We start from the raw sequence: 112,618 nt of genomic DNA, 5'->3' as shown, positions 1-112,618 counted from the left end.
AAGCCATAATTTATTGTGACTTGCGACTCACGAGGTAGCTTCTTGACTCTTACGTTTGGAAACTACGAATATGAAGAGAAAGGAAAGGAAAATAAAAGGAAAGAAACAAGGATAGACAAATCCTTTTGTTTAATTTGGTGTAAAACAAGAAAATTATTAAAGATGCCTAATCTAAATTTCTTGCTCTGACCAAACAAGATGAGTTTTCCATAATTTTTTGGGTTAAAATAATAATTTTGTCCCCTCAATGGTTTATGAATTTCATTTTTGATATATATCTGATGAGCAAGTGCATTTATGATAAATGATTTATCTTATAGTGTGCACTTTTGATCTCTTCCTAGCTCCTTATGAAGATTCACAAATTTTTTAAATTATTTGTTATTTTATTATTTAATTTTTCATTTCATGTCTTATATTAAACTTAAATTGTAATTTCTCTATGAGTAATAAAATTATTTCAAATACAACAATAACAACAACATGCTAGTGCATGTAGTCTTACTAGGTGGTGTCTGCAGAGGATATGATGTACATATAACTTTACTCCTATCTTATGGAGGTAGAAATAATGTTGTTTTCAAAAGACCCTAGACTCAACTAACTCATAACAAAATAATATTAAAAAGAATATAGAAACGCAAAGCAGACATAACAAATAATAACGAAATTATTACAGAACATATAGTAAATGAATCAGTAACAACACAACATCAAAATAATGTGATAACTGAAACAAAATACATTGTGATAAGTGAAAAAAGAACAATGGATATTAAACAGAAACCAAAAAGCAAGAAACAATGAGATTAGTATATAATGCTATTGGAATGCACCAATATAACACTCGACTATATACTAACTTTTTATCATAATCTTCAACCTTCACAACTCCTAATTATCTAGGCTTGTGTCCTTGATAAACTGAAGGTGCATCATATCTTGTCTAGTTACCTCCCACCAATACTTCTTCGAACAACGTCTACCTCTCCTTAACCTCACCACTGCCAATCTCTTAGCCTCCTTACTGGGCCATTTGCACATCTCCTCTTCATTCTAATGGAAGACTAAATAGGGACACGTGGCACAATCTTATCCGTCGATTCGATATTTAATAAATGTCGGGTCGATGGATAAGATTATGACACGTGTATGTCCGTTAGTATAAAGGGTATATATGCTCTAATTTTTGGACGGTAGGGACACCAAAAGTATGACGAAGAGTATTTGCATACCATTTACGATAGTTTGGGGCATATTTATCCTTTTTCCTTATAAAATATGTATGTGTCATAAATTAGGTAAATCAGAACAAACTTTTATTCCCAATTTTAACCTTGACTCTCTTAAGGGCTTTGAACGAAGAGTTTTGGAGAAGACAAATATGTCATTTTTGATGTTTATTATGGGGACGAAAATCCGGAAATGTTATCCACATGAAGTGTGAGAAAAAAAAAATAACCACAATTATAGTGAGAACAATTGAAGGATTGCTAATCTCATAATCAAAATTCCTATCAAACATGGAATAAATTCATAACTTTGAAATTATAATTTCATATCTATCAAATAATAAACGATTCCCGAGAGAGAATGAATATTATGTGGATTGTGGTAGATGGAGTCATTGCAACGACAGTAATTCCCAGTGTTCTAGAGATGATGAATGTTACCTACTAATAATAATATAATATATTATATTGTAATAAATGACCATAGTAAAAAGATTGAAAAAAAAAGGACTTGTTCACACTGGATGTACAAAAATATCGAGTGACTTTTGTGAAAACCTTGAGGATGAATGCAGCATTATTGTGTACTATATAGTAGTATACATTATTGTAATTTAATGCAGCAACGGTAACTAGAGGATGAAAATATGGATTTATATATTGACCTTTTAGTTAGGTGTGAAATAAGTTAAAGCACATTTTAATTTGCGTAAATTAAATTAGGTGAATTTTTTCTTTTTTTAATGAGCCGGTAGCAAAATGAAGACTTTTATTTTTCACGTAATACAATAGAAAAAAAAGGTCTCTTTTATACAAGGCCAAACATATATGCAGACCCTTAAACTTGTCCCTAAATTTCATTTTGACACTTCAACTCAACCTTGTTCCACTTTAACCCTTCAACTTCAATTTTTATGTTCCATTTTGGCACTTCTAAGTGACGTGGCAGAGAGTGTGCATCACACATTCTCTAAGAGAGTGAAAGACAAAAAAAAAAAGTATTTTTTAAAAAAATAATAAAAGATTACCCTTCAACTCTATTTCTTTTATGTACCATTTAACACAAAATACTAATTTTATGATTTCTTTATTTCTATATAGGTTATTCAACTGCAATTTTGCATTTTAAAAAATCAACGATCATTCGTTAATTATTGTAAAAAATTAAAACTGACGGATTATCATTTTTTTTATAAAAGAAGTAATAATTTCTTTTTAAGAGTTTTCCTATATTTTTGCGTGAAAAATAACCGATGAAAGTGCGTCGATTTTCTTTCTTAAAAAATCAATGACAACCCAACGAAGTCTATCGAGTTTCAACATTTTTTTGTAGTGTTATTAATTAGCAATGAACATGAGTTTTTTTTACTCGTATTTAGTTGAATGAAAAATTAGAAAACTGATATTTGAGTTAGTCCAAGTAGACTAGATATGAAAAAAAAATATGTGATGTTATTTAAATTAACTAATTGTTTTTTTAAAAAAACCAACACACTTTCACCGATTATTTTTTCACACAATAATGTACAAAAACTCTACAAAAAATATATTTAAAAAAAAACGATGTTCATCCATTATTTTTTAACACAATAATGGCATGTGAAGTACACACATCCCACTTTATTGATTCTTTGGAAAGAAGTGTCAAAATGGAACATAAAAATTGGAGTTGAAGGATTAAAATGGAACATGAATGAGTTGGAGTGCCAAAATGAAATTTATGGATAAATTTAAGGGTCTGCATATGTGTTTGGCCTTTAAATATATATACTAAAGTACTAGCTGATGAGGTAAGATAATTAATCCTATAATTATAATGTATAGTACGTATGAATGTATGAGCCGTTATTTTCATATGGGAAATTAGGCAATTTGTTACATATGACAAAACCTTATAACAAGATGCAAATGAGTCAACAAAAATATGGCCAACTTGCTAAAACGTGTTTTAGAAAGTTAGTCTAGAAAGCTACTGGTTAATAATTAAATGTGTACATGCCAATTATTTGAGCTCACACTAAAAGTAAATAAATTATCAAGTTGACTGGTAATACATCAAAATGTCCATTAAGAGATTATAGTAAATAGTGGTAGCTTCTCTAACGGTGAATTTGGATTTCTTTAAATATGTTTTATGCATTACAATTTTCTAACTACAATTTATTAATCCTAAGAAGTCTTTGCCTCATTTATTTACTAAAAAAAATTTAAAAATCTGTCCCTACATGACTATGATCATTTTAATAAATTTGAACATAGACTAAGTTATTTTTTGTTTCCACTGTTGTTTATTAATTGTTGTTTGAGTTCGATAAAATTTTGGATTTGCATAAAAAAAAATCAAATTGAAAGTAAAATAGTTCCTAATAAGGGTATTCCATAAACAACGTACTCGAATGATTTGAGTCCTCTCATTAACAATAAATGAATATTCTTCACTCATTTGAGAGTATAAATAATACTTGAAAAACGAACTACTATCAAATTTGATCAAGCTCAGGTTGTTAATGCCTAAAACGATTATCTTGTTCCCTTGTTCATATGAACCTCATGATATATAATCGAAACAATACTAGTTAAATATTGTTTGTTTCTTTCTTTTTAATTAAAGTCTTGTGAAAGGACGAAAAAAGGGAAGTTACATAACATTCTATTTTTTTTTTTATATCATTTGAAAAGTGAAAACCTTTTGAATTGACTTAAAAAAATAGCTTTTATGTCAATAATTAAAAGTCAAACTAAAATAACTTTTAAGTCAAAAAATAAAAAGGAGAGGAGACTTACTTTTGGTTGTCCAAACACTTTCTAACTTATTTTAAGTTATTTTTATTTTTGCCAATACTTTTAAAAATAAAAAACTAAATTAAAAATATGTTTGACTAACTTTTAAATCAATCTAAATACCTTCTATACGTGATGACAAGACGTATATGTTTACTACTCTATTATTAAGACTTATTCCACAAAACAATTGGTATTTTTAGTTTTTACTCAAATGAAGAATTATCGATGAAAACAAAAAGCAAGTTACCCCATCTTCGTCTTCAATCCCTAGTCATTAATGAGAAGGAAATATAGACATTTGGATAGCATTTAGTTGAAATTGAAAAATACCACCTCCTTTTTAAATATTATAAATTTACTAGAGTGAATTATTTCAAAATATTTGATCTTTTAGAATAACAAAAAAGATTAATTGTTCATTTTCTAAATATACCATTTTTTTCAATTAATAGAACGTTACTTCCTCCGGTCCTATTAAAAATGATTTTCAAAGGTTTAACATGCTTATTAAGAAAGTTAATTGATGATATAATTATAAAAAGTATTTTACATAAAGACCATGTATCTCTCCTCAAAGACCTTTTTTTTAGAAATTTGTTAAATCATTTATCAGAGTAGATAATTTTAGAAAAAGATTCCACAAGCACCTTCTTGATTTTAAAGAAAAAACCTTTTATTTTAGATTTATTTAAAAAACTAGAAAGTCACTTAAAAAAAAAGATCAGAACAGCAATAAATAAATTAAACAAAAATTGATATTATGCAATACTCCCTTTATGCGTTTTTATTGTCCACGATTAATTTAACACATATTTTAAGGAGCAATAAATAAAATGATACTTTATTATAGCATTATTTGGGTGTAATAATTTTTTATTTTGAGAAATAGTTATAATTAATAATATGAATAAACTAAAAATTAAATGATAAATGTTTATTTTAACTTAAATAAGCAAAAGTGGACAGGGCAACTGCTTTTTTTAAAAAATATATATATATTTAAAAGTAGATTCTAGGATAGACAAGAGAGCAATTGTTTCAAGATATTATTTGTCAAATTTTGTGGAAATGCCATTAGAAAACTCAATAAGCCTAGCTCATGCTTGTGAGTTGGGATTTGGTATTAAGAACTCCAAACACAAGGCTAATTTGGATTAGTTTACATATAACTTGGATCAATCAAAGAAAGAATCAACAGTTAATATTAAAATTATTATCAAGCCTTGATTCTAACCTTGATTAGTGCACCACTTCCCCCAATGCCAAAGACCATATAAAAACAAAAAAATTATTAATAAAACAAACAATAGGGACCCACCTCACAAATTTTTATGACTATAGTCAGCTTTCAATTTCAAGTAGGTCCCTTTTAAGTCAATGGCAAACATTGAAACTTTAATTCATACTTACAATTTTTTATTTCTCTCCTTTGTTCTAGCTTCCAATAATCACCAATAGTTGGACTTTCACCACCACCGCCGTGTACCACTACTCAAAACGGCCGGTGCCACCCCACTAAAGAAGTCGCCGGCATCCACGTCGGTTTATTATTCGCATGTATGTAATTTAAATAAAAATTATTTTATGTATATATATTAAATATTGAATCATCAATTAATTTACTCCTCCGTATTGTAAAGAGTCTCCTTTTTCGGTATAAAACATTTCTTACCAAACTAAAGAAAGTAACAAAGTGATGCAAAAATGCCAAACTTACATCTGCTCTGTTCTCTCTTATTTTTTCAACTCTTTCCTACCCCACCCCCCTCATACCCCCTACTCCTAATGCCCCTGATGTCAAGTTTCTCTTATATTAAGTTCACCTTATTTGAGCTAGATTTATTCTCTCTCTAGAAACAGACCCATCAATGGAAACCTTACCAAAACCTCAAGAATTTCACAGCCCATGTCTTATTTCATCACCAGATAGCCATAGCTCCAACAGTTCAAGCTGTAGCAATAGCAGCAATTCTAACCACCACCACCACAACAATGGTCTTCATCACCACCACCGCTGCCACCCAACACCACCCACTACCCCAACACCTACTACACCACCACCACTACCTCCACAACTACCCATCACCAGATCCGAACCGAACAACCCGTACCCCACTACCTTCGTTCAAGCTGACGCTTCCTCTTTCAAACAGGTAGTTCAAATGCTTACTGGGTCCTCTGAAACCGCCAAGGTTGGTGCTAATTCGGGCCGTACTGAGCCCGTTAGGAATCCGATCCCTCCAATTAAAACTGGAACTAAGAAGGAGAAATCAAGTTCAAAGCTGTATGAGAGAAGGAACAGCATGAAGAATTTCAAAATTAGCCCATTGGGTCCTGGGGTTGTGAATAAATCCCTTTTCTCTGCTGGGTTTTTGGGTTCTCCGAGAACTGCGACGCCAGAGATTTTGTCCCCGAGCATTCTCGATTTTCCGGCGCTGGCGCTTAGCCCGGTAACCCCTCTCATACCCGACCCGTTTAACCGGTCGCCTCACAGTGCTGCAAGTACCGAGAATTTGGATTTGGAGGCAGAAGAGAAAGCAATCGCCACAAAAGGATTCTTTTTGCATCCATCACCGGCGAGTACTCCGAGGGAATCGGAGCCCCGCCTTTTACCCTTGTTTCCGGTGACTTCCCCTAGAGTTTCAGGTTCTTCTGATTCTTAAATGTGCTTTTCTTTTTTCATTTTTGGTCCTTTTTTTCCCTTTTTGAGCTTCATCTCATGTATGATTTTCATATATAACCCACATAGAATATGATCTGGAATCAAGGTGGAAGCCAGATGTTATATTACTACTACATATTTGATATTTGTATTGGACAATTGACGAAAATGAGCCAAAAAAAAACATGAAATGGCAGCAAGATTTGCTTCTTACACTGTAAATTTTTTTCATCTTCCCTTCTTTTTTTGTAATACTATAGTATAATCCTCTGTATTCAAGGTATCTCTGTTCTGTATTCTGTATAATCAGGAGGCCATCATAATTCTTTTGGTGGAAGACCTATTAAATTAGTATACTTCAAGTGCAACTTTTAGCCATTAATTACTAAAATTTTCTTCTTTGGGAGTTCACATGAGTGAACAGTAAGGAGAGAAGGTGCTATCAATGGGGATACTGAGGATTAACAAAGGGGCCTAGCTGTCGAGGGGAAGAGTAGAGGAATGGGCAAGGAATCTTCACTCTTTCGTTCTCCATGATAACAATAGTCTTAAAATGACAAATATAAGGGCATATGTTAGTGTACATGCTTCTTTTGTAAGCATTTGGTTATTTGATCACCTTTTTACCTCCATTCTGGTTTGCATTCTTGGTCGAGCTCGTCACATCAGGCTTGTCTAGTGCGGGTTACCTCTCTTATGTGGTTTGCAAGCTATTGTATAGGAGTGGGGTTCTACCCTATGCGCACCCAAGCAGGTTTCCCTTGTCATAAAAAAGATGAATTTATCTAGCACGAACTTAAATTAGTCGGACCATAATATTTCAGAGATTGGATATCTAAAGTGAAAAGAAAAGAGCTTTTCTTTCAAAACAAGGTAGTGCATTGACATCTTTTATGTTGAAAAAAAAAAAGAAAATTTAAAAGGTATGAACTTTTGCTCTTAACTAAAGTAGGGTGTAAAAAAATTCAAACTTTAGTCTCTTTGGATCAAGTTATTTACTTTGAGATGTTCAAGAGTAAAAATTATCCATCAAGCCTTTCCAGCCTTTGGAGCTGTTTCTAGTGGTAAAAAAGAACCAAAAAAAAGCTTAAACAAGTAAATCATAGGAGTAGAAAATTTGTAGAAAGTCTTGATTGTACTGTTTTACCTAAAAAGATTTCACTGATGTATTTTAAGGGTAAAGTAATGCTAAAGGCAATAATACTGTGAACTATTTGCAGCTCACCAATAACTTAAAAAATCTTCACTTCAACTGCTTGATTCAGAAGTGGTTCTGTCTGTCATTTTAGTACTGTTTCCTACATGATCCATATTTGCTAAATAGTACTCCTTCTATCACAAATTAGTTGTCGTGATCCATAATTGTGTCAAATTATTTGTCGTTTTAGAAGTTCAACACAAAAATATTATTTTCTCATTTTACACTTGGTAGTTTATTGTTTTTGAAGACTACAAACTTAGAATTGTTCAAATACCAATGAGGGTAAAATAATTACAAGTCCCTCCTAATTAAAAGAGAATCATGACAGATAATTTGATACGGAGTGATTGAAGATTAGTGCTTGTTTCTCCATTGTTCCCCTGTATATTTCTTGAAGGTCAACCAGTCACCACTAATTTGATTGAGAAAGATGTTAGTATTAATTTCTAAATTGTTTTTAGTGAAGACAAGTCTTGGACAATAATTACAATTTGCTGGTATGAAGAAGTTAGATATTGAATTCTGAGAATGAATTGCAATAAATATAGTCAAATATGTAGTTATAGATTACAGGTATTGATAAAGGGCAAACAGTATCAACCACATGATTTTTTCAACAAAAGTAGTGTTCCAAGGAAAAAAAAGGAAATAGGGTCCACCAAAATGAAGTCTAAAACCATAAAGAAAGTGTATAAATAATTATTCAGCTGAGTATCCTAAGTCAAGAACCACTTTTAATGCTTACTTTGAATTGCTCTCTTGTTTATCCTTGAGTCTCCTTTTTTGGTGGTCAAAAAAGGGTAGGTTACTCAATGAATAGAGACATGAGAAAGTGGGAGTGGGACTTGTCATCATGAGAGGAAATAGGGGGAAAGTGAGCTGAAAGTTAGGGAGAAAGCAAATCTAGAAACCATGGTGTTTTTTTTTCTTTGAGGTGGGGAAGGGGTTGTTTTTTCTTTTGTTTGCTTGTTTCTTGGTCTATGTGGGTAATTATGATTTAGTATCCTAAGTTGGTGAGTCATTGAATACAAAATTTGAGAGAACTGTTTTTGTCACCCTTTGGTTTTGCCAATCATTTCTCATTAGTTTGTTTTGTTGCTAAAATGATTGATTACATTTTAATCCGTCATTGTTGACTATTTTTCATCTTATATTAGTTTAATTCTTTAGTCTTAAGTTTTTATAAAAATGATAGCTTGTTTTGGAAAATAGAAAAAAAAAAAATGTATATTGTAGCATGACATTTTTGACTTAGTAGGACATGGTGATGGTAGAGTCCCTGTCAATTGTCGCTATATTCAGTTGTGTTGACGCAATTCATCTTCACGTTTTTGAACCTTACATTAAGTTCGGCTCAATCTTTAGTACGGCGTTGAAATTTTACTATTTCTACTTTCTTGTGTTCTGATCAACTTTGAAATTGTGTGCTCTATGTGATGACTTTTTACCTTAGGTTAAGATGTACACTTCGAATTGGGTAAGGAAGAAAAGATAACGCGGTGATTCTTTTTATTTGTCTCTGACAAAATTACTTGATTCCTAGTAGTTGAAGTAACGAGTACTCGATGAATTAGTCGAGGTATTTGTAAGCTTGGTTAGATAGTGACTTAATGTAAGTGTTGGATTATTTTGCAAACCTTGTTATTTGTTGCCGAGCTTTACTATTTTCGGGAAGCTTTGACGTAATGAGTGAAGTCGTTGTAGAAATGTAGAAATATGTTGCATACAATAGTATCACTTGAGCAACTCTCTCTTATTAAAAAATATTTTTTAGTCACTAAAGCTTGCGTTTGAACACATGAAATGAAGTCATGATTTTAAATCCACATTCGGACATACTATCTAGGATAATTGCTTTCCACCTAGCCTTTACGAAATCAAAGAAAATAAGTAAATGTCCTTTATGAACACTTAAACTTATTGTCGAGTGATATTGGTAAAATTATTTTTCTTTTCATAAAATAAGTGTCTGTTCAATTTATATTTTCCTTTTATCTTCCAGTATGTTGTTGTGGGATTTCACTAGTGTGTTGTCTTATCTTTCGGTATGATAGAATTTTTTTTTTTTATAAAGTGTGGTATGGAAAGTGACGGTAGAGATTAGCAGCACAAAGTTAAACAACTTATGGTGCTGATAATAATATCCAAGTGTCAATATGCTCATGTATAAGTTAATTTACAAAATCTCAAATATGAAAAAGTTTTCCCCAACTTTTATATTTAATGTATATATGGGTAAAATATGATTGTTATAAAATTTCTCAAATCATATAACAAAAAACGTAGTTTTAAAATCGAAAGATATTTTCATTAATATTTGCTTTCGAACAAAGGGACATTATTCCAGCCATACATATTGTCGTTGGTCCAATAATTATCTACTCCAAATTTTACAATTTTCGTAGGAGCAATGCAAATACTTTCAAAAAGTGCAAAAAGAATGTCACTCTTTTATCCTTTAATTATTTGTTTGTTGCGTGATACTTCAGAAAAGAAATACACCAAATGAGAAACTTATTCAAAGTTAGCTAATTATTTGTTTGTTGATATTGTCAAATGAAGAAATTAAAAAAGCAAATACTTTTTTCTACTTTCTTCAAGATAATAAGAAGGTTATATATTATTATTTTTTCACCCCATATATATATATATTGTTCATACCCCTTACTTCCATTATAGATACGATTACTTGTTATCCTTTTCTCTTATTACCTTTTAATTAGTAATAGTAACATATATGGTCAAGAAAGTTTGAACTTCGCGTGGAAGGTTGCTTTGAGCAGTACCAAGTCTCCTTCAATGCTTTTCATGGGGCTTTATTAGTTATATATATATGATTTTTTCCAAAGTTAATGGGTGCACGTATATCCTAAACCCGCTTTTGGTTATTCATATACGTATCAGTATATAGTTGCAACCTTTTTGTTTCCCTTTTTCTTCATCTGATTGATACGTCAAACAGATTAGTTAGTTCTGTTATTTTCAACGTTTGGAGAAAAATGTGGGAATTGTTTGTTTGCAAGTTGCAATAATTAATTATTATTAGCTCTAAGTTAATTCAAAGATAATAAGCTAATTAATTAATTCAATTTGCCTGTATGATGAGTCATAAGGCAGCTTGTGGACCCCCACCCCCTACAGGATATTATTTTTCCCTTTAGAAAGTGGTAGAGATATTTTTTTCGTTTAAAAATTATCCAAAATTTGACAACTTCAGTCTGAATTCTGAATTCAAAGCCGTGCAGCATTTGAAGTGATTTTTTATTATGAACTAAAAAGTCGACAAGACCAAAATTTTAAAACACAAATATTCAAAGCTGTTGTGCACGTACTTCCTACTATTAGAAAGAACATTATTTCCCTATTGAAAGTTTCCACTCAAAAATAATGATCAGTAACTAATTCAACAGATTTTGATTGATTTTAAATTCGATAAATAATTTTTATTGAATTAATGGAAAAAAAATTATTTATCGAATTTAAAATCAATCAAAATATCTGTGACTAATTCCATGATTTAATGCATCAATGTTTTTCTCACACTAAATTACCTTAGAACTTATTTAATATGATTTTTTTTGTTAGGTAGAAACTCACTTGTCAAGCTAAGATCAAATTTGAAAAATAAATAAATTCCTACCTTCTTTAATTATGTAAAATATACTTATTTTGGGCTAAATATAAAAGTTAAAAACATCATATAATATGGACCGGAGGTAGTATTAAATCGAGCTTTTAACTAAATACTTTAATGTACATAAATTTAGACAAAGAATGAAACTCATAGTGAGAGCTGAGAGAAGGTTGTAGACAATATAGAGTCGATATTAAAATAAAATTATTTGTTACCAAATTTACGTTTGTAAATAAGTCAATTTATGTAACCTGTACCGTGAATCCCATGAATCTAGTGGACATTAACAAGTGACAATCACACTTCTGGAGAGTCAACTTAGATTGCACTAGATGCAAATAGTTGTCAGAAAAAAAAAAAAACAAAAAAGTAGAAACAGACAGATGAGAATAGTTGTTGAAAAAAATATACTATAAAAAGAATAGCTCTTGAAAAAAAGAAGAAGAAGAAAGAAGTGTAGTATATGGGTGTGCAGTGCATTATTGTGGAATCCTGATCAAAAATACAAATCGAGAGCCGATGTTCTTTTGGAAACAATATATTTACCTCCACGAGGTAGTGCCGTAGTGGTAAGGTCTGTGTATATAATCTATCATCCCCAGATCCTATTGAGTGGGATTTCACTATATATGTTATTGTTATTGTTTCAGATGGGGAATCAAAATTTTCGATAGGATGTGCTCGGTATGAAGGAATTATCTAAAATTATTCATATATATGTATGGACAGCAGATAAGTTCAATCCAAACCTGGAGATAATATCACGGTCCATGCTGTACGTACTTCATTTTGGGCCTTTATTTGGCATATTAGAGTTTAGACCCAAAAAATGAATATGGAAATCCATCAATTTATCAAGTCAAACTCACTCACCTTTTCATTTCATTTATCTTCCTGAAAAATAAAGAGGAGTGAGTTTAATATTTCTTTTCTATGTGGTCCTATAAGGCTTTGCCTCTTCATGTTAATAAGGTAATCAGTTCGAATTATTTGAGGAAATGATCTTTTATCGCCACTTACAAAATGAATAGAAGAAAATGATCTATAATTTTTTTTACGAGTAAAGATGAACATCTTTTCTAAAATAGGCATAAAACTAAAAACAAGTTTGTCTATGGCTACGAATTCAGATCCAACGAATTTTCCTAGGTGGCAGTTAGAGCTGTCAAAATGGGCTTGCCCAATCCAACCCTAACGGGCTAGAGAGTTAAATGGGTTAGGACGGGCTGACCCTTTTAATTAAATGGCCTATAAAATAGCAGCCCAACCCAGCCCTAAGCGGGCCACGGGTTGAGACAGGTTGGCCCTTCAACCAAAAAACGGACAACATTTTCCTCTTAGAAAGGATACGAACATTGATGTATGTTGAACACGACCTCAATACATACATAAATTCATTCATGAATTACACATACTTCAGTGAATATTTACAAAACAAATACATAATAGCCAAGATACAACATTCATAAGATTCATCCAAGCAAAAAAACATTACATGATCACTATTTTCATAAACAAGACAATAAAGGAGAAGTGGAAAATTAGGCATAAAAACAAAAGTGAAAGAGGCCAAAGATTCATAGTTATAATGGAGTAATGGACTTGGGCTAATAAGAAAATTCAGTGGGCTAATGACCCTAAAGTGTAAATGATATGTAAAAAATATAGTCTTGATTTTATATTGATACTTTAAAAATATTTATTGACAAAATCTTAACAAGTAAAACACTACTTAAAATATATATAATAAATATTTTTAAAATTCACATCCCGCGGGTTGGCCCTACGAGGCTAGCGGACCAAATGAGTCTGGGCTAAAAAACCTCGTTCCTAAATGGGCTGAAAAAATTGAGTCCAACCCCATTTAATTCAAGGATTGAGTTGGACTGGTCTAATGGGCCAAACCCATTTTGACAGCTCTAGTGGCAGTCCAGCGACTAAAACAATATTTGAGATGCACAATTTGATCAAGTATCGTAAATTATTTTTTTTTGTCAAATTGGGCTTGGAAAAAATATGAGGTGTAAACTCAAGCCCTGGAATGAATTTGGACTTGTCAACAGGCCCATGATCTGGAAACCCATGCATAAGAATTCAATAGTTCTAAGTTCTAATTAGCTTCTAGTAAATAGCAATACTACTACTATTACTACTTCTCAGGAGAGGTAACCCGCATTGGGAGTTCAATCCAGAAGGCAAACTCTTTCTTTTGTTGGTAAGAGGTTTTGAAACTTGAGATTTCCAACATAAAAGTCTAAAGCCTCAATCATTGGACCATCCTAAAGGATAGACATCAACAATTTTAATTATGAACTACATGTAAAATTAAATCATTTTTTAAAAAAACGGAGTGCATGCAGCCGTTTTGATATTATGTCGATCTTGAGTAGTAAAAAAGAGTTGACATGCAATTCCTTTAGTCTTTCTTGAGATTTTCTAAGGATAGTTGGTAATTAGATTAGAAAGAATTCAGGTATAAATTAAAATAATAGATATTTATAATGTTGACAAAAAAGAACCAAAATTTGTTTGATAATGCACCAACTTCTACAGTTCTAACCTTTTGATTAGACAAGGGGACTTGGGTAAATCATGTTTATCAAATGAAAGATGTGTCAAGTATCTTTGACATGTGGCATGCTCAAAACTTTGTCCTTTTTTTATTCTTTCTTTAATGTTCTTGAACATAAAGGTCCTCATCAAGTTGTGACATCTCAACCCACCATAATAATATATTACAATATCATAAAAAAAAATGGTTTCCAATATATTTGATGTTTGCATTAAAATTCAATTAAATCCAAACTATACATAATTAGATTTATTTCAGGGTTGATGCTTTCGATAGGGATTTATTCATACTCAAAAATTGAACCCAAAATCTCTAAGTAAAAGTGAAATATTCTCATTACTACACCACAAACTCAATACTCGTGTTGATAGAATATCATAACTACTCACATACAAAGTATTATCCTTAGACTATTAATAGAACAATGCAATGGTAAAGGTAATTAGTTAACTGTTTTTCTCTTTTAGGCCAAATATATTTATAGGAGCATGATTGAATCAAAATGTCTAAGTGGGGTAGAGGAGTCTAATATGATGACTCCACCTGGCAAGCCCACACTTTATCCTGTACAAAAATTAATGTTGTATATATACATGAACCTAACACCAACTATCTAGACCATTAGTAGGCCATTTTATCTTTGACTATATGTATTTCTTCAAATTATATATTCTCATGAGTTGGTTGCTTCTGCTGTCAAAATTACATTGGCTTTTTGCCAAGAAATTTATGTTAGTAATTTTAATGTAAATATCTAGAGCCATGAAGGTTTTCTAGTTAACCAAAGATGTCATATTGATAAGTAAAATGGCTATAAAGCAAGCAAGCTTCTTTATCCATGATAAATTAAGATTATTTTAGCTCTATAAAAAAAGTTAAGACAACATCCTACCAACCCACCAGCTTAAACCTACAGTTTATATTTTAGAAAACTTCTTCTAGTAATTAATGATTAGAAAAAGGACAAGTAGCTTCATGACTTGTCTATTTTAATATATATAATAGCAAATAATATATATATATATATATATATATATATATATAATATTAATATATTGAGGGAACCAATTGAATAATTCATAAACTGGGATGTTATATAATAAAAGTACTGAATCTAGCTTAGTTTAATGGATTTTAGCTTGGATTATAAGGGATATTATGGAGTTACTTGGTCAGAAAACTAAAAACAAATAGAAAATGAATAATGAAGATGACTCCACCTTTTTCTTCTCATTTGCTATTTGATATTCATATTCAAACTCTGATTAATTTAAATTTGCTTCAATGTTAGAATCAATATTGATTTTATTTATGCCCAAATCTCGAACATAAAATATGTGATTAGGAAAAAAGAGTTTCTATTCATCCTTATGATATATGATGACTCTGATTTATAATAACTCCATTTGAATAGAGAAATATATATATGTATGGTAAAAGAAGCTGATGGGAGGTAATATATTGAGGTGTATATAAATTGGTTCAAATATATAGTATTTAAGAGTGTAATCTGATAATTAATAAAGTGTATTAAAAATTATAAAAAAAAAATTATTTTTATTTTCAATTGAGAGTTGGTGAATTACAAGATATGAATACGAATCCTCATTAATAATGTAAAATGTTAAGTAATCAATCAACTGAACAAGTCGTAATTCTGTGAAATCTTTAAGTTAAAATCTTGGTAAAAGATTATCCAAATTAGATCATCATGAAAAAGGAAAAACAGAAACATATAGTATGAGAGAACAAAGGGCATTTTATTCATTTCACTCTACTCATTAATACACAGCCACCTTTTTGTTTTGTCTATTTCACACAACTAATACAACAACAGTTGGCCAAAAATTCTGTTGTTTCACTTCTTTCTTCCCCTGTCCTACTGTTCCCTCCCTTTCTCCCATCTCTCTCTTTCTCTGCTCATCAAAAGTACTTCTTTGTTCTTACCCACTTAATCGATTTGCTGCATCTTCTATCTTCTTCTCTGAATTCCAAGTTTCTTGAATTCTTGAGGTATTGTAGTTTTTTCTTTCATGTTTTTGACTTTTTGTATCAAAAGTAGTAGCTTTATTTATGCCTTTGTTTGATTCTTGTTTGCTTGACTATTTGTCTAGATTTTTCTTTTTTAGGTTTAATTTCAAGTTACTAAAGGTACTTTCTGTTCATCACTCTATCCCCAATTTCCTTTTTTCTTCTTTCAAGATTTTAAAATCAAGTTTTTTTTTTTTTTGTGTGTGTATTTTTTGTTCTAGAGATTGTATTTATGCTTTAAGAAGATAATTCTGTAGAGAACTGGTATGGATGTAACTATTAATGAATGGATCATTTTCTAGCTTAGTTGTATTCATTTATGGTGGTGATCAAATGATCACTGTTAATTTCTGTGTGGGAAGTTGATTATCAGTTTTCTATTCCTTTGTGTTGCTTAAGGTATATGGAGTCAGAAAGTCATCTGGAAGTCTTTATCAGTTTTAGGTTTTGGTTGACTTTGTGCTTCAAACTGGTCCTTTTTGGAATTTTATAGGGCACAAGGGAAAACATCTTGAATAGTTTTTTTGTTTGTTTTTTTTTGTATTGAATTTGTGGAGTTATGGCTACTGGCTTTTGGGGATCATTTTTATTGCTAAGTTAAATGGATATGTAAGATGTATTTTTTGTCGTAAAAAAGTCATTAGAAAAGATATGTTTTTGGTTTGATGAACTGAGGTTGTGCAAGAAGTTCCCTTTGTGATAATCTAGTATTCACTAATTCAAGGCTATCAAGTTGGATATTGACCCATTTTTGCTTTCTTTTAAATGTCCTTGATATTTATGGGTGTTGAATAATAGTTGAGTTGACTGGCCTATGAAAAAACTTTTCAAAATTCAACAAGTTAAAAAATGGATGTGATGTTGCTGTGGAACTAGTTAAAGCCTAAAGGAGAGGTTAGCATCCTAAGATCAAAGCTAGAACATTGGAAGTTAATAGATTTTCTTGTCATAGTTCGTACAAAATTCCCTTTACTTTCTTTCGGTTGCTGGTGCATTTGCTAAAGAGGTACTTGATCGCTTATGTAGGTACACTTTTGTTGGTGTCATCAATGAGATATTGATTGGTACTGAGGTCTATTTTTAGCAGTCATGGACGCTGATTCAGCTGCAGCATTTAATGATCAGAAGGAAAAATTGAATACTTTTCTTGAGGTGACTTATTGAATCTGTTTAGAATATTTTACTTTCCTTTTGTGCTTCTTGTGATGGAAAATTTGCTTACTTTTCTCATCCATATGACAGATTGCCAATACAGAAAAGCAACTGTTAACATCAATCTACTCTAAAGGCCTGTTGCACAAAGATGTCCAAGAATTGTACCACAAAGCCCGTGCCAGCTATGAGAATATTATTGTAAAGAATTATGAAGTAGTGGGGCTTCAGGAAGTTGAATTCTCTCTGTGGAAACTTCACTATAAACACATTGATGAGTTCCGTAAAAGGATTCGGCAGGCTAATGCTGAGAAAAAGAAAATTGAAACACACGAAGGTGATTCAAGTGCTGCCCGAGAGATTGACAATCATATGGAAGGGCTCAAGTCATTTCTGTCTGAAGCTACTGAGTTCTATCAGGAGTTAACTAAAAAACTCAGACAAAGTTGTGGGCTCCCCAGGGAACTGTTACTCTGTAAGAATGGTAGCATGTCACTTCCTCTTGTATCCATGAAGCTGCCTCAATGCCAATATGCATGCCACCGTTTTCTAATTTGTCTGGGAGACCTGGCCAGATATGGTGAACTTTGCAAGAAACCGGATGCATTTAAGTGGTCTTTAGCAGCCACATACTACTTTGAGGCATCTAGGATATGGCCAGACAGTGGAAATCCTCATAATCAGGTTGATTCTATGGTTAAATTTGTTGGATTGTGGACACCTTGTATTTCTATATGTTTTCTCTTTCATCTTTTACAACCTTTAAAGATACAAGATTGTCGGTTCTTGTTTCCTGCATCAAAGTTGAGACAAAATCTGCTTTGAGGCTCTTATTAAGTTATTTCATCTGCAGCTAGCACTATTGGCAACATACACTGGTGACCCTTTCCTTGCCTTATACCATTGCGTCAGAAGTTTAGCTGTTAAGGAACCATTCCCTGATGCCTGGAACAATCTTATGCTACTCTTTGAAGAGGTGATGTCAAAAGATTTTCTCTTAGTCTTCATTCCTCTTTTCTTGAGCAAAAGAAACTTGAAGTGTATTATTTCCCTTCTGAATTTTTTCCCCATCTGCTGTGATCCCTTCTGAGTCTACGGGACTAAAACAAGTTTTCATTGTTTCTTGCGAATCTGCAGAACAGGTCATCTATTTTGCATTCATATTCTAGTGGAGCTTGCCTTGATTTGCTAAAACCTTCAGTGTGGTGTTCCATGGATGCTATAAATCGCGCAACCAGTGGTTCCTTAAACAAGAATATGCCAGAAGCCGCTGAAACTGTTACCTCTGGAAAAGCTGATATATGGCTTCTGTTTGTCAGATTGATGAGTTTCTTTCTCGTGTACTCCAGGTACACATCATTTACACGTTTGAGTTATTCAAATAGTCATTTGAGATAGTTCTCATGTATCATCTATTGTTTTTCACTTAATCCCTTTTCACCCTGTAGTTGCTTTAGTTCTTTATGGGGGAAGTTAACTAGCTCTGCTTGATTTAACCAACTTAAAAATGTGTATGTTTTCAACAGTAATTTCCAAGTATAAACATTGCACTGTAGGCATTAAAAACTGGAAACCAAGGTTAGCATTAGTGCATCGACAAATTTGCTTGCTTTTGTTAAATTGAAAGCATATATAAGGATTACACTGATGTGCTGTTTTCTAGTTGAATTTGTGTGATGGAAGATTATTTTCACTGGTAACCTCAGCTATTTGTGGTTTGCTGATACCAGGTGCAGATTAAATAGGTCTCCCCTGACCCCTGGTACTCCTTTCGAGTAGCTGGGATCAATTCTCTTGTCCTTTGTAGCTTCATGTGCAATTTGTGAACTTTTTATTTTTCTCTCCTTTTAAAAATCTTTTTTTTAGTTTCTTTTTGCTATTTTGAGTGGTATTCTGAAACACTTCCATACCAAACAAAAGGTGAAAATATTGGTTTTGTATTTACCTCTATGGATATCATGCTTTATGTAACACAAGCTGATGAAGCTGCTCCCCTCGTTAAGTAACTGCTTTCTTTATATCTGAATCAATGATATCAGGAAAAGTAATGCAGCATCTTAACTCCCTTGTTTCTAGTGAAACACTGCAGTTGAAACTAATTTGTTTGATTGATTGACTCTAGGCTGGTTAAATGCATGCCTTTTGAATTAATTCTCTCAGCTAGGCTTGTCCTTTTGATTTCTCACATTAAACCCTTCTTCACCAAAATTTGCCTTTGAATATTTTTTTTCTTCCTTTACTACTATCTTTAACTTTGTTCTGGATATAAGTCGGTGCTTCTAGATCTTGATAAGCTAGTGGCTTCCTTCACATAGTTTTAAATGATGTCAATCATTTATGTTAGAAACTCTTAAGACTTCAGCTGTTTCTGTAATGCAGCTTGGAAGACTTTCAATCTACTCTTGCATCTACTGTGCAACAATTGGAAGGCCTGGTGGTAATGGATGATGATGAATTAAAGGCTTCTCTAGAGTCTTACCAGTTAATGGATCCATCGAGAAGAGGCCCTTATCGTGCTCTTCAACTTGTCTCTGTTTTCATCTTTATCTTCCATAGCCTGACTGAGAGTGGGGATGGCTTGGATCCAAAGAAAGATAACAAGCAGCAATCTGCATTCACAGAGCTGGCAGTAGCTGCTACTTTTATTTGTGCTGGTCGCCTTGTTGAGAAAGCTGCAACAAGAAATAGCACACAAACTTGCCCCCTTTTACCCACCGTCTGTGTGTTTGTAGAGTGGTTAGTTAACATACTTGATAGAGCAGAAGCACACGCAAGAGATGAAAAGGTCCAGAGTGCTATATCTTACTTTTTTGGTGCTTTAGCTGATCTTCTGAACCGGCTTGATCCTTGCGAGAATGAACTTGCTCTAGAAAGTACTGCTCTTTGGGAAGACCATGAACTGAAGGGGTTTCATCCCATGGCCCATGCTCACAAGTCTTTGGACTTCACGAGCCATTTGGAATGCATTGATAATTTCAGTAGTAAGAGTGTGTGTCGTTCACAGCGTATCTTTCGTGCAGCATCTAAACTGGCTCACAGATCCAGTCACTCGAGAAAATGGATATCTTATGATAAAACAGACAAAAGATTCCACATCATGGACTCAGAATTAGCAGATAGGGGAAAGCCAGGAGTAGCTGAATCTGTTTCGACTCTTCCGCTAAAAGAGACCTATCAAAATAATTATGGAATGGCAATGGAAAACGGAGAGAGTCAAGATCATCCTTGTCTCAGCAGCCAATCCGTTACCACAGATGAGGAAGAAGTCATTCTTTTCAAGCCCATCACTAGACATAACTCAGAACCAATATATACATCAGGCACTTCATGTGATCAATTCTCCATCAATGTTATCAATGGAACTGCGGCTTCTGATGAATCCTTGCGCCGTGCCACATCGTTGATTTCTGAGCAAAGCAATCCACAGAATGATATTTTCAGTTTCCGTCCAGAAAGTACAAACTTGAGGTACAACAAGCCACTCAAGCAATCTGCAGCTTTCCCTGCTGGACCTCCATCTCTGAATGCTTGGGTCCTTGAGAAGGAAAGTCCAAGAAATGAGAGGGGACCAAGGGAATTAAATAGGCAGCAGTTAAGCCCAATTGATGAACTAGCTTCTGAATCTTTATCTGGTCTCTCCTTGAATGAAACTAGAGATCACAACGTTCGTTCCATGCCAGTTTCTGCAGCTATTCATGATACTCCTCCTCCGTATGTCACTCCAGTCCCCTCAGCTCCACTGTTACCGGAAGATGCATCTTGGTTTAAGGGAAACTCATCAGTTTTCCCTAACAAGAGTGCATTTGGGACCAAGGAAGGGGACGGTATTCTTGGTGCATCACCAGTGGGGGGATACTCAAGTCCATCTACAGTTCGTGGACCACTTGATTTTGTTGCAGGTGCTCCACGCTTTGTTGAGGGGTACCCACCATTACTTGGAATGAGTTCATCTGAATGGCTGTATCACTACAGAAACAGTCAAAACTTCGAGCGAGTCAGCAATCTGGTATGGCCTGTTCACTCAAACGCACCAGCAACCTATGGAAACCTGAACGCGAGCAATCTTACCAGGTTTGATGTCTTAGATCAGTGGGGAAATCACTTGGCTTCTAGTCCCATGGTGTACTTGGAGAGCCCGCAGTTGCATCCAAGTCCTCCTCTTGCCTATGGTGCAGAAGAACAAATAATCGATAAACATTTTCTTGGTTACCAAAGAGCATCCCCGTATGTATGTGGCACTGGAATGGACTTTAGACAGGAGCAGCCAACACTTCTTAACTATCTCAAAGAGAGAGAACGGCAAATACCACCAGAGTTTCAATATAAAGGTCCTAATTTTATGGGAAACTAAGCTCTATGAATACTCATTATCCATCAGGCATTTTTCCACCTGCATTGCCTTAATTCTCAACTTATAAATACATGAATTGCGGCATCACAAACTTTCTAAGTGTGAAATGTGTACCAATTTAGATGGATGATTTGAAATATAGAAATGTATGCATTTAATTGGTTGTGAACTGAGAAAGTGTTATCTAGAATCTTTTAACTTGTAGAATTGTTGAAGATGAATGCACTTTTCTCATTTTGTAAAGTTGTTTTGTTTTTTAAAAGTCATCTGCAGTGAATGTTTATAGGAAAGAATTGTAGAACATGAGCATACAGACGGTTGTTGTTGGATTATAATGGGTATGTTGTTGTTTGTTGAGCATACTGACTTTGTAATAGAAAATTTAACTCATTTCTGTTAAGTTGTCATATTGTTCAAGGTAGTGTCGGAGCTACGTATCTTATATATATATATATATATATATATATAAATATATTGAATCCCCTTGAGATAAATATGGCATACTTTGCTAGAATTCTTGGCTCCGGCATTAGCTCGAGGAAGATCTGTGGGGGCGAAAGTAGTGTAAGTCCCACTAGTTTGGACGTACGGTTAGGCATGGGCGAGATTTTTATGAGAAGTTTTGGATATTTTTTAATTGATTGTTGATTTTAATTAACGTTTTAAGATGAAGTAGTTCTATGTATATTTACATTTACTTGATTTGTATAATTTCATCCTTTTTATTATATTAATTTATAAAATGTTAAAAATTAAAGATTCATAGAGTTTAAATCGATCGTCTTAAAAATTTCATCCTTTTTATTACATTTACACTTTGCTTTGCATCAAGCAAAACGCCTCGTAGTCTCACGCTTGTGCCTTTTAAAATACTGAACTTTTTGTTAACCTAAATTGTCAGAAACATTTGGTAATTTCACATACGAGGCACTTGGCCAAAATATTAAACGTTTAGCCACTTTCTAATGCAAAATAAATTTTGAAAAAAAAATAAAAGGAACATATACAAGTCCTACTAGTTTAGGAGCTACATATAAGTTATATACACTAGTTTGCAGTATTATGTATCTTATTAGATTTTGGTGCTTCCAGACACATTTAAATACATGTATCTCGAACACATATGGTCAAATTAGGTGTAATTTGTTCTAAATATATTGTATCCAAGTGGATTCACATATATCTGGGATACATAACAAATCTCGCTTGCTTTTCTCCCATCTTGCTCGCCACTCTCCCATGTATCTAGTATCCCAGATACATGTATCTAGTGTGATTCACATGTATCTGGGATACATGTGAATCTAGCTCGCCTCCCTCCTCAATCTCACTCACCTTTCTCCCTATTTTTATGTATCTGGTGACAAAAATACATGCATTTAAGTGTTAGATATGTAGAAAACTCTTAATTAGTGGTACGATACATAATATTTTAAAAATATAAGTAATAATAATATTAATATATATAGTAGTGAATTATATCTAATCTATATCTATAAATATATAAATCTATGTAAAGCTGAATCTAGAATCGCTGATGCGGCAGCCTCCGATGGCCATCATTTGCAATTATCTATTTTATTTTTTTAATAAAAAAATAAAATCTGAGTTTTTTCCTACAAAAAATAACAATCAATGAATTAAAAGAAGAGTAACTTACAAAAATTATATTTATAGGGTTAATGAATACCAATAGCTATAAGTATATTATTTACAATAAATGACTACAATTTATATCACTTTTTTGCTGTATTTTTGTATTGTTTTTTTTTTTATATTTATTTATACATTAATAAATCTTTAAGTACAACAAACTAAATAAGGAATTGACTTTAAATATAACCTACTATCCTTACATTACGTCCATACAATGAGCAACTTCCCATAATTAACTTTATAACTAAAAATTACTTCTTTAAAGACATATCAAATCATATTCTTTATCAGTTTAACAAAAATTGTGATACATCATACTCAATTTTCTTGTTGTCTCCATATTTCTTATTCTGGCATCGTAAATGTATTAATAATTTTCTTTTGTTAATTCAAGTTATTGTATGTAAGCAAATTGTTGAATTTGTGAATGAAGGTTAAGTATTTCGGTTTTGAATAGGTGAACTACATGGCAATAGATACACTAGTTGTTAAACAAAAAATGAATACACCAATATAGAATACAATGAATACATTGTTGTTAAACACAAAAATGAATACGTTGGATATAACTATACTTGTATTCCCTAATCAACTTTTTATCTAGGATATAGTACTTATCTATCTAGATATACTGTATTCGCAAATCAACATTTCAACTTGTGCTTATATAACAATACAAGTATCTATGTATATAAATATGGATACATTTCAACATTGTTGTTAAGCAAAAATATGGATACATTAGACAAACGAGCAAAATAGATACAATTTGTGGGTATCAAACTGTATAAGTATGGATACATTAGACAAACGAGCAAAAAAGATACAATTTGTGGGTATCAAATTGTATAAGTATTCTTCTAAATAAAATTTTGAAAAGGACAACAATATAGTATTGATGTATCCAACTATACTTGAATTCCCTAATCAACTTTTTAAATTTGGCAGAGTACTTTGTATTCAAATATAATTGTATTCACATATAAACAGCTTAACTTGTGATTATAGAATAATACAAATGTCTATGTATATAAGTATTCTACTATATACAAAATTGATAATCAAAAAACCCTCAATCTCTTTTTTGTTCATGTTCTTCTTGTACTCATTTTTTAACAACTATATGCATATGAAATCAAATTTTCTGACAATTTCACTACAAGATGACAATCCATAATGAAAATGGCACACAATACATGTGTTGAGATGTATAAGTAAATGACATTAAACTAAAAAAAAATAAAACATACAAATCTCAATTTCATTTTTCTCTTGTTCCTGCTGGACCGCTCTTTTTTCACACCCACTTGAATCAATATTATTGACTTTTCTCCTTTTTTCGAGATTAGTTTTCACTTCTGAACCTTTTTTCCTCTTTACTAATTTTGCATGTTTGATTTCTTCAAGTAGATTTAAGGGTATATGGTCATTAACCTTTTTTGTTCTTCTTTCGTTCTCCATTGCAACAATAGAGTTTGAATTTTTGGCTTGTTGTTGAGTAATACACAAATCAAAAGAAGGTAGTTCATCCAACAATCTGTCAAATAAATGTATAGCTCTCGTAACCCTCCTCGGAGTATCAATGTCAGCCATTGAAATGGATAAACAAATTCTTGAAACAAAATCCTATGAAAATAGAAGAAAGTGTAGATGTGTAGATATATAATGCTCATAAAAACGAGCTAAATATGCAGTTAGAAGGTATATAAATATGCAATTAGAAGGTACCTGATGGATACAAAATCACAAAAATCGCTCCTGCCGTGATGTAAAGGATCTTGAATTTGAATGAATTTGAGGGAAAAATCAGAAAATATGTGATGTATGAATATTGATGAAAGAGAAAAATTTGATGATGGTAAACATGGAAAAGATCACAAATGTGCCTGTCATAATTAATTAGGCATTCAATAATTACTTTCCTATTTAATATTTATTTATTATATTAAATATATATAAAAAATTATTTATTTGTATATAATTAACTTTGCTATTTATAGGCTAATTATATCCATATAACATGAAAAAAATAAAACATAGCTATTTTTCTTGAATATATATGGATGTTTGCCATATTCTGAAGTTTTTCCTTTAAAAGATCACACTAAATAGGAGTAATTCATTACTCAACAGCAGCCCAAAACGTCTAAAAGGTCACAATAAATATGAGTTATTTACTCAACATCAACCCACAACCTCTAAAACCCAGCCCATCCAAAACGTTTCAAAACCAACCCAGCATCAGTTACATTTTTGTATATGAATCACTTCATTACAAAATTTAAGAGGATTTATTCATCACTTAATTATAGAATTTGAAAAGTTTTTTTACCAATAACTTTTGAATACTATATAAACAAACATACAAACTATCAGATTGGAGAATCATGGCCTAAACATGAGTCAAAGGCAACTTTGTAATTTTAAATATCAATATTGCTACTATTTGATGCTCCTCTAATCCTCTTAGATTATCCACACACTTATTACTATCCAAAACACAAAACATCAGTCATTCGGGCAAGAAACAAATCATTTGTTTATTACCATTCGAGACACAAAAACCTCAGTCATTTAGGCATGAAACATATCATTTGTTGAATGTTACACATATACTATTGGTGAAGAGGTTGATCGGAGAATTTTTTTATCGTGATGACGATCGGAAGCATGACTAGACGATCAATGGTGTCTAACGTATCTTGAAGTCACAAATAATTTGACATATTTTGTAAGAATAAACTCTTGTATGAATGTAGTGTTTTTTTTTTCCTTCCATCTTCTTTATCATTTCTTCATTGTAGAAGAAAATGATGAATTAATTTAAGAGAAAATTGAGTATGGAAGTTTTTTCATATAATTAGAAGGAGATAAAGTAAAATTATAATAAATTATAGACTAGAAGTAAGTAATGATATATAGAGACGACAATAATGGGAGAAAATGAAAATGAAAAGAAATAGAGAGGAGTAAGGAAAAGAAAAGGAAATTGTCAAGAGAAAGAAAGGAAAGAAAAAAATTCATATAGTATGATTGAAATTTAAGTTTAATTTGTAGTTAATAGTTCATATAGTTTGTTCTATATAAAAGGAAAATTTCATATTATAGGATTGAAATTGAAGTTTAATGTATAGTTAATGATTCATTTAATTTGTTCCATTTATAGTCTTGATTTATTTCATATTAAATTTCTCGAAATTAATGTAGAATAAATGACAAATTGGTCAAATGGAAAAACATATTACTTATAAAGAATTCTTAGAATGGTAGGAGAAGAAAAGGGAAGGAATTGATCTTTTAATTTAAGAGGAAAAATTTGGGTTAAAAAATTATTATTTGCCATTTATATTAAGTGTAGTGTAATTAAGAATATGAATGAATTCATAAAAAATTATTAATATGAACTAAATATTGTACCCGTATATATATTGCCTAATTTTAGAATATTATATTTATTTAAATTCAATTGAATTTCAAAGATGAGTTAAATTAATTCTTGGTAGACGCAAAAATCTCACATAATTTAAAATAAGATAATATCATATGACCAATTAATTTACATAATCAATTAGAATGAATAAATATAAAATTTCTTTACGACTTAATTATTTTTAATTTGTTGATTTTATTAATCTCATTTCAATAATCCTTTTTTTTAAGTCCTTCTGAAATTCTTATATTTATTAATGTTATAGAGAATCTGTACTCCTACAAAAGAAAGAGGAAATTTAAACATACAAAAATATTTTCAACATAATATAGGATATTGTTATTTTAAAATATGACCTCTTATTCCATTTAATTCATCACAATAATGCTTTGCTCAACTATATACTTATGAATAGTTGGCACTTAAAAAGATGTAAAAATATCAATATCATCTTATATATTCGATACTAACTTGAGATAAATATTACACACTATATCTTATAAATATTTTTTATAGCCGTGCGAAGCGCGGACAATTTCACTAGTATATATATAAAGGAGAATCATGACAAGGTGATGTGACACCTCTCTATAACCTTCATTTCTATTTATTTTTTTCTCCTTTTTTGGCCTTTTTTCTTCATTCTTTTCATTAAATAATTTGTTTATTAATTAAAAAATTCAATCATATTTACTATTGTAATTATATGTAATGAGTTACAAAAAATCTTCATCCTTTTACATTCTTCACTTAAATAACATGTCTTTTCAACTCCCTTCTAACTATTTTATGGATTACCCAATCTATAAATACCAATCATCTATGAAGATGTTGAATGTTCATTTTGATTTTTTCATTCTTTGTTTTTATTAGTATAAGTTTTTTTCTTCTTTTAAATTTTCTTTTCTTCATCTTTTTATTCATCAATCATGTATTTAATAATCAAATAAGAAGACATAGAAAAGATAATATCATGATATGACATTTACTTTGATGAAGGTCATAAATATATTCTTCAAAGATTCATCACAGAGGCAAAGAGATGTTCACATTATTTGGTACAAGTTCAACCAAATAAAGAAGGAGACTTGATTATCTTGGAAGATTCATGAAGACAGATTGCCGTTGTAGTATAAAAGTTTAAATGATTTCCAAACATTTTGAAGATTCATTGTTGTATTATTTTGATTTCAATTAATATTATTCTATTCTCTTTTATTTTATTTCATCTTGAACAATTTTTTTTGATAAAAGGCATGATTTTCTTTTATTCACCATAAAAGAGTAATATGGAACTCTACTAATCAACCAACATAATAAAAAGCTCAGTTAGCTAATTTTACTAAATTAACTTTGCTATTACTATTGTTGTTGTTGTTATTTAATATTTTCACAAAAAGTAAAAATATACAAAATGGTGTTATTTCACTTAAAAAAAAGAACAAGAGAAAGCACAGTGAAATTATTTTTAAAAAAATTCCTTTTTTTTTTACATTTCTCTACATAATTAACTTAATAATAAATCAATAAAATGCTTCATACTATAAATTTAGACCATGTAGCAGAAATAAATGATGATGATCAATCTTGATTCCTCATAAATTGTTGGTACAAATTAAAACTCAAGTAACGATTCTGGCTTAATCAACCCAAAATATTTTTATTGTAATTTATTAGTTATCATATTTTAAATGTCTTTTGTTACCTTTTCATTTTCTCCTACTAAATAAATAAAAGGAGAATCTGATTCTACAAACTTAATTAGAACTTTAACCTTGTCATTTCTTAAAATTAATTTCATTAATTTTTCTTTCTTAAACTAGGTCTCGTTTTTCATTATTATATATATATATATATATATATATATATATATATATATATATATATATATTAAATCTTATAATTTATATCTTTTTATCTTCATAACTTATATTTTCATAATCTCTATAACTCCTCATAACCCCCAAATTCAAATGTATAAACTTATGATACTTATTGTGTTTTTTAATGAATATATATATATATATAATAAAAAAAACACAGATAAGGTGATGTGACACATTTCTATGATCTTCATTTGTATTTATCTTTTCTCCCCTTTTTTTGGCCTTTTTCCCAAATTTAAATTAATTATTTTCTTATAAAAGTAAATACTTAATTTGTTACAAATAAATATTTCATTAATAAAAAAATATTTATAACAAAGACTCTTTACATACCAATTAAGTAGTAATAAAAATTAAAATTATTTGATCCATTTAATTATAGATTTGCCGGCGGCACTCATTTCTTACGCCCACATAGTATAACAATTAATATCATTTGAAGTCTTATATTTATGTCCTTTTTATTTGTCCTTTTCAACCACATTTGTTTTAATATTTTTACCTTCATAACTCATTTATTTAATTTTTACTCATAATAATATTTATAATGTTATGAAATATTAGCAATATAAAATAATATCAGACAATAAATATATAGACAAGATATATGAGAGATAATGCTTTCTTATTTCTTTCTTCTGTACTTTTCAATTGTCTCTTTTATAAAATAATCATCGCCTATTTATATTACAAAATGTCTCTTCAAAGTTACATGAATTAAATAGTGTTCATTTATTTCATACATGAACTTCAAAGAGAGTTACGGATGATCTTTGAAGAGAGTTACGAATGACATCCACATTAATGTATTTATAACACTCCCCCTTGGATGTCCATAGATATTGTGCCTCGTTAAAACCTTACTAGAAAAAACCCAGTGGGAAAAATCCTAGTGAAGGAAAAAGAGCACATGTATCTTGTAATACGCCTTGAGTGTTGCCTCATTAAAAACCTTACTAGGAAAACCCAATGGGACAAAACTTTGATTAAGGGAAAAAGAGTACAACGCGTATTTTACTCCCCCTGATGAAAACTTTATTTGATATCCTGGAGACGACGCATTCCAATCTTATATCTTAACTTCTCAAATGTTGATGTTGGCAATGCCTTAGTGAATAAATCTGCAAGATTATCACTCGAACGAATTTGTTGAACATTTATCTCACTCTTTTGTTGAAGATCATGTGTGAAAAAGAACTTAGGTGAAATATGCTTTGTTCGGTCTCGTTTGATATATCCTTCATTTAATTGAACTATGCAAGCAACATTATCTTCATACAATATTGTTGGAATCTTTGTTTGCACAGAAAGACCGCATAATTGCAAAATGTGTTGAGTCATTGATCTTAACCATACATACTCTCGACTGGCTTCATGAATGGCTATTATCTATGCATGATTTGAAGAAGTAGCAACTATTGTTTGCTTCATCAAACGCCATGATATAGCTGTATCTTCATATGTGAATAAATAGCCTGTCTGAGATCGGGCTTTATGTGGATCAGACAAATAGCCAGCATCTGCATAATCGATCAATTCTAACTTGGATGCATTAGAATACAAATCCCATTTCAATTGTTCCTTGAAGATATCTGAATATATGCTTAACACCTTTCCAATGTCTTCTTGTTGGACATAAGCTGAATCTCGCCAATATACTTACTGCGAAACAAATATCTGGCCGGGTATTGTTGGCTAGGTACATTAGTGCCCCAATAGCACTAAGATATGGTGTTTCATCACCAAGAATCTCTTCATCCTTTTCTTGAGGTTGGAATGGATCTTTATTTATATCGAAAGATCTCACAACCCTCGGGGTACTCAATGGGTGTGATTTATCCATGTAAAATTGCTTCAAAACCTTTTCAGTATATGTTGTTTGATGGATAAATATACCACTTTTCAAATGTTCAATCTGAAGGCCAGGACAAAATTTTGTCTTTCCAAGATCTTTCATTTCAAATTCTTTTTTCAAACACTCAACGGCTTTTGAAAGCTCTGTAGGAGTTCTAATGATGTTCAAGTCATCAACATAAACAGATATTATTACAAATTCATATTTTGACCTTCGTATAAAATTACAAGGACAAATATGGTCATTCGTATACCCTTCTTTTAACAAATATTCGCTAAGACGATTATACCACATTCGCCCTGATTGTTTCAATCCATATAAGGATTTCTGAAGCTTTATTGAACAATTTTCTTTTGAATTTTCATATGCTTCAGGCACTTTGAGTGCTTCAGGGATTTTCATAAAAATATTGTGGTCTAGTGAGCCATATAAATAGGCTGTGACAATGTCCATTAGATGCATTTCAAGCTTTTTATGAACTGTCATATTTATTCGATACCTGAAGGTAATTGCATCTACCACAGGAGAATATGTCTCCTCATAATCAATGCCAGGTCTTTGCGAAAATCCTTGTGCCACAAGTCGTGCTTTATATCTTACGACTTTACCATTTTCATTGCGTTTTCGCACAAAAACCCACTTGTACCCAACTGGCTTGACACCTTCAGCGGTTCGGACTATTGGTCCAAAAACTTCACGTTTTTCAAGTGAAGCCAATTTTGTTTGATTTGCTTCTTTCCATTTTGACCAATCATTTCTCTGTCTACATTCATTGACAGATCGTGGTTCTAAATCCTCATCTTGTTGCATTATTTCAATTGCAACATTATAGGCAAAAATATTATCCAGCACAATATTATTTCGATTCCACATTTTTCTCGTCGAGACATAATTTATAGAGATTTCTTCATTCTCATTATTTTCAGGTACATGGACCTCCTCTGTGGTGTCTTCATTTATTATGTCTCGGAGCTCTTCATGAGCAATTGCCTCTATATTATGATCATCTTTATCATTTATTCCTTTCCTTTTTCGAGGATTTTTTATCCTTGGAACCAATTGGTCTACCACATTTTAAGCGTGGTCCAGACTCATTTGCCTTAACATTTTGTCCTATCGGGACATCAACTCGAACTTGAGCATTAGCAGCTGAGATATATAATTTAGTAACCCGTGAAAGGTTAGTAAATTCATCCGGTAATTGATTTGCAATATTTTGCAAATAAATTATCTTTCGGACTTCTTGCTCACATTGATTTGTTCGATGATCTAAATGAGACAATGAAAGTGAATTCCAATCTATCTCATTTTCCAATTGCTTTTGTTCTCCCTCTAATGTTGGGTATACTGATTCATCAAAATGACAATCAGCAAACCCCGCCGTAAATAAATCTCCAGTTTTAGGTTCCAAATATTTTATAATAGAACGACATTCATACCCAACATATATCCCCAACCTTCTTTGGGGACCCATTTTTGTGCGTTGTGGTGGAGCAATTGGAACATATACCGTACAACCAAAGATTCTAAGATGGAAAATGTTTGGCTCCTGACCAAAAACCAATTGTAATGGGGAGATGTCATGATAACTGGTTGGCCTTATGCACACAAGTGCCGCTGCATGCAAAATAGCATGCCCCCAAATCGAAATAGGCAACTTTGTTCTCATCAGCAATGGTCTAGCTATCAATTAAAGACGTTTAATCAATGACTTTGCTAAACCATTTTGAGTATGAACATGTGCAACAGGATGTTCAACTGTTATTTCAGTGGACAAACAATAATCATTAAATGCCTGAGATGTAAACTCACCAGCATTATCAAGATGAATTGTTTTTATTGCATAATCTGGAAATTGTGATTTTTAACCTTATTATTTGAGCCAACAACCTCGCAAAAGCCATATTGCGAGTTGATAATAACCACACATGAGACCATCTTGTAGATGCATCTATCAAGACCATATAATATTTAAATGGTCCACATGCAGGGTGAATAGGCCCATATATATCACCCTATATTCGTTCCAGAAATGCGGGAGATTCCACTCCAACCTTAGTCGTTGATGGTTTGATAACCAACTTTCCTTGTGAACAAGCAGCACAAGAGAATTCCTTTGATTAAAGAACATTTTGGTTCTTCAAACTATGCCCATGTGAATTCTCAATTATTCTACGCATCATATTATAACCAGGATGGCCCAATCGGTCATGCCAAATGATAAAATCATTAGAACCAGTAAACCTTTTGTTTACTATGGCATGTGTTTCAACCGTACCAATATTTGTATAGTACAACCCAGAAGAGAGTGCTTGCAATTTTTCATGCACAATTTTTTTCTCCGCATTTATTGTAGTAATATAAAGGTATTCAACATTTCCTTCATTCGCAGTCTCAACATGATAGCCATTTTGACGAATAACCTTGAAACTTAACAAGTTTCTATGAGACTTACTACAATACAATGCATTATCAATTACTACTAATGTTCCTCCTGGTAGTAATAAGGTTGCTCTTTCAGAGCCCTCAATCAATTTTGTACTACCAGATATTGTATTAACATATGCCTTTTTCATTATCAAATGATAGAAATATTTCTTTTCTCTTAGTATCGTATGAGTTGTGGCACTGTCCAGAAGACACATATCTCCATTACTCATCTTGGATCCAACTGAAGACTAGGAAATTTTATTTATCTTCATAAAAATAAAAATACATAATAAGAAGTATGAAGCTTAACAAAAGAAAATTTAAGTACATGAATTTTAAGTAAGACATTAAAAACACATAATATTATTCATTTCCCAATTCAATTATCAATCTTCAATTGTGATCCCTAAAGAAGTCCTCAGCTTCTAGATGAGTAATATCATCGAGCCCATCAAAAACATCATCTTTCAATGCTAAATTTGCCTTAACATTCTCATCATATTTTTGAGAAGACCCTGCCTGAGCATTATTTTTTAGAGTCGAATGTGACTCCACTCGGGCATTAGAAGATGAGGCACCACCTCTATTCCCTTTCCTTTTAAAGGAATTTTGATACATCATGACAAAATTCTCAGGTGCCCGACATTCATTTTTCCAGTGACCTTTAAAGCCATAACGATAACAGTGATCGCCCTTGCCTTTTGAAGGATTATTTTGAGAACCCATATTGTTCTCCCTTTTGTTATGACCACCACCTCGATGATTATTATATCGTCTTTTGCCTTTGTCACGTCCACGCACATTATCATGTCCCTAATTATTTTGTCTTATTTCAGACTGGTCGTGTGCTTCTACCCCGTGGGCCTCCGGTAATGGAGCACTTCCAGTGGGACGGGCTTCATGATTTTTCATTAAAAGGTCATTATGTTGCTCAGCCACCAGAAGACATGAGATTAATTCAAAGTATTTTTTAAAATTCTTTTCACGATATTGCTGATGTAATATCATATTGGAGGCATGGAAAGTAGTTAGTGTCTTTTCCAACATGTTCTCATCTTTTATAACTTCCCCACATGATTTTAATTGGAAAGTGATTCTAAATACAACAGAGTTATACTCAATTACAGTTTTATAATCTTGAAATCGTAAGTGCATCCACTCATAACGAGCCCTTGGTAATACAGTTGTCTTGAGGTGGTCATACCTCCCTTTCAAACCTATCCACAATACAAGTGGATCTTTCACTAGGCTTTCATCAAGATGATGACAAAGGAAAATCATAGCTTTCGCTTTATCCTGACTTGATGCCTTATTTCCTTCGATTATACAATCACCAAGACCCTTAGCGGTAAGGTGAATTTCAGCATCAAGTACCCATGACAAATAGTTCTTTTCAGAAATGTCAAGTGCCACAAATTCAAGCTTTGACAAATTCGACATGATGAAAACTATCATAAAATAATTGAGTTAATATTATGATGTTGGTTTTTTTTTAGAATAAATGATAAAGTATAATGTGATTATAAAATATATTATATGTTATATGCATGCACATTGAATGTCTCAAAAACATATAAACTAATGATGTATTGAAACAATAGTTTTAATATGTAATTTTAATTGTTCTATAATATTTATTATTAGTTTCAATAGATATTAACGCCAAATTTTTGTAAGAGTTTCAAGTCATATTTAATACAATAATATTCTTCTTTATGACACACCAATATACTTATCATAATGTATGAAAATACTTACGAGTTATTTTAACTCGCATGCTATCATATTACTTAGTAATTAATTTAGAGTTATAAGTTAGTAGCATATAAATAACATAACAATATAAACTTGAAACGTATTGATTATTATGCCTAGTAAAGTATCATAATAATAGCTAAATCAAGTTATATATGCAGTAATTAAATTATCGACCAAAGATTTATGCAAGTCCTATTAGAGGTGTTATAAACATAATAAATGTATACCTGACTCTAAAAGAAAGTTGATTAACTTTTAGGAATTAATTTTGAATTAAGTAGGTCTCAGTTGGTTAGAGATTCGTGCTGATAACGTGTTGTGAAATATTAGCAATATAAAATAATATCAGACAATAAATATATAGACAAGATATATGAGAGATAATGCTTTCTTATTTCTTTCTTCTGTACTTTTCAATTGTCTCTTTTATAAAATAATCATCGCCTATTTATATTACAAAATGTCTTTTCAAGTTACATGAATTAAATAGTGTTCATTTATTTCATACATGAACTTCAAAGAGAGGGATGATCTTTGAAGAGAGTTACGGATGACATCCACATTAATGTATTTATAACATATAATTCTCTTATTCTTTACCTTTTTATATTCTTAACACTTAAATATTAAATGTAAAAGTTAAGATACTTTATGACATTCCTCTATTTTTATATATATAAATTTATATTTTTTGTTTCATAAATTTCTATCCAAAAATTTCCTTCATATTTATTAAAGTATCATGCTCATGCTTGTGTTTGACTCGAAAAAGAAGAAGAAAACTCTCAAATAGTGATAGGCTTGTGAGGTTGATATCGACATAAACTTAAACAATATGTATTGATTTCATTTTTTCTTCTACTTTTTTAATTAATAAAATCGTAATGATTTGTGTATTGTGTTTTTTTTATGTATCTCTGTAGTACGTACATCTTAAGTTTAATTTTTATATGAATTTCTGATTGTTGTAACTCTATAATTTCTATAGTTATTTATTTTTTAATTTAAAAATAGTGTATTTACGTTATTTATTTTTAATTATAAATTGCAACAATAAATATTGTGTTTTTTCACTTCTAATCACATGTAATTTTCTTATGCTCTTTTTGCTATGGATTCAAAGTGTACCTTTGCACATTTATAAAAAGGTGTAATTATTATATTTAATATATTTTTTATGTAAGGAGAAACAAAAAGGTGTAATTTTTTTATTTTATACATTTTTTATGTAAAGAGAAACCATTGAAAAATATTTAAATTTTTTGACTTACATTCACATATATTAAATATATATATTAGATACAAACATTATTATATATAAAATATCTCTTCTATTTATATTGTATTTAATGAATTATTCGTATTTTTCATGATCGCGAAGCGCGGATGAGTTTACTAGTTATTTAGGGCCCGTTTGACCATAGATTTCCCAAATAATATTTGGGGGGAAATTTGGCAAATAGTGTTTATCCATACAATTTGTCATTATTTGGCAAATATCCCAAATTCCCAAATCCTAGTTTTTTCTAGTATTTAGTCAAAATCTCATTATTTGGGATCTTTTGAAAATTAAATTTTACACCAAACTTTTATGTTTTACAAAAACACTCTTTATAGTAGTTGTTTGCGTTGTATTACATAATTTTTTACGTGAACACCAAAGTAGTGATGAAATATTTTGTGGATATGAAAGTGATGATATGGTTGTTGATGAAAATGATGAACAATCGGCTTAGGGTAACAAAGTCATGTGTTTTGTCTACTTCACGATGTATAGAATTAAGGGTGTACAAAACTGAACCGAAAACCGAACCAAACCGTAAACTGAGTCAAACCAAAAAAAAATCCGACTAGTGGTTTGGTATTGGAAAAAAAACCTGACTATATTTGGGTTGGTTTGGTTTTAACTAAAAAAAACCAACCTGACATTATATATGTAATTTTAAAATTTTATTTTATACATAAAAATATTAACTTTGATATAATTTTAAAATATTTCTTATACTATTTCATAGTTTTTATCTTTTAATAAATTATTTCAAGTTTAAAACTTAGAAGTTCGGAATGGTCTAATAAAGATTATAGTTCATAATTATAATAAAAATTAAATTAAAATCAAATTAATACTAATGCAAAAAGAAAATCAATTCAACACTAAGAATGACAATAATATTGAATATTTATTCTTTAGTTTTACATTGGTTTAGACAATTAAAATACATAATCTAATTTTAATTTTCCTCAAATATTTAGTAATGTAACTAATACTTATAAACTTATTTTAGCATGATTTAGTACTTTTAAATTATGATCATTTTCATTATGACTTTGCAATATTTATTTTATATGATGATTTCATTATTATTTTTTATTGAATATTTTAGTGTCATTAGTATTCATCTCATATTTTGTGTTATTTTCTTAAGAAACACCTTAGATAATTGTATTTTGATTGGACTAAAAAAATATTTGGAGCACAAGTTAATTATATGTTTGTATGCAAACTTTACCGAAAAAATCCGAGATTTATTAGTTTGGTTTTTGAAAAACCTGAACCAACCCGGTCATGTACACCCATATATGGAATGATGCTTGTTGCACTCACTCCAAACTATCACATTGCTCTAGTGTCATGGACACTACTTGTTATTTGTTGCAACGAAGATCAAATTGACTTGTAATACAAACTTATGGTTTGTTTTGATAGTTTTTAAAACTTATGGATATAAATCATATTTTCTAAAAAAGTGAAATATATTTCCCAAATACTATGGCCAAACACATGGTGAAATTTCACCCAAATTTTCATCCAAATAATATTTGCCAAAAATATTTAAAAATCTATGGCCAAACGCTAGCTTAATATTTCCAAAAAATAATCCTAACTAAAACACAGGTAAAAACTCAAATCTCACTTGTCAAAGTTTTGAAACCTCAACATCCTTATGTTAGGCCAAAGTTAATTTGGGCCGAGGTGTAACTGATCCAATTTACTGGGTTATTCCCCTCACGATTCCCAAACCTTCCTCATTATTTTCTCTATTTTCTTCCTGTTTTTGGAGCTCTCAAATCTCGATCAGATCCATCCCTCACAAATCACAAATATGGAGTCGAAAGAATCAAACAGAGAAGAATTATCATCAGCTAAAGCAGTTCTTGTTGGTGCTTTGGCTCCAGGAGTCAACGTCTGTATAATTTCATCCTTTGCAATATGCTTTCACTTGAAAATTTATTGATTCAAGTAGTTGATTTTTTTTTTTTTCGGATTCAGGCTCCTACTTGGAACACACTAAAGATGGCATTTTTGATGCTTGTTGTGTGTCTTGCTGTTATGTTGGGGTTGGCTTTTTCTTCGAGTGACTTCTCTTTGACTCTCCATGTTGCGTTCCTCTTTTTAATAACTGGAACCCTCTTTGTACTTCTTAGTAGGTATGTTGCGGCTTTTATCATTTGATTTTACTTGTATTACTTCTTCTGCTTACATGTGAATGTACTTCAAAATTGTTAACTAAGCTTGTATAATTCGATTACTGGATTTTGGATAAATAAGTAAAGAATCCTTACTTTTCCATGCGAGTTTCCTGCAGTACCCGCAGTAAGTGATAAACTGTAGAATTCCAGGACCATATGAAAGACTAGTTGATGCATTTGTTGAATTATTTCTTTGGAAAGGGAAGTTGATCTCTAGGAAAAAGAAGGGTTTTTGTAGACTCATTAGCACTAGTGGATGAATAATCTGCTTTAAGGTGTTTAATCCCCTGTGTATCATCTTCTTCTACTAGATGCAGAGAGAGAAGTAATCCATTTTCCTGGAGAGATAAATTGAAAAATTCAAGAGTACTGTAGACGAACTAAACATTAATCGTCGTACATGGTCTTGTTGCCACTTGGCAGTTTATTAGATTGTTCGTTAATGCATGTCGGACCTTCTTGTTACCTGGCACAGTAGTAGAAATGTTAGATTGGAAAAAAATTCTCACTTGATATTCTTTTGTAGAAACTTAATATTCTGTAATTGTAATTATCAATTTTGAAATCTAAGAGTCTTTTGAATTTGAACAATTTTTTGGTTAATGGTTAGAAGGGTTTTAATTTGTTGAGATGTTGGACATGAATTTAATATGTTGATTGGGTATGGCGTAGAAAAGCATTTTGATCGTTGTGAATGAAAGTAAAGGACAAACCTTTAAGTTATAGATTGAATACTCGCTCGACTTTCAGCTTTTAGTTTACAATTGTAGGTTAGTAGCTGATCAAGTAGCTATGTTTACACTCTTCCATCTTGTAGTTTGTTGAGTCCAAATTATTTCATGCTCTCAGTCTCTCACAACTTGTCAAAGAAAATAGCTGTGAAGCTTGTGCTAGCCTTACAATCTTTCTGCATGCCAGCGTGACCAGTCTGAAATCATGTATAAAATGGTATTTAGCTTCATCCAGTTCTGGAACTAATTCTGGCTCCTCAGTGCATCATCTATCGAGTTTTGAACTGTGTGCCACCAGCTCTCAGGAATCTATCAATCATCAGAAACAAGTTATGGAACTCATTTGGTCATAACTGTTTAACATCATGTTATGGTTTTGCGTATAAATCTGCTTTCAACTTTTTGTGGTAGTTTGATGTTTGAAAAACCGCTCTCCCTCTCTCTCTCTCTCTCACTCTCTTTTCCACTTGTTTCCCACTGGTGCTGAGTGGCAGACCTGCTTTTGTCTACACTATACAGTCTGTGAAACTGCTTCTTACTCAACATAACATCCAGCTGTTTTTTTTTTACCCTTCGGGGTGGCCCAGTGGTTTGAGCTTGGGACTTCCATGTTGGAGGTCTCAAGTTCGAAACCCCTTGCCAGCGAAAGCAAGGGGTTTGCCTTCTGGGTCGAGCTCGTCGCACCAGGCTTGCCTAGTGCGGGTTACCTCTCCTATGTGGTTTGTGAGTTATTGCATAGGAGCGGGGGTTTTACCCTGTGCGCACCCAAAGGGTAGCGGCTGCGGGTTCCCCTTGTCATCAAAAAAAAAAAAAAAACATCCAGCTGTTTTCATTGTTAGTCAATTCAAGTTTCACTTAATCCTATGAACTATTATATTCTTCTATTACATGACTATAGGTGAATTTAATGCATAGTTTTTATTTGTCCCTTAGGTTTCTAGCAGAGACTGGGTTTGTTTCTGTTGAACATCAAATGGAGGAACTAGGCTTAGCACCCAGAGATGAAGATACAAGCAAGAAGACGAGTTGAAGCTTTTAAAATCAGATTTATCAATACATGATGACTTTTCCATTAAGATTACATTTTGCACGTTACAATCATGATGAGTGAAAGCTCAACCTTGAGCTATATATCTTGTCGGAAAAGCAAAAGAAGGGGTGCCGTAGATCCTGTGCTCAATCTTTGCCATCCTCAAGGTCTTGTAAAACAGCTCTTTCAATGCTCCTTCGGTTCTTTGTCCTTTGATTCCCTTTTTTCTTCTTAATGAAGCAGAAACACGAACAGCAGGGAAGCTGCAACAAGAAATTCATTTTTCTCTTGTTTATTATTCACAAATATTACTGAAAATCGTTATGTATATATGGGGGGGCTTCATGCCCCTGATCTGTATTTTTTTATTTTTTTATTTGTCCTGTGATTCTATTCCCTATTCCCTACAGATATGAAGATGCCTTTCTTGGGAGCCATAAGCTAACCAAGTTGATGTATGCCTGAGGGAAAGGGGTTCCTTTTGCTTTCCTTTCTTTGAAGGTAAGACTTCTTAATGCTAACCTAACTTTATTTTTAAACAATGCAAAGAGCTCCATTTCCCATCTAACGAAAAAGGAAAAGAGAAAAGGAATGCCACATTAATGAATGCAAATGTATCTTTTGGTTTTTATGTTGCCAGAAAGTTTTTGGCCTCTACAATATTGACGTACATGGTTACTTTCCTCATTAGTTGGGCCTCCAATATGAGCTATATGAGAAAATCTTTTTCTGAAAGCCACTTTTAGGACTGCTGTTTAACTATAACCACTATTTGTGATGTATTTAAATTTAGTCTCACTTCTCTTACTGCAACTATCAACCAGTCACTGCTGCCTGCTGGTGGTGTCTTTATCTCGGAAGTTTGAGAATCAGCTCAAAAGAAATCTCTTCTTATGATTCTTCTAACGACTGTATATTTTGATTTGATCATGTTCCTCAAAGAAAGAAATAACACTTTCTTATAAGCACAAGTTTGTTTGTGGAAAAGCTAATTGAAAACTAATGTTTACAAAGTAGTAAGCGGTGAGAACAAGTATCAACTGGATAAATCGTCTTTCAAAGTATACAGGACGCAAGTAGACACCCCATATGAACAGACTGGCCGCCTCTATTGCAATCCAGGGAAGCCGTTACTAGAATAAGATGTCCAACACAGTTGAATTTCACATTTCAAACTTCATGATACTGACCTGAACATGTTTGGGACTTTTGAGTACTTTGCAAATGTTGGGCAAGTCTTAAACAGTAGCCCTAAAGTGGTTACTAATGCAGTTAGACCAGCTCTTTTTTTTTCCTTCCGAATTCAACCATCCGGTATCCCCATTTTAAGGGCTCAAATCCGGGATCTGATTAAAGGTGGATGGATCCAACCTTGTGCTTCTATAGAAATCAGTGTTATGCTTAATGTATATTGTGGCCTCTATGGAAAATTAAAAAAAAAACATGTTTTCCTTCAGATTTCTTTTCAAGTAACCTTCAACTAACGTCCTACAAAAAAAAAATAAAAAATTAAAATTGAGTCTTGACTCAAACTTATGAACTTATTATCTAAATTCAGACAAATAATATGTTAGTCTTAGAAAATAAACTTTTCAGATTAGAAATTTAAAATATACTTTCCAAATCATATATGCGTTGGAAAAAATAGAATAAATAAAATAAAATAAGCATGCTGCATGATGGATGTTTTTTAGTTTCCAATTAGTAAATTGACGATTTCACTGAGACGGACAAGGAAAGGAAGTAAACACTTTGAGTAATTCCTAATTCTTTTTGTAAGAACAAACAAAGTACATACTAGTTTTATTTGGTTTCTAGTGAAGATATGTCTCATGTTTACTAAGGAATTGATGTATGCTAAGTTACCTATTTATCCAGATAACTTGAGAGTCCATTGACACAAGACTGTTTTAGAACCAACGTTGTTTCCAGATTTACCTATCTATTTAATCTTTCTAAGGTGATAACTTATCTAATTACTTCATTTGATTTTATTTTACTGCGTAGTCTTACAATCAATATAGTTGTACGAAGATGATAAAGATTAGAGTTGGAATCCTTAACAGAAGTAAAAAATTGAAGTAATTTCTGGTCATCTGTCTAAAATTTTGGTGGACAAGAGTTATCACACACTTTTACTTATGGGAGGATGCAGGCGGTGGAATAGCCAAGGGACATGCAAGTTAGTCCTGTTGAATATTTTTGATGGACATAATCGGTTGCTCATAACTTGAATCTTATTATTATAAAATAAGGACCCGCTTTGATCTTACAATTCTTACCCTCAATATTTCTTGCACCCACCCTCTTTACTTGAGCACTCACTTTCGTTTTCTTACTTGCTTGTTTCTTGTTGATTGCTTCAGCAACACTGTTTACTTGAGCGCTTACTCTTTATTTGAGCACACATACTTTATTTTAGCTTTACATACATCACAAATGAACCACCTTTATTTATACGTGGTGATGGAAAAATCTAGCTTAGGATATTTGCTATTTCATTCTAGAATGTTCCTCCAACTACTTAATTCTAGAACTAACATTTCTAGAATATCTCTAGACTTTTCAATGTAGAACACTCATTCTAGAGATCTTCCTTCATTTCTTTACAATTGTAATATTTTAGATTTTTCTTTCACTTGTCTTAGATATTAATTAAATTGGTGATGAATTCTTAACTACTCCTGCACCACCATTACCCAAAAAAGAGTTATCTTAGAGGTAGAAAATATCAGTATTTAATAAAAAAGGATAATCAGAATGATATTCAATATTTAAATGAAAATTTTCGAAATATAAAATACTGATACCAAAATACTTAATTACATATGAAATCCATACACTACATCATTATATTGATAATAATTAATTAATTTGAATATAAACTAATAAAATACCTAAAATCATTCAAACTAAAGTTTCTGACCTTTACTTTACTACTAAAAATAAACACCCCTAGTTGGATATATCTTTTGACACTCCTAACTTTAAATTACTAATATTTAAATTTGAAAAAAAGAATATTGTTCATTAATCTTTATTTTTTCAAAAAATATTTTGTTCATTTATATTTTGACTCTAGCTTACTTACCATTATTGAAGTCTTGGATAGTTGATGGACCTTCCACCAAAATATTCTCTTAAAAATTGCGTAGTGTTTAGATAGGATAGACTTACTTACCACTTATGTCTAAGTGAATACATGCATGACTGGAGCTGATGAAAATCTTGGGTTATTGTAATTTGACTAGACCATTCTGACAACTACTAAGATTACCATTAGAAATTAATAAATCCCATGAAGTTTAGTAGGCAATTCAATAACTTGATTAAAAAAGGTACCTAGTTAACAATAATTTAATTTCTTACCTAGGGTATATCATCATATCAAGTCTTTGTTGTTGCATTTTTTTGGTAACAAAAGTTACATAATCTCAATGCCTTGAGATTTATTAAAATATTTCTCATTTTCTGGTAAAAGGGTACTTGTCACCTTCCATCAACATGAACCAAGTAGTTCTATTAACGAAGGTTAAAATAGATGGGAAGAAATTACATAGTGTTATTTTGATGGGAATTGAATTTGAGACTTCATGGTGCTCAACCCACTTCATTGACTATTAGGCCACACTATTGATGCTTTTTCTTAGATTAAGCATTTGTTTGACATTGCTGCTAAAAACTATTTACAAGTATCAATGCACTTTTATTATGAAGATTATTTTATAGAGAGAAATTGTTTTAAATATCTATTATAAATTTTTTAATTAAATTTTTTTTTATTAAATTAAATATACATATTCAAATTTTCAATCAATATTATACATAAATAAAAAATTAATAATTAAATATTGATGTTATATTAACATGACCATTTAAATATAATAAAAAAATATCAAGTAAAATAAATTTAAAAATTATTCCACAAATTAAATCACTACATACATAAAATTCACCACAAAAACATATAATGTCCTAATTTTTTTCTTTTTTCTAATGCTACAAAATAACATAAAATAATATATAAAATATAAAATATAAGATATAAAATAATAATATATAAACATAAAATTAAAAAATTATTATAAAAAATAAAAATAAGTTTTTAAAATGAAACTTAACCAAACATAGAGATATGCTAATTAATTAATAAGTGATATATTAGTGAATATATCATGGATATTTGGTCTTGAAAAAAACAATTTTCTGCGTAGAAACAAAATTTTTTAGCTTCATCCCAACAATAGAAAACTGCTTTTGCTAATTTGCTAAACACCTTAATTTTTTTTAGAAGTACTTTTTTTCTTCTCAAAATAAGTGTTTTTGGCCTCCCAACGGCAGTGCCAAACAGACTCTCTAAGTAGCAGGATTTAAACTAAAAAGATTTTTGACCTTTGAAAATAGTTATAGCAACAATTAAACCAATATATGGTAAGTAATTAGCAATAATCAAAGCTAAATCTAAATTAGATCACATAATCTCAAGTATTTCAAATTTATTCAATACCCTTATAGTTTTTTTATTGATTGGTAATTCCTTTTTCTTTCCTTTTAAAATAATTAGTTTAAGGGAGAAAGGGCAAATATATTCCTCAACTTTACAATTTAGAGAGAATATGTCCTTTGTTAAAAAGGTGATGTATATATACTCTCATCATTTAACAAATGGTGCAAATTTATCCTTTTTATTAATAGATCTATATTTACTTGGACTATAACAAAAATAGCTTTTCGCACAAATATGCACATTAATAGAGAATGCTAATGTCTTTATCGGCATTAGTTAAATGCCATTTGATACAATGTCCCTATAGGCTTTAGGGACATTTACAAAGAGTGTTAATTGCCTTTAGAGAACATATTTAGCGGCAATTAAGCTATTGCCATTAGCTAATTGCCGCTAAAGATCATTTTTGGTGTAGTGCTAGTTGTTTAATTCCAAAAAATGTCATGTGGCTTTAAAAAATTATTTCACCTATTTTCTTTACCTCTCCAAACTCAACCCAACTAATAAAAACTCAATCCCTCTGTTATTCAGCCATCACCCCATAGTCGTGATGATGATCTAGTTTAGTCGAACAAGTGTCCGAAGTCTTAAGTCATCGGGGTGATGATTGAATAGAAGAGGGATTGAGTTTTTTTCATTTGAGTCATATTTGGAGGGATTAAAAATGGTTGAGATAACTTTTTAAAGTCATGTGACGTTTTTGGAACTTAAAAACCAATTTTAGGATTTGGTTTTTAATTCAATAAATATAGGTCTATTAACGATAAGGTAAATATGCTCCATTTGCTAAAAGACAAGGTATATATGGATCACTTTTTTAACGAACGGCTCCAAATCGAAAAGTTAAGGGGTATATTTGCCCCTTTTTTCCCTTTTCTTATAATAAGTAGGCTGGTAGTCTAAATAAGATGGTAAATACTCCATACAAAATTAAAACACTGATAATGTGATCATCTTTTATACTGTTAATTTTTAGTCCTAAATGAAATTAAAAGATGGGGGTTGTTTCTTGTTGAGAATTTATGAGTTTTAAGCATCTTACATGGAATTCAGAGTAGAAATTGCTTAGAAACAGAAATGGTATTTGCAGAAATTAATGAATGGTTGTCCAACTGTGAGAAAAATTATGGGATTACACTAGGTCTGTATTGTTGTTTTTGTCCAATTGTGAAAAAGTCCTATGTTGCTCGGACTCTTCAAAAATGTCAATGGATGCGTTGCGGATTCTCCAAACATAGTGTATTTTTGAAGAATCCAACATGGTTGCAGGATCGAAAGTGAAGAGTCCGCGCCACTTAGAAAAAGTCTATTAAACTAGCTCAAATTTAAGAAGGTTCACTAAATTTAACCGTCACCTTTTATGGTTCGAAGCTTTGGAGGTTAAGTGTTGTAGTAAAGCCTGTTGTCTGTTTGTCACCTAAAAGACTCTCACTTGTACAAACAATTAATTTCATTTTCCTCTTTTGATTCCTTCTTAGAATTGGCTTGTATTTTGACTTTGCTTCTTGTATTCATTCACACCTTATTTTAATTTTCTTTCTTTCTTCATTTGTTGTTACTATAAAAAAGGTAAAATATCCTAGGATAAAAAATCTCAGGTACTTCCTCCCAACTTTCAATGACAAAGTGAAAAGGAACAAAACTCAACAGGAATATTTTGTTCTTTTCTTTGAAAAAATAGAATAAACAATGCATATGAACTTATTACAATAACAATAACATACCTAGTGAAATGCATATGAATTTTAAAGAACAAAAATTCTATGATAAAGAAAATGTTTAACAAAGAAAAATGTGGAACTTATTTACTCATTAAAGCATAATTATAAGAAGTAAATCGTACATTTTTATCTTTATACATAGTGACACACTTTTATTAAAAGATACTATAATTTCGATAAAATTTCAGTGATTACATGGTTTGGTTAACAACAAAATTAGTTTCTACCTCCCACCCCCACCCCGGAGACAACATTACAAAAAATAGAGTCTTTACAACAAAAATAACAAAAAGAAAGAAAAAAGGGTAAAAAGTTTAAAAATAAAAATGAGAGAAATAAAATGAAAAGGGAGAACAAGCTTTCTCTCTCTTCTCTTCTCCCTTTGAATCCAATTTATATAATATATTTTCAAAAAATTAATTATTAATTATTAAATATTAAAAATTAAAATATCAAAAAGAAAATATTTTCTTTTCTTATTTTCTCTCACTTTTGCATGGTATGTCACTTACTAAGTTACTATACTTACATAGCTATTGTTTTTTATTTCCACAATCTCATTCTCTCAATTCAACTCTCTCTCTCTCTCTCTCTCTCTCTGCATTCTTCTTTGTGTAATCTAAGTGGATTTTGATTCTTGAGACTCTTTCTTCATCTTTCCAACCGTTCTTGCCCAAGATTTCTTTCCCTTTCTTTTTTGTGATTATTTAAGGCTTTGCTTTTGATGATCATGGCCATCATGGCCAGTTTAGAGGCTCAACGCTCGTAAGTTTTATGTGTTAGATCACTAGTTAATGTATAGTATAATCTACTATCCTCAGTTTTTTTATACTTATATTTTAATGATTGATACTCTTGATAATCTTTGCCTGTCTACTTTTCTTTGATTTTGCTTGAATGTGATTTTTTCCTTTTGTTCGACTGTTCTTAATCACGGTTTTCCCTTTTTTTGTTTGTGTTTTTTTAGGCTTGAACTTGCCATTCTCGATTACATGTCTAAAAGAGGTTTCCACCAGACTAGTGAGGCATTCTCCAACGAAATTCGTACTAATCAAAATCTTGTCGGTAAGTAACTGTTTTTAATGAATTTTATTCTTTTAATCAGATGCTCAAAACGGATCTATAATGAATTAAGATATGTGTTTTAATAATGGTTGTTGTTTACCTGAAAGAGTCGTAAAATTCTTATGCTAAGTTAGTTGGTAATTCTTACTACATATGACCATATGGTGGATTGTCGATCTATTGTTTTTGAAAATTGTGTTAATACGTTGTAATTACATAATGTTTGATGTTTTTATTGTATTAATTGTCCTTCACTATCTTAAAGAGAGATATGTTGATGGAGTTGGAGTGATTTGATATCAAGCTTGGTGTAATGTTTTTTGATTTTGTGGCTCGTTTCAGCTATCAATTCTCCTCATGAAGCATTTCTGCAAGCGTGGTGGGGTAAATTTTATGAAGCATACAATTCTAGGTTTCCTGACTTTCCTGTATTCAATGTCAAATCCTTTGATAAGGTGTTACCTGTGGAACTTTTCTATGCCCTGTTCGTTCATCTTTAACTGGTATGAAATAATTGCTAACTAAATGTTTAATTTTTAAATTCTCAGGTCGCACAAAGTGTGAATAATGTTGTGGGTGATAACTGTCCTGCAAATCAATCATATGCTTCTGATCTTACAGGTGCAAACATTTCTACTGTGATGCCAGAATCCAGCAGTCCTGATATTATGGACCCTGGCCTTTCAGCTTTGTTGTCATCTTTTGATGCCAGTTATCTGTCACTGGATTTATCTCCTCAAAGAGACATGACATCAGGCTTACACTTCCCCGAGATGAGTGAAATGGGTGACATGCTTCCATTGGCAAGCAATGCTGGGTAATAGCATGTTATGTTTATTGTTAAACTGTTTATTTTTGCCACATTTTAATACAATGTCTGCCTAGTTACTTTAACGAGGATAAAGGTTGAGCCTTTAATGCGATGTGGATTTTGTTCTCCTTAATTGATGTGATATCACTGCCTTAAGCTTCTAAGGCAACAAAAGAAGATTGACCAAAATCACGATCTTATTTTGTCTGTGTCATGCTATTAATTATGACCTTCTGATATGTGAAATGTGAAGAGTTTCTTGCAAAACTTGGCTATTAAGGGATGCTCGTTAGTCTAATAACTAGAACCACTTGTTTGGCCTGTAATATGAGATAGATTTTTCACATTATCTTGATAGTCCAAACATTTTTTGTATATGAAACCATTTCTTTGTTTATGGAGTTTGCTTATCAGAATCTTCACATTTTCTATGTTGTATGTCCATATCCTTCAGCTATCAAATGCAGCAAATGCCAACTGTTCCTGCAGAGTGGAATGCAAGAGTACGTTCACATTTCCCCGTACATTTGCAAGATTAAAAAATAATTAGTTGAAAATAATTGACTAGTTTTTATTCTTTCCAGGTTGACATACCTGGTGCAAACTTGGGAGGACCTATGCGAATGGAACCAAATCTTCATGCCGCTACAAACGCTTTGCCTGATTTACCAGAACTTTCTGATGCAGGTTTGTTTGTAGTTTAGCTTTAATATTTTGCATTTAGTTGGTATAAGTTTTTGTCTTTTGCATTGATAATGTTGAATGTTTGAACATTAGGATAATATGCAAAAACTTTTAGCATAAACAATCCATTAGAAGGATAAATGTGCATATATTGAAGAGGACTGGCTGACTTTTTAATGTGTAGCAAATTAAGAGATGCATATGTAATCAGATTAAAAATCTTTCAATTTTTTCTGATATATTGAAAATGTCAATTAGGTTTTGCTAATCTACTTGTTAGCTATCAGTCCCTCCTGTACAAATTAAACACTCCTCTGTTCTAGTAGGAAACTAATAACAGATACTCTGCTGCTCTTGCTATCAGGCTCTTCAACCAACTGCTTCTGAATGCATCAAACTCTCCATCCAAATAAAGATGTTGATATTTTGAGAAAGTTGCTACTTTGTTAGTTACTATAATTAGGAGAGGATGTCGTGCGAAGAGAGAGAGAGTCACCTATTATCCTTAAATAGGATGAAGAGACATGAATAATCTGTTACTTCTTGATAATACTGAGTGAACCTTTGATGCTCGTGTAATACCAGCTTTATCCATGAGTACCCCCTGAGTCTATTGTGTTGAATAACTTCTGATACAAACATTTCAAAAGGTATTAAAGGAGTATTTAATGATGGTGATTGTTTTCCCCCAAATTATTAAATGCTTGTTGCTATTTTGTGAATCAAATTGGAGAGTTGGGAGAAAAAGCTCTTCTTTTGATAAGGAGGAGAAGAATCTCTTCAAGAAGTTGTTATTGCTTTTGCTATTGGTGGAAAAAGGACGCAATACTATTGCAGTGCACAGGTCAAAGTGTACCATGACCATTTAGATGTTTTGTCTATCTAGCTTTTACCCATAAAGTAATGGTACATTGTTGGATTCGCATGAGGAGCATGAAGTTTAAGTTTGAGGCTAGAGTTACATCTAGAATGAATGAATGATGCATGATTGAAGCTATAGTGCTGATGTTTTTTTATTTTGACAATACAATTTATCCTTGTTGTGTCATACAATAAATTAAATTGAACTCTTGAAAGTATTCTTAATAGATTATGAAGGTAAATCCACATAGGGACGTAGAAGAGTCACAAGTTGTGATATATATCAGGTAATGAATATTCTATTAGAAGGTTATTAATATTGCTTGATACAAAAGATGAAGCTGATGAGGTGCATGGTCAGTCTCTTAGTTAAACTTCTATAGGCTAAGATTCCTCACGGTCGTATTAGGATGGATAATTGACCATTGTGGCTTGAAGTAACCTTTAACAGACGGGATAGGTTTATTTGGGTAAGCGATTTGTCTTAGATCTTTTTGGATTCGCTGTGTGCTGGACCAGAATGCATATCATTGAGGAAGTTTCTGTAATTCAAGATTCAGTTGAAAGGGAAAACAGGAGTAATGATTTTTCAAGGGATGGGGAATACCTTGTTGGCCTGTTAGATATCTTAAGGTGGATACGAAGGAGACTTATAAATGGCTGGCAAAAGGGAAATAGATCACATTTCAGTTCCGCTTGGATTCCATAAAACTTACCAGTCTTCCCTATTTTAAGCTCAGAAAACACAGGTCAAACTCCATACGGAAGTTTTTACAGAGATACCTGCTCTACTGTCACTTCAGTGCCTGTTAGTCAGTGATAAAGAACCAGCAAGACCTTATCAGCAAAGAGAAAGGGGAAGGATCCACCTAAATGAGAAGCTTGACTTTTTAAGGTCCTTCCCACTGTCTCATGATATCTCATAGAGGAGCAAGAATGGTTTAAGAGCTGCCAAAGACTTCCCAACTCTTCTTTTTATAACCGTGGTGTCCGGGCCAGCTTGTGCGCACCTCAATTAATTCCATGGTGTTCCTGGTACCTCACAAGATTTCTCAACTTGGGACCTGACTTTTATGTCGTTAAGCTAGAAAGGATCCAAAAGGAAACCCCTGTCACAATATCCGTCCATATCTTGTCATGTAGCTGATCTCTCTTTCAAACAAGCTCAGATAATGAAGCTCAGCTTGAAGCCATCATAAAGTGTCTAATAGTTGTTGTCCTTAACCTTGATGAAGTACAACATTTTCTGAAGTATTTTCCAGTCAAGTTAAGTTATTTCAAAGTTTACTCGTCTGCGAGTGGTCAGTAATCATTTAATCAAGGTCCTTCTGATTTCACCAAGGTCAAATTAGAAGCTCAAAGTATGTCTACGACTTTACTAGTTGTCGGTATGGAGAAATTCTTAGACATCCCATGAGGAATTCTGTCTTCCCCTTTTAATTTTTTTAAAGAGTGAAAAATTAATGTAATACATGCTAAAGCAGAAACCTTTTATATTTTGCTCTTACGCAAGTCTTAAATAAATATGCTCAGCCAATAAAGGCTTAAATGTTGTTCTTTATCGGAAAGGTAATTGTGTCTTCTGCTACGAATTTTGTAACAACCATAATTTTGAATCAATAAAGAGATAATGGATTCAAATGACATTATTTGTGATTAGCTTGACCAAGATCATATTTTCAAGAAAATGGTCATAAAACAAACTTTTATATCGCACCCTTGTGATATTCATTTGGGTTACTTGTGACACAACAATTTTATTAACAAATCTCCAATCATACTCTTTAGCGTGAATCACATTATGGGATATTTGAATGGTTAGATGCAGCACAAGGTGTCTTCCTCAACATGTCAACTCCTTGCTCATAACTAAGGGATCCTGCACATCGGCATTCACTGCGTAGCTTCATAGGATTTTCTCATTCATCTTAAGAGATTGTTTTTCTTATCATCAATCTACAACACTAGTACTAATCAAAGGGGCCTACTTTCTACTTAAGTTTGTTCCAAATGACCTTGAACTTGTTGCCTTACATGTAAAGTAAATTTCTTGTTCTTTTAAAATTGAAGTAAGTTAACAATGCTACATATTGTTTTTAAAGTGATGTGACGTTCCATCTACTTCTTATCATTTCAAAGTGTTTTTTCTTTTAAAGTAGTCTTAATATGGTAATTACTCAAGTATCTTAGTCTTACTAACCACACTATTCATTTTCGAACCAAACTACGTAGCTGCGTCAACTTTGTTGAGAATATAATTAAGCAAATAAACCTATGCTCTCTCTAAAAACTTAAGCTTTTAGATGAGATAGTCACACACTTCAACATGACATCGAAGCCTATAGAGGTCCTAGCCGCAACCTATCATCGAAAAGAATTTTCATGTGCTTTAGCATCTTCTATTTGGCTCTGATACCATAAAAAGGATCTTAAGAAATGCGGAATTAAAAGAGAAAGAACTTACAAGAAAACTGACGTTTATTGCATAGCTTCAAACATAAGAACAAAGGAAACAGATTCCAAAGGGAGAGAGAGAGGTTTTCAGAATAATGGGAAATTTTCTGATGCCTCTAAGTGTTAAGCTCATGCTCCTTTTATAGGAGAAATGGGAGTCTTAGGCGTACACATGGACGACTAGGATATTGCCGACAATAAAAGAGGTCCTACTAAAAAGATAGTGGAAACATTATGGTCTACTTCTTTTGTCAGAAGTGGTTGAGTGGGAATCTCCTTTTGATAAAGTAGAGATAGTGGAAATGTCTTTTCCAAAAGTATTTTGTCTTGTAGCTTCTCATTGGATGCTAATCTAGAATAGTGAAATGCCACTATATGGAAAAATAATTTCGGCTTTGCCTCTATTTTTCCACAAGGGTCTTTTTCCTATTCATAATCAGGCTCCATGTAAGCCAAGGCTAAACCTTTAGGATTACACATATCACCATTATCTTCACTACTGCTTTTTGGGGAAGCAGCGTCTTCAATCATTTTCATGATTTGATCTTCATCATAATCATCTAGGTTATCCATTGCTTCTTTCAATTTCTGTTTGAGAGCTGCTTTGGACAATTTCTTGGAAGAAGATCTCGCCTTCTCTTGAACCTTAACATTTGGTTGTTTGGGAACCCAACCTTTAACTTGGATTTGTTTGCACAAATGTTGAATACGCTCTACATTAATCTTGGAGAAGTTCCAAGTAATAATATAGGATATTCACTTTTGAATATAATATTTGCATAATTTAATATGCTCTGGTAGTGTAGTAATTCCTTCTTTGGTTTGGAATTCTTCAAACCTGTTGAGAAATTGTTGTGGAAGAATTTTCTCAATTCCTCCAAATAAGTTCCACCATTCATAAAACCATCTGGGAATGGTAGCCTTAGTAATACTCGGACTATACTTCACGAACCAAGTGTGTCTTGGCCTCAAATAAAGGAAGTTCATCCAGGCTGCCTTATAATCATACCAATTATAAGTCTGAGGTTTATGAACCATTGTCAACGCAATAGGAGTATGTAGATGATCCGCAAACCATTCAAAAGGATCCAAGATTTTCTTGATAGTAAATCTTGAATATTGAATATAATTGTTAGCATCTCTAGAATGCTCAATTTTTATAGAATTTGTGTCTATAAGAATAGCTTCATAGAACCTTCTGGTTTTTAATGGATTTTCAGTATCCACATAGTTGAAATCTGTGTAACAAGGTTTGATTAAAGTGCCTATGTCAATATTTTCATATTCCTTGTTGAGAGCCATTAAAGGCAATACCTGCGAGATAAGGAATTCAAAAGATTCGTCTTTTGGGATAGTTTTAGTAGGGACAGTTTTGGTTAACTCAGGGTTAACCGCTTGGGCAAAGGATTCAGGTGTCTTCATAGCATAGCTTGTTTTGGTTTGGACAGAGCTAGAAAATGCTTCCTGAGCTGGAGGTTTTGTTGGTCTGAGATTGATCAACTTTGGTTGGGGTGGACAAAGAAGCTTTGGAAGATTTGGACAAGGTAGCCTTGGAAAATTGGCTAATGCTGTGAACTTATTTTGAAAGGTTAGTTCATTCCTTAATGAAGGTTCAGCTTTTGCTGGAGTGAGTGGGGGAGGAACAAATGGTCTAGCCATTTTTGCTTTTGGAAGATTGTTATCTCTTTTAGAAAGAGTGATTGGTCTAAACGGCCTCATGTTTTCCCTGCAAGAATTCTTGGAATACCTTTTATCACTAAGATAAAACCTTATTTTACTGACCTTGATGGTATTACTACTACTATTCTTGGAAAAGATTTACATTTTCCTTTTGTTAAAACTCTTTCACAGGATGAAAGTAATTTTGTAAGAGAAAACACTGTTTTCAGAATTAATAACCTTTCACAACATATCACCTTTTTAAAGGATGAAATTTGTGTTGAGAAAATCGAACAAATTTTGAAAACCCCGGAGATAGTTACTAAAATAGCTAATCTTCAGAAAAAATTTGGAGAAGAAATATGTTCTGATTTTCCTAATGTTTTTTGGGAACGTAAAAAACATATTGTGGACCTACCATTGAGGGATTTAATGAACAGGCTATTACCACTAAGGCAAGGCCGATTCAGATGAATCACGAAATGATGGAATTTTGTAAGAAAGAGATTGACACTCTTTTAAAAAATAAAATTATTAGAATTTCTAAATCCCCTTGGAGTTGTTCTGCTTTTTACGTTAATAAAAACGCGGAGAAAGCAAGAGGAGCACCAAGACTAGTAATCAATTACAAACCTTTAAACTCCGTTTTAAAATGGATCAGGTATCCTATACCTAACAAACGAGACCTTTTGAAAATGACTTTTAAAGTTAATAATTATAGCAAGTTTGATATGAAATCAGGTTTTTGGCAAATTCAGATTTCAGAAAAGGATAAATACAAAACTGCTTTCAATGTCCCGTTTGGACAATATGAATGGAATGTAATGCCTTTTGGGCTCAAGAATGCCCCCTCTGAATTCCAGAATATCATGAATTCCATATTTAATGATTACTCTTATATGCCAATTGTTTATATTGATGATGTGCTAATCTTTTCAGAGAACATTGATTCTCATTTCAAACATCTCAACACTTTCTTCAAGATCGTTAAGAATAATGGTTTAGTTGTTAGTGCCAAGAAAATGGTACTCTTTCAAACCACCATCAGGTTTTTAGGTCATGACCTTTACCAAGGTTCTTATAAACCTATTTGCAGAGCCATAGAGTTCTCTTCCAAATTCCCAAATGAAATTCCAGATAAAACCCAACTTCAGAGGTTTTTAGGAAGTTTAAATTATGTAGCTGATTTTATTCCAAAAGTCAGACAAGTATGTGAACCTTTATATAAAAGACTTAGAAAAAATCCAGTTCCTTGGAGTACTGAACAAACTCAAGCTGTCATCCATGTCAAAACTTTTGTATAAACCATTCCATGCTTAGGAATCCCAAACCCAGATGCTTTTATGATTGTCGAGACTGACGCGTCTGATGCAGGTTATGGAGGAATTCTTAAACAAAAAGTAGATCTTGAATCTACAGAGCAACTAGTTCGTTTTACATCCGGAATTTGAAATTCCGCACAAAAAAATTATTCAACTGTCAAAAAAGAAGTTTTGTATATCGTGCTATGTATCACGAAATTTCAAGATGATCTGATTAACAAAGAATTTTTATTAAGAGTAGATTGTAAATCTGCTAAAGAGATTTTACAGAAAGAAGTTAAAAATCTTGTTTCTAAACAAATCTTTGCTAGATGGCAAGCTCTACTATCTAGTTTTGATTTCAAAATAGAATTTATTAAAGGGGAAAACAATTCTCTACCTGATTTTCTAACCCGTGAATTCTTGCAGGGAAAACATGAGGCCGTTTAGACCAATCACTCCTTCTAAAAGAGATAACAATCTTCCAAAAGCAAAAATGGCTAGACCATTTGTTCCTCCCCCACTCACTCCAGCAAAAGCTGAACCTTCATTAAGGAATGAACTAACCTTTCAAAATAAGTTCACAGCATTAGCCAATTTTCCAAGGCTACCTTGTCCAAATCTTCCAAAGCTTCTTTGTCCACCCCAACCAAAGTTGATCAATCTCAGACCAACAAAACCTCCAGCTCAGGAAGCATTTTCTAGCTCTGTCCAAACCAAAACAAGCTATGCTATGAAAACACCTGAATCCTTTGCCCAAGCGGTTAACCCTGAGTTAACCAAAACTGTCCCTACTAAAACTATCCCAAAAGACGAATCTTTTGAATTCCTTATCTCGCAGGTATTGCCTTTAATGGCTCTCAACAAGGAATATGAAAATATTGACATAGGCACTTTAATCAAACCTTGTTACACAGATTTCAACTATGTGGATACTGAAAATCCATTAAAAACCAGAAGGTTCTATGAAGCTATTCTTATAGACACAAATTCTATAAAAATTGAGCATTCTAGAGATGCTAACAATTATATTCAATATTCAAGATTTACTATCAAGAAAATCTTGGATCCTTTTGAATGGTTTGCGGATCATCTACATACTCCTATTGCGTTGACAATGGTTCATAAACCTCAGACTTATAATTGGTATGATTATAAGGCAGCCTGGATGAACTTCCTTTATTTGAGGCCAAGACACACTTGGTTCGTGAAGTATAGTCCGAGTATTACTAAGGCTACCATTCCCAGATGGTTTTATGAATGGTGGAACTTATTTGGAGGAATTGAGAAAATTCTTCCACAACAATTTCTCAACAGGTTTGAAGAATTCCAAACCAAAGAAGGAATTACTACACTACCAGAGCATATTAAATTATGCAAATATTATATTCAAAAGTGAATATCCTATATTATTACTTGGAACTTCTCCAAGATTAATGTAGAGCGTATTCAACATTTGTGCAAACAAATCCAAGTTAAAGGTTGGGTTCCCAAACAACCAAATGTTAAGGTTCAAGAGAAGGCGAGATCTTCTTCCAAGAAATTGTCCAAAGCAGCTCTCAAACAGAAATTGAAAGAAGCAATGGATAACCTAGATGATTATGATGAAGATCAAATCATGAAAATGATTGAAGACGCTGCTTCCCCAAAAAGCAGTAGTGAAGATAATGGTGATATGTGTAATCCTAAAGGGAATAATTAAGTAAATGAAAGTATGCTCTCTCTAGCAGCTTAAGTTTGTAGATGAGATGATACACACGTCAATAAGTTTGAATGTGCGTAAAAAGCTTTTCTCTTTATCCTAGGAAGCCTAACTTGGAATGCAACTCATGGAAGCGATAATGGCTTGGAATAGGGTTTTTTTTTTTTGGGGGCGGGGGGGGGGGGGGGGGGGGGGGGGGNGGGGGGGATAGGGTTTTTTGGAGGAGAGAAAGCTTGTAGGTTGGAGCTTTTTATATCATATACTGATCTTAAAGTATAGAATAGAAGGTTTTCCCTCTTCACACTTATGTGTGTTTGGAATATTTTGAGGTTAGAGCTGACAAAGAAGTATATTCCTACAAGTAGTCCTTGCTTATAAAAGAGTTTATAATGAGAATCAACTGAAGCGTATATGAACAAAGTCATTTTTAGTGAGACAAATGAGCTATGGTTTAGGTTAGCTCTCATTCGAAGAAATTAGAAACAATAATTAGTATAAGACTAATTGCCTTTAATTTACTTTTAATAGAAATCAAAGATATCAAGTTAAGAATTAGTCTTACCTTTTAAATAATCGTTCTTATATGGTTGGAAGATAAATCCTAGTTACCACACACAAAGGTGTAAAGAAGGAAAACCTCTCAAATAATATTAATCGTGTCTAATAAAAATAACAAAATTCACCCCTATATATAAGACAAACATATCTCAAATAGCATGAGATTCAAATCCTACTTTTATGGAAATAATAACTAGGAAACTTTAAACTAGGAAAGGATGTAAAAAAATTAGTTGTCGAGAAAAACGAAAGAAATGCTAAATTTCCACCAAAACTCCCACGCGACTTCAACACTTTTTGGCATGCAACTTCAGCATCTTTTGGCCTTAAACATTCTGCACTTTCGGCATGCAAATAAGCTCCTCTTTGGGCTTCTCTTGGGGTCCATGTGGGACTCTTCTCTTGGGCTCCATGTAGCCCCAATTTTCCCCCTTTTGGACTTAGACTTTGACTTAATTATGAAATCGTGTAGCACTTAACCCACTTTTCATCATCATTCTTGGGCTTCTCTTCCATGATACGTATCTTCTTGATCTCTGATTGAAGCCCGTGTCAACTTTAATGCAAGTAGGCCAACGTGGATGCTATCGATGGTGTTGCTCCAGAATGATAATTTGGTAAGTTGTCACTTAGGACCCGTTTGACCATAGATTTCCCAAGTGAAATTTGGAAAAAAAAATTAACAAATAGTGTTTGTTCATATAATTTGTCATTATTTGGCAAATAACCCAAAATTCCCAAATACTAGAAAAAATAGTATTTGGGACAAATCTCATTATTTGGGAGCTTTTAAAAATTCATATTCTACACCAAACTTTTATTTTTTACAACAACACCCTCTATAGTAGTTGTTTGCACTGTATTACATAACTTCTTACGTGAACACCAAAGCAGTGATGGAATATGCAGTGAATATGTAATTGATGATATGGTTGTTGATAATGACGAACAATCGGCTCAAGGTAATAAAGTCGCTTTGTCTACTTCACAATGTATGGAATGATGCTTGTTGCACTCAGTCCGAACTACCACATTGCTCGAGTGTCATGGACACTACTTGCTATTTGCTGCTATGATGATCCAATTGACTTCTTGTGGAAGTCATGAATCTTGTTACATCAACGTTTCTATCTTGCTATGTAATACAAACCTACGGTTAGTTTTGGTAGTGTTTAAAACTTATGGGTATAAATCACATGTCTTGATAAAGTGAAATATGTTTCCCAAATATTATGGCCAAAAACATGTCATCAAAAATATTATGGCCAAACACATGGTGAAATTTCACTCAAATAATATTTGCCAAAAATATTTGGGAGTCAATGGACAAACGCTAGCTTAGAATGATACATCGGTGAGTCATGCTACCTTGATATGACTATTTGTGGTAAGACCTTAATCATTTATTCTTTTACTAGCGTAAGTTTCCAAATTGAGTCACATACTTGGGATTATAAACACTAGCCCAATACGACGATCACTAGTATGATTTTCACTATGATTCTTTAAGCTAGTGCTTCCAGATCACATGTGCGGCACCTGCTTGCCCAATACGAGACAAGTAAGGATGTTCAACCTCCTCAAAGAAGAGATGACCTCGGTACATCCTTAAATTGCCATTGTTCGAGTTCAGATCAAAGGAAAGGAATGAGGATGGTGGATTGATGACTATCATTTTAGCCTTTAAAAGGCCTCACCTAGAGCCAACATGACTTGCTACATACCAGTATCTCCAATTCAAGATTGCTAAATATGAAACCCTGCCCATCTAGCTAACATTGAAAAAAGATTCTTGAATGGCAGTTGTTTCTATGTGATTCTCTTCCTAACCTAGCCAGGCCACATAAGCACCACTTCTGATGGAAATGACATGTGGTATAGATTTATAAATGTGACTTGCATGAGTCTAAGGTGACTCTTGTTAATTAGTTATCAAATAATACTTAGTTGTCCAACTAATTAAGTATATAAACGGGCCACATTTATTCAAACATACAACTCAACTCGCTCAACCTTTGCCTGTTTATTTAACAATTCCGGCATGTGTAACCTTAAGGCGTACTCATATATCGAAAATAATTATTTTGACATAACTCAGCTTGCTCAACCTTAAGAGTTATCTTTAGTATTACACTTATAGCAAACAAAAATCATTACATATTTATTAAAGATGAAAATAGTTCCTGATAGAAATTTATTATACTACATCTATATGTGCATGTGAGTTTTAGTTTGGGCTTGAACTCAAGTTCAAGGTTGTTAATTCACTTGTTACTATATCGAGTCGTTCTTGAACTTGTCTACATATATTCGAATTGAGCTCTGCTCCAATTTGAAGCTAGTTTGATATTTGAGCTTGAGTTTGGGCTCAACTTTATAATATAGCTCAAGGATAAACAACCGAGCCCGGCTTGATCAAACTACACCTGTAATATCTATAGTTGATTCCCATTCCCTTTGTGATTATGCCAATGGGAGATTACCTTTATTAAAATCTTTACAACTATGATTATATATGACACACTTCCCCATTTTGGTAAAGATGCGTGTTGCTGATTGAAGTTTGAAAAGGATGAACATATGACAACTTAGGTATACGATCCACCAAAGCAAGTATGTGGCAGAGGCATTCAGTAAAGTTCTGAAAATAGAACTTTGATACAATGCACTTCCCCTTTGAATCTTTTTATCTTTTGGTTTTTGACGATGATACTGTATGTGCAATTAATTTCCATTCACTTGCTGACCAACATTTAATTATTGTGGTTCTTAGTTCTAGTTTCATATTGAAGTTCGATTCATTATCAATTGGAAGTTGTCACAGCAAAAGACACTAGGCAAACTAACATGGAAGGATGTATGAAATAAACAATCTTCAAAACTTAGATTCAGCAAAGCAAAATAATCAGTGTGATGAGTGCTCTTCATTACATCATGTTCTCTTCAGAATAATCACCATGAGAAGTTCTTGCAGTGATCATATAGATGAAATTTTAAATTCTTCTTAATGATAAATTGTACAATGTGACCAAGTGGCTCGGAATTGAGGCTTAGTCGTTGTTGTTGTTGATATATTGTACAATGTTCCGTCAGATTAGTAAATCTGTTGACATTTTTATGCAAGACATCTCCTTATCTTTCTTTTTTAAATTTTAATTTCCTTTTGATCTTCCTTTTGCATTGTACTTGTAGATATCCTTATCTTTCCTTTTTAAATTTTAAATTTCCTTTTGATATTCTTTTTGCATTGTACATGCAGGGAACAACAGATCTCTCCAACAAGCATCTCATCAAGGATGGCCATCTGTTGTGAGTATCTTAAACTTTTGCATCAATAGAAATGTATAGTCCATTATGATGTTTAGGTTCCGTCAACTTTTAGTTCATTCATTCCTTTTATATCCAACCCAGGACGTTGGCTCCGTTCCCCCTGTCATTAGTCATCAAACTGTGCGTCCCAGTGTGATAGTGCCAACTCGAAAGGAACAGTTCCCGAGAAGTACATCCTTCGCTCAACAGAATGTTTTACCAAGTGTGGCAGTTCAAACATGGGATAAGCTCAGACTTCCTGCCCCTGCAAGTTCTGGAGATCTTTTTTGTATGCTCGCTCTAGCTGAGTCAAGTGTAAAAGATGCAGGGGTAAGTTGAATACTCAAGTAACCATCTCGCTCCTAGGGTTGTATCATACTGCAATTATTTTAGCCGTGCAATTGACCATACATTGGTTTTCAGATTTTTTTGGCCTTTGAAATCACTTTGTAAAACCTTGTACATTAAGTTATTAATAGCCAAAATAAGTACCGTACTTTAAAAACTCAACTTTAAAAGGAGTAACCTATGTAGCAGAAAGAAAACTGAGACAAAAAAATTCAAAGTTTTTGCATAGTCCAACAATCAACATATTGAGGGCCAAAAATAGGCAATCCCTAAGTTACTCGGACTCTTCACTTTTGGTGCCGCACCCGTGTCGACACTACGTGGGTATGGGTGTGGGATCCGTGTCCGATTTAGTCAACCAATTTTGGGTACTTTGACCAAAATCAATGGGGAAAGTCTAGACAGTTTTAATGATTTCTATAATCAAATACAAAAGCTAAGATGAAATTGAAGAAAATGGAATACATTTTATATATAAATTTCTATGTCAATTCTTTTCCTTTAATTTCCTTCCAGGATTCTCCTCAAGTTCTCCACATAATATCTCATAAATTAGATTTTATACTTCTATTTTTAGATATTTTAATTATTTTTAGGAAAATCCCCCCACCCGTATCCATTACATGGATCCATATTCCTGAATCTGAAAAATTAAATCATGAAGGATCCGACCTCTAGATCCGCACCCGTATCGGACACCCGCACCCGAGTCCGAGAAACTTAGGGTTATCCTACTAAACTGATGTGATTGAGATTTCTTTCCTGCCTTACTTTTTCTTCTTCTTCTTCTGGTGAACAGATGCTTGGTGAGACAAATCTAAGAATCCCAGAGAATTTACCAGCTGACCAGCAAATAGGAGGAATTATGAGAAGGTCTGGAAAGCAACCTGTAGTGCAGGAGCACAGAAACCAGCTGGGACTGCAGTCTTCAAATAAGGTTGGTCTTAGATCATAAAGGTTGTCACAAGTAACTGGCTTATTTAAATGTCTTCAAATTTCATCAATATTTTAGCTGTACCAGAATTGAGGAAACATGTGCGCCCCTATTTGGTTTCTAATTTCTTTACATGTGTTCTGTATCAGAGTGGCATAAAGAGGAAAACTCCATTGAGTTCTCTGGAACCTGTAAGATCATTCTTCTGCATCTACTTCTTATGCCCTTCCTGTGCTGGTGATTCTATTTCACTCTGTCGCTGATAGACATCATCGTTTTTGAGGATTGGACCACCCTTTCTTAGTTTGTTCTTGTCTTTGTCACCTTTATATTCACTTGGACGAATGCGTATGAAATGTCTATATGGTCTTCATCTGCTTTATTCTTGCTCATTTAATATATTCCTGAGTTGTAGGTTGGGAAAGAGAAAACTACTGTCGCTAGTTTTGCTGCGCCTGCACGCATTCAAGCTGAATGGAAAGGTAGGTGACAACAAGCTTAATGGTTCCTAAGAAGATAATATTAAAAAGGTTTGCAATTTATATAATTGACGGTTGACAGAAATAGTTAATCCTTAAATAACTGGTGTCACATTTTGTTAGGTCCTATACTCGCCCAGCTAGGTTGTGTATCTACTCCTAATCTGTTGAAGAAATAAATTATCCAAGAGAACCCAATCGTGCAGGTTTTATTAGCGTTATACCCTGATTCGTTCTTCCAGGTGCCAGTAGTGTTTTAGGGACTATATTGGAAGCTTCATTGCACATATATATATGGTTGACCTTTGATATATGATATTTTTCTGTGTCATAAACCTCTTTTCTTTGAAGCAAGTAGTGTGTGTCAGCTTCTCACGGTGACAAATAGATGGTATCGTCTGTAAGGTTCTCTTGTAAAAATTTGCCAGATCTTACATTTGTTCAGTATAACTGTTTCTTAAAACGAAAGAAGACAAGAATGTGATGTCACACCAAGGTTTTAAGATTAAACACTGTAGCTTCTGACTTTGTCAGGCTCTTACCCTGATGGATAAATTGCTAGTTATCTCATATCGGCACAAAGGATAATTGACTTAATATTGCTTTGCAGGCAACTCTTTGAAAGCGATTAGCAACCTTCACACAAAAACTAGCAAGCTCCTATGTTGCCACTTCAATTCAGAAGGAGAGTTGTTGGCAGCTGCTGGACACGACAAGAAGGTTTGTCTAATTAATCTTCAACAGGATTCTAGTTGGTCAAATGGGAGAGCCCTTATCTCAATTTCACAAATTTGTACGCGATTTATGCTTAGGTACTGATTTGGAAGTTGGGAACTAACAATGTTTATAGTGGAGAAGGTCATGCTCATCATGTTTCAGATATCCGTTTTAGACCACACTCAACAGTGTTTGCAACATCTTCCTTTGACAGAACTGTGAAGATATGGGATGCAGCCAAGGTACTAGCTCTATTTGTCATTGCAGATCCTTTGGTCGAATGACTCTTTCAGTTACTTTTCTCTTAAGTTGTAACAGCTCACAAATAGCAGTCAGCACAGAGTCAAATCACCAGGATATATATTTATCAGTTCGATGATTTCGTTGTTCTTGGTCCACATGATTTCTTCTGATTTTTGTGCTGATATTATCCTGATTCTTTTGCTTGTACTTAGACGAGAACATATATATTTTCTTAGCTGCTCAGACAATTGTAATGTGACATTTATGGCCACATTCTTTATCTCTGTAGTAAGGATACTCAAAAGATTTATCGCAATTATACCAAATATCAGCATCATCATGTTATGTTATCTATAATACATTTCATTTGAGTCGATATTTGAGGACTTGCTGTTACTAAAACATCTTATGAAGTCTTTAGACCTTCAGAACCTTTTGTCTTTTCTTCTGGTTATCAGGATTTCTCACAAACTGACTAATCTCTTGAATTGGTACTTTTTGACCTGTGTCTATTACAACTTTGATACTGTACATATCTCACCATTTTGTCATTATCCAGCCAAGCAACCCTTTCCAAAACCTTGTCGGGCATGTTGAGCACGTAATGTCTACAGATTTTCATCCAACAAAGTTGGGCCTTCTCAGTTCTTGTGATACCAGCAACGACATTAGACTGTGGGATGTCAGTAGGGGTGAATGCAAACTCATTTTTAAGGTTGGTGGCTCTAGTTCCTTCCTTTTTTTTAAGATATTGATAAAGAGGTTTCTCTAGTTGATAAAAGGCTCCATTATTTGATATTTAACTTCCTTTGATGCTTCCATTTCAATTTGGAGATTACTTAATTACTTGATTCTAAATCATTCTTGAATCTTTTTTTTCATGACTTCCTGCATTTGATTGTGGGAAATGTTTCTCTTTATTTTTTCTTCATTCTGAGCAATTTCAAGGTTTTCAACATCAGTAGTTGGTCATCATGTGAATACACATACAAATACATAGTTAAGGAAATGAAAGGGTTTCATAATCTTATTTGAACCAACATCCGTATCACCTTCAACAATGCATTGTTCATTGTTCTAAACAAAGTGGTTTACAAAGAATTTGCTATTATTCATTCACTGCAAAATTGTTTGATTAGTTCTTGGTACAAATGCAGGGAGGTAGTAGACACATTAGATTTCAACCTCGACTTGGGGACTTTTTGGCAAGTTCTAGTGGAAATGTTATAAATATTTTTGATGTCGAAACTAGCAGCATCCAAAAAAAGTTACAAGTAAGATGCTTATTCTTGATCATTGATGCAACTTGTTTCAAAATTTCTTATCTGTTGCATTACCATATCGTATCAATGTGGTTTCGTTTTCTTTGATTTATAGGGACACGTCAAAGACATCCGCTCAATGTGCTGGCATATGAGTGGGATATACCTGGCATCCGTGAGTGAAGATAGTGCACGGATATGGTCTGTGAATGATGGGAAGTGTTTATATGAATTGTGCTCTGGTGGCAATAAGTTCCAGTCATGCACTTTCCACCCAGAATACGTTCAAGTGTTGGTGATTGGTTCCTTTGAGGTATGGTTAATACAATGTGGACATTTATGCTGAAGCTTTTGAGCTCATAGAATTTAAAAACAACAAACCTAACTTAAGATGCTTGGATATTGAACCATCCTCAAAAAGAAAAAAAAAACAAAGAACTTCTCTCTTGGTCAGCCAAAGCTAAGAGCTGGAAAAAGAATATTAGGAGGGTAAGAATATGCGACGTCTGCAATTTTGGGTTCTGTTGCCATAATAATGTCTCAAAATGCTCATATTGTTTTGAGGTTTGCTTCCGATTATTTTTGCTATTTTTTCGTCTCAAGAAAGAAAATGATGATTGCATATTTTGATTTCATCTGAACATTTTTGGCTTTCCTACTTGTGTCTGATCATTCCACGGTGCTTAATAACTTCTTCGTTGAGGGAAATTCAGGAATATAAGATCTCCAAACCGAGTTATTGGTGTGTCAGATGAAAGCTTACTTGTTTGAAGTTTATTCACATGTATAGTCGTTGATTTTCCTTTCTCCTTTTCCCTCTGTCTTATACCTGTCTAATGTTGTTGCAGTTCCTAGAGCTGTGGAATCCTTTCTGCCAGAGCAGCATAACTCAGTCATGTAGTGCACATACTGATATAATCACTTCACTAGCAGGTTCACCTTTGGATGGAACCATAGCTTCAGTGAGCCATGACCAGTGGATCAAGATATGGACCTGACACTTCTTTGTGGATCAAGATATGGACCTGACACTTCTTTGTGGATCAAGATACAACAGCCACCTTCTTCATTCTCTTATCCAAATTACATCACTATTTGAATGAATGAGTTGTTCGAAAGGCTTTATCAGTCACCAACTTTCGACATTTGTTTCAAACTCTTCTGCTCTATTTTATCATTTGGAAGTTGATAATTAATTATATGTATGAAAGCTAGGCTGTATCAGTCACTAAACCTCCTTGTTCTTGTTAAGCCACAAAACTTTCATAGAGCTTCTGCTACTTTTTGTTATTCATGATTGCTTTCCTCCTGAATGATTACATTGGTATCAAGTCCCTGAATTGGCAGTTTCCTTCTGATGCCTTGATCTTACAATTCTGTTCATTTGATCGTTGGCAAACTGTTCGTGAAATTGTCGAAGAAAATACTATTCCTCAAGTTGTGAAGTATAATTTCCATGTCTCATTGGTGTCATGCATTTTTCTTCCATGAGTGTCGTCATCGACTCATCGTGAAGTATAGTTTCCACGGCTCATTGTATGTAATGCAGAAAGTGGAGGCAGATGAATTGAAAGAGGTGGCGGAGGCGGAGGCAGAGGCAAAGAGTTGATGGAGGAGAAGGGGAAGGGGAGGTACAGAAGAAACTTTGGAGACTTGTAAAATTAATACCTCTCCAAAAAGAACTTGAGTCACCTACCTTCAAATAAAAGACTCAAATGTTAGCCTCAACTAAAGAACTCATTCAAATATGTCTACTCTTACGGGTGACTGGTTTGATGTAACAGGTGGTATTCTATAAAAAAAGGTTAGAAATCATTTCCCCTCCAAGGCCTTTTCAGTCGAGTTCAGTATACTAGAATTTCGTAGTGCGACTTACATTTCATGTGTGTACGAGCTTGTTATGCCAAGCTTGTCTAGTATGATTTACATTTCTCAGGTAGTTTGTAAGCTCGTATAAATGAGCGGGTTTACAAGTTTTCATTCATGATAGGAGGCCCAAAATTAGGCCCAAAGCGTACTTCTATCTGAACTTGGCCCATGTTCCTTCTTTATCCAAAGGATAAGATTACACTCTCTACATCTATTTCCTCTCTACTTCGCCATTGATACAAAACAACAATGGCAGCGTCTTCTCTCTCCACCTTCTCTTCTCTCTCTCTACGCTCCCCATCTCGCTTTTCTCCTTTTCAATCCCAAACCCACCATACATTCTTCATCCCAAAACCCATCCTGTCACCATTTTATCTCCTCTTAAACCCAACAAAATTCGACCCCATTAAACCAAATTCCACAACTGCTGAAACCACTTTCTTTGACAACACAGACCCAGAGGAAATTTCCACTTATGACCCTCCAGAACGTCCTGAAGACTTTATAGAACCATCATCTTTCGATGACGGTCCAATGGAGTCTGAAGAAGAAATTGCAAAAGCTTATGAAGAGCTTTATGGGGCAGCTTATAGCGGAGAGACTTTTCTTGGGAATGACATATATGCAATGGATTCTAAGGTGAAAAAGACTACTTCGTTTGGGAAAACCAAGAAGGAGAAGGCCAAAGATGGGTTTGACGAGAGAGTGGTGCAAGTTAGGAGAGTTACTAAGGTTGTTAAAGGTGGAAAGCAGTTGCATTTTAGAGCTGTTGTGGTTGTGGGTGATAAAAAAGGGCAAGTGGGTGTTGGAGTTGGTAAAGCAAAAGAGGTTATTGCTGCTGTGCAAAAGTCTGCCGTTAATGCTAGGAGGAATATAATCACTGTGCCTATGACTAAGTACTTGACTTTCCCCCACAGGTAAATGGTAAACTGTGTGATGTTCTCATTTTCTACAATGTGCTATCACTAGTTAAGTTTTGACATAATTGTACGATTTTTGTGTAGTTTTCAGCTAGTTTAGAGGCTTGAAAATCCATAAATTGAGCTACATGGCGGGAATTTTGGTTTGTAGACTCTGATCATCACTGTAGAACCAGAAATGCCAATGCATTTAACCACCAAATCTTTTAGTCTAAGTGGTACAGGCAGGAATTTTCTCTACATATTTCTGGGTCTGTCAGGTACTTTTTATGGTTGAGAATTAAGAGTAATAACCTAGAGATCTCCTGTTTGAATACCAATTATATCACTCAGTGCGAGCCCTTCTGCTCTAGCCTACCTAGGCATAGTTACTGGAACTTTTTTTTTTTGTGGACTGTAGCTGGTGCCTATGAATTAGTTGAGGTGCAGGAATTGCAGACCTCTATTCCAATGTCATTAAAAATTATGAGAATTGAGGTCCATTTTATGCATTTGTTCAATTCAGTAAGGCTGCAAAAGCTACAGAAGTTCACTCCTCTAAGGTTGAGGGTATGGCTGATCAGTTTCTTATCTGTTACCTTTGCCATTTGAGTTGTTTCTTAGGATCAAACTGTTGCTAGAGTCGTACTTCATATAGCATTATATGGCAAAGGTAGTATAGTGCCGACAAGTTTGAATCCTGTAGTGAACCAATTCTTGTAAGGTGAAGATGGATAGAGGTGTGGGGGGGAGAGGACATTATCTATGCGCTCAAAGATGCAAAACGACTGAATTATTCTGTTAAAAAAAAGTAGAGTAGTTCTGCTTCCATATATTGATGATGCTGGATAGTTCTTTATTCTTCTTCTTCTTTGCAAAGGTAGTATAGTGCGGACAAGTTTGAATCCTGTGGTGAACTAATCCTAGTAAGGTGAAGAAGGATAGAAGTGTAGGGGGAGATGACATTATCTATGCACTCGAAGATGCAAAAAGACTGATTATTCAGTTAAAAAAAGTAGAGTAGTTCCATTTCCATATATTGATGCTGCTGGATAGTTCTTTATTCTTCTTCTTCTTTTGAATAATTTTTGCATAGGTTTTTCATTGTGCCATGGTATTCTTGTGTAACCAAAAGTTGGCATGATCATAGATTTTCGCTCAGAAAAAGTCACCAATTTTAGTTGTGCCTCTTGACGTTAAACTTAACCAATAAATGGAATTACAAAGAATCTTCTAGATCAGTTGTATATGGTTCTTGTCTTGGATATACTTGATTGATCTCTGTTCAAAAACTTTCTTATGTGGTTCGACCTTTCCTTTTATGGACTGAGCCTAAGACAACCAAATATAAAATTTCCATCTACATGTGAACACTTTTGGAATCTCGCCGTCTCTACTCCTTTCACAGATTGAGCCAATTCTTTCACACCTCAACCATGGGTAGGATTTGACCCTGGTGTCCCATGATGTTCACCCACTTCACTACCGCTAGGCAACACCCATGGGGACGGGTACAGACTGGGATGCTTGATAAGCTCTATATATTTTAAGCATCTGAAATTTAATTTTTCGTAATTGTATTATGGCGAACCTCTCATGTTGTTGACTGTGTGTCAAAAAATGAGATGTGCACAAGTGTGTGTTATTGGTCTCTGTGTTTGTTTTCATTGATTTAATAGGTGACAAAATGTACATGTCCACTATTTCATCTGTCTGAAATATGTGAAAGTCATAAAAATGATTGCTTCTTCTCTTCAACTTTAAGAAAGGATATCCAGTGAAAAAGTATAAAAAGTAGTAACTTTTTATAGATTTGTTTTGGTGTGTGTGTGTCACCATTTAGACGGATATGTTAGCAGGGAAAACTACTAAGTTTTGTAACATGAAGGAAATTCTGTAGATTTTTAACTAGATTGTCAGTCTAATAAATAAATAAGTTGGTCATTGGTGATTCTAGCCTATGCATCTGAAAGAGATCAATTTGATCTATCCTCACTTTTATTCCCTGATTGCATTATTAGCTGTCGATGTCTTTTTCTGAGTTTCTTTTGTGGGAGGGGAGGGTGATATCAGGAGTTCTTTTCTTTTCAAGTCTCTTTCCTTTTCTTTGGGTGGTGTTTGTTTTTGAAAATTCTTTTCTTTGAAGAATTGAGAAACATGGTAATGAAAGTTATGACTTAGCAGTGGTGCTATGTTTAATTATGTTGAAGACAGGCAGGCTATATATATTAGGATGTGTATTAACTATAGAGCTGAAGTTTGTTTCTTGTCATGGTTATCCTTGCATCTATTGCTAAATCTGGAGGAATGAAATGAGAGGCCTGGAGGGGATGGAATACGTTTATATGAGAAGTTTTTTTATTCTCTGATCCTCTTTAATTTATTGTTGTCCTAGAGGTATGCACATATTTGCAGCCGTTTGATGAGAAAAACTGATTCGTCTAAAGGTTTTACCACATCTTGCCTTGAGGAAATTTTCTTTTAGCATTTGCCTTGCCATGTATGTAGACTGTAGTTGCAAAAAAATTGATTGAATTAGGTAGCTCATTGTGAAAGAATTAGTACCTTGCTATTGGCAACCAATGAAGTGGACAATGTTCAAATGTCAGTAGAGACAAAAGCTTTAGAAGATTTCTTTATATTTTTGTAAGTCTTAGTGGGTAGAGTTACTCGTACGTGTATTAGTTGAAGATAGCAGGTGGAATAGTACCATTGTCCAAAAGAAAAAAAAAAGAATCATGTTGATATTTGGTTTATAAGGTGGGGATCTAATATTGCTGAACAACTAAATTGCAGATCTGAGGGAGACTTTGGAGCAGCAAGGGTGATGCTTAGACCAGCAGCCCCTGGTACTGGAGTGATTGCTGGTGGTGCTGTGCGGATCGTTCTTGAAATGGCTGGTGTTGAGAATGCTTTGGGGAAGCAGCTTGGGAGTAACAATGCCCTCAACAATGCGAGAGCCACTGTTGTTGCTGTTCAGCAGATGAGGCAATTCAGTGAAGTTGCTCAAGAACGTGGCATTCCTATGGAAGAACTCTGGAAATGAAGACCTTCCTTTCTTCCCGTTGCTTTGATTTGTATCTTCGAGATTTTTGTAGAAAAAAAAAATGTTTCAACTGGGATAGCTGCAGATGTACGTACCATTTAATTTTTCTGCAAGTGATTATTTGTTAATTATGTAAATTTCAAAATGCAGCCTTGTCAAACAGAATCTTTCTTCTATAAATTCATAAATTTAACACTAGTCGTCTACATCTCAACCTGGACCAATGTCACATTGGTAGGGAGGTCTAAAACATACTAGTACTATTCATCCATTTGGTATCTAGTTTTTCAAACATCCTCCATACTACCTAAGACACAATTTTTAGCACATTTTAACATTCTGTTCCATCTTTTAAAAACACGCTGAATATGATAGTAGTACTGTAGATATCTATCGGATAGTGATTAATGAAGTGACGTTGAGATAATACCTTTATCCTAATCTCATCTACCGAAAAAGGGAGCCCACCTGAAGAGAATTTTGACGGTTCATTCCGTTCCACTGATGTGATCTTGCAAAATGGTATTTGTGCCAAGAATTAACGTGCGGCACGTGTCCAACCGTAGAAATTAAGTGGAACATAAACCTCTAAACGTGTCACTCTCAAGAGACCCCAACCCCAACCCCCTTCCTTTATGAACCAAATTCTCAAGAAAGTTGTGACGAAAAAGAGTTAACTAAAACCTTAGAATCATCTTCAGTCCTTTTTTCATCAACCAAAAAGAAAAAGTGTCCAAGCAAAAGCTGAAACAGAAGCATCAATGGCGTCTTTAAGCAAAAAATCTATCTTCAACCTCTCTAAAGCCTTCCCACATCGAGCCTTCTCTGTCTTCATTGGTCGTCAAATATGGAAGGTGAGTCTTCCTACAGATATACCACTAAATATAATGAACAAGCCATAAATCCATCCAGAATTTGAAATTTATCAATTTTACATACATTAATAATTGAATCCACATTTATTTATGAATATAAAAATTATTATTTTTCGTAACAGAAAAGTTCTCAATTTATCTTTTAATTTAAAGTAATTGGTTGCATGAAATTACCTACCTTTAGAGCTAGCTAGCTATATAAATATACTGTACTTACTAATTGTTGACAAAAACATGCTTAATTATTATATATATGTTAAAATACAACTACTCATGTATTAAAGGGAGGATATGTTGCTGCAACAGAGGAGGCGTGGGAACAACAGAGCAGGAAGTTGTACGGGACCGATAGTGATGAAACGGGTGGTAAAGTATCTGAAATGGCTGCTGATAAGGCGAAAGAAGTGAAGGATAAAGCCACTAAAACAACTCAAGATGCATGGAAAGCTATTGAGGATACTGCTCAAGAGTTGAAAGAAAAAGTGGTGGGAAATATAGATCCACAGAATGTTCAAGAGGAAATTCTGGTGGAAGATGAGAAAGAGCTTAAAAAGAAGTTGGCTAAAGAAGCAGGAGGAAAGCCTGTGGATGAAGATAAAGGTTTGAATGTCAATTGGAGACCCATTGTTGAGAAGAAACCACAACCCTCTTGAAAATCATTTTCTCTTTGGTTTTTTTTTTTTTTAGAATAATGAAGTACAATGGACTAGCTAGCTTGAACTTTGTAATCTACTTCTACTAGCCTAGATTGAATGAATAATCAGAGCACTGATCATACTTTGCAAAGCTTCTTCTTTTTTTCATAGTATTATCCACAATCCTCTATTTTATCAATACGATATCTGACTATGTTTTCGATCTTAAAGGTCGTTTTAGATCACAAATTTTAAGTGAGGTTATTTTATATTTTTTTTCAAACTTTATGCCAAATTAAATGATTTCACATAATTAATAAAAAATTAATGAGGGATCGGAGTAATGAGAAACTAATGCAAGCCTGGAAGAGTTCAGTGTTTGTATGAATGATGATATAAAATTTAGGCAGGATAAATTTCATACCACATATTCAATCTCAGACGCCGTGTTACAATTGTAAAAAGTCGATAAGATTTGATTGGATATTTACGATAAGTTATGTTTATGAAGTCGTAACAACATGACGGAATCCTTTTATCGATGTCGATATATTTGTCTAGTCTCAGTTGTAGAACTTTATATGAAATCTACTCGATCGTTAATAATATTTTAAGATGCATTTTTCGGGATTTAATGCGTTATTGTGGCGAGTTGCACGGGTAGTGTATCTGTATGATAAATTTTGTTGTTCTGGATGTAGAGTTTTCTCTAATGCGATTGAAAGCATCTGTATGATAAATTTTAGTTGTTCTAAATATATGATAAATTTCACTATTCTGGATGTATGCTTATTTTTTAAGTCGTATTATAATTTATAGATACGCCTATGCATAGGGAGGAGCAATTTTTTATTTTGAGACAGTAGGTCCTAAAAACCAGCTCTTTTAATTAGACTTAAAATATTAATCGAGTTGATAATTCAAAACACAAAACTCATGAGCTTCTTCTTAAATTCTAAGAAGTTAAAGAGCTTAAAAATAAAATCTCAGTCTTTGGTTTCTCTTTCTTTCATTTTAATAAGTTAGTTTATAAACTTCTCTTCGTTTATTTTATTTTTCGATGAAACAGTTCTCGTTAGTTTTTTAGTCAATTACTAATCCTCAACTCGGGATGACAATATGTGTTTTGACCATTTAGCATTATCCTTTTATTTATAAGAAAAGCATTACGTGTACGAAATATTTAGATAAACCGTATTTTTATTAATTCTATAATTATGTTTCACTCACTTCCAGAAAAAAAAGACGTAAAGCTAAAAATTGTGTTTTACATCAACTGTGGCAATCTCTTGTAAAAAAAAAAGTAAGGTCAATTGCATGTGTGTGTAACACCAATCACAACTTGTGCGTCGTGTAACAATTTTGAATATGTTCACTACACGTGGCGTTTACAATCAAACGTGTCATACTCTAACGACGACACCAATTTTCTTTTATCTTTTGCAAGTTTGCCACTATAACATCAAAGCCAGATTGCCGAATGAAAGAAGCAACTTGTGCAAACTGTAACACAGAAACTGCAAGAAATCACATTCACGAAAAAGAAAAAGAAAAATTACTCGTTTTTGTGATAGCAACCAAAGAATGGCAGCGATATCAATCACAAAAAACGCCATTTTGAACTTGTCAAAGTCACTTCCTCGAACCTCTTCTCTTTTCCTCCGCCGTAATATCTCCTTCTTCTACCCTTTGAAGACTATTCCTCTAACAACATCTCTTGTTATTCGTCACAAAATATGCTTCTCCTCTTCCCCTAATCATTCTGAGGTATATTTTTGTTGCCTTCATTTCTTTTTGGATTTATTAATTTACATATGTTCTGACTGTAATGTAAAGTAAGATATTAGGGGGGGAAATGCACATCCTCGAATTCATCAGTTAAAATAAAATGAATTAGTTCCACTTCGGATCATAAAATATACCCCCTCGGTTTCGATTTTTTTGTTCTGTTTTAAACTACTGCTAAGAATTTAAATTAAAAATAAAAATATGTTAAATTGTACCAAATATATTTTTTTCAATTTTGTGGTCTTAGACAAACAAATTGAGCGGGGAGAATATTTGTTCAAATTGCTAGTTCATTGTAATAGACGGTTGACATGTTTTTACATTTTTTAACTTTGGATTTATAAGTTATATACCCTCCAACGATGTGTTTTACATGTTATATAGCACGTTACTTTTGACATTTATTCTTTGTTAAGAATCAACTCTAAATAGATCTAGTCACTTGCAATTACTTTTGAATCTGGTCGTATAAATATATTGTTTACGCTGATAAATTTAACTTTTTTGGTTTGTAGCGATAAAGAAATTACTCAAGCCACCTCTCAAGTGGTCTTATTGTGTAAAAAGAAAAAAATATTGTTAGGAACTGAGATCTTCCTTTTTAGTGTTTTGCCAACTTGCTACAAAAATCGGTTAACAACTTCAGATTAGTAATCAAAAATATTAAAAATGGTGGCGGAACAATAATGCTTTTCATTTTATGTTTGAAGGATTTCAATATTGTATATATGGGATTATACTGGATATGTCAAAATGTTTTTCATTTATGTTTCAAGGGATTCCATGCATCGGAGTCGGAGGAGTTAAAAAGAAGACAAGACTTCGATAGAGGTGTTAAAGATGATAAATCTCCTATGAGGGAGATGGCTGATAAAACAAAAGACGATATGAAAGAGTCCATGGACGAAACTAAGCGTACAGCCAAAGACATGAAAGATAAAACAAAGCAAAGCGCGGAGAACATGAAAGACAAAACAAACGATAAAGCAAAAGAAGGGAAAGACAAGGCAGCCGAAATGGCACATGACACTAAAGAGAGTGCAAAAGAGCGAGCCCACGACATGAAGGAGAAGATTAAGGACACTGCAGAGTCCATGACTGATAAGACGAAAGAAGGGGGAAGCAAAGTTGCGGAGACGGCACAGGCAATAGCTGATAAAGCTAAGCAAGCAATGCAGGATGCCATGGGAGCAGCGAAAGAGACGACTCAGAAGATTAAGGAAACTGTTGTTGGTTCGGCGGAGGATGATAAGAAGTCAGTTGATGATCGTACGGGTAAGCGGAAGGAAGATACGATGGATGAAGATGTGGTGGAGCAGAGGAGGCGTGCAGGGGGTTCTGGTGATCCTACGAAATTTTGAGCAACAGGAATTAGTGGAAGTTTAATCTGAATAATTTAGTGAAAAAGGTTTTTTTGCTAATATGTTGCACAACTTATTCTCCTTTTTGCTTATTTGTATACAAGCATGAACATCTTCTAATGTCAGTAAGTTTGAATTTCACTTGGCTGAATTTGCCTCCCCCAACCACACGGGCAATATTTTCATGAACACATAAATTTATAATTTCCAAACGGCATCTAAGATATCCTCTTAAAGCTGAAATAGGAAAGGGAAGATTATGGAAGAGGCAAGTGGACTTTAACATTATTTTCTTAAAAGGTAAAATAGGAAAGGGGAGATTATGGAAGAGTAAAATGGACATTAAGATAATAAGATAATTTTCTTAAAGGTATAGGAAAGGGAAGATTATAGAAGAGGAGAATGGACATTAAGATTATTTTCTTAAAGGTGAAATCGGAAAGGGAATTAGATTATTGGAAGAGGAAAAAAGACATTTAAAGTTTATTTTCTTACAAGATTATTTTCTTAAAGGTGAAATAGGAAAGGGAAGATTATTGGAAGAGGAAGGAAGACATTAGGTTTATTTTCACTTAATTGTTTCAGTATCGTATTATATTTTCACCCAAAAATACGATGATAAAAGGAACAGAAAGACCGAAAATTTGTTAAAATTGCAAATTATGGGTAAAAACTGATTAGAGGAGTTCTTTAGATGGAAATTTGAAAGAATGAAGAATAAAAAGAAGAAGAAGAGGAGGAAGATATATAATGACACAAAAAGAGACGAAGAAAAAAAATAAAAAGAAGCAAAGGAGGAAGAGAAAAAAAAAAGGCAGAGAAAGAGGCAAAGTGAATATAGACGGTACAATTTTTTAATTTCAAAAAATTATTATATTTAGTTAGAAAAATTATATTGCTATAGATGGTAAATATTTTTTTTAATATAGCATATTTATGTGATTTACCCAAAAAAAAATGAAGATAGGCCCAGTAGTGTTGGGCCTTAACAAAATGTTGCGGTGACATCAAGTGTGTTTGGAAATGATAAATTTTCTCTCTCTTTTTAGTTAATTCAAATGTAATCATGTGATGACCAAAATTGACTTCAAATCTTAACCCCTGGTGCCATCCAACCAGGGTCTATTATATTCAATTAGCAACCTCTACAAATAGTCATTATCCACGTCTAGGAATAGTATAGTTACTTATAAATGAATATATATGATTCATTGAAGATACCGCGTAGGTATATAAATATATATATTATAACTAGAAGAGTAGGCATCTCTCAATATTTTTTCACAACATATGTAAATAAGGAGTATGGGCTGTATTTGTATGGTTTTGGGGGCAGTTGTAATTTCCATTGGCTTCTAGCACCACATCCATAGCTCCGACAACAATAAAGCTATGCATCATGTCACGTGCCTCACCTAAGTGCCACATCGATTTAAATTCGAATGGATCGTTGATTTGTCTAATTATAAATTCAATACATTTTGATTCGTCTGATTCAATCTAGCTAAAAGTTGAGTTTATATAACTCAAATTAATTCATAAGAATTTGGACAAAAGATTTTTTATGCGTGATGTATTATATAGTAACAATAATAATAATTAAAAATAAAATAGAATTAGGTACATAACAAATTATAAGCATACAAATAATAAAACTAAAACTTAGTGTGAATTGAGTTAGTTAAATTATGATCCATTTGTCAGTTCATTCAACCCAAGTACTTTGTTTTAGCTAGCAGGCCATTATTATACATGTATTAACTTGAATCAGCATACATTCACATTAAGTTCAACGTAACCCGCATACTTAACCTCCATAATTAATATAATTATGTGTAAGTTAGAATCCCGTTCGATCTGTTTCATTTTATGAGTATAAAGTTAAATGGACACAAGGGCACACGATTGAGAAATATAGTTTTAATAACTTTATAAATTTGAGTTTAAAATGTGTATATATAATATAATTTTTTTTAAAAATGATAAGGTCTTTCGTTATGTTATTTGTGATTAACTTACTGCTAAATATACCCTTGAAATTACATGAAAAAGTTTTTTCAGAATTATATTATAAATATTACTTAATAAAAATAATTTATTATCTGTTCTGATACCCAATCAGAACAAATTGTAACTTAAATATCTTAAGCTTAAGATATTATAGATTTATCAAATCTTTACTAAAACATCTTAAGACACATAACAAGGAACTCTCCACAAATGAGAAAAGAGGGAACTTTTCCCCAAGTTATTAATAAGAGAGAAATATTGAGTCATTTTGAATTATCGATTACCTTAAAACATTCATTTCCTTGATTAATTACTTTGATACACCCTCGATATGGCAATATGAGTGAATTACATTTCTAAATTATCTTAAGTTTAAACGTATTTTCAACACTTCTCTAAACTTTTTATGAGTCTGAGACTATTTGTTATGTTATATAGTAAATTGATGAAATACCCAAGTTAAGTTAGTTAAAATAATATATATTTTCAAGACTATCAATAATTCAAGAACAATACTGATACTAATAATTTGCATGAAATCAATCTAGTTGCCTTGGGTAATTTATGTCAAGTCAATCGAGTTGCCAATTTCGGTGTCAATAATCTTATGAACCATAGTCGTGGGGTATACCAGTCTGTTTAATACTCTCTTTGTTCACTTTTAATTGTCATGATTTTCTTTTTTAAAGCAAATCATAAGAACTTTGACTAACATTTTACGATATATTTTACATCATATTGATATGCAAGAAAATGCAATTTATATTACTTTTAGTAGAGTTTTTGAATATCTGAATTTTATATTTAAAATATCAAATTAATATAATTTAGTTTAATTTTTAAAATTAATTAAATTAACTTTTGAAAATTACAACATGACAAATAAAAGTGACGAAGATAGTAAAGCATGAACGTGTCAGAGTTACAAGTGAGAGAGAGAGAGAGAATGAAATTAAAAAACTAAAGTGGAGAGTCAAAAATGACTAATAAGCTGACACAGCTACACAACCCATTTGATATAACAATTAACCGCCAGATCCTCCACCTCCTGCCGGCGCCGGCGCGGCCTCAATTCCTCCCCTAGTGGTCCACATACTCCTATTGCTACTGTACTTGTATGTGTCATTGATCACTTAGCTTGTTCATATTTAAATTCTCTCCCCTTTACTTTTTGATTGAGTCGAAGCAAAATTGTCGTTATTTGGGAAATTCTTGTCTGCTCAGAAGTTTGTTGAACTGAAAATTATGGCTTCTTTCCTTTATTTGTTGAGACGAGATTGAACACAGACGCAACAGAAACACAACATAAACCATACCTCTTCGTTCAGTCCCATCTCAGTATTCTCTTCACTTTAACTGAACATTCATATGTAGCCACGCACGCCTCTTACACCACGCCCCGCCCCTCCCTCCCCTACGCCAACCCCAACCCCAACCCTTTTTTTTCTTCTAAACTTGTCTAAGCTAAAGATAAAAAGACTAGTAAAACTTTGTCTTCCCGTACACTATAATTATTTTATGAAGATTAACCCATAAAAAGGCAGGCAGGTGGTGGTAGTTATTATTAATTTCCTTATATATGTCTTTTTTTAACTCTATTTTCCTCATTTACAAAAGTGTAATTATCTACTAGTAGGATTTTTATAGAAATTCTCATGCTCTTTAATTTTTAGTTCCTTATATATATGATTAGATAATCTCAACTGAAGCATCAACGTTGACGAGAAGTTTGAGATTTAATTACAATCATATCTCTAGGAGTGGAAGGGGGTTGAGAGGTTTGACTTGCATGCGTGTGCATTTACTTAATCTGAATTTGTGATCTGTAGAAGAAGAAGAGAAGTTTCACTATAAAAACTTGTTGAAATTAGTTTCTTTTCTCCATCAAGGAAAAATTAAAGGGAAAAAGAGTGAGATGGAGGATCAATTAGGTGGAAGATCATCGGGAGAAAATGATCGGAATCGAAGAATGAAGATGCCGGAAAACAACTCATCTTCTCCGGCACAACCACCGCAGCCACCACTGCAGAAATGCCCTCGTTGTGATTCAAACAACACAAAGTTTTGCTACTACAACAACTACAGTTTGACTCAGCCTCGCTATTTCTGCAAGACGTGTAGGAGGTACTGGACTCAAGGTGGAACCCTAAGGAACGTCCCCGTCGGCGGTGGTTGCCGTAAAGGTAAACGCACAATGAAGGGCGGTGGTTCATCTTCATCAGCTGCTGGTGAAAGTTCATCTAGATCTCATCATCAAATACTACATCCGCCGCAGATACCGAATTTATCAGCTGCTTTTTTCTCAGGTAACAATCCAAGATCTCAACCGCCGCCACTTCCGTCAATGAGTTCTCTGTATACCGGTGGTGGTGGTGGAGGATTTTTATCTTCTTTAGCTGCCATGCAATCAATGAGTCAATTATCACAAGGTATCAATAATCAATCTCAGCTTGGGCTAATTTCAGGCAGCAATAATAATAACAATCAATTTGGTAATTTCAATATTCCAACTCCTCCTCCTCCTCCTCCTCCTAAGGTTCAAATCAGTCAACAAATGGAAAGTACTGGATTTTACCAAAAGCCCAATTTGGAATCATCTTTTTACCCATCTGATCAAACGTTGCAGTTTCAACCTACAAGGCCTTTGGGTTCATGGACACAAAGGTTCATCAACAACAATAATATTTGGCCGAATAGCTCAGCCAGTAGCAGCGGAGCTGCTACTGATAGCAGTTCCGCTGCTGGTGCATCTCTTGGCCCGAATGATCATCAGTGGCCCGATCTTCCAGGGTTCGGCCCATCTCCATGAGATTTTATAGGGTTTCTTCGCTTTATTTTAAAGATTTTCCTCAACTTTGATCTATCTTCATCAAGAGGAAATTAATGGGAGAAATTTTTCAATGGTAATTAAGGTTCTTTAATCTCTGCGTTTTTTTAGTAAAACGCAGAAAATATAATACAAAGAGACATGAAGGGGGTTAACCTTAGCTTAGCTAGCTAAAATTATTGTATGATGTATTTACCTTCTTATAGAGATATTCTGGATTGGGTTAGGTTTGTATTTTTCAAACTTTTGATCTAAAAAGTTGAATGTGTTTGTATGTTATTAGAGCCTTATCTTTTTCTCCTCTTTTTTGTTCCTTTAATTCAGCTTTATTAATGTTTTACTCTATCAGTTACGTAGTTCAAAAAGCAAGAAAAAAAACACTTGCTTTTTTGCTTTGTTATTTTTTTAGGGTTTATAGAGTGTGAAAAAGTCTATAAAAAGGAAACAATCATATGTAAAGAGAGAATGTTAATTAGTATTTGCATGGAGATGATAGATTGGTGGTGAGTTCATCTCTTTGGCAAAAAAGTGATATAGACAACTTGGCTCCTCTCCACCTTTTTTGCATGTGTCCTCCTAAACCTTCATTTATTTTATTTTTCCAATCATATTTACGGGTTCGATAGAATTTAGTGTACAGTGTACAAATTAAATTTAAATTTAAATTTTGAATTCAACGCTTAATTCTCACCACCTCACACGAACCAGCACTATAAAATGTCTCTTTTATGTAGAAACTGTAGAGAGGTTGGTCGCTAATTCCATCTAGAACATATATATATAAAAATGAACTTGCATGCATGATCATTTTAATTTGTTGATATATTACAAGACTTAATGGCTTATTCAATGGAATGATTTAGGAGTTGTATTAATGTGGCAACTGGCAAGTTTCAATTCCTAAAGTTCTTTAGCTTGGGCTACTATATATATATATATATATATTCTGCATTAATTTGACATATTAGAATATGCCATAGCCTAGTTAGTTACATATACAGTAGTTAATAAGGAGTATAGTTGTGCTGGTTTGAATATTTAATTCATAATGGCATGATGAATTGAAAGCAACACGCACACATTGCCTTTTGAAATCATCAAATGGATTTGGTAGATGGGGAAGAGGGTGGGCATACCTGAACCAAAAAATAAAGTTGGACACGTCAGCTATGCACCTTTGAGTTTTTTATTTAAAAAAAAAAATAAGTGTTACTTCAATCCTTTTGTTTTAACTTGATACAAATTTTAATAAAATAATCTTATTAAACTGAATATACGTAGAGCGTATCAACATGTTTTTCAATCTTATGATCTTAAAAATATGTTATATGACAAATTAAAATGAAACCAAGAGAAAAGTATTTAAAAGCACATTAGATTAAATTAATAAAGTTAGTTAGAAGTACATGATGAATAAAGAAAGATAAAAGTAGTAATTTAATTTTGGGCTGCGGTTTTCGAGCAAAGGCATATCTTTGGTCTGCCATGGGTTTAGATCTTCATCAGAGAATATTGGCAGGTTGGAAATGAAAGTCTCTTGGGTCTAATTAAGACTTCTTCCCTATGGGATGATCAAATCTATTGGGAGAATAACCCTAACAAATTTATTTATTATTTTAGTTTTACGTTAGTATTATATTATATTAAAACAAAAAAAAATTCTCTGACTAACCACTATGGTTTCCTCCTATTCGAGGATGATTATATATAAGCATGGTCATTATACTTTCTAATGCAAACATATTACTCCTTTTAATGATATTATGTTTTTCGTTTACCCACCTCTTAAGAAACTTTAATCAACAAGGATTTTTTACTATTTTACAGTCATTGTTTCTTAAGATATCATTTCTCTTCATTAAATATTTACTCTACTGATTTATTTATAGTATTAGAAAACAATTATTATACTAAGGATAAAATGGAGAAAGACAATTAATATCTTCTTGAACTATTGAAATGACAAATAATGGGAGATAATTATTTTTAGAAATTGGGATAAAATATAATTTAAGACGAAAGAAATAGATAAATCTTTTTGTTTATCGAGGTTATAATGGATAAAATTATTCGATATTTATGCTAATAAAATATAAGAAATATGTCATAAAAATAATTACAATACGCAACCTAATTCGAACACTAAAATTATGGTAATTTTTATTCGCAAGTAGGGTACTCCACTATTTGAGGATCCTATAATTAAATTGCATGATGGGACTACAGGAAATACTCCACTAGCTGTTAAATTTGATTTATCAAAAAGTTTGGAATATTTTTAGATATTTGTAGGTTTTAGAGGCGGCAAAACTAGCTTCGAAAATATAACTTGTCCAATTCATTCATTTTTGACGGTTTATTGATTCTCTTATTTATTAATTCAATTTATTTTAAGTTAATTTATTTCAATTAATTAAAAATTAGATTGATATATAGTTCAAATTGACTCATAAAAGAAATTTGTCAATTTTTTTTAATAAGATATCTTTTATTTGATATGTTATATATCGTTATAATAAAAAAAAATGTTAAAAATAAAAAGAGAATAAACAAAGCAAAAAAACTTAATAAAAATTGGATGACTTGTTATGATCCACATTTCAGCCTATGTAATTTTTAAATGTGCCAGTAACTCGCTCATCATTAAATTAACTAATTTTGATTGTTCTGAATTTCACCCAAACCATCATTTTTACCTCCAACATGAAATAAATAACCTTGCCGAATACGATGACTCAAAATTAAGTTGATCGAACGTGCTTAATTTGAAAGACAATTTCTTTGCAGTTCAATTGTAGAAACTTAATAACTCAATTGGTCGACTACTTAGACGTTCGTCAGAGTTCGATTATCTATCTTTTTATCCCTTCCCTATTTTCCCTTCATCTACCTCTATTTTTTTTATTAAAAAAAATCTAGATATAAGGTACAAGTTCGGTATAATTCACTAATTTAATTTGGTTCAAATCCTATATATTTGGATAAAAGTTCACTGAACAAATATGTACCCATAATAAGTTTAGTATTCATACATTTTAAAATTTGAATCTGCTATTTTAATTAAGTTTTATAAGGGAATAATTAGTTCTGAATTTTTTTGCTGGGAAACAAAAATGTTCAATAAGTTATTATTAATATTAAAAAATTCACAAAATTGATTGCTACGAGTTATAAACTTCTAATGCAACTATAAATGAGATGTCTAAAAGAGTAAAACGGTTATAAATGCTGCTTCTCTGTCGAAGTCAAACTGCCACAGAATGAAATACACATAATAGATTGTATTAAAGTTAGTTAAATGATATAAAGTATCACAGCAAGTCTTAAATTTAAATGTAAAATTTAAAATTTTGAGAAAAATGTATAAAATGTAGTGGATTTATATCAACGGTAACTTTCAAAATAAAAGGTATTTATTTAAAGTAAATAATTTGAAACAAATTAAGTACTCCCTCCATTTCATTTTACTTGGTCCTATACAAAATTTGATGTTTTATTTTGTTAGTTCATTTTAGCAAAAACAGAATTTTATTACATTAAATTTTTCTATACTATACCCTCGGTATTTAAAATTATATAACATATATAATAGTAGTTAGATTTAGAGCTTCACCAACTCCTTCATCCTTAATCCCAAGAAGTCTCGGGTTCGAGCCCCCTTGGATACGAAATCGTCTTTGTTAGGAAGCGCTTTACCCCCCAATGTAGGACTTTCCGGCGCAAATCTAAATTTAGTCGGACTCCAATGTGGATATCGAACACCGGGTGGAAAACAAAAAAAAAAGATTTAGAAATATATCAGGTCAACAGGGACCAAGTAAAATAAAACAGAGGAAATATTTTAGATCATTATTGTCATTTGAATATGATAGATAACAATGTTTTAAAAGGCGGGGGCGTGAGGCGAGGCGTTTTATACAGTACGGGGCGAGACGCAAGCCCTCAGACATGGGGCGTAAGTCCCATAGATCTACGGGGCATAGTCTCATGTATATTTAATCTTATAGTTTTATTACTAATAAATAAGCAAAAGTAAGTTTTTCAATGATTTTACAAATAACTTTTTATAAATAACCTATAATATATAGAATTTATATTATGATTTTATTTGAGATAAGTACTAATAATCAATAATGAAGAAAAAAAGTGTTATAATTATTATTTGAGAAATATTATTACACCAATGATAAAAAAAAATGATTTAAAGCAAAAAAGTCAAAAAAAAAATAAAAAAAAGCCCGAACGTACGTTTTTACGCCCAGGAATTACATTTTTATACTCGGAACTTACGCCTCAAATTTTAGGACTTACGCCTTATGAATCTACGTCTTCAATTTACGGCCCGGAGCGTTTTTGATACGCCCCACCTCGAGACTCGCCCGGGGACTCGCCCCAAAAAAGTTTTTGAAAAGCACCGATAGATAATATCTGCAAATGCACTTTGCCACTCTAACTGGAAGCAAATTGCTACTCCAAAATTTAACTAATCTTTCTCTTTATGCAGGATAATCGTGTTTTTAATTGCTTGTTTAAAAAAATTAAGTTTCAAACGTCATCGTTTTACTAATAAAATGATTGGTTCTCGGCAAGGAATACTCTTTGGTACACTTAACTTGGGTGACATGACGATCAAAGGGTGTAATGATATATATTTTAATCGATCCTTTTTTTTTTCATCCAAAAATTCGATTTCGAACCAAGAAAATAAACACATTAACATAATTTCAGTGATTATTTATCCTAAGATTATATTTCCTACATCTTAATTGTTGATTAATTTTGTTAGTAAGCCATAACTAGTTAGAGTTATGTGAGTATTAGTAATATAAGAATTACTTATGAGGGATTTTATGTATTATTTTATGCGGATAATAGTTATTCAAGGGTTATACGTGTACAAATGTACTTTAGTTATGCAAGATTATACATGTATTAGTTGTGCAGATTCTTAAATTATCAACTAAACATGAGATTAATTTTATACATAAATAACTTATTTCTTATTTATCTATCAAACATCATACAAATTATATAAAAATTAATATATGAATAATTTTTTTCTTATCCAACTACCAAACGACCTCTAATGATGCACAAGAAGAAAGAATAGTTTGGAAACAGAAATTTCAAGAGGTGGGAATTGAAGAGACGTGAAAGGGACAAGGTCTATCAGGTCTAAAGAATCTATCTATCTTGAGTGGAAATTAATTTAGAGGTGAAAGAGGTATGGTGTGAGACTTGGAGGGTCCCATAAGAAATATATGATAATCCATTATAATCTTGAGATGAGTGTGGGGTAACTAAAATCATACCGCACGATTCGATTCAATTTGTTTATCTTATTTTTTAAAAAATTTATATTGGATAGATTTATTTTTTTGATATTAATTTATATGAAAGTTTAAGATCATAAAATATTTAATTATTTTTTTAATCAAATTTAATCTAAATAAATAAATTAAAATGAAGACAAAATTTACTTTTTTATCCATAAAGGAAAAAAAGAAAACCAGAAGTGTAAGGGATCAAGTGACAGATGCATGCAAGAATAATAATCCATTGTGTGGCTTTATAAGCACATTCATAAGTAGATGATTTTCTAGTGTGCGACAATTTTTCCCCATTATATCATTTCCAATTACCCTTTCGAACATATATATGGGTCCCACATTGCTGTGGACTTGGGGTGGGACCCTGACTCCACCATCATTTGGTCAGCCAGGCTTGTGGTTGAACAACCTGGTCCAACTTTTTAACTTTTTTTTTTTTTATGTCATGAAATTTTATGTGAACAAAATAAAATATTATTGAACAAACGAATAAATAATAAAATAGTCACATAAGGAATTTAAGATTGATAATATATTAAATTTAACTCATAAAATTATAATTTGCCTCATTTGCTTAGACTTCCGCAAATGGGCTAGGTATACATGCATACTCATGGGAAGCTTACAATTTGATCCATATGATTAAAATTATTTATATGTATCTGATCTTTTATACTCGATATAATTATAAAGTCAATATATATTAAATATATAATAATTGTATAATAATGTATATCTTTTTTTTTTTGGTAACTGAAGGTTATTTTACATAACGATAGCTAACTAAACGATATAGCAATCTAAAATAAAAACTAAACAAACCTTCAACAACAGTTATAATTCCCAAAAAGGCTCTCCTATTACAAATATAAGCTATTCTTTTAGCTATATCATAATCCACTACATGAACATACTTCGTATAGACTAAGCTAATATATAACGATTTATGCATCTTAAGACTTGCCTTTAGTCATAGCAATGATCGAGTCTAAGACTCAGTCGGTTGGCTATCTAAGGTGGGGTGGTCAAAATGTTTTGATGAAATTTCTATAAGTGAAGTGTTAATTGGGGTAAATAAGAGCAAATAACAACATTATATTTCCCCTTTGATGAAAAATAGCTTTCATAATATTAAACATCAAAAATTGAATTCCTCGTAATTTTTTAATTTTGTTTTTTGAAAATAACTTTCTTCGTACGAAAAGTCCCGTACGTGTAAGCTCCAGCAGAACCATTTTGTCAACATACTTATTACTGCTTTTCCTACAATGTTGTGAATTGTTCTAATGATGGGTAATTTTGAATTGGATACGAAATAAATTAGTAGCTTCTTTTACAAATCCTAGCACATTGAAGCCCACGTGTATTGCTTCTCTTTTTATATATAGGTTTTTTTACTCTCTTCAACCATAAGTTTCATTTTTCATTATCAAAAAATTTAAAAATTAAATGCCCTATATATTATTATTATTATTATTATTATTATTATTATTATTATTATTTGAATAATAATTGAAGGAAAGAGTCTTTTAGGTTGCCCATCCATATGCACGTTTACATGTGGCTTATGGACAATTGAGTAGTCTTTGAAGTTGAAGATGATGATCATAATTCATACCCCATTTTTGGTGTCTCCCAAATGACATTTTTGGATCCTCAAATTTGGAGAAATATTCTAAGGATTACTACATATATAATTGGACCGCCCTCTCCACAACAACAAAAAGGGGAGCTTTTTTTTTTAATACTATATAAAAATGAGTACATAGGTAAAATGGGGCTGGATTATTATTCCCTTTTCTTTTATTTTTAAAATTATTGTTTTTGAAGTTACTTTATTTTATAACATATGTTTCAACTTCAGAATGAGACTAGTAATCAACTTGACTAGGATTCTCTGGTAAATAACTTTAATCTAATAAATGAAGATAGTCATTAGTGTCCAATATAACGTCGGCTGATGACATTCTATAATCTATATGACTATATCAACTTAATTTTAATTTTTGGTGTCTTTGTTTCTCCTTTTCGTAAAAACAAAATGTTTAGTGAGGATTGATTAATGTTTAGCAGTGGCCCGTTGTTATATAATACTTCCTTGGTCCATTTTCACGTATTCACTGTCATACCCCGTAAGAAGCCAATATTAGAAATTTATGATTTTCTCACTGAAAAATATTTTCGTAGATATATGATTGAATCAATAAGAAAAGAAAACTAAAAATGTTTCATACAAAAGTGTTAAATTAGGTCTTAAGCCTAACTCACACCCCAAAAGGTAGCTCAAAGGGAGGAGGATTCCCAAGCCTTATAAGGAGTTCACCCATCTCATTAACCATCAATGTGGGACTTTTGTCATTCTTTAACAAAAAGTATTAGGAAGTTACCCACTCAATCAGAATCAGTTTTCGATCATACATTTTTTTAGTGAACTAGTTTGATGGGTAATAAATAGAAAATGAAAATGATGAACAATATCATATCAGAGTAATAAAGTCATGTGCTTCTTCTACTTCACGATGTATGGAATGATGCTTGTTGCACTCACTCCGAACTACCACATTGATCCAATATCATGGATACTACTTGTTATTTGTTGCAACGCAGATCCAATTGACTTGTTACGGAAGTCATAAATCTAGTTACGTCAACGTTTCTATCTTACTATGTAATACAAATCTATGGTTAGTTTTGATAGTTTTTAAAACTTATGGATATAAATCATATTTCTTTGAAAAGTGAAATATTTTTCCCAAATATTATGGCCAAACACATGATGAAATTTCACTCAAATAATATTTGTCAACAAAATTTGAAATCTATGATCAAACGCTTGCTCTATAATATATATATATAGTGTCCCCGTGTAATGTAAGGTCCGGGAAGTATTTTGAACTTTTGGAAGTTTCTCAGTATAATTTGCCTAAAATTTCAGAATGTTGTCTAATGTTTAGTTTAATTTATTAGGTAGAATGGTTGACATGCAAACAAATATCAAACGAACCAAAGTTGTTGACTTGTTATAGAAGTACTCCATAATTTATTTATAATACGTGTCTTTCCAAGTAACCTAGCGGTCGAAGAGCTAGAGTAATATTAATTTGGTGAATATAATTACTTAGTACTTGTATTAGTGAGATCTAACAAGTAGAGGTAGATGAATGATGTGAGTTAAAGGATACAATCAAGGGGAAATTGTATATAATAGCAAATTATTAATTCAAATTAAATGCTATAACCATAGTTTAATTTAATTGTACCTCATATCAAACTGTTGCTATTTTGCCTCTCTCCTGGTGAATCTTGCTCGCCACTCTCGTTCTCGCTGGGAAGTCTCCCTCGCCTCTCTCGTTTTTATACAAACACAAATGTATAAAATGCGTTTGTGTTTGTATAAAGCGAGAGAAAATTGTATATATACATATATTTTCGTTCCTCTCTCTCCCCTATCCCAGATCTCGCTCGCCACTCTCACTCGCCTCTCTCACTTTATCCAAACACAAATGTATACATTGCGTTTGTGTTTGTATAAAGCGAGAGAAAATTGTATATACAAATACAAATGCATATATTTTCGTCCTATACACTTATGATTATACAAATATGATTTTCCCCGCTCAGTTTTCTTTTGTCTTTCTCTCTTTCTCGCTTTATACAAATACAGATTATACAATTGCTTTCTTTTGTAAATGTAAAACGAAATATACATATTTATGTTTGCAATAGAGCGCAATTATGCAAACTATAGCTATAACATACAAATATGATTTTTATGTTTATTATATATGTGAAAATTGCTCATCAATCAAACTCAATAGATTTGACTTAAACTTTAGGCATATATGAAAAGTAAAGGTAAAATTTAAAGATCACTCCAAAATAGGAATAATCGGTACCAAAACTTGAAAAAGGGGTCTTTTGTCCATAAGACATAGCCTGAGGCCCATATCAGTATTGATAGAGCGCAAAGCCCATTATAATCCACACGACTCTTCCACCTCAAAGAGAATTACAAAAATAACCTGTAGCATTATAGGTTTATGAAGCAATTACTCAATTTAAAGGTAATTTATTTGAGCAAGACAACGTTTTGTTTAAATGATAGAGAAGTTACTTAGTTATTGTGATTCCACGTATAAAGTCACTCATGTTATATCTTCAGTAGATAATGCAGGCATAATTTATTTACCTTTTAAATTGAAACATTACAAAAATTAAAAATTATCCATTATTTTATTAAATTGATCCACTCCTCAGATTCGATCCGGTAAAATTAAATGGGTGGAATATAGAGTGCAAGGATCGGCCTCTTTTATTTTCTACAAAAATATTTGAAAATAGCTACAAGCTTTATCACTAAATTGTTCGTAGCTAACATAATTTTTAAATAATTTATCTATCGCTAAGTATATCGATTACTATCTCACTATGTTGTATAATACCTATGGATTCCTTTTCCCCTCTCTCGACGTAGGGCTATTTTTGTGTCTTCTTCCTCCTTAGGTTAGGGCCATCTCTAGGTTCTAGCTATCTGCTTAAATGACTTATTCTTCAACAAGTGTATGTTTAAGGAATGAATACATATACGTAAAATAAAACCACGTTAATTTAGCATATTTTAAGAGCATAAATTAACTTTTTTTTGCTTATCAATCATACTAATATACGTGCCCGCGCGTTGTGCGGATTTTAATTTTTTAAAAAAACTAACAAAATTTACTATTCACTTTGCAATGTATATTTTAAAAAATAATTATACAAATCAATTATCGTATTTATTTGTGCATATTACAGTATCATTTTTATTAATACACAATTTAGTATTATGTTTATAGTTATAATTAGCTACATTTGATATTATTATTTAATATAATTAAAGATAATTAATAATTAATAATTAACTATTTGATATTTTAAAATTTTAAAAACGCTATCACCTATAGATAATTTAAATAATTAATTTTAATTAAAAAATTTATCATATTTTAATCAGTTACAAATCCACTGTTATCCAAATTATTATTTTTATTATTTAACAATTTGCACTTTTATTTTTAAATTACATTCAAAATAGGAAATTTTAAAATTCAAATTGAAAAATAATTGTCGTGGAAACTAACAAATATGCTATTCAAATTCATTGTTATCCAAATTATAATTTACCTTTTATTTTTAAATTGTATTTTAAAGTAGGAAATTTTTAAAATTCAAATTGTAAGGAAGTTTCAATTCTGTTTAATAGGTAGTTTTTCCTTTTTAAATGTATTTCAAAAATAGATTATTGAGTTGCTTAAAATTTAAAATTTAAAATAAATTTCTTATCAGTTAATCAAATCCTATTCTTTAGCAACGTGAAAATGGGGATAGAATTTGTTGACATGTGTTTTTTTGAAAGTCATATTTCTTTTTACATTTAATTTTTAAATACTTAAATTTTAGAATTAATTGTGGCGCTGACACATATGTTATTTTCCTCTCCTATTATATATAGATAGATATTTAGCTTAATTGAGGTTTTGAGTTAAAAATTAAAAGCATGTTTAGATCAACTAAGAGCATATGTGAATTCAATTATTAATGAAGGACATAATTTTGAATACTTTAAAGGCATATTTGGACCTTTCTCATTTTCCAAATGTTTGGCTCAAATAAATTACTTCACTTCATCAACATGTACAAAAGAACATCACATAAATTAGTTACTCCAATGACTTTGATGTGACAAATAATTGAATGGTTTTTTGTTATAAAATAATTCTTAAAATAACTTTTTGAGATAATTATTACGGACGGAATGATAGTATGAGAACGTAATCAATTTTTTTTTTCCTTGTGAAATTGAATATTCAAACTAATGTTGAATTACACCGTCAATCACGTTGCAGAAGGCAAGGTGCATCGAATTTAATCGATGATAATTGATGGAATTATCTTTTTTTTAAAAAAAAAAAAAGAAGTAAAAATGAAAACTATAGTCTAGTTTGGAAATTTGCAATTTGACTAGATTCTGAGTTAGTGGAGGTAGAAAAAAACATAGGGACACACAAAAAGTCCATCACTTAATGGAGGCAAAAATCAACTGTAGAATTTCAGTCAACAATCAAATAATGCCAATTTGAAGTGGCATGTACTTAATTAGTACCTAATTTTTAACGTATATCTTTGACTCATGCATGTACTAATGAAACTAATTCCTTCACATTATCTTTGACACAAACTCAGTGGACTATTTAAAATGATAAGCTTGCTAAAATCGATGTGTTTCCAAAATATCAAAATAATTTATTTTTGATACTTATTAGTTTATACACAACAATGTAACATTAGTGTAATACGATGACAAGAAGTTAATTATATATGTTAATCGTACAATCAAATTATACATACCATTTCATTAAAAAATGATGTTGGACATCCTTACTATATATAAAAACGCAAATTTTCAATAGACATTTCTATCATATACCATTAAAAATATGGAATTTTTGAGAAAAAAAACCATCAAAAACGTTTTCCACAAATAAATTCTTGTCTGAATTTTTTAACTTTTTTGTTGTGTGATCTGAAACTGTAGTGCCAAAGGCACATTAAATAAATTAGTGTCATTCTGACTATGTTGAAACAACTTATAAGCAGTAGGTGAAACTATTTAGAAATAATTATGCAAATTAAACATCAACATTAAAAAAGATTTAGTTAAAAACATTTCAAAATCTGTTTTTCATTATAAAATAATTTGATTTATAGGTATTTTATGTAGTTTAATATATATAAAAACATATTATTATTCAAATAGAAATTAAAAACCTCATAGAGCTCAAATTCAGATTTATATCTACAAATTGAATTGTGACAACAGATCAACAAGGCCCTAAGTCAGTATATATTGTGATTACGAATTCAGCACAATCTAGTACTTAAGTTTAAACTCTGTATTTTTGTATTAAATTTTTTATTTAAAAGCATATAACTGTGATTCAAAATTTCTAAACTAAAAATGAAAATGCTTAAGCCACCACCGAAAGTTATAGTGGCGTAGTAAGTACTCATTCATTCTTAACCTAAAGATTAAGTTATAGTAGAGTAGTAAGTATTCATTCATCCTTAACCTAAAGATCTCGAATTTGTGTTCTCTTAGATACGAAGCCATCTTTGCTAAGGAGCGCATGAATCTAAATTTATTCAAACTCCAATATAAATATTGGACATCGCAAAAAAATATGGTGGGAGAAGTGGTGGTGGAGTGTGTGTGGTGGGTGGTGGGGGGGTTATAATGTGATAGGATAAAGTCGAAAAAAAACGTGAAATGAAGCTTTTTAGAATGTGGTGTGTATGTGTTTATATGAAGAGGAAAAAGCAAATTGTCAGGGTAAAGAAGATATCCCCACCCCACCCCACACATAACATAATAATAATATTGAATCGACATAAGCTTAGTCTAGTAGCATGCTTCCCAATAATTTTCAGCTTTGTAAACCATCAGTAGTACTACTACTCCATTATTTTTTTTCATGGATATATACTGACATAGAGAATCTTTTCTTTTTTCTCTGTCTCACCCTATCTTTTTTTTTGTGGTCACTATGCCATAATAATTTCTAACATCAATTTAGACCTTTTATACCAATCAATTACAACAAATTAATCCATCATATTTGGGTTTATTCATCTATTAAAATGCCACATTGATATTACCTATTTAGAGGGAATCTATAACTGTCTTTATTTTTATCCTTGAGATGTATCCAAAAAATAGTATATTCTCTTTTTCCCATTTTTAAATAGAAATTATTATTCAAGAATTAGTTAAAAACATTTCAAAATCTGTTTTTAACTATAAAAGAATTTAATTCATAGGTATTTAACGTAGTCTTTATATATATATAAAAAAATATACACCGCAAATAATTTTTTAAAATTTAATCATATGATATGATGAACTACTACTTCAATTATCATGGATATGTACCTCAGTTCATTTGGTGTCAAATTGACATAGAAAAACAAGAATATTGCTATGGGAAAATCATTAAACAAGAGTAAAAATGATGAAGGAAATAAACAAGAAAATGGCATAACCAAATTAATAAAATGATAATCATATTAAAACAACAAAGTCTCCCTCTCTTCTATACCCAAATATACCCCAACCATTTTCCCCTAAGCTACAAGGAGGAAAAATTTCTCAGAAAAAAAAAACTCAAATGAAAAAAAGTTATCATTGTTGGTTAATTCCTCTTATATGAGGACTCCAACATTGTAACCCCCACCCAAAACCTAATACACATTCTGAAAAATACATCAAGAAATTAAAATTGCAATGTCATGCATCTATATACATACAAAATAAGATTAAAATTAAAATTAAAACTAATTAACTCACTGGAACTAGAAAGCAGCTTTTTCTTCAACTCTGAATGATGTACTCTTCATGATAAAGCTAACTTGATATTGTGATGGGATGAATAGGATCCGAGGTTCCTCTCAGCGCAAAATGAGAGACTTTTTCAACCTTTTGACTGTAAAAATTTAGTAGGGCTGAAAATTTACTTGCAGCTGACATGATCACTCCGATCCAACTCCTCCCATAAATATAAAGTCATGTTGTTTCTTCTTCTTCTATATATAGTCTTGACAATATTTTAGTAGAAGGGAGAAAAAAGAAGGTATGTTGTTCGGATCCTTCAAAAATACTATTGGATATGTGTATATGATACGAGTACAACAACATTGTTGGAGGATCCGAGCAACATAGACGACGAAAAAGTACCTACCTAGCTAGGAAAGACACACATGTTAATAAAAATGAGAGGGAGATCAAGAAGGAAAAAAAGACAAATTAAATGTACTTGTCCTAGATGAGAGAAGGGACTGAATTAGACCCCATATTTGAAGGATCAAGCCAAGCACCATTCCAAGAAAGTGAAGGATCAGATGAATTAATAATTTGTTCATGAATCTGATGATCCATTTTCTCTTCTTTCAACATTGTGTTCCCATTTCCACCACCTTCATGAACATTATTAATAGTATTGTTGTTGTTGTTGTTCCCCCTTGACATTTGCAATTCCTCATAATTAGGAGTCAACAAGTTGTGAAAATTGTTACCATTAATATTGGACATGAACTTTTGTTGTTGAAGGCTTGAAGCTATAAGAGAAGCCATAGTTGATGTTGATGATGAAGATCCAAACATATTAGGGTAGCTTGAAAGAAGTGAAGTAGTTGAAGTTGTACAATTGCTAGTACTCATGACATGAACATCTTGGATTTGCTTAATAGGATTGAACCCACCATGCCCGTAATTATTATTATTATTATTCTCATGACCCATATTGACTACTCCTCCAGAAGAATTTGAAAACCCTAGCCCCATACGACGATCCATTAATCCTGGGATACTGTCTGTTATAGAATACACTTGTCCCTCATCGACTCCTCCACCATGACTCGAAACCCTAGAATTAAAAAGCCTTGAAAATGGAATGTTGAGATCAGACCTCTCACTAGTCAACCCATAATTAAATAAAGGGTTAAGATGATTTGGTGAATTTGTAGTAGATAGATGGTCAATATTATTATTATTATGATGGACTCCATGAAGTTGATGATGGTGGCTAGGGTTTAAAATATTCGGAGTTGAAGTAGTAATTATATCATGACTAGTAGTAGTAGTAGAAGAAGAAGAATTAACTGATGGTCTCTTGATTCTCTTGTTCTTCCTACATCCACCTCCAACAGGTACATTCCTTAATGTTCCTCCTCTAGTCCAATACCTTTTACATGCCTTGCAAAAGTGTCTTGGCTGAGACAAACTATAATTGTTGTAGTAACAAAACTTCGTATTCGACGAATCACAACGAGGACATTTAAGATGTGGTGGTGGTGGTGGTTGTTGTGACGGATCTTGAATTGGTTTCTCCATATTATTACTAGTACCATTTGAATCCATCATCAAGTTATTTTTCTCATCTATCTGAAGAAGAGATAAAATATCATATTAACAATCGAAATATGATCGAAAGAAAAAAAAAAGAAATTAAAGAGTGGATGTGTGATAAGTTTAGGGTAAAAATAATAACAAGACCAATGTATAGAGATATTCTAAATCCAAATGCTACAAGACAAAGATGGGGTCATGGGGGGTGGGGGTGGCGTGGGGATATTTAGACTAATAATTGAGAAAGAGAAAGGAAAGAAACCTGTGGCCATATTTGATTAGTAGTGGAAGAAGAGATGAGTACCATCTTCTCACATTCTCCCACCATTTTACTTCTTTCACAAAAAAAAGGAATCGTTTTGAAACAAAGAATAAGCAGACAAAGTTAGCTAGGTGGCGACGTGAGTCTTCTTTCTTCACGGTTTGAGACAAATATAATACTTAGAGAAAACAAAAAATATAAAGTACTGTAGTAAGTAAGCATTAATTAAACAAGGGAAAAGAGTCTGATATACCCCTCAACTTTGTCATTTCGAGTTGATATATCCTTCGTTATGAAAGTGGCCCATATATACCCCTACTTATATATAAATGACTCCATATACCCTTTTCCTCTAACGGAAATGAAAAAAAAAATTAGTTTAATTTTTTATTATTTTTTTAAAAAAAATATAATCCCATATGAGTATATTTAATCCTCCTTAAACATAACATTTTTTGACTTTTTTGTTTCAATGACTAATTTAGATTTATTATTTTGATGGTCAAATATATTTATCTTTCACTTGTAAAACTTATTATAGATGACCAAAAAAATTTCTTCAAATAGAAAAATTAAATTACAATGTAGACAAAAAAATAGTTTTAAATTTTTTTCTTTACACTAAGGAATGAAAGAAAAAAAAAATAAGAATAAGAAACTCAAATAATTATAATCAAAGAAGTCAAAAAATAATTTATGTATGAGAAAGATTAAAATATACCTTAAACTTTGCTAGAAGAATCATATATACCCCTCAATAATTTTTAAGAAAATTAAAAGTCAAATATATAAATTTAAAACTAATTTTTTCACTTTCGTTAAATGAAAGGGTATATGTGAGCTTATTTTATAACAGTAAGGGTATATGTGAGTCGTTTGTATAACGGTAAGGATATATATGAGTCACTTTGATAACAAGGGGTATATCAGCTTCAAATGACAAAATTAAAAGGTATATCAGACCCTTTTCCCATTAAACAAACATTTTTTTGTGAGTAAATGTTTCATATGAAGAAAAAAATCAGAAAACTTTCCACTATTTCATGAATACGTTATTTATTTTCTACCATATATTTTTTCAATGAAGTGATCTGATAAAATAATCATATTCTATAATATAATTTTTTCGCTGGTGGCGAAAACCTTTGTCTATTGGACTTTCAAAGTAAATATTAAAGTAAGGGAAAAGAGTTGGATATACCTCTCAACTCTCAACTTTATCATTTAGAGCTGATATACCTTTCATTATGAAAGTGGTTCATATATTCCCCTATTGCTATACAAATGACGCACATATACCCTTTTCCTCCAACGAAAGTGGAAAAATTATTTTTTATTTAATATTTTAATTATTATTTTTTAAAAAAAAATATAATCCCATATGTGTATATTTAATCTTCCTCGCACATATTTTTTTTTTTTACTTTTTTTGTTTCAACGACTAATTTAAAGTTATTATTTTGATGGTCAAATTTATTTATGTTTCTCTAATTTTCTTGTAAACTTTATTATAGATGACCCAATTTTTTTCAATACAAAAACTTAATAACAACATAGTCGAAAATAATAGTTTTAAATTATAATATAGACAAAAAAAAATTAGTTTTAAAATTTTCTCTTTACACTAAGGAACGAAAGAAAAAAAAATAAGAATAAGAAACTCGAAAANATAGATGATCCAATTTTTTTCAATACAAAAACTTAATAACAACATAGTCGAAAAAAATAGTTTTAAATTATAATATAGACAAAAAAAAATTAGTTTTAAAATTTTCTCTTTACACTAAGGAACGAAAGAAAAAAAATAAGAATAAGAAACTCGAAAAATATAATCAAAGACGTCAAAAAATAAATTATGTATAAAAAAGATTAAAATATACCTTGAAATTCGCTAGAAAGATCATCTATACCCGTACATGATTTGTTTTAAATTTAAAAGTCAAAAACATAAATTTTAAAATATTTTTTTCACTTCAGTTAAATTAAGGGTATATGTGAGCTCATTTTGTAACGGTAGGTGTATATGTGAGCCGTTTATATAACGGTAAGGATATATATGAACCACTTTCATAACGAGAGGCATATCAACTCCAAATGACAAAGTTGAGGGGTATATCAACCCTTTTCCCTTATTTCTTTTCAAATCGATTCAATCAAAATATCCGTGGGAATATCTAGTGAAAAAATGAGTTAGTAGTGACTTGAAATTCAAAGTTTTTTTCCTTTTGATCACAATATTATGTCTTTTCAATTATTATGATTTATAATATATTTTGTGTAGTTTATAATTACGTAAATTGTATTTCAAATATTAAACCTAAAAATTTTGTATCTAAGTTCACAATCAAACAATGTCAGATAAATTGAGAGATTTAACTATCATGTTAATTGAGATAGAAAAAAAAGGATTAAAATATATTGAGAGACCACATTCTTAATGTAAGAAGAAGACAGAGAGATAAAGCAAGGAGCATATGGTAAGATGAATCTCTCGAGGTTCAAGAAAGAAAGAAAATATTCTCTAGTACTACAACTAGTAGTTGATAATCCAACATCAACATCACTAATTTTAATAACTAAACAAAAATTCTCTGTTTTAAATTTGATTGAACAGAGAGAGTCATACTTAGATAGGAGGGAATCCCTAGGGTTCAATATCCAAGGCACAAACACGATACAGCAAATCCCACTCCACTACTTTAATTAAATTACTATTAAACTAGTGTGGAATATTGTATAAATATAGCTTAATTAATTAAATTATGTGTGGGTGATAATGTTATACTATAAGATATACGCTTAATTAGTATGTAGATAATTAATTATATTGTGCAATCCTATATGGAAAATGTCACCTCATCTTATGATCTAGCTAGTGTAGTCTATTATATTATATTACATGGTGGGTTGTCATCCAATATTGTGGCAGCATAATATCATTATTGAGCCTGTGTGTCCAATGCATCAATTACAGTACACTATGTACTTTTATTTTCCTTTAAATGTTTTATTGCAAATTTGTTGACATCACAATTTTGAGTGAGGGATTTTGAAAAAATCTTCCAAATGACAAGAATGTATTTTAAAATAATAATTTAAGTTGTGAAAACTTAAAAATAAAAATATTCTAAGCCCTTGCTCATCACATAATTTAATAAGCTTAACTCAACCCCAAAAATTAGCTCATGAGGGATGAATGTCCAAATTTATATAAGGAGACCAAATTTTCATTCTCTTTCAGATATGAAAATTTATAACACTTCTAGCACGCCCAGACCTCGTTAACTGAAGTATGGACATTATAATATGGGGCCCAACATCGGTGAACAAAGTCTACTCTGATACCATGTAAAGATGGATCTTGAGCCTAATTCAACCCCAAAACTACTTCATGAGGAGAGAATTGTCCAAATTCATATAAGAAGACCAAATTTCGATCCATTTTTCGATGTGGAAATTCTTAACAGTCTTAAACATATGTTTCTCTCATGAGAAAAAATATTTTTTTAAAAAATGAAATTTATGTAATTAATATTGAGGGTAGATCTAGAAGTTTGATTAGAGACATGTAAGTCCATAGCTTTTCTCAAACCTCATATGATTCCGAAAAAATCTACAAAACATCCATAAATAATTAATTTTAAACTCAATTATTTTTGTAATATTAATTTTAAATCATGGTAAGAATTCACAACCTTGAAATCCTTGTCCTCCTATAAATGGAGACTATGATCAAACTTAACGTAGCCAATATGTAGCGTCTGGCAAACTCAATCTAGATTCTAAGAATGGACAAAACAATTTCTGAAGTGTCCCCGCAAATGCACTAATTTTTGTTGGTGGGTTTGAATGCGATGTGTACATGTTTTTCTCCTTAATTTATATCTTACTCGCTCTGTCCTTATATTCCTTTTAAGAAATCATACATAAGAATAACAGTTTTACTAATTCATCCCTTAAAATGTCTTTTTTGAAACCTTACAAATTACTTGTTTATACTTTCAAAAAATATGTAGGGATAAAATGATTTTTGTTTTAAAAATTCGATCTTAATTTTATAAATGGACAACTATTTATAGTAACGTGGTCATACAACTAATATGGAATTGGGAATAAGTGATGTACTTAATGAATATGATGAAGAAAAAAGAAGGAAACTTTGGAGTGTTTGCAGAAACTTATACTAGATCTATATTAAAACAAGGGAAAAGGGTCTGATATACCCCTAATTTTTTCACTTTCGTTAAATGAAGGGTATATGTGAGTTCATTTTATAACGGTAGGAGTATATGTGAGCCGTTTGTATAACGATAAGAATATATATGAGTCACTTTCATAATAAGGGGCATATTAGCTCCAAATGATAAAATTGAGGAATATATTAGGCCATTTTCCCATAAAACAATTACTACATATCCTAAGAGAGTGAAAAATTCCAAGAAGAAAGTGACAAGAGGCTGCATGTGGATGTCCACATCTCATTCTCTTGAGTCTCTATTTGCAATTTGTACCTCATTTTGAATTTCAGGCCATCCTTTATTCTTAAGTTTTACTTCTCTATTTTTAGGCCTTCAATAGTTCAATATTATTATTTCGACTAATTCAAATTCGTACCAAGTGGGTTCACTGAGGAGTTGTCTTTTTTTGTTGAGATTTTTCATCCTCAAGTCTCGAATTAAGTCGCACCATAATCCTTAGTGATCCAGAATTAGCACTTGGCTTTTAGAATTTTATGGTCGTTTGGTGTGAAAAATAACACTAAATAGTTTTAGGATTAAATTATAGTGTCACTTAATTTGTTGTTTGATTGGCAAGTTCGGAATAATTTATTCCGAAATTAATAACTAATACCGGGATAAGTTATCCCTCCCTTTGGGTGGTATAGTAATAGCGGGATAACTTATCCAGGGATAAAATAGGTAAATGACAAAGATATCCCTTTAAACCCTTTTTATACATCATTGTTCATATTCATGAAGGGTATTTTTGTAAACAAATAACATGTTCTTAAAATCTATGCAATGCATATTATTTTGACTACAACAAATCTAACACTAATACGAAATAAACTCAGCATAACTTATCCCATTATAACTACTCCCAACATATCTTATTCAATCATAACTAATTTCATAATAACTTATTTCATCATAACTAATCTCATTAATTATAATTTATATTCAAACCAAACGACCCCTTTAAGTCTTTCAAATATTTTAAAATTTGATGTTGTAATTTATGATTAAACATATTTAACCTTCTTGTTCCCTTAGACTATGAATATTCACAAATCAACAACTTATGACATGCTACATATTCAATTATTTAATGTCTTGTGTTGAATTTTTACAATTACTCCATATATCCGAGAGTAATATATAATATTGTTGTAAAAGTAAGTAGTCTGAATAACACATATTTAGGATATAAAAGGAATTAAAAAACACACAATTTATTCAATTATATGTTTCATATGCTTAACTAAATCTTACGAGGACCAAACTAGAATCCAAATCAGAATATTTTTTTCCGTTCATTTTCATGACTTCGAAGTAATAGTAAAGTCTGTATAAATTGAGAAAGAAATAATTTAACAGTCAAATTAAGTTAAGGATGAGAAACGTGTTAGCCGTCTGTCCAATAAGATGGAAGAAGATCTCAATTAATTGATTACAAAAGTCTTAGTTGGAATGCTTCACTGGAAAGCATATTCTGATGTAAACTCCTCCACTTCCACTTTGCTTCTCTATCTTATCACATCACACAACTTATTGTGTACTAGTACTATATTCCTTCTACCATATTTCGAAAAATATATAGTAATACATTATATTATCTCAAATTGTTGTGAAGTATTTCACGGACCATCTCATACTTTGGCCTTGTTGTATATATAATCTTCATAATTAGTGTATAAACTGTGTATATTACAATCATATTAATAAATAAATTTGGCTAAACGGTAAAGATCATTTGGTAAGTAGACCTATGTTTTTATCTAAATTGGAATTTTGCTTGTTATAAGGAGCAGTGTGAATAGAACATAGAAATTAGATTGGAATTCATTCTTCATATTTGCATATGTATAAAACTGTTGATTAATATGGTTCATGAATCATCATATGGATGTGTAATGTGTTTTGGTACTTTTTCACGTTCGGTTTGTTGAAATCTCTTGAAAAGTATTTTTTTTTGGCAGAAGTACTCACTAACCCCCTGAACTTGAAGTTTTTTATACAGTGTACACCTAAACTAAATTTCGTTTTAATTACCCCCCGAACTTGTTTATTCCTCTGTCGCGTGCACCTTTTTCGTCCACCTGGCGTAGAAATTGAGCACACACTCTATTAGGCGCGTGAGGAAGTGATTTTTTGCCACATCACAAAGCTACAACGGTAAAAAAACGTAAAATCTCCATTTTTCTTTAATATTTGGCATATTTAAAACGAAAAATAGGGCAAAATGTAAATGAAAAGTAAAGGAAATAAAGTTTAACACTTACTTGGTAAGAATTTCAGACAAATTTGAAATTTAATCGACCCAAAAATAACTTTTAAACAATGAATTTTAAATTTAAGAAATTTATTTTTTGCAATATTAATTTATCCAGGTGACTGTTATTTATCCAGGTGGAAATCCACATCACCAATTTAGACAGCTGTCGCGCGCGTGCAGTCACAACAGGAGTAGGTGGACGAAAAAGGTGTACGCGACGGAGGAATAAACAAGTTCGGGGGGTAATTAAAACAAAATTTAGTTTAGGTGTACACCGTATAAAAAGCTTCAAGTTCAGGGGGGTAATGAGTATTTTTGCCTATTTTTTTTAGAAAAACAAATTCATTAAAAATAAGAAAAATAACTTATCTAATGAAAGTAGAGAAAACAAGTTATACTAGTGAAAACATTGATTGTATCGTCTTCATCCAAGATGTATCATCCCGCACATACCTCATCTTCACTCAACCTCCAAACCCCCGTAACCCTCGTCCCCACTATCCCTCATTCCTACCTTCACACTCTTATCTCTTATGTAGTATTTATTTAAATTATATATAAATATTTTTAGAATAGTTACTTTTAACTTATCTATCGAGCTCAAAATTCATTTCGACAAAAAATATTTTCCTCCATACCAAACACTAAAATTTCCAATCTAATGTAAAACCATGTGGTGGCAGCTAAGCTAGCTACTAATAAGGATAATAAAAAAGAATAAGTAAATGGTTAAGGGGAACAAACAGATTTTGTAGTCCCCCAAGGGATTTTCTCATTCTCCAAACATCCCATCATTACGATTCTTCTATTCACTCACTATACATTTGAATCTTATTCCCATTTTAATTTTAATATAATATGGATGGCTTTTTAGTTTTTACTACTTTTTACCCATCCACATCAAAAAGCAAAAGCAAATTATTTTTAAATCCAATTTTTTACCCTGATTCAAATTACTCAATATTTAATCTTCACTTGACAATGGACCACCATTTGCAATCTTTAATAAATCTAAGTTGTTTAATTAAATATTCTTTTTTTATTGGTAACAAGTAATGGGTTTGTCGTTGTTACGGTATATGTTTAAAATGAAAATTAGGACCTACTTTGACAGACATATATCAGAACTTTTGAATATATTATTTATATGATCTAACACCTAAATTTTCCTTTGTAAGATATGTATATAAAAAAAATATGTGTATCAAAATCAATATAGAACATGTATGGATACATAAAAATTGGAATATATATATATATATATAATCATTTCATTAGAGTAGTTGAGAATGGATAATTATGTTAATGACCGAGGATTAATCACAAAACAATGTTTGGTCGTATAACAAATTAAAATGACCTAAATAAACGACAAAATAAGAGTATATTAGGAGCAAACATTAAAGGAAAAAAATAATTAAAGAGTATAGCATCGGTCAAATCAACACTTTGGTACATAACATACCACTCTCTAATCACCAAAGGACAAGGGTGGGGTACTGGGTGGATCCTTCTCGTACTCATGAACATAATATCGTGTTTGAGCTCTGAATATGTTAATTTTTTTTATTAAAAATGAAATAGATGTATGTCTTCTATTTGATTTTTAGTTAAAAAATGGCCCTAAACTAATAAAAATTTCGCCAATTTGCCAATCACGATGGTATTTCATTTTGATTTCTATTAATTCATGAGGATTTTTGGACCAAAAACAAAACGAATCACATTTTTTTACTTCTTTTGATTTAAATATATAATTATCTTTTTAACCTTTTTAATATTTATATATCTAAATTAATCAGATCAATAAATGTCGAACAAACGTAAGTTAAATAATCATGAAAAACACAAGTCATTGGTTCACACTCAACCAATCCTGAGCCAATTAAGCTGCAAAAAAGGACAAGAGATTCCACAATAGTGAAAACCCAAGGTGCACGTTAAAGGGGTGTCTGGCCTTTGTAGGGTCAAAATGTACTGATGGAGGAAGAAGAAGAAGACTCAAGAGTCAAGACTCAGCCACTAAGGAAATTGATTACCAACAAGGGTTGCGGTGAAGTGGTAGTACTCCTTCACCCTTAAGGCCTAAACCAAGAGGTTTCGGGTTTGAGCCCCTTGGGTACGGAGTCATCTTTGTTAGGGAACGCTTTACCCCCAATGTGGGACTTTTTGGCGCGAATCTAAATTTAGTCGAACTCCAATGTGGATATCAAACACCGGGGATGGGAAACCAAAAAAAAAAAAAGGAAACTGCTTAAAACAATATTTAAAAAATTGGGGGACCAAACGCATCAAATCCAACCCAACTCTATGTATCCATCATATTGCACTCCAAACAATGTTCAGACAAAGATTTCTAACCAACTTGTTCTCTACGACTATTTCTATTATCCAAGAATTGAAGATTACGAGCTTTATATTGATTTCATGTTTATATTGTATACTAAATTCTATCTCACCTATCACAATATTTAATTTTGACACATGGCACCATCCGAATGGCGCTATTAATCAAATAATTGTGATCAATGTGATTAGACAATAGTTTAAAGTGAGAGACGTTAACCTACCACTTAGTGTTCTTTATAACAAAAAAAGTATAATTAACTAACAAAGCTTCCTTTTTTTTTTTTCCATTTCTTGGACGATAATACTGTGTCAATATAACTTTTTATCAATCAAAAGAGTAATCCTAGTTTAGATTGCTTAACAAAGAAGTGAACATGTGCACGTACGCTTAATTTGGGGAAACTTATAAGAATAATTCCTAAGCATTTGTCATTTATTCTTTTCCAGTTATAGATAATTAATTAAAACTCATATGTTTGGTGTTAGTCTAAGTCACTGCTTTTCTTGTTCAACTTGCTTTTGTGATCTTGTTTGATTTTTCTCTCTTTGTCCTCGTTTTAGTTCACTAGATGAGTACGCTATATACGAAAAAAATATTTAAATGTCTTGATGTTTATATCAAATCAAATAATTTAATTATAAGAGTCACGAATTAAACTAAAAGTGATAAGACAATCACTTAACTAACAAGTGATTAATTTTTTATATATATACAAGACACGTATCTTTCATTTATTTGCTTGATGTAAATATTGAATATAACAATGATAACATAGTTAGCGAATATGGTAGCGTATACGTAGTATCAGATATGACTAAGAATATTCGTTTATATACATGGTTAATTTAATTTCTCACATTTGAGTTTCTTCAAGTGAAATGGTGTTAGGTATATATGCATGCATGTTCAACAATTTGAAAAGTACACATAATTTAATATGAAGATGATTCCAAGGGAAAAGAATGTCGCCTGGAAACTGTCGTTGAAATTATGCCCTTTGGTGGATTTTATGCTAATATTGTTGGATATGAAATAATAGAAAGACAAAGTTACTTCCCAAAAGAATAAAATATTTATACAAATATTTTTTTTGCCATTGAGGTGCCATATTGACTTCATATGAGTTTCTCTTAAATGTTTTTTGTTTGAAACTAGTACAGTATATTTTAAGAGCCATGGAAAACACTAATATGAGAACTAGAAGGTGTAGCATCTCTTTTTTTTTACCCTTCTCTTGGTGACTCGAAGTTAAATTCTTGGAGTCGGAGGTTGGAGGTACAGAAGGTGCTTACCACTTGAGCAATTATTCTTATCAGCGAATAATATTTTAGTTCTCTTTTTATATAGGTAACTTTTTAAGCTCCTTTTTTACCGCAAAAAGAAGAAAAAAAAAAGACAAGGCACCCACTATATATAGTTTTCCTAAATTTTTCACTAAAATATATATAATCACCATCTTATGTATCTATCTTTGATATTTTTCTTTCAAGACGAGGAACGTAGTATCAAATAATTATGTAATTTGGAAGGAGTTTTCACCAAAGGTTTGGCATGGAGCTAGTCGTCTTCATGAAAATAATACTAATACGTTAATTTACATCGGTAATTATTTCTAACAATGAAAAGGAAGTTCATTAAGGCTTGACAAGGACAAAAATATAGATTCTCCCACTTTTCAGTTGATTTAATTTTGCCCACTCAGCAAAGAATTCTTATCAAAAATAATTTTATATTCAGAGCTCGAATTTGAAATTTTCAATTAATAATAAAAAGTATTGACCACTCCACCTTAATAAAGATTTTATATTCAAGACTCAAATTTGAAATCTGTGATTAATAATAAAAAGTACAGATCACTCCACCTCAATTTTGATGGTCACTTTTTACTACTATTAATAATATTCCAAATCAAATTAATAACTTAAGAAAAATCTTTAGTACTGTATGATATATATATAGTAATATATAATAATAATAATAATAGACTTAATATTATAGATATATTAGATAGTGCGAGAGAGAATTGGGTCATTTTCAAATAAGCTGCCAACCGCTCTTATTGACTTCATTCAATTGTTTGTCGCCAAGTATATCATTTTCACAACGATTTATTTGCATTAATTGATTTTTATTCATTTCAGGCTTTAAAGCATAGAGTAAATACTTTTTTATATAATTAAAAAGATATTAATTATTATTATTTTTAAATTTATTTTTATTTAAATAAGAGAGTTTTTACATAGCCAAGAAAGTATCATATTAAATAGGTGTTATTAATTAAGAATAATTTAATAAAAATACTTTTTAATTTTTTCAAATATAAGTATTTCTTAAGGGACATGCGTGCACAAACGAAAAATACAATATAATATGGATAGAATATAGTGGAGTAATACTATTTTAACTTGATAAATTAGAGGAAATAACATTAACTAAACAATAAGTAGGAAAAAGTATTGGGTTGTTTTAAGTATATTATATATACTACCTTTATGTGTACTACGTACCATCAAACGATCATAATATAGGGTGGGTTCGGTGAGAAAGGAAAATATTTTTCATGGAAAATATCTTTTAAAATAAATAAATGAATTTTTTATTTATTTTTTATGTTAATAGGTATACAAAAATATTCTTTTATTATATTTAATTTAAATAAATGAAAAATGGGGCGGGAAGGTACAAGTGGTGGCTTGGTGGGGATGAGGACTTGGGGGGTGAGAGTAAGGTGAGTTGGACATTTTCAATATAGAGTGAAATTTGTTTTGTCTTTTTATTAGGAGGTCATTTTCTTGATTTCAAAAGAATTTATTTTCCTTGTGAAAGTATTTTTTTAAAAAGTTGACTGATAAAACAGATAAAAATTTAAAAATATTTTCTTGATGTCGAAGAGTAGCCCTATGAAAATGTCTTCAAACCATAACAACAATAGTATATAGCGTCACCATTTTATTTCTTCGATAGAAAATGACATTAACAAATTAGAATAAGTTAAAATTCTTCACTTGAAACAAAAGAGTGGAAATTTGATGGGATTTAGGAGGGAACAAGCAACTGAATTTAATTGGTAACTGAAGAATAATTGGAGGGGCCATAATTAGATTAGCGCGAAAATCTAGGTATTAGGTATAAGTTTTAGTTAAATAATCCCAACATATATAGAGTGGAAGTTGGACCACAGTTTATATTCTTCCTCCTTTCATTTTTATTTATCTATTATATTAATTAAAAATAATTATTTATCCATTTTAACATATCAAAAAAAGATACTCCCTCCGTCCCTTTTTAGTTGTCCACTTTAAAAATGGCACACAGATTCAGGCAACAATGATTAGCACAGTGAAGTTACAATTTTACCCTTATGACAACTTTTCACTTCAAAATTACAACCACTTATTTGAATTAAAGTGAAATAAATTGGAGGGAAACAACATACACTTTTACAATTTTCAAGAAGTGTAAATAAGGGTATAATAGGAAAAAATTTGTTGTCCTTTCTTGATTTGTCAAAATGGACAACTAAATAGGGACAACCAAAAAAGGAAATATGGACAAGTAAATAGGGACGGAGGGAGTATGTGGCAACATTTCCTTTTTGGTCAATCCCAAAAAGAATGTCACATTTCCTTATTTGGTAAACATTTCAAAGTCTTCATTTATTTCTTAAACTCCGTGCCCGGTCAAATGTTGCCACATAAAATGGGACGGAGAGAGAATATTTTTCTATATTTTACCAATAACATTACGTATTTATTTTTCAAATCTATCAAAACTATGTATTATTTAAGGCATGTGTAATAATTATCTTATGAATAAATAAAAATGAACGGAGAGGATTATCTTACACCACATGACCACAAGTCCTCAAGGATCACAATCACAGGTCATGACAGTCAACCTCCATAATACTTTTATATTTGAGGAGAGAATTAATGATGGTACTAATTAAATCCAATAATCCTGCCACATGTTACACATTATGGGACCATGCCTTGGCATCAAGTCCCTAACTTGGATTTGTGGTCCTCCAAATCTTGTTTGATTGAACAATTTACTGTTCTATCAACTTTAGTTTTTCTTACAAAAAAAAAAAGTATATATTATAAAAATATATATATATTTGTTAGTAATTATTTTGATAGACGACTATACAGGGTAATACCTTAGTACTAAGTATTAACTAAGGGTGGCAAAACCAAATAAAAGTTAGGTCAAGTTTGTTAAATAGAGCTTAATTAATTAACTTGTCGAATTAAAGATTCAAGATTGATACCAAAATATATTATAAAGAAGAGATTTGGTTTTGTATTCCTTTATAAATTTATTTTTATCTTTTTTACAAAGATTTTTTATTTTTACAACTAAGAAATCTTCATTTTTGTACATAAGAGTTGAAAAAGTCATTTTTTTTCTAATCAGTGACCACTAAAGGATCGTTTCATATTATAAACCGAGTTATTCCAAATTTGGACCGTTAAAATTATGGAAGAAAAATCAAAGTTCGATTTTTTTAAATTTTTGTTTTTCCATTTTCTCATTACTATATTCCCTTTTCTTTTTATTATTATATATTATTTGAACATGGACCCTATTTTCGATTGTAATTTAAACTTGACTACTTGACCTGACCTTATGTGCGGGCGTTCATACTTCATAATAGTTCATAAGCCTTATTAATCACATATCCTATTATCAAACTTGAAATATAGAATGGTGTCGTGTTTTCAAATGAAATGTTGTTGTTTTCTTGTCCTTGAACATATTTTCTAGATAGGATGATGAAGCCATAAACATGAAAAAGGAAAGGAAGAAAAAACGTTTTCGATTTTGTTATGAGTTTTTAGAAATCGTTTTATAAGTAATAGGGACAAGAATTATTCCTTTATTTTGAACTTACATTGGAAAAAAGGAACGACTCATGATTTGAAACTTTAACAATATTCTAAATCTCATGAATCGTTCCTTGAGTTCCAGTTATCAATTCTTTGAATTCCAGCAACGTTTCTTGGAATTATTCCATGTTTTTATTGGGAATATTTTTATCCAACAAAAAAAAAAAGTTGTACTAAAAGAATGGTTCAAGTATTAGTAATAATAACTTTTAAAATAGTGGCAAATATTTGATATGATTTGCTTAACTTAAGTTGAGAGAAACAATCTCTCTGCGCATAATTTATCCTTCACAAATTCTATTTTTTGAGATTTCACTAAATATATTGTCATTACTTTTAATATTTGATAGCAAGTGCTAAAAATGAGGATTTTAAGGGGGGAAACAAGGAAGGATATAACAAGGTGGAAAAACGAATCGACACCAACAAAGTGAATATTCATGTTACCAAGGCCCACACAATTGAGCTACTAAAGATTCCCCGTATACCCCCTAATTTAATTTCCCGCAATAATAACAAGACAATCTAAATGGGCCGTCCTTATTCTTTCTGTGCCTGGACTAATGAGTGGTATTGGGCTGATATACTGGGCTCCAACTAATTTCACTCTTCTTATACTGACTAAACTAGCAAATGCTATTTTGGTGTACCTTCTACTTATTATTAAAAAATAAAAAAAAATTAATCTTTACTCTCAATGGTAAAACTCCACAGTTTAAACTTTTAGTTGACACCTTCACTAATTTAGCTAATTAAAACACAATATCGCCAACGAATAGCTTCATTCATAATGTTACCTCATCTTTATCGTGTTAATTAGTTCAGACATAATTAGAATATAAAATAAGAAATTTCAGAAAGTTCCGTCTCTGCCTAGTTTATATTAAATGATTGAAAAGGTGGTATAATACCAGACGAACTCCTTAAATTTATCAGCATATTTAATTTTAAAACTCGAATTACATGTTGTTTCAATTGAAAACCTCTCCACCTCTACTTTCGGTTAAATTTTTTGAAAAAAATGGAGTGTTGTTATTCGTCTACTAGATAATTAAGTTAACCACATAAAATATATCATTTCCTTTAGTCACACACATTTGCTTCAATAAGCCATAAACTCCATATATTTTCTTCTTGAGGTAGATACATATAATTAGGAGATGACATATTTATGTGGCTAACTTAATTATTAAATAAAAGAATAAAAACACGTGCAAAAGTTTATTGTAAATTTGAAATTGAACGTAACTACTTGGAACACTTTATTAGGAATTTAGGTGTTCAATTGAAACAAGATTTAGTTCAAATATCTAACTAGAATATCGTGACAAATTAAGGGACTTATTATGTATTAAGCCTTCAAAAAGATTAATTCTTTATGAGAAACTTTCACAAATAACCACTATAATAAACTTAATTATGCTTCATAGCTATAGTTTGCATATTTACGGATTATAGCTACAGTTTAAGCTGTCTCGTTTGTATAATTCGCGGATTTGTATAATTTGCAGGTTTGTATAATTCGCGGGTACATTTGTATAATTCAATTATTTTTGTATAAACTCGAAATAATAAATTTATACAATTAAAAACATCAAAGTGTAAACAGTTATACAAATTATATTATACAAATTTCAAATTATACAAAAGTTATGCAAATTTTATTATACAAATTCTGAATTATACAAACATGTGAATTATACAAAACTAAAAAGCTGAGCCGCATAATTATAACTAAAAGTAGATCGCGAATTATAATTAAAGCAAAGTATAACTATGTTAAGCAATTAACTACTATATATTTACTTATACGCTTAATTTTTTCATTCTCATAAGTCATAACCTCACTTCTTTTTCAGCCCAAGTCCTAATCTTGTTTTGTTTTCTTCCAATCATGGAGTCTCCTTGTCAATCATTTTGGTATCTCCCCTTCACTATTAATTATCCAGTAACGCAAAGAAAGGACATCCATTTTAAGGAGTTCGGAGTTAAAAGGGTAAAAAAACATTGTTAAAAATTTTAAAAGGGTATATCAATTTTTTTTTTAATCAAAAGGGTAAAATCGCTCCTGAGGGAGCGATATTCTTCAGAGAAAATTAGCTCCATCTACTCCGTTAAAATAAACAAAAATCTCTGCCCCAGCAGCGATTTTGTCAATTTTTTTTTATTGTTTTTCTCTTAAAATCGCTGCCTTAGCAGCGAATTTATCAAATTTGTTTTTTTTTTTTTAAATCACTGCACCGGCAGCAATGTTGTCAAATTTTAATTTTTTTTTTTTAAATGGCTGCTTCAGCAGCCCTTAAAAAAAATATATCGCTGCAATAGCAGCGATTCTCTTTTATTTTTTCTTTTTTTATTTTTCTTTTTTTCCAAAATTTCTTTTTTAAAAAAAGTTTAAAGATAAAATGCTTTGGAAAAATAAAAGTTTGGCAGCTATTTCTCTTTTTAGGAGCGATATTCTTTGGAGAAAATTAACTCCATTTACTCCATTACGTTAAAATATAATAAAATCGCTGCCACAACAACGATTTTGTCAAAACTTTTTTTCATAAAATCACTGTTACAGCAACAAATTTTTGCCAATTTTTTATTTTTTTTTTTAAAAATAATCGCTGCACCAGCAGTGATTTTGTCGATTTTTATTTTTAAAAAAAGTAAATCGCTGTTCCAGCAGCGTTTTTTCTTTTTTTTTTTTGCATAAAAAAATTAAATTAAAGTCGATGCAATTGCAGCGATTTTCTTTAAAATTCTTTAATTTTTTATTTTTATTTTTAAATAGCTCCTGAGCAGCGTTTTATTCCAAAACTTTTATTTTTCCAAAGCGTTTTGTCTTTAAAAAATTTTTTAAAAGAAGTTTTGGAAAAAAATTTAAAAGAAAAATAATAAAATAAAAGAGAATCGCTGCTATTGCAGCGATATTAAAAAAAATATTAAAAATAATAATTAAAATTTGACAAAATCGCTGCCGGTGCAGCAATTTTTAATTTTTTTTTTTTGACTAATTCGCTGCTAAGGCAGCGATTTTAAGAGAAAAATAATTTAAAAAATCAACAAAATCGCTGCACCGGCAGCGATTTTTGTTTATTTTAACGGAGTAGACGGAGTTAATTTTCTTCGAAGGATATCGCTCCCTCAAGAGCGATTTTACCCTTTTGGTTAAAAAATAAAATGATATGCCCTTTTGAAATTTTTGACAATTTTCTTTTACCCTTTTGGCTCCGAACTCCCATTTTAAGTGTTTAAAAAAATAAAAGAGTTTTCCAATTCTTTTTCACCCCCTTCTGCCTAGAAAGTTCTCGGCCGCGCTTCATTGTTATTCCTCCGACAACAAGGGAATATGTAGTTGCAATACTGATCTGTCCCATCGTTCCTACCTACACACAATTTATTCGTTTTAACTTGTCTTTTGCCTACCTCTATTTGTCTATTTCAGTAGGAAATTGGAACAATCTTTGATATGAAAGAAAAACTGATCGAGGCGAGAGAGGGAGCAGTAATAAGGAATATTCAAATAAGGTCATTTTGGGAAACGCTCTACACAAGCCTAATATTCTTGTA

The 112,618-nt window shown here is 31.8% G+C and overlaps 9 protein-coding genes across 9 annotated transcripts; 8 read left to right on the top strand and 1 right to left on the bottom strand.

The window, feature by feature from the left end:
- The first annotated feature begins 5,691 nt into the window (after window positions 1-5,691).
- Window positions 5,692-7,046, top strand: LOC125846637 (VQ motif-containing protein 4-like). The gene has a single exon (XM_049526193.1). The coding sequence runs from the start codon at window positions 5,885-5,887 to the stop codon at window positions 6,677-6,679; it is 795 nt and encodes a 264-aa protein (XP_049382150.1). The 5' UTR covers window positions 5,692-5,884; the 3' UTR covers window positions 6,680-7,046.
- Window positions 7,047-15,899: 8,853 nt separating this feature from the next.
- LOC125846621 (nonsense-mediated mRNA decay factor SMG7-like) lies at window positions 15,900-21,989 on the top strand. Its single transcript, XM_049526175.1, has 6 exons — window positions 15,900-16,098; window positions 17,143-17,268; window positions 17,359-17,952; window positions 18,122-18,244; window positions 18,406-18,617; window positions 19,648-21,989. The coding sequence occupies exons 2-6, from the start codon at window positions 17,206-17,208 to the stop codon at window positions 21,617-21,619; spliced, it is 2,964 nt and encodes a 987-aa protein (XP_049382132.1). The 5' UTR covers window positions 15,900-16,098; window positions 17,143-17,205; the 3' UTR covers window positions 21,620-21,989.
- Window positions 21,990-37,680: 15,691 nt separating this feature from the next.
- LOC125846644 (uncharacterized) lies at window positions 37,681-39,946 on the top strand. Its single transcript, XM_049526201.1, has 3 exons — window positions 37,681-37,819; window positions 37,906-38,063; window positions 39,770-39,946. Exons 1-3 carry the CDS (start codon window positions 37,739-37,741, stop codon window positions 39,864-39,866), a joined length of 336 nt encoding a protein of 111 aa, XP_049382158.1. The 5' UTR covers window positions 37,681-37,738; the 3' UTR covers window positions 39,867-39,946.
- On the top strand, window positions 39,891-65,675 carry LOC125846624 (uncharacterized). The gene is made up of 18 exons (XM_049526178.1): window positions 39,891-40,033; window positions 40,277-40,367; window positions 47,062-47,159; window positions 47,502-47,614; window positions 47,708-47,976; window positions 48,425-48,473; window positions 48,555-48,657; window positions 60,449-60,498; window positions 60,601-60,828; window positions 61,646-61,783; window positions 61,930-61,971; window positions 62,196-62,262; window positions 62,870-62,979; window positions 63,072-63,218; window positions 63,779-63,934; window positions 64,377-64,493; window positions 64,597-64,794; window positions 65,330-65,675. Exons 3-18 carry the CDS (start codon window positions 47,087-47,089, stop codon window positions 65,477-65,479), a joined length of 2,010 nt encoding a protein of 669 aa, XP_049382135.1. The 5' UTR covers window positions 39,891-40,033; window positions 40,277-40,367; window positions 47,062-47,086; the 3' UTR covers window positions 65,480-65,675.
- An 861-nt stretch (window positions 65,676-66,536) lies between these two features.
- On the top strand, window positions 66,537-70,493 carry LOC125846631 (30S ribosomal protein S5, chloroplastic). The gene is made up of 2 exons (XM_049526187.1): window positions 66,537-67,267; window positions 70,046-70,493. The coding sequence occupies exons 1-2, from the start codon at window positions 66,600-66,602 to the stop codon at window positions 70,293-70,295; spliced, it is 918 nt and encodes a 305-aa protein (XP_049382144.1). The 5' UTR covers window positions 66,537-66,599; the 3' UTR covers window positions 70,296-70,493.
- A 414-nt stretch (window positions 70,494-70,907) lies between these two features.
- On the top strand, window positions 70,908-72,001 carry LOC125846640 (uncharacterized). The gene is made up of 2 exons (XM_049526196.1): window positions 70,908-71,149; window positions 71,455-72,001. The coding sequence occupies exons 1-2, from the start codon at window positions 71,057-71,059 to the stop codon at window positions 71,821-71,823; spliced, it is 462 nt and encodes a 153-aa protein (XP_049382153.1). The 5' UTR covers window positions 70,908-71,056; the 3' UTR covers window positions 71,824-72,001.
- Window positions 72,002-73,372: 1,371 nt separating this feature from the next.
- Window positions 73,373-74,955, top strand: LOC125846647 (late embryogenesis abundant protein 76-like). Its single transcript, XM_049526205.1, has 2 exons — window positions 73,373-73,572; window positions 74,370-74,955. Exons 1-2 carry the CDS (start codon window positions 73,390-73,392, stop codon window positions 74,952-74,954), a joined length of 768 nt encoding a protein of 255 aa, XP_049382162.1. The 5' UTR covers window positions 73,373-73,389; the 3' UTR covers window position 74,955.
- A 3,513-nt stretch (window positions 74,956-78,468) lies between these two features.
- Window positions 78,469-80,070, top strand: LOC125846634 (dof zinc finger protein DOF5.8-like). The gene has a single exon (XM_049526189.1). It carries the CDS (start codon window positions 78,880-78,882, stop codon window positions 79,771-79,773), a length of 894 nt encoding a protein of 297 aa, XP_049382146.1. The 5' UTR covers window positions 78,469-78,879; the 3' UTR covers window positions 79,774-80,070.
- A 13,134-nt stretch (window positions 80,071-93,204) lies between these two features.
- Window positions 93,205-95,451, bottom strand: LOC125846629 (dof zinc finger protein DOF1.4-like). The gene is made up of 2 exons (XM_049526183.1): window positions 95,324-95,451; window positions 93,205-95,097 (listed from the first exon to the last, which is right to left on the bottom strand). Exons 1-2 carry the CDS (start codon window positions 95,387-95,389, stop codon window positions 93,976-93,978), a joined length of 1,188 nt encoding a protein of 395 aa, XP_049382140.1. The 5' UTR covers window positions 95,390-95,451; the 3' UTR covers window positions 93,205-93,975.
- Window positions 95,452-112,618: the final 17,167 nt, after the last annotated feature.

The sequence above is a fragment of the Solanum stenotomum genome, chromosome 12 (assembly GCF_019186545.1).
Source record: "Solanum stenotomum isolate F172 chromosome 12, ASM1918654v1, whole genome shotgun sequence".
Taxonomy (NCBI): domain Eukaryota; kingdom Viridiplantae; phylum Streptophyta; class Magnoliopsida; order Solanales; family Solanaceae; genus Solanum; species Solanum stenotomum.
The sequence above is the reverse complement of the archived record's forward strand: the minus strand, read 5'-3'. Positions and strand labels throughout refer to the sequence as shown.

Excerpts from the sequence above, each read along its gene's own strand:
- LOC125846647 (XM_049526205.1), top strand. The coding sequence starts at position 73,390 with ATGGCAGCGATATCAATCACAAAAAACGCCATTTTGAACTTGTCAAAG. Across the intron at positions 73,573-74,369 it reads CTTCCCCTAATCATTCTGAG|GGATTCCATGCATCGGAGTC; the intron begins GTATATTTTTGT and ends TTATGTTTCAAG.
- LOC125846631 (XM_049526187.1), top strand. The coding sequence starts at position 66,600 with ATGGCAGCGTCTTCTCTCTCCACCTTCTCTTCTCTCTCTCTACGCTCC. Across the intron at positions 67,268-70,045 it reads TACTTGACTTTCCCCCACAG|ATCTGAGGGAGACTTTGGAG; the intron begins GTAAATGGTAAA and ends ACTAAATTGCAG.
- LOC125846624 (XM_049526178.1), top strand. The coding sequence starts at position 47,087 with ATGTCTAAAAGAGGTTTCCACCAGACTAGTGAGGCATTCTCCAACGAA. Across the intron at positions 60,829-61,645 it reads CAAGTGTAAAAGATGCAGGG|ATGCTTGGTGAGACAAATCT; the intron begins GTAAGTTGAATA and ends TCTGGTGAACAG. Across the intron at positions 61,784-61,929 it reads GACTGCAGTCTTCAAATAAG|AGTGGCATAAAGAGGAAAAC; the intron begins GTTGGTCTTAGA and ends GTTCTGTATCAG.
- LOC125846621 (XM_049526175.1), top strand. The coding sequence starts at position 17,206 with ATGGACGCTGATTCAGCTGCAGCATTTAATGATCAGAAGGAAAAATTG. Across the intron at positions 17,269-17,358 it reads AATTGAATACTTTTCTTGAG|ATTGCCAATACAGAAAAGCA; the intron begins GTGACTTATTGA and ends TCCATATGACAG. Across the intron at positions 18,245-18,405 it reads TTATGCTACTCTTTGAAGAG|AACAGGTCATCTATTTTGCA; the intron begins GTGATGTCAAAA and ends GCGAATCTGCAG.
- LOC125846644 (XM_049526201.1), top strand. The coding sequence starts at position 37,739 with ATGGAGTCGAAAGAATCAAACAGAGAAGAATTATCATCAGCTAAAGCA. Across the intron at positions 37,820-37,905 it reads CTTTGGCTCCAGGAGTCAAC|GCTCCTACTTGGAACACACT; the intron begins GTCTGTATAATT and ends TTTCGGATTCAG. Across the intron at positions 38,064-39,769 it reads CTCTTTGTACTTCTTAGTAG|GTTTCTAGCAGAGACTGGGT; the intron begins GTATGTTGCGGC and ends TTTGTCCCTTAG.
- LOC125846634 (XM_049526189.1), top strand. The coding sequence starts at position 78,880 with ATGGAGGATCAATTAGGTGGAAGATCATCGGGAGAAAATGATCGGAAT.
- LOC125846637 (XM_049526193.1), top strand. The coding sequence starts at position 5,885 with ATGGAAACCTTACCAAAACCTCAAGAATTTCACAGCCCATGTCTTATT.
- LOC125846629 (XM_049526183.1), bottom strand. The coding sequence starts at position 95,389 with ATGGTGGGAGAATGTGAGAAGATGGTACTCATCTCTTCTTCCACTACT. Across the intron at positions 95,098-95,323 it reads CTAATCAAATATGGCCACAG|ATAGATGAGAAAAATAACTT; the intron begins GTTTCTTTCCTT and ends TCTCTTCTTCAG.
- LOC125846640 (XM_049526196.1), top strand. The coding sequence starts at position 71,057 with ATGGCGTCTTTAAGCAAAAAATCTATCTTCAACCTCTCTAAAGCCTTC. Across the intron at positions 71,150-71,454 it reads TTGGTCGTCAAATATGGAAG|GGAGGATATGTTGCTGCAAC; the intron begins GTGAGTCTTCCT and ends CATGTATTAAAG.